The sequence below is a fragment of the Cygnus atratus genome, chromosome 3, assembly GCF_013377495.2.
Source record: "Cygnus atratus isolate AKBS03 ecotype Queensland, Australia chromosome 3, CAtr_DNAZoo_HiC_assembly, whole genome shotgun sequence".
NCBI lineage: Eukaryota > Metazoa > Chordata > Aves > Anseriformes > Anatidae > Cygnus > Cygnus atratus.
In genome coordinates, this window is record NC_066364.1 from 108,033,392 (window position 1) to 108,177,570 (window position 144,179).

The 144,179-nt window shown below is 44.0% G+C and overlaps 3 protein-coding genes across 4 annotated transcripts in view; 2 read left to right on the forward strand and 1 right to left on the reverse strand.

Annotated features, from left to right (window-relative positions):
• LOC118251127 (cullin-9-like) overlaps nt 1-9,106 on the forward strand; it is a 10,261-nt gene extending 1,155 nt beyond the window's left edge. The window contains exons 3-11 of the mRNA XM_035552949.2: nt 2,475-2,639; nt 2,724-2,887; nt 3,792-3,885; nt 4,109-4,183; nt 4,688-4,798; nt 6,086-6,203; nt 6,775-6,908; nt 7,106-7,197; nt 8,164-9,106. Coding sequence (XP_035408842.1) covers nt 2,475-2,639; nt 2,724-2,887; nt 3,792-3,885; nt 4,109-4,183; nt 4,688-4,798; nt 6,086-6,203; nt 6,775-6,908; nt 7,106-7,197; nt 8,164-8,365 — 1,155 coding nt within the window. The 3' untranslated portion in view covers nt 8,366-9,106. The remainder of the gene's footprint in view (nt 1-2,474; nt 2,640-2,723; nt 2,888-3,791; nt 3,886-4,108; nt 4,184-4,687; nt 4,799-6,085; nt 6,204-6,774; nt 6,909-7,105; nt 7,198-8,163) is intronic.
• Nucleotides 9,107-15,820: 6,714 nt separating this feature from the next.
• MAL (mal, T cell differentiation protein) lies at nt 15,821-20,052 on the forward strand. The gene is made up of 4 exons (XM_035552946.1): nt 15,821-15,907; nt 19,264-19,431; nt 19,622-19,759; nt 19,978-20,052. Exons 1-4 carry the CDS (start codon nt 15,821-15,823, stop codon nt 20,050-20,052), a joined length of 468 nt encoding a protein of 155 aa, XP_035408839.1.
• A 5,998-nt stretch (nt 20,053-26,050) lies between these two features.
• MRPS5 (mitochondrial ribosomal protein S5) lies at nt 26,051-73,606 on the reverse strand. Of its 2 annotated transcripts, XM_035552942.1 has the most exons (11): nt 73,485-73,606; nt 68,193-68,330; nt 57,374-57,499; nt 56,831-57,064; nt 52,090-52,124; nt 38,470-38,560; nt 34,816-34,862; nt 34,156-34,213; nt 32,752-32,814; nt 28,184-28,320; nt 26,051-26,638 (listed from the first exon to the last, which is right to left on the reverse strand). In XM_035552942.1, the coding sequence occupies exons 1-11, from the start codon at nt 73,552-73,554 to the stop codon at nt 26,414-26,416; spliced, it is 1,224 nt and encodes a 407-aa protein (XP_035408835.1). In that variant the 5' UTR covers nt 73,555-73,606; the 3' UTR covers nt 26,051-26,413. The 2 variants fall into 2 exon arrangements, with proteins under 2 accessions (XP_035408835.1, XP_035408836.1); XM_035552943.2 differs by lacking the exons at nt 68,193-68,330; nt 73,485-73,606 and adding an exon at nt 59,512-59,589 and having other exon boundaries at nt 57,374-59,385.
• Between the last annotated feature and the right edge of the window lie 70,573 nt (nt 73,607-144,179).

Sequence of the window (144,179 nt, forward strand, 5' to 3'; positions counted from 1 at the left end):
TTCCTTCAAGTCTGCAAGCTGGCAACAAAAACGGGCAAGGCTACAGGAAACCATTTCCTTCAATGTATCCTTTATATCTTCTTTTCTGTAAGAAGTGTTTGGGGAATTAGTACATGTATATGGGCACTTAATTCTTACTGGCTTTGCAAATCCTGTGGTCCCACTTGTCTCAGAGCAGGATTTAATACCTTGTTGCTATGACTATTTTATCAAAAAAAAAATGCAGTTCAACATGAAATTGCAGCCAATTTTAACAAGTTGATCTGATGCTCTCACTGAAATGTTATCTGTCTCCTTTTCTGCTCAAGAAGTGGGATGACTGGAGTTTGAGTGCCTCAACACAGAGTCACATGTACAAAGTCATAGAAATAATTTGGGTTGTAATAATCTGGTCCAACCCTGTGCTCAAAACAGCCAGCTTCTTGTGTGAAGTTCTAACACTGAATGTTAAAACATACTGCTCCAGGCTCAGTCTTCTCTGCATCTTCTATTAGTGGCTCTAGGCAGTGGTAAGTGGGCCCTCTGCTGCCTTCTCTCCAGGCTGAAGAAACCAGCTCTCTCAGCCTCCCTTAGTATGTTCTGTGCTCTAGCCTCTGACTGTCTTGATGGCCTACCTTAAGTGCATCGTATGGACTATGTTTTCTCTAGTCTGTTAATGTCTGCCTTGTACTTGGAAGCCCAAATGGTCTTGTATTCTAGTTGTGTCACCAATGCCAATAGCTGTGAGAAATCCCTTCCCGTGCCTGCTGCCTGCACTCTTGCTAATACAAGAGTATTCAAGTTTCAGCCTTTCATGCTGTTCTACAAAACATAAACCCGGACAGTTATGTTTCTGAAAGAGGTTTTCTCTCAAACGTGTTTCCCTCAAGTTCCTTGAGAATCTGTTCTTCAGATGTCATCTCCCATTCTGGTCCCAGGGATTCCTTGCTGGGAATCATGCCTTAGGCTCACACCTGGATGAACTTCAGCATGTGCAAAGGTTCCTCTATGATCTCTTGGTTGGTGTCACTGTGGTGCTTAGTAACTTCTTGATTGTACCTGCTCACTTTTCTTCCAGACCTTTGTTGGACACTTGTTCCCTTTCCTTTTAGGCTGCCTGAGAGCAACCCTTTCTCTTAAGGTTCTAACAGGAACCTTAGATCTGCTGCAGCAGTTGCACCTCTCTCTCTTTCATCTCACCAAGAAAATAGGGCAGAACTAACTGCAGGTCAGGTGTGAAATTCTGCATCTGTAAAAGCTGTGATTTGGTCCTGTCTGCCAAAGCAAAAGACTCATTTGTCTCTCTGGATGCTGTTTTCTGGGCAGAAACGATCATATCTCCTGTCAACAGGATGACAACAGACACTGATATTGATTCTTTTAGAAGAGTAATGTGGCTTTGTTGAGACTGCCTCCACCACACATGACACAGGCTGACATCCTTGCTGCCAGTCAGCACTAAACACTCTGTAGTTTAGGTTGACTGAGAGAGAGAACGGACAAGAGAGAATAAATGAAAGAAATATGAATAAGAGCAAGTGCTCTTCAGTGCTTCAGGGCTTGCACATTTTCTCTGTGATGTTTGTTATGACCTATATTGTCCTTTCTGTGCACGGTGGCTTTAGGGCAGTTTTCCCACGTATGCAGAAATCTCCATAGGAGGGCCGTGAAAATGGCAAAGTTGCTTTTGAATTTCACCAGCTTTGTACATGTTTGCACAGTCCTTACACAAGAGTAACTGAGTGCAGAACACAGTTACTTTGTGCAGTATAGCTGCGTTCCTGGGGTCCCCATCTGAGCGATCTCGTATTGCTGACCAGTTTGCCTTGTCCTCTGTAGTAATGTCTGTCTAAAGGCTTTGGACAAAGCAAGTCTCCTTACTCTTTGCACGTCCAGTAACTAAGCAAAACGCTACTGAGGAATTTAGAAAAAATTGAAAAAAACTCCTCATAGCCTTCTGTGGTGACACGACAGACTTGGTGGATGAGGGGAGAGCAACAGGTGAGGTTTTCTACATTGTCATCCACAACGTCCTCACAGAAGAACTAATGAAGTATGAGCTGGATAAATGGACAGTGAGATTGAAAACTGGCTAAACTGCTGAGCTCAAGGGGTTATTATCAGTGTCAGAAAGCTCAGCTGGAAACCAGTCACTATTGGTGTAACCCAGAGGCTGATACTGAGGGCCAATATTGTTTCATGTCTTATTGATGACCTGGATGATGGGACCAAGTGCACAAAAGGCCACAAAAATATAGTTTTTATCTCCAGAAGTGCTTTCCAATCTCAGGTGTTCTGCGCTTTTATGAAACAGCCTTCAGATATAAGATAAGGGGTGGGGAAAAGACACAAAGGGAATGGAAGAGCAAAACTAGCTCAGTGCTGTTTTTTATCATGAGCATTGGATGTAGAGCCCAGAGGTACCAGACCCCAGTTGTAAGGTCTTACCAAACAGATTCTCTGCCTTAAATCTCCTCTCTGTCTTCTCATTACAGTATGAAAAAGCCCTCCTCAGAGGCTATGTTGAATGTTGCTCCAACCTGACGTGGTGCACCAATCCTCAGGGCTGTGATCAGATCCTCCTTAAAGATGGGCTTGGTTATGAGGCAGCCTGTTCCAAGTGCTCCTGGATATCCTGTTTCAACTGCAACTTCCCAGAGGTGAGGGCTGAGCTGAGTCACAGGCAGTACCGCCTTGGTGTTGGCACACGCCATTCTGCTTTTGTGTGGTTGACTGTCTTTCAGGCCCATTATCCTGCTAGCTGCAGCCACATGTCTCAGTGGGTGGATGACGATGGGTACTACGAGGGAATGACAAGTGAAGCACAAAGCAAGCACCTGGCTAAACTCATTTCGAAGCATTGTCCAAGCTGCCAGGCTCAGATAGAGAAAAATGAGGGGTGTCTGCAGTGAGTATCCGTTCTTGTTGGGTACTTGGGACAGGAAGGGGCACAGACATAGTTAGCTCCATTGTGCTTTCTTTTGGCTGAAGAGCAAGCATCATAGCAGGTCTGTTTTATAGTTTTAGAGGAATGAATGATTGTATTTAATTTCTAGGAGAAGCAAAGTACTTCCTAGCACTCAGAGTTAAATCCATCGGTAGCTGTATAATAGAAACAAACTAATTTTGCAGTACCTTTTTAGCAACCACTTGTCTGCTCTCAGAATCCACTGTAGACATACAGAGATACAGCCAGGGGGATGGATATCTCAGCACCATTAAAAAAAATTTTTTTTTTTTAAATAATTTTGTGATGCTCACCTAATTGTGCAACTCTAAGCAGTTTGTTTTAACTGCCTGTTTTGAATTGGCTTGGATCTGTGGCAGCTTTTTACGTCCTCCAGCTTCAAAACCAGGGCTTTGAAGTTGCCATTTGCTCCTTTCTTGCACTGGCACAGCCCTTGGTGCCCAGCTGTGATTTGTTCCCGTGTGTTGCATGTGGCCCTAAGGCTGTACAGCACCTTTCTGTACTGTGGAGTGCTGCATTACTGAAGGAAGAGGTGAGGTTTCATGTAGATGTTGCTCTGAATTGTGGAGTGCTTAGTTCACCCTTCCAGTTCTTGGTAGGGTGGTACCGTGAGACTGTGCTGCTGGTTTCCCTGGTTCATTTTTGGAGACATGACGACTCTTAAGCATCATTGTCTTCCAGCAGGGCTTTAAAAAATACATGCAGGGAAGTGCATAGTACTGAGTGAATGGGAATGACTAGGCTACACACTCCAGCCCTGTGGTGTAGGGAAGCACTGGAATGAACTGTTTGCATGCAGCTGTTAGGACTGAACAATTTTCATCGCTCTTCTCCTACCATGCAGTATGACGTGTGCCAAGTGTAATCATGGCTTCTGCTGGCGTTGCCTCAAGCCCTGGAGGCCAACTCATAAGGATTATTACAACTGCTCTGCTATGGTGAGTGGTTTGCTGTATCCTAGTGGTTCATGCTTGTGTTCAGATGCACCTGGCCTCTCAGAGGGATAAGATCTCTGCTTGTGCCCTTTGCTGTGGCCTTTACTTCGTGCACTTGCCGGTGATCTTGATAATATTGTCAAAGTCTCTGTGTGTGGTAGCCATTTCGAGGTGATTCTGGCACCCGAAACAAGTTGTTGCAGGTTGCTTCTGTCTTTCCTTTCAGGTGAGTAAAGCAGCTTGGCAGGAGAAGCGTTTTCAGGATTACAATGAGAGATGCACCTTTCATCATCGTGCGAGGGTAAGGCCTCCTTTTATTTATTTTTTTTTTCCAGATACTGACACTGTTGCCTTAGCTCTGATGAGCAGGACAGTTTGTTACGTCTCAATGCATTTCACCTGAAGCTGGGAAACAGGTTTCAGATCCAGGCAGGGTTGCCTGGTCATGTCACCCTTAATGTGGCATGAGGGATACTTCTCAGCTGCTTTCTTCTGCCAAGTCTGTTGTGGAGACTGAACACCTAACTTGCGGTGTTCCCTTGCTCAGACTGATACAGTAGTTGGAAGCGATGGCAAAAAGATCTGCAGGCTGAGCTCTGCCTAGAGCTAAGTTACAGTGAAAAGTTGAAGTTATGTCACAGTCGAGATGTGGCTGGGTGCAGTAATTGCTCTTCTGCTGCCTGCATCTGCATGCTGGGGTTGTGCTTTAGAATGCTCAGCAGTTACCTGTGTGGAAGGTGATGGCTTTTTGATCTTGTGGAGCTTGAAACTGACTTTTTTTTTTCCCCTCTTGTGGTTGTTGCAGGAATTTGCCACAAGTCTGAGGAACAGGGTTTCTTCCATCAGTGAGATGCCAAAAATTAGGACTTTGACCTTTGTCCTTCATGCCTGCAAAGTGCTGGAACAGGCACGGAAGGTAAAACTGGATAACAGGTTTACTGAGATTTAGGCTTAATTCAGTTGGTGTGTTATGCCTTTCTTAAAGTGATAAGATGCCACTAGGAAGAGCTTGCTGTACTCCAACAAGGGGGAGACAGAAAACCTTGAGGGGAGCAGTAGCATCAGAACAGGGGAGGAGTTCATGTTTGCCTTTCTGCATTCTTACTCTGAGCTAGGCTCCCTCTGCTGTGATCCTCACAGTTGGGTCGTAAGGATTGGAGCATTGGTCAAATTTACACCATGGAATCAGCACAAGTGTTTTCTTATAGTTGGTTTGGTCTGTTCCAGCTTGAAATGCCCCAGTAGTGGCACTTACCTTTGGAAAACTCTCTTGGTGCTGTACTGCAGTTAGGAAGTTGCTCTTGATGCTCATGATTTTCCTTTCTTAACTTCACTTCATGAGCCATAGGTGCTTTGGGAGCAATGAGTTACTTAGTGCATGCCCTGCTGGCCACATTGTGAAGGATTTACAGTACAGCTCCTGGATGTGTGCAGTAAACCTGTAGTAGGACAGGTCTGCAATGTTTTCTTTCCACAGAAACATAAGGAGGAGGTGGGAATTGCCTTTACAATACATACCTTGTTTGTGCAGGCAGTCTTGATTTTGAGAGGCATGTGGAATGAGGGTTTCTGACCCTGTTCTGTCTGCTCAGTGTGGCAATCCCTGTGTTTGCCAGGGTACACATCACTGTTGCTTGCTGCTGCTGGCTTTTCTGGCCTTATTTATGTAAATGGAAACAGTGGTCTTGTTCCTGCTGGGTACCTAGATGGCTTTGGGGGTCATTCATCTGTAATAGGAGTTTGTCAGTCATTGAAATTACTTTGTCCAGGGCTCTTGGTGCTACAAAGCACCACTTCTGCTTTCCCTTGGGTTCATTTCTCTCGGTTCTCTGCAACTCAATTTGAACTTGGGCTGCCTGGCAACGTCTGGGTTCCGTGTGCTGGTTGTTTTGACACCCTGCCTGCTGCTCAGTTGCATTTGTTATACATCTGCAATCTGTGTTCTTGTGATGGTTTGCGACTGGGAACTAAGTACAAAATAATTGCACATTCATTTCCAATTCTACGAGTGGTGTCCTGGCACTGCTTTCACTTGACATAATGGTTCACTCGGCTGTCACCTCAGACCAGAAATGTGCCAGACTTCTCTTAGCCACTGATACTTACCAAAGTCTTGAAGGGTTTGGTGCTACTCTCTTCTTCTTTACTTGCCCACTCTGAAGCTGAAGGGGGATGCTTAACAGCATATTCTGTACTGTTCCAGGTACTGGCCTACTCCTGTGTGTACAGCTATTATAACCAGGACACTGAGAGCATAGATATTGTTGAACAGCAGACTGAGAGCCTAGAGCTGCACACGAATGCTCTGCAGATCCTTCTGGGTAAGTCCAGCAGTCTCTCCAAAGTAAATACTAGCAGTCCCTGACGTGTCGTTCAAAGGATGGCAGATCTGTAGTAGAGCAATAGCATACACCCCAGCACCCACCAGATCCCTCTCACATCTCCCAGCCTATTTCGGTATTCTCAATGTCATTTCTGGGAAGTCCACTGGAGCAATTCAGCTGCAATATTAATTGCTCAGCATGACGTCAGATGGTATGGAATACCCCTTTGGCCAGTTTGGGTCAGCTGTCCTGGGTCTGTCCCCTCCCAGCTCCTGCTGCATCCCCAGCCTGCTCGCTGGCAGGACAGAGCGAGAAGCTGAAAAGTCCTTGGCTTGGTGTAAGCACTGCTCTACAACAATTAAAACATCAGTCTGTTATCAGCGCTCTTCTCATCCTAATCCAAAACATAGCACCCTGCCAGCTACTAGGAGGAAAATTAACTCTCTCCTAGCCTAAACCAGGACGGGGACCTAAGTAGCTGTGACTGGCTTGATAATCAGAGCTCAGGGACTTGGTTTCTGCTTAAGAGTGTGGGGAGGAGTGTGATTTTGTTGGTCTTGAATTGCAGAGGAAGCCCTGCTGCAGTACCAGGACCTGACTTCCTCTCTTCAGCTCCTGAAAGCAGAGCATTTCAATACTGGTTTGGAGTTGGTGCACCGGATCAAGGAGCGTCTCTTTGCAATTCTCTGGCACTCCACACAGGTGAGGTCCACGTGCTTGTTGGCGGCTTGTCTTGCTCTGGTCTAGTTTGATCTTGGCAAACCAAGAAAGGGGCTTCATTAGCTGAGGGTACAGACTGAGGTGCTGTATGTGTGGATGTAGGGAGGGGGTTTGCAGCACGAAGTACACTTCAGATCACTTACTGTCTCTTTCCTTTGCCTATTCTTCCACACTGGCAGGATTTCCGTGTTGGGCTTGAGACTTCAGCAGATCCTGGTCAGAATAAGGTGAAACTCTCCAACGTGCCTTCTTCAGCCCCTGCCTGTGTAGGGTGAGTTTTCTTAGTGGGGTGGCAAGGAAAGATGGTGAGTGCAGAAGAAAAGCAGGTGACCAGAGTTTTCTCCTGTGCTCACTGAAATACAAAAGAATTAATAAGATACTAATTTCTTGCATCCTGTGTTGTGGTTTGAGATAACAATGTAAGTAATGTAGCTGTGTAGGGAGCCCAGTGAAACCTGCACTTAATGTGAGGCTATGGGCAAGAAAGCTCCATTGCTGGCAGACCCAGTTATGGTTTTTCTCTGCCTGGACTGTCTTGGGTTCCTGCAGAGTGACCCGCTCTTTCTTCAGAGGTGTACTGAAGATCTAGGAGGTGCCTGAATAAGAGCAGCAAGAAGAACATAAATGGAGAGAGATAGAAGGGCCTGACACTTATTTTAGGAAGGCAGTGGAGAAGAAGTGACAGAGCTGTGAAATAGTGTATTGAGAGGTGAAATGGATGGTTTGTTGTGACCATGTGCTAAAGTACTGAGCTGGCAGGTGTTAAGTGTGATTGAAAGGTGATGAATTTAAAACAAAGTCCATTCCTGCATGACACACTGCTTAAACCAAGGAACACAACTGGCACCTGCTGTCCCAGTATGACCAACACAGGAGCTGAACAAGGTGCTGAAGGTTGCAAGAAGGAATGACGACTGGGCCAAGAGAGATTCAGTTTCAGGGCAGGGTTTCCAGTCTCTTCCAAGGAGGTTGAGACACCAGAGCTGCTGACCACAGCTTGTTGGCTAGTCGGTAGGTGGCTTGCTGGCACATCCCTGTGCTGCATGCCTGGATAAGCCCATTGAATCACCTCCTAGGTGTACCTGCATGGCTGCTGTGCCTCTGAAGCATGGCTTTGGCAGGGATTGCTGAGGTGATGGTGATGTGGAGGGTGAGAGTGGTGTGGGGCTGGGTCATGGTTACTGCTTGCAGCCTGGGAATGGGAAGGGCTTTGCTCTGATGCTCTCCTGTTCAATAGGCCAAGACCTACCATCTTCTGTGAGTCCCCCAACACAGACGAAGATGGAAAACAAAATGAAGATGAGGAATATGACCCGCAGTGGCAGGAAGACTATGATGATGATGATGATGACCTTGATGAAGACAACTTTCTGTTCGATGATGAGTCAGATAACCTTGACTGTGACTCTTACTTTGACGATGATGATGCCTATGACTAGAGGTGGGCTGTCACCCAGCCTGCCAGCCTGGATCTCTGCCTCCAGGCTGTCTTGACCAGTTTGTCTTAGTGTCTTTCCTCAAAGATAGTATGGAGCTTTCAGGCAGAACGAAGAGATGTTTTCCTTTGGGGGCTGCTTTCTTAGTGCTTAATATGCAGAACCATTGCTCTGGGCAGATGGGCTGTGTTACTGTGGTCACTTCTCTCAGAAAGACATCTCCTTCACTTTCTTGTCTCCACTTCTGCCCTAGATACAATCAGTCTAATTGAGTTTGGAGCTGAACTGTGATTTTTCTAAGTTGAAGACTGCTTGCTATCTGTTAAAAGACTGTTCAGTCCTTTGGACTGCCCTCCCCAAGTGCTGTGTCATGTGTCCTAGCGTGACGCTGTCTAATCCAGCCAGTATCTAGAAATACCATAAAAGCAATGTGTTAACACTCAAGCCAAAGCTTCCCATCCGGAGCTGGTGGGGTCCCCTCCAGAGTGACAGACATGGCTCAGTGCAGTTATTTTTTCTGTTTGTTGTTGGAGTTGTCTTCTCTGCCATAAAGCAGGATGGGCTGCTATGAGTGGCCCAAGTTTGCAGGGCTGTGTTTAAGTGTATAAATGTATGCGTGCATGCACACACACATATATATACACGCAGAGTTTGTTTGGATTACACTTTATCTTTGCAAAAAAATAAAACCCTGAGGAACAAGGGTTGAAAAAAATTCCATTTATAAAAGAAAGTTTTTTTCCTATCACAAGTCTCCTTGTGGTCTCTTGCGGACACGATATGGGTGCAAAGAGCAAGCAAGACATTTTGATGTGAGGAGGGTGTGACTTAGATGAGCTTGTCTCAGTAGTTATTTGTGAAATTGGTGAGGGTTTGGGGTCTCACCCAGGACCAGAATGACTGTTCCTCTCTGGGCGGTTCAGGGAACAGCAAGAGTTACGAGAAATGATGGGGAAGAGGGCAGGGTGCCAGACCACACAGAGTGATAGGGCTCTTGTTTCTGGGAGAGATGCACGGCAGGATGCTGTGTATGTGCTTGCATGTTGGTGGAGGTAACATCTGGTACCCAGCAGAAGGCAGATCTATCGGGGCTTGGCAGGGGACGGTTTGGAGCTTCGTGGGACTGGAGATGCAGGGTTTTTCTCAGGGCATGGGAGGAGTGGGAAGGGTGTAAGGGTGCTAGGAGTTGCTTGGAAATGGGGGTATTTGGGCAGTTGTAGATCTATTTTGGTGCCTCTGGAGGCCCTTTGGGGCAGGGGACATGTGCCGGGGGCAGATAATGGAAAGAGGACTGATTTCCTCTCCCCCTGCTCCAAGTCCTGCATTGGGTTCAGCCTCATGAGTCTGTCATGGTGGAAATCTCAGCCCTGCTCCACCTATGCAGCAAATGGGGTCCCTGCCCCAGAACAAGAGTGAAGCCTGTCTGTGCCCTCTCCTCAGGGCCACTGGGAAAGAGATGTGGTGGGGCTGTCCAGGCAATCTCATTTTCCCATTAGAGCCCGTCCTTGCAGGCAAACAAGTGATTGGGTTCCCGAGGCTGCTGGGGGGCAGAGCAGGGCCCACATCTGACACTTGGGATTCCTGAGGTAGGTGGGACAGAGCAGAGCATCCTGGATGCCTGAAGTTCCATGTGGAACCTTATGCTTGGAGTTCCTCATTCAGGATCTCCTGTTTGCATGTGTTTACTACCATGTGCTGGGCACTAGGGGCTGAGCAAGGCCTTCCAGACATGTTGGTTTGAAATGGGAATGGTGAGGACAAGATCTTCTCGAAGTACATCACTGTCACAAAGACTACCAGGGAAAATGTGGGCCCACTGCTGAATGAAATGGGAAACCTGGTGGCTCAGGACAGGGAAAAGGTTGAGGGGTTGAGGTACTGAATGCTTTCTTTGCCTCAGTCTTTACCAGCCAGGACAAGAAGCAATGGGCACAAACTGGAACATGGGAGGTTCCCCTTACCATCAGGAAACATTCCTTCACTGTGCAGGTGATGGGGCACTAGCACAGGTTGCCCACAGAGGCTGTGGGGTCTCCTCCTTGGGGATTTTCAAAAGCTGCCTGGATGGGGTCCTGGGTGGCCCTGCGGGGGGGATGAACGGGACAAGATGCCTCCTCAGAGCTCACTTTCCACCTCAGCCATTCTGTGATTCAGTGCAGGGTTCTATTTAGGCTGAGGGTTGGTTTTGGGTTTACCATTAGGGTTTGTGGTTTGTTCTAGACAGAATTAATGTATGGTGTAGGATTAGGCATAAGGATAGGTTTGAGTTAGGGTTAGGGCTACAGTTAGGATGTGGTTTATGCTTAGCACTACTGTCATCATTAACCTGGGGGGATTACAGGGGCATTGCTCAAACATTCAGGGATGAAATACGGAAAGCTAAAGGCCTAATAGAATTGAATTTGTCCAGGAACATCAAGGAAAACAAGAGTGTCTTAAAGTAGATTGCTGACAAAAGGAAGAACCTTACTTTTAAACCGAAGCCCTAAAACCTGACCCAAACCTGGGCAGCATCCTCCAAGCACACAGATGAAGGCATACCCGTCCCAGAAGGTGTTCAAGGCCAGGCTGGATGGGGCTTTGAGCAACCCGGTCAGGTTGGAGGTGTCCCTGCCCATGGCAGGGGATTGGAGCCAGATGCTCTGTAAGGTCCCTTCCAACCCAAACCATTCCACACTTCTACGATTCCCTTTAATCTCACGGCACGCCCGCAGCCCCGCTTTAGCTGGGGTTGTACAGACAGGCAGACATAAACCTCTCCTCCTCTTGCTCATCTTCCACCTTTCTCTTCCTTTTTGTACTCTGCTCTGGCCTCCTCCCGTGTAGTCTCTGCCCGCTCTTCTGCCAGTGGAGGTGGCGGAGGTGCCGCAGGTAGCTCCTCATCAAGGCCGTGTTGTCCGTCAGGCGACAGAGGGCCTCGTGGCTGCAGCACGTGTACTCCTGGCAGTCGGTCCCCACAGAAACCAAGGCTGTCTGGACCTTCTCCTGGAAATGACAGAGCAGGGGGTACCATGAAATGAGCAGGGGCCCTGGGGGACTGAGCCCTGTCAGGATGGTCTTGGCATCTTCTCCAGAAACTCCAGCCTCACTGGCCTGCCCCAGGCAGCAGGCTGTGCTAAGAAAACCTCAGGTATTTTCTTGCTGGCGGGTTCAACCCCTGCAGGGCAGCATGTCCTCGTTTCCCCCTGCAAGGCCGAGACCAACCTCTGCCTCCTGGGGAGGTAGGAAAAGACCTGCAGAAGATGTGGAGCACCCTTTGCGTTCTGCTGAGGCTTTTTTGGTTTTTATTCCTTGGTTTAAGGGTCTCTTTGTCCCAAAGGCTTGGCAGTTCCCCGTTCCCAGTGGCCCAGCACCACCCTGCCTGTGACCACGCTCACTTACACGTCTCCTGCCGTCTCCTGACTTTGTGCCACAGCCAGGACGCAAGCAAAACCCCGCAGAAGGGCCACAGGGCTCGGCCGTAGGTGTAAAACAGCTCCAGGGAGTCCGGCGTTAGCTGCAGCTGAGCAAAGGCAGGACAAAACCAGTGCAGAGGGCAGAGCAGGTGGGAGGGCTGCAGCGCCGTGCCCCCAGGCTCTGGGTCCTGGGGGAGATCATCCCAGCTGAGCCTGCTCCAGGGGGGGCGGTCTCCGAAGCCAAAGTCAGCAGTGAGCAGAGGGGCCATGGAAAGCAGGAGGACGGCGGTGAAGGCCGGTCTGAGCATGGCTCCGCTGTCTGCCGAGGACAAGTCTCTGGGCCAGGCCTGGCTGCCGCCCTGCACCCAGGCGTGTCTCTGGGGGTTCTGCGTGGAAGGAGCTTGATGACATCGTTGGCTTGATGACATCATTGGCTCAGCGGTGACGTCATGAAGAGCTCTGTGATGTCACGGGGCCTTTCCCCGGGTCTGAGCAGCAGCATAAGGATGAGTGGCGCGAGTCCTGGCAGCTGGAGAAATGAGCTTCTAACCCTGCTGCTCCCACCACTGTCTCCTCTGTGGGTCTGTCACCCACCGGGAGAGAGTCCCAGGATCTCTGTAATGTCCCCAGGGCTCTGTGTGTGGGCGGCAATGCCTTGCCTGGTACCTGATGGTGACTCTGGTCATTAGAGGTCTTGGCGAGAGGCTGAATATCAGTCTGTACCACCTGGTGATGGCTTCTGAATTATTTAACTTCTGTGCTGCTGCAAGGAAGCAGCACAAGCCCCCGTTGAGGACGCTTTGGGGACCGGAGCACCCCATTACCAGTGAGGCTGTTTTGCCTAGCCCGTACCAGGGTAGGAGGGCCTGGAGAGGACTCTTCACTGCCCGCTGGCAGCACAGGGATCCCGGGAATATCTGCAAGGAGCCGTCGCAGAGGCGATGGGTGCAGAGGGAGCTGTTTCCAGAGCCGTGCCATGGGTGCTGTGCTGCAGAGGCAGCAGCTGGAGGGTGCTGTCGCCGCAGGAAAGGCGTGTTGTGCCCTGTGCTTGCACAGCTGATGGGGCTTCGTTTAGTAACAGGTGAAAACCAGTTGCAAAAGCGAAACCCATTGCAAATTTTGGGGTGTTTCTAGTACATCAGAAACAGGCACAGCCCGTGAGACTCGTGCTGCGGAGGGCTGGCAGAGCTTCTTTTGGGGCTGCCCTCAGCCAGGACCATGCCCTTGTTGTGATGCTGCTCTCACTCCTAAGACCAGCTCAGCTGCAAGAAGGGCTCCACACACCCTCGGGCCCAGGGCAGCCCTCCCTCTGTCACAGCAGCCCCGCACAGGGTCCCTGGGACAGATCCTGCTCCTTCTCTCCCTGGGCCCTTCCCCCTCCCCGGGAGCCTCAGGCCAAAGGAGCAGCTGACACCCATCCGCACCAGCCCTCAGCCACCGCCTCTGTGCAAAGCCCCGGGTCCCTCCCTGCTAAGGCTCTGCTGGTTGCAAACAAAGGTTTCTCAGGATGTTGCTGTTGTCATGTCAGCTCCTTCCTGTTCCCTTGGGCATCCTCGGGGTAAATGCAGCTCCTTTCCGTCGTCCAAGGTTCATACCTTATTCAATGTTGTTCGTCGGACTGGGCCAGCTCTCGCCAGCTTGTTGCCCTGGGTTCTGGTTGTGTTGTGAGGGCAGGGCTCCAGTTTCACCCTGGGTCATGAGCTGGGGCCAGTGTTACACATTTATGTATATGTCTATAAATTCCTGAAGGGAGGATGCAAGTGAAGACCGAGCCAGGCTCTTTTCAGCAGCGCTCAGTGCCAGTACAGGAGGCAATGGGCACAAACAGGAACACAGGAGGTTCCCCCTGACCATTAGGAAACGCTCCCTTCACTGTGCAGGTGATGGAGCCCTGGCACAGGCTGCCCACAGAAGCTGTGAGGGTCTCCTCCTCGGAGGTCTTCAGAACCAGCTGGATGTGGCTGTGCTCCTGGGAGCATGCTGATCTCCATGCAGAAGCCTTTTCCTTTGGGATCATGCTTGCCAAAGCTGCTGGTCCTGCTCCCCCATAACTTCTCTGGTGGGACCACTGAGTAGCAGGAACTCACTGGTGGCCAGCCTGTTGCTGGCAGTAAAGCAGGTGCTGTTCTGTCCTGCTATTTGTTGCCCAGTAGTCTGCAAGTCAGCCTTATGTGGGTCAGGCCCCTTTGGGCACCTCTGGAGCCTCTGGCATTCTCTGCCAAGGTCACAGATGCTCATAAACCATGCAGTGCTTCTAGAACATCCTATAGATGGTTGTTCAAACAGGTTGGCTACTCCAACTGGACTCAGGCACATGCCAGAGGATCCCTTCTCCTTCAGGTCATGTTCTCGTGAGTATTATGTAAAATAAAGTGGAGAGGGCATGAGATCACCCCTGTGACTCTCGCCTAAAGTGTGCACCATCTCCCTCACTTAATTTGCTTGTGGAAAGGGCTTTTCCAACCTTTCTGATCCGATAGCCTCCTCCAGCCATCCGCCCCACTCCTTCCTCCCTTTCCCACTGCCTCCCTCTCTTGCACTCACTGCCCCAAACCTCTGTGTCCTGTGGCTCAGGACAGGCGTTTATTTCCTTCATCCCTGCAGAGCTCTCAGCTTTCCCACGTGCCTGCCAACCTGCTCCAAAAGAAGCCAGAATATTGAGTTGCTTGACCATGTTGCAGAGAAGATCAAAAAAGCTGGTGAAGGGACTGGGAAACAAGACACATGAGGAGCAGCTGAGGGAACTGGAGCTGCTTAGGCTGGAGAAGAGGAGGCTGAGGGGAGCCCTCATCCCTCCCTACAACCACCTGAAAGGAGGGTGTCAGTCTCTTTTCTCAGGTGACAAGTGATAGGACATGAGACGACGGCCTCAGGTTGTGCCAGGGGAGGTTTAGGTTGCACGTTAGGAAGAACTTCTTCCTGGAGACAGTGGTCAAACATGGAATGGGTTGCCCAGGGCAATGATGAAGTCCTTGACCCTGGAGGTTTTTAACAGTTGGACTTGGCACCAAGGGACATGGTTTTTGATGGGACTCAGTAGGCCAGGTTAACTATTGGACCTGATGATCTTGAAGTCTCTTCCAACCTAGATCATTCTATAATTTTGTGGTATTAAGGCTCTGCAGCCAACCCCTCCTGCTCCAGACCCTGCATCAAAACCCTGTGCCTGGGAGCAGCTGCCGAACGCCAAGCAGCATGGACAGGCTGAAATGGGCATTTCTTCTGTGGGTCACTGGTGCACAGCAGTGGATAGGCCACGACGGCCACATTGCTCAATTTCTTGATGTTTTATGTCTTCGGCCCTGGCCTTCATAGCTGAGATTTTGCTGGGTGTCTGTGTGAACGTGTTAATAAGAAGTAAACACCCCACATAATGGGAAGGGGAAATGACTCACTCACGTGAACTCCAGGTTAAAAAAGCAAAAAAGAGGAAGACAAATAGCTTGGAAAAATCTCATTATTTTAGGCCACTTTTGTTACCTTGGCCTCTCTAGTCTCCTTCTGGGATAATGGAGGTGGTGGCCCTGCAATGTGGCTGCCCATGACTGTCCGGGGATATGTCTCCCTCCGTGGGACATCTCCCAGCCCTAACAATTGCAGGTAGCTGGCACGTCCCATCTTGCTCTGCCACCTGCCATTGTGATTTCTGCTGTGGCCAGCTCACGCGGGTGGGGGAACAAGCCGACTTTACTGTGTAAACAAAGGGGATGAGAGATGCTGCCCAGCAGGATGGGCACAGATCACCCTTGTTGCCCTTGGATGTAAACCAGTGCCACCCACCACCGCCCAAGGACTTGCCCTGAATGGTGTGTCCCTGCTTGTGCTCAAAACGCCCCAGGGCTGCCCACATCTCCTGAAAACCTCCCGTGTGGCCCCCACCAGGTGCAGAGCAATACGTGGGCACGCCTGTGACATTCACAGCTGTCTTCACCTGCCAGTGTGAAGGAGGGAGGGAAGAGCAGGAAGGAGGGGAGGGAAGGAGGAAGAGAGAGAGGGAGGGAAGGAGGCTGCATTTGGCAGCTGCCTCCAGAGTGGCTGACCGTCACTGCAGGAGAGGGTCACGATGTCCTCGGCAACTTCCACCAGCTCTTTGCCCAGCGGCCTGGCCGTCCTGACGACTTTCCCAGATGTGCTCTTCATTCCTGAATTGGTGAGTGCCGGCTTCTCCTCCAGGGAGGGCAGAAGCTGCTCGTGGGGCACCCAGCACGCTGGGTGCTGCAGGTGTCCCAGGGATGGGTCTTACCAGAAAACACATGGTCTCGGAGCCAAGCCAGGTCCCTCAGCCATAAGCTTCTGGGGGCAGCCTAAAAGAAAGCCACAAGCCTTAAACTGGGGCTATAAAATTCCCCTTCAGTCTGCAGGGGATTTCTGTGGCACCTCTGAAAACCTGTACTTTGCTGCCTAACAGATTTGCAGGGGTTGTTTGTGGGTTTAAGCCAGATAGCCAAATTGAGCAAATTAATTGTTAGATGGTTTTGAGCAATGGATGCATGCAGAAGATAAAATGCTTACCCCCCTGCTTTAGGGGTAAAAGTTAGGTAGGGTAACTGCAGCAGCAAAAAGCCTCGCTGCTGAAGCTGAGATGTTTCTGGGCTGGAAGTGCAGTGCTGGAGCCGGGCATAGGGGTGAGGGAAAGGTGGATGAGCACATGCCACTTTTTCCCACATTGTAATCTCATTGACTAGGACATTCTTAGTATCTTACAGGATTTGGCACAGGTAATTAAAGCTGTTGCTGTGAGCACTGAGTGAAAGATGGAAAGTTTCAAGGAGAAACTTTTTCCTGTGTCCTCTGCTGGTCTTCTCATGACAGTTTGAGAGGCTTTTTCCTATGCCCGAGTACTTTCATCCAGCACTGAGTGGTTTGGCCGTGCACTGTAGGACGGAGTTCAGGTTATTTCATGCCAAAAACTTCAACTTTGCCATTTGGGAACAAAGCCTTCCCTGTCCCGCAACCCAGTCCACATCCCTGGGATTTACAGCATTTACTTTATTCTCTAAGCGATAACAGACAAGCAAAGAGGAAAGAGCAGGCATTACTGATATGTGGAGAAAGACTTTCCCTCAGCTCACCCAGCTATGTTTTGAAGACTTGGTCCCCATGCCCAGGCTCTGATAACAAAGTCCAGGTTTCCTGCAGCTGCGTGGAGGAGGATGCCACATCCCTGGGGGCTTTCTGGCTGGGCAGACACTGGCTAGGCAGTCCTGGTGTTGAGCATAATGTCCACCCAGGAGTGCTTATGGAACTGGCTGTGCCTTGAGCGGTTTGCTTGCAATTCCTGTCTGCAGGGAACTTGGTGAGGCAGCTTGCTTAATGAGCCAAAAAGAAATACCCTAACCTGTGGTTTGAGGAAGGTCTGGAAATGTGCATCCTAAAGGCTCAGGCACCACCCAGCAAGGAGGAATGCAGCAGAACAGGGTTTCTCCACCGCTGGGGTGTATGACTCCAAGTCGTGCAGGTGTATTCTCTCTACTGTGTACAAAGAAGGTGGCTCCCTTGAATCGCAGCATTCAGGAAAAAGAGAAAGAGCTTCTCAATCCTCAGTGGAATTTGAGGTTATCTGCAGTGGGTTGATATGGTAACTACACAGAAAAAAAATAAATCATTTCAAAATCTTAGACAGTTGTTATAATGCCAAAAGGTCCTGCCTACAGCTCAGATGATTGCCACATCTGGCTGTTGATGAAGAACTATCATTTTATTTTGTGAGGCTGGGTTTAATTCTTGTCATCTATTTTATTTGAAGAACTTTCTGCATATCTGGACAAAATTTAGCAGTTGAGCCTATGCGGAGAAGCTGAAACAATTTGAAAACAGCTTTTTTTGTATTGTAAAAGGCTATTTAAAAGTTAAGTTTTTATCAGATTGTGGTCTCCAATGTGCTGTGGATTGTTGCTGAAAGCCTCTGATTTTTATGAGTTCACTGAACGAACAGCAGTGCCGTAAAACCAAAATCAGCAGTCAAACACGTCAAACATGCTTGCTTGAGTGAGAAATCATTCATATCCTACAGAAAGGAGACATGGGAAATGAGAAGCCTCCTGTCTCACCCTGACTGTGTTGGATTTTAAGGGAACAACTGCAAGTTTTTCTCCAGGATCTTTAGCTGCAATGCACTCAAGTTGTCAGTCATACAGGGCCTGGGTTGGTGTTCAGGTGCCAGCTGGTCTTTGGTCATTACAAGGTGCGTCAAAATAGCAGAACCATTTTCACCCAGGTACTTGTAAAGTTACAGTCACATCCTTGATCTACTGTATTGATTTGCTTAATGAAATCAGGGAAGTCATCTCTATAAACCTGGGGTGACGTGAATGATGTGTCATTGTCTGAGTGCAATAACTCTGGTGCTTCCTTTTGACCTGCAAAAATGCTTCCAAGGAAACAGAAATACCATGATTGGGATAAGTAAGTTGGTGTTGGATGCTGGCAAAGGCTGACCATCATATACGCTGGTCATCATATACTGGTCACCAGACTGATATTTCCTCTGGAGATTAACCAACAAAATCAAGAGCAACCGGTGATGAGGCATGCCCCCCCATGGCAGCAGTGCTCCCATAGAATCAGAATAATTTAGATTGGAAAAGACCCTTAAGATCATCAAGTCCAACCACCAACCTAACACTACCCAGTCCACCACTAAACCACGTCCCTAAATGCCACGTTCATGTCCCCTCACAGTATGGGTTCAGCTGAAAGGCAGTGCACAAACTAAACTTCTGCACATATTCAAGAAATATGCAGGCTGATCAGTTGCAGAGAAAACCTACTGCATGCATTTTAGTGCAGAGATGCTGCTTACAGCTCAGTCACTCCATGGCATTAGACATAACGCTGCCATCCTCTTGTGTAGGAGCCTGCTGGTGGAGAAGAGATGGAGTCAGGATATAGCTGTCCTTGTGTTCTCCAACACGAGAGTACCTTGCACAGCCCTGGTGTAGAACGACCCAAATAGCTGGAGCAACAAAGCAAACCCTGCTTCCCAGACAGTGCTCTCAGGAGTGCTTTCACAGAGCTGGGAGCCTCAGCCCTGTTTCCCCTACCACAAAGAGTAAAACTGGCTTCATTTACCTCTCTTCAACCTGTTTGTTCTCCTCTCAGGATAAAGCTTGCACAAGGCCTTCATTAAGGCTGTGGTCTTCACCACGCCATGACTGCGCTGCTTGTGTTGGTGGGCCGGGTTTGGCACAACACCTCTCAGGGAGCCACCATGCTAGGTGTGAGGCGAATGTGTCCAAGCTCCCTTCTTACCAAAAACCAGCCTTCAGAAACGGCCAGAACCAGCCTGCTCAGCACACTGAGGTGGTGAATGGCAGTGACTCCTGGAGGCAGGGGTGCGGTGAGGCTCTTTGGGGCCCAGACCGGAGGCAGATGTTCCCAGATTTGAGCAGAGGCTGGGAAGAACTCGAAGGCCTCACTATTGCTGGGTGCAGTGTCTGGGTTTTGGCCCCGTTCTGGATAAGGCAGTCATCCCACACTCACCCTTTCTCCCACTTGTGCTTGCAGATCTTTGGGGGCCTTGTCTGGATCCTCGTTGCCTCCTCAAAGGTCTCAGAGCCCATGCTGCAGGGCTGGGTGATGTTTGTCTCTGTGTTCTGCTTTGTCATGACCGCCACCCTCCTGTTCCTCTACATGTGTGGGGCGCACGGGGGCAGCAGCTCCTGGGTCACTTTGGTAAGTGGACGCAGCAAACCTCAGGGGTGATCCCTTCCTTGCTGTCACTGGTAGACAATTGTCCCCTTTTTGTCCCCCTACTGCACTCTGAATCGCAGCCTGGGGCTTGCTTGTTGTGGGTGCCTCTTGTTTTTCCCTTCCCAGCATGCTCCCTCTCTGGGAATGACAGTGTGTGATCCCTCTTTCTTAGGATGTCATCTGCCAGGAGACAGCAGCACTGTTCTACCTCAGTGCTGCTGTGTTGGAAGCCTACTACACCTATACAGTAAAGGGTTTCTTTGCCGTCCCTCAGAGGAGGTCCATCTACCAGGAGAACGTTGCTGCTGTGGTGAGTGTCTGGCAAGTGGAAGACTGTGGGGTGGCCCCAAGGGCAAATCTTGATTAGCACCAACCTTTGGGGGGGGGGGAGGAGGAAACCAGTCCCATGAATGTCTCCAAATGTGCAAAAGTCAATAAAAATATAATGCCTTACAGTGTATTTGCTCAGATCAGGAACTCATGCCGTATAATAAAAAATTAACTGGCTGATGTATTTTTCCATTGTAGGTATTTGCATTCGTAGCTACCCTGTTGTACGTGATCCATAAGATATACTCTCTCCGCCGATGGAAATCATCCTAAGTGTCTTTCCTTGCACGTTGTGTCTTGTGGTCATCCCATGAACACAAAAGTTGTCCAACGACTGCAGTTTCCAGGCTGGGTTTGGGGTTTGTTTTTTAATATATGTACTATAAACAAGCAGCTTTCTGTGGGACTGTGGCAATGAAGACCAAGAGCCTGCCAGAGAAACCTGTATCCTGGTGCATTCTATTTTCTTCATTCTCTTCCAGGTTGGGTACAGCTTGATGTTGGTAATTGGGGCCCAAGTAGAAAACATCCAGCTCAAAGCAGCTTCCCCTCAACTACACCCTTATGCCTCCAGGGTTGTTATTGCTATTGGGGGAAGCCTGAACGTCTGGCACTAAGCAGTATGAGTATGAAACCTGGCCATTTTCACTGACATCCACCTGTGTAAGCCTATTTCCCTCCCTGACGCTGCTGTGCCAAAAGAATTTTCTGTGCCATTTCTGGAAATGCCACCTCTGACTTGTGATGTGGAATGAGTGCAACTTGTCTCAGAGGCAATATGAATTCTTGCAACCCGAAGGGTACTGTCAAATTATGAGGCACAGCAGTAACCCGAGAAACTACCCCTGTCATGAATCTCCCCATGAAACACAACTTAGAAAATGTGCTGTACAGACTGCAGCAGAATTATATGGATAATTAGAAGAATGTCTCAGATAAGCAGAGGCAATCAGCTCTTGTCTTTAGTGCATGACTGTTCTCACATACACTGGCACTGTGTCACTAATAAAGATGGGTTTCCTGTGATTTTGCAACTAGACAAAGGTCATTGCCGCTAATTTCCCCCTGCAGCTGACACATACGCAGCCCTGTACACCCTCAGGAGCACTGCACCACAGCAGGGCAGTGCCCAAGGAGCAGGCACAGACCTGGACACGAATGAAGGGGCTCCTCTGGCAAAGGGAGCCTGTGGGGACATGGGCTAAATTGACTCAAGTTCATGGAATCATGGAATGGCTTGGGCCAGAACAGACTTTAAAAATCATCTGGTTCCATCCCCCTGCCATGGGCAGGGACACCTCCCACCGGACCAGGCTGCCCAAAGCCCCATCCAGCCTGGCCTTGAATACTTCCAGGGTTGGGGCATCCACTGCTTTTTGGGCAACCTGCTCGTGAACCTCACCACCCTCTGAGTAAATATTTTCTTCCTTATATCTAGCCTAAACCTACTCTCTGTCAGTTGAAACCTATTATCCCTTGTCCTAGCAACACAGGCACAAGTTAATCTCAGTGATGATGTTCACCTGAGCATGTAAATTAGAGTGTTAAGTCAAGTGAGTTAATTTAAATCCAGGCCCAAGAAGGGGTGTTTTCACATGTTACAGAGATGTGCCTAATATGCAGTGGTACCAAATTATCCCTCCCAGCTTGTGGGGGGAAATAAAAGCTTCTATTTTGAGTCTGAAGTTCCTGGGTAATAACGAGGATTGGAGAACTGACAGGAAGCAGAAGTGGACATAGAGACACCTCTGTTGTTTCAGGTCCTAGGCGGACTTTTGAGGGTTGAAGCTTTTTAATTGCAGTATGAGGGAAACATTGGATTCTTTATAGTTTATCCTTGCTGAAAACCAGCCTGACCTGTTTTGTTTGCTTTAGTGACAAAAGCAAGCTGATTACAACAGAGGTGGAAAAAGAAACCGCTTTTCATAGCAGGGAGGGAACGCACTGCTGCTGCAGACAATTGCGCTTGGTTCTGGAGGTTTATCTGCACCTGCTGAAACTTGCTTCAACATCACGTCATCACAGGGGGTGGTGGAGCCCAGATTTGCACTACCCTGCATGTAGTCACATCAAAACACAAAGATGCCTTTCTTTTTGGGGCGTATTTACAAAAGCAGGCATTCAGGGTCATGCCCTGCAGTCTGAGATGCGGCGCCCGTGTCCACCTTCTCCACCCACATGTGGTCACCATGGCTGCTCCAAACACTGCCTTCTGCTCCCCTCGCTTCCCAGTCCCTTTGCCCTGTAGCCATCCCATTTACAGCCCATGTCTTGGCACCTGGCCCTGTCCTCTCCCCAGCTCATTCTGCTATCCTGCTCTCTCTGCCGCACACCGGTTCACACCAGCTTGCACCCTGTCACCTGCCTGCCCCATTCCTTCTGGCCCCAGCTGGGCTGCTGAGCCACCTCCCTCCGAGCAGGAGCAAAACCTTCCTGTAAGCCTGGACTGGAAAAAAACAGCTGGGTGGTGCTGCCATGGGAGCTCCCACCAGCCCCAGTACCCAGTGGCTGGGCTGAGGGTGCAGGCCTGGGACTGGGAGGGAGAAACCTGGGCCAAGGCTTTGCCTAGGGAGGGCTGGGCAGGGAGAAAGGCCACCACGGGGTCACGAGCATCCAAAGGAACTGATTACGAAGCAGCGCTGTGGTTTTGAAACCCACCCAGTGCAGCCCTGGCTTTAATCCCCTGCAGCCAAATTGCTTACACATGGGACAGCACCAGAGGGTGACACGGTGAGGTGTGGCTTTGCTGCACCAGGTTGCTGAATTGCACCTCCCAGGTGAGTTACAACAACGTACACGTTCCCCGCAAGGAGGAAAGGAGAAAATTAAAATGAAAAAAGCCCTCTGAGATCTCTGTTGCCTTTCATGCCCTGCCCTCCAGTCCTCTCAATAAACCCAAGAAGTCCCCGTGTGCCTGGAAGCTGGGCAGCCCAAGGTCAGTGGCACACCTCCATGCTTCTGAAGTGAAAGATGCTGCCCACAGATCAGCGAATCTCCCAGGGCCTACAAGCACCCTTTCTGCCATGTTTGTCCCAGTTCTTATCCCAAAACAGAGCCCTGAGGACAGCACTGACCTGAGAACCTGCTGTGACCCCACTGGAAACATTGGTCGTGACAAACGTGGCAGGCTTGGACCTTGTCCAGGGCTTGTCAGGGAAATTGCTGTTCACTTCAAATCTGAGAGCAGTGAACTTGCCTTCCTAGGTCCTGCAATAGTTGTGCACCAAAAAAGGATGCATAGAGGCTTCACCCCACGCTTGCATTCCCTTTTTTGCCTTCTTGCTGCTGAGCAGGGTCTCCAAACCTGACAGGAAGCCCAGTGGGACCTGGGAGGAGGATGGTGTTATGCTGTTTGTCCTGTGGAGGCGGGAACCCTGGGGATATTTGCTGTGAGCATTTGCTTCACCCAAAAGCTGCGCCAGGCTGCTCTAGACCACAGCCAGTTGGGACTTAGAAGTCTGCATGGATGAAGATAAACTCCTATGAAACAAGTCAGGCATTTCTGGATCCCTCCGGGCTAGCACCTGATCTCCAGCATCCTCCCCCTAATGCCGTATTTCGTTTATCCTCCCATCCCTCCCCTTCAAGGATTCTCTTGAAGACACAGAGCCCATTTGAAATGCCATGAACCAGCCCTTTTTCCGAGCATTTAAAGTTCCATCACACTTAAAACCACCAGGCTTGTTGCAGCCCTGCAGCCAACACTAACATTCAGCCAGAAGCGTAACTGGAGTTTCCACCGCTGCTCTTCTCTTCCAGCTTCCTCAGCAAAACAAGGTCTGCAGGCATCTACTTTAGAGATCAGGCAACAACACTCCAGTTAAAGACAAACCAGCCTACCTGGAAGGCAGGTAAAACCTCAGCTCCTCTGATGCAAACAAGATTACGGACATATAATTCATTAACTATGTCCAGATCGTTATCTTGGTTGTTCTTGCTTAATTGAAGACTACCTTCTTAACCGTAATGTTAGCTGTTACCCAAATACCTGCATACGGGCACCTACATTACCTTGCCTCTAGGGATGCAATGAGTTAGGAGCACTTCCACATCTTCTGAATTGCAGAATTTGCTTTGTCTGAAGCAAAGATTTAATAAATAATTATGACTAAATGCATGGAAAAGTTCAGGAGTGCCTGATGTTTCTTGTTTTATAGTCAGCTCTTATCTGTGAGCGATGAGTGAACTGTGTGCTGGGTACAACATCTGTACAACCAGCTATATTATTGTGAACAAACTTGGAAAATGGGAAAGCCACAAAAGATAACGCCTGTGGAGGGATCAAAGCTCCATGCGGGTCTGTGGCAGAACCTGATCGGTGCCTCCCCCTCTCCTGAGCCAACTACGGGCCGTTACCCACCTCTGATCTTCACACCGATGGCACAGCCCCATCCTGCTCCATGGTCCCCCTCATACTAACAGAATCAAGCATTGAAACCCCATTCACTCGGAGGACAGCAATGGAAATGCCCTTGTTTCAGATTCATGGCAGAGCTCAGACATGAGTTACTGCCCTGTGGGTTTGAGGAAGGCCCTAAGCTTCCTCCAAAGCAGAGGGAAGGCCGCCAGCAGGGTTGTCAGGGAATAGTTAATGCAACCCAGGCATACCTGAGTCAGTGGGCCCTGATGGGGTGTACCAAGGAGTGCTGAGGGAGCTGGCAGCTGTCACTGTGAGGACATTCTTGATGATCTTTGATCAGTAATGGCAACTGGGAGAAGTGCCCAAAGACCGGAGGAAAACAAGCTGTTAACGTAGGGGCTAGAAGGGCAGTGAGGTGGACTGAAAACTGGCTGAATGGCTGAGCCCCAAGGGTCAATAACAGGTCCAGTCCTGTTCAGTATCTCCATTAATTACCTTTATGATGGGACAGCATACCCTCAGCGAGTTTGCAGACAACACAACTGGGAGTGGTGGATACACCAGATGGTTGTGCTGCCATCCAGAAAGACCATACAGAGAAATGCCATGGCAAGCATCTTAGAGTGGAAGGCACAGAAGCCAACTTCTGAACTGCTTTGTAGCTTGGATCACTCTAATACTTTATGATAAAACATATTTTGGGTTCAGTTCCACTGAATTCTTCTACTATGCCCAAGACAAAAACATGCAGTTGCCAGATTAAGCACCGTGACCTTCTATGTAGATGCAGTCTGTTTATCTCCTGGTGGGATTTGGGTGATGGGTCTTCCAATCAGTGAGCTGATCTAGCTTCTAGCACCTACCTCTGTGTGCTTTAATTGGAGATCTGCTGCACGAATGGGCTTACTCCATCTCTGATCAGAGGCTGGTATACATCACGGACTTTCTTTTTCTTTTAATCCCCTGATATCTGTAGCACTTTCTGAGTTCTGGATAGGGCCCAAGACTCTACTGTGCCCAGTACCAAATTGGCAGAGAACAAAGCCAAGTCCTATCCCAGCACACATGCAGAGGAGAGTACCATAAAAAAGGCTGGATTACAGGTTTTGGACTGCAGTTCCAACACCAGCCAAAACAGGAGATTGTGGGGTTGTGTGAGAAACTAAGTTGTGTTTTTGCAGAAGAGAACTAATTTTCTGTATTCAAAGGTAGCTGTGTAGTCATAACAAGGAGAAATGCTAAGTAGAAAGGTGGACAGTAGAAGGCCTCACTGTTCCAAAATAAGGTGGAAGCTTGAGTAAAACAGGATGAGCAGTGTGGGAACAGTAAAACAAAGATCACAGGTTCTCAAAACATAAGAAAGGGGGAAAAAAAGAGAAAAGGGAGAAATTAAAGGGTTGAAAAAAAGAAAAATTGTACATATATGCTATAGAGGAGCATTGAGTAGCTTGTGAACCCGTAGTACTCAGCCAATGAGGAAACAGGGGAGGTGACCAGGTGTCGGGTAATAGGGAATAAAAGGTGATGATTTGTTTACTAAAATGCTCTCCTAATTTGCAGGACCCCCACCCATTGCAACCGCGAATAAAATAGCTTCACAGAGATCCTGTCTGAAGAAAATTATTTGAGATTTTTCTCAGTTGCTTGTCCTCAGATATTTAGGCTCTGCTTCAATTGGGGAACTCCCCCACTTGCATGACCAGTATTTGCACAGATCCTGTTGTTGCCCACCATCACCTTGCCCCCCTCCTCTGAGCCACATACCTTCTACCTTCTGATTTCAGTTGCCCCACCACTCCGAACAAGCCTATGGAGAGAGATGGAGTGCACACTGACTCTCACTACTGCTGCTTGCTGCAAGGTCTCCTGGACATCAGCATTTTGCAAATAAGACACTAACCCACACCAAACTCATTCTGAGGATTCTTTATTGCTTCCACAATCTTATATTTTCAGTAGTTTCCCAAGGGTTTGTGAAGGAAAGCCCAGAATCTGTTCATGACACACCATCTTCAGGAATCAAGTAAATGCATGCTTGAAGTAAAAGTCATGTCCACTGGCTGTTTCCTCCTGAATGTCCTTAGCTGGACTGTGGTGGGAAGAGTTGTGGGAAAGCAAATGGTGTTACTGAATGGTAGCAATGGGAGCAGCAACACGAATGGTATGAGACCTACTGGTGCCCTCCTCTGAAATGTAAGCTTAGACAACCCACTCATTTGGGCTGGACTTTCATAGCTGCATCTCTGAGCAGCAGGGAAAGATGTATTGTATCTTTCACCATACTCTCTGCCTGACATTTGTCCAGGGTGATTTCTTCATTCCCTGAGCTACTTTCACCTCGCTCCACTCCAACTTAGTGTCTGGAACATCATATTCGGGCTCAGGATCCCCTCGGATGGTCCCCTCAGGCAGTGCCACAACGATGGGCAGCGGGCCCTGCTCCTCCCGGAACTCCACAACGTAGAGGTTCTTCTGGTTTGCTAACTGTTGGTGAGTTTCCTTGGGGGCAGACGAGGAGCAGGAAAGAAAAAAGATGATTAAAAGAAGTCTCCGGCTAATAAACATTAGAGGAAAGGCTGTTTTGTTTCCTGCTTCTGACTGATCCTAGTTTAAATCATCTCTAAGACAACTTCAGGAGCAATGATGCACAATATTGGTTTACTTGAGGTCAAGCTCTACACGGTATATGGGGTAGGAAAAAACCGGCATTTATTAATAAACATTTTCAGCAGTGCATAAATTAAAGGACTCACTACGCACATCCTTATGGTTTTCAGATGAGATAATAATAAGCAGCAGCGATTCTGGTAGCTAGATTGCTGATACACCAGCATTACAATGTCATCCTAGAAGAACTTGCTTCTGGAAAGGAGCTGATCAGAAGAAGTGCATCCTGCTAATAAGGATGCGCACTGGCATGTTCGTTATGTGCATTACCTGTTTTATATCTTTATATAGATATAAATTTTGCTTTGACAACAGTGAAGTGCTTGTTACTGCCCTGACAGGTAGTTTCAGCTAATAAAACCATATGAATTCACCGTTATTTTCAATACTACCCTTTCCTTGCATACAAGTTTTGTTAACACTCGGATTTTATAGAATAAAAATTTACTGGGAACAGGAAATTTTTCACACTCATGGCAGCTGAGAAATTATTATCAACTGCACATCTCCCAGATCAATGATCTATACAGCAGGTTCTTCTTCTGTTTCTTTTGTGGAAGACTTCTCAGAGACAAAGCATTGAAAATGTATGATAGAAATCCTCAAGTCTGGGTATCATCTCACACTGATAAGCATCTGTATCCATCTCAGTAGGCAAAGAAGATCAACTGCTTTTTAGTTTAGCCCTTCTGAAGGCAAACTAAAAAGCTGGCTAGAACAGGGTGACAAATTTGACAACTATAGCTCTGCAGTGGGATACTGGGACTGTAAGCAGCTAAATCCTCACTGCTACAAAGACCCTACAACCAAAGAGATAACCAGGAATTTGCAAAGGACCAACTTATCCTAAAGCTGGTGTTCAGAGGAAGTCAGATGAAATGCTGCATGCTGGATCTCTCCATCAGCTACAGACAGGGCTCAGACAGCAACATCTCCGTTGTGATCATTGAGTTTCAGGAAATGACACCACCTCCCTGATTTCCCTGATTTACTTCAGATATCTTAATTATACTAGAGACTGAAGCAGCTGTGACATTTAACCCTTTCGCAATGGAAACTTAGTATGCAGACAAACAAGCATCAGCAACCAAAGCAAAGCCACAATTTCCTCTGCCCATGCTTATTCCAATGCCACCAAAAATACCACAAATGAAGCCCAGAAATTCAGATGTGTCCTGGAGGCACTTGGCTGTGGAACACTCCTGACTGGACAACTTCATACAACTGCAGAAGAATTACTTACATGCTGATTTTGTTTGCTCTTGGGAAGAGTACTTTGTTTTAAGCCTAGAATATAACATTTGACCACAAACTATTACAATATCAATCCCATTCTGTCCTCTGACCTAATGAATAGAACAACTGAGTGTAATCTACCTGTTGTGTCAGTCCTTTGAAGAGAGCTCTGGTAATGTTAATCAAGTTTTTGGATCCAGTAACCTTAGCATACATGTCTTTAATGCCAATTAGTTTGCAGATGGTCATAATAGCTCGGTGGCAATGAAGACCATAACCTGGAGGAAAAAAAAAATAAAATTAACTTGTGATTATCTGTAAGCATGTGACTGAGCTTAGGAAAAACAGAGAGCTAGGACCTTCTCTTAGTTATGTTTATTACCTATTATATTAGGACACATAAATATACCTCAAAAATGGTAAAACCATTCTGGAAAGACCATTCTTCCCAATCTTTGCAGCCACGCTAAAATAAAGATCATGTTCTTTTTATACTAAATATATTCCACTTAACATATTGCAAAACTGAACAAAAACATCACCACCTATACACTCAAAACATAAAAAATACATCCTCAAGAACTGTTTAATACCACAGATTTGGGTATTATTTTTTAGAAGTGCCACTGGCAGTTTTAGAAGAGTCTTCTACAGACAACTTTCCCACCACCCCCATGAACATTCACCAAACAAAGGTAATTTCTTTCTCCCACTCACTTTAGTACTTCCCAAAACCGAGAAGAAAAAATCTGCAGAGAAGCAAGGCAAGAAGGTTACTTAAAAGCATATTAAAACAAATCCATTACAAGGGTTGAGGATCTAAACGAATTCCCACCAAGACTGTCTCTTCCAAGAAGCAATTCCTGCAATAGCTTCAGAACTGCTTCCTTTGCAATTCCAACTGGACAAGTGCTGGATGACAGCTTTGATAACTCCTAATGCTGGTAAACCTGACTTTAAAGTCTTGGTTCACATCTACAATATGTAAATTTAAACTGGTTTCCTATCGTGAAGTCACAGCTCAAAACAACCAGTATGCTTCAAGCACAAATTACGAAACCCAGTAACAGCGACAACTTGGATGTGTAGATGAGTGGGAGGGAGGCAAACATATCTCAAATCCACAAACACAACAGAGCTTTGCATCTCATTCGCATCTATCTCCAGTTGAGAGAGTGTTATATTAGCTCAAATGTATAATTATAGTGCATTAGCATTAACTGCAAATGGTTTCTTACACTTGCCAGACTTTAATGAAGGGGTTATTTATTGAGGCATCCAATTCTGGTCTCTTGTTCCCCAAGAGACTTGTTTCATGTGGCCTAGCTCTATTAATCTTCATAAATCGCTTTATGATAGTTCTAATGTATTTTACTTAGAAGCTAAAAAGCCAGGTTATTGATTAATCCACTCTGCAGAACAGTTTTGCTGTGGAGTAAATGAGGAAAAAAATCTATTCCAGTGCTGCATGTTCTACTGCACCAATATTGCCTTTTTTTCTTTTAACCTGTAATCGGAAAAGAAATTATAACCATCCAAAGCCATTTGTTCTGCCTTTTGAGAAAACACCATTTTCTATGCTACAATACAAAGTCAAATTTTCAACACAATTACATGTGAATGATCTCTGAAAGGCTGTTTGTCAAAGTTTCATTTTCAGTGACTTAAAGTATTTTCCTTCTGGTGTTTTGCATCGTTGCTTTTCTCCCACCTCAATTCAATCAGGTTTCTGCAGATTGTTAATGCATGAAACTCAGAAGGCAGTGAATTAGTCCATCAGTCACCGAACAAAATTTATTCTAAACACAAAAGGAAAAGATTCCAACTGAAAACTCCAACTGTGGAAACAAAAAGTTGTGCTCTGACATTTTTTAACTTGCCTCTGGCACTCCAACTGTGTTACTGTGGTTTAATTCAGTGAGGCCTATGTAAGAGAATAAGGTCATTTAGACACAACATATTTTCTCACACTGATTTTTGATACAAAGGTAGACAATCAAGCTTTTCTTGGTAGCCATTAACATGAGTTAGTGAGAAAGAGAATACCTGCTTTAAATCCACACTAAGGGACTACTCCAAGTTAAGCTCACATTCAGATGTTCATATTACAGAACTCTTTTAACTTGGATTTTCACTTGTCTAACGTCATCTTCACCATATGATGAGGCATTTCTCCATTTAGCAGGAATTAGGAGTAAAGTAAGGGATATTAAGTATAACAGTGACTTTATCTTTTCTCTGAAAACATTGGGCTTTGTAGTTATCATTTGTTGAGATTGCTGCCTGTGTCCTAAATACAGGGACAGGGAATAAACTGAATATAACAACTTGCCAGCTGAAATTGCACAAAGCAAGAGGTTCAGCATACATAACTATACAGTTGTACTGTCATCAGCAAGTAGAAGGAACCTTACAAAAGGTGGTCTATTGTGAAAACTATGAATAACTGTAATTTTTTCATACATATTAATTACAGCTACAGGGTATCAGTGCTGGGCTTCAAAACCAAAAAAGTGCACTGACAGGCTGAGGGAGTTGGGGTTGTTCAGCCTGGAGAAGAGAAGGCTCCAGGGAGATGTTATAGCAGCCTTCCAGTACCTAAAGGGGGCCTGCAAGAAAGCTGGGGAGGGACTCTTCATCAGGACATGCAGCGATGGGACAAGTGGTAATGGCTTTAAACTAAAAGATGGTAGATTTAGATTAGACATTGGGAAGAAATTCTTTACTATCAGGACGGTGAGGCACAGGCTGCCCAGAGAAGCTGTGGATGCCCCATCCCTGGAGGTGTTCAAAGCCAGGCTGGATGGGGCTTTGAGCAACCTGGTCTAGTGGAAGGTGTCCCTGCCCAGCCAAGGCAGGGGGTTGGAATTAAATAATCTTTAAGGTTGCTTCCAACCCAAACCATTCTAATTCTATGATTCTATGAAATTACTTAATTTACAACCTTGAGAGCTCCTTAAATGCAACAAGAAATGCAGAAACGCAAATAAGACAGTCTGACTCTCTACCTGTTGACTTGTAAAGATTTTCTGAAGCTCGTGCTATCACATTACTGTCACACTGATTAAAAAACCCTCATCCCAGAACTAAAATGTCATCTAATAAAAATTGTTGAAGGTTCATAGCACTTTTAGATGCTTTCAAAATACATAACTCTGAACATTAATATTATCTTCTCATATTACTAATGTGACAGTGCAGAACAATAATACCAGATACACAAAAATCAAAGGGTATGTCCAAAGTGTCAGTGCTTCAGCTTGCTCGAAAGACTACAGAATTGATAAATTAAGTAGGTGAACACAATGACAGTGATCTGACTGAAAAATTATCCTGGTTCTGACTTATTATGAGTTAATGATTAAACGATCTTGCAATTTAGGTCTCATCATAATGAATCTGAAGTGATTTACAAACAACTAGCTATGTAGTTGAATTTGTTTCCTGTTGTATATTAAAATTAGAAGACCAATTAAGGGCACTCAGCAGCAAGCTACATCTGTTTTCTATAAAATAGCTGCTTTATCCATCCTGAAAGCAAAGGTAGGCTAAGCAAGTCAGATGAAACCTTTGCACATGAAGATTTAACTCAAATATTCCTGCAAAGAAATGACCTTGTACTGCCATTACAGGTCTTCAAAACAGAAAGAACCTAGAAGGTAAAGTGGGTCACGCTGAAAACTGCAGTCCATTAGAAATAGGCTAACCTTTAGCTCCCCAAACTATTTCATATACGACTTTCTGTATTGCAGTCCTGAAGAACACAACACCAGCTTACAAGGTTGCTCTGGATGTATCCCCATCATTGTCAATGGCTGGCAAGGCATACATTGCAACAGCACCGAAGGTGAGGAAAGGGACAGTAGAAAGTAAGCAACGTCTCTTCAAAAGGTCAGCGTTAATGAAGCTATCAGACACAGCACACACCATTGAGACAATATATGGTGAGCTGTGCATCTCTTTTGACTAAAGCTTTGAGGGGGATGCAGCCATGGCCATCACTCAATTTCCTGTCTGATAATACAGCAGAACTTCCCCAGATAAAATCTCTACTGTTGCAATCAGGGTTCATTTTTTGGGAGGATGAGCAAAAGCAAGGACAGAAATCTGTCTGGGGGCAAGTACTTTTCTCATCTCTACATATTATAAATCATATTAATTTTATCATCTAGGATGGAATGAAACACTACCTATTATCATTTACCAGGAGACAGTCCTGGGAGAAAAACAAATATCTGAGCACTTGCTGTATCTTGCTTGCATGTCTAATCAGTACATTGCTTAGGGAAGCCTTGATGGAGGTGCCCATCTTCTCTTGTGCAGAACTGTTGACACCAGACACGCTGAGTTGCCATACTTTGCAACTATTGACAGTGATTTACTACCACTGTGGACTGAAAGCATTTTTTTTATTATTATTTTTTTTTAACTTCAAAGGGAAGCAGGAAGGGTGAAAGAAAGCCATGCTAAGAGCTCACACCAGTACTGGTATGAGGGAGAAACCCTGATGCACAAAAACAAAGCCATGTAGTCAACAGCCGGTATTTTTAACAAAAACCAATTGGTCATCTTCACCATTTAAGACATGGTAGACTAGCACCAAATGATACATCTCTGAAGAAAATGAACACTGCACAGGTTTAAATTCATGAAATAAATACCCGTCAGTAATTAATAGAACTTCAGAATTTCCAAGTAGTTTTAATTACCTTTGTTTTGCTTCTTCATGCGGATGGTTGTTCTTTTAAATTTCACAGTAATGTCATGGTAAACTGGAGGGAGAAGAAAAGAAAGGCATTAAGACTAAATTCTTCCCTCTAGAATAGCTTTAGCTCAGCAAACATAAGGAGTACCTTTCTTTTTTAGAACTGTGAAGAGGTAGGTAGTTTTCCTCTCCTCTGAGTTCTTTGAAAAGGAGAGTTTATCTAGGTAAAGTTCTGTAGTAGGTTAGGAATGTTTACACATCTGTGAGTACTACTTCATTATTGCATAAAAAACAAGCTACACTGGAAAAATATGAAGGGATCACATGTCTCCAATGATCCACATTCCACTAGCAATGTAATTTAACCCTTTTCCTCATATTTAGATTTTTCTAATAATTCAGCTTTTAATCTAAGATTTCCCCCTCAGACTTTGGTTTTCTTAGATTTTCTATACAGAAATTTGCCATTCTAGTCTTGCTTCTTCTCTCTGCTTCAAAAGGAACCCAAAACTCATTTCCTCTGGTGGTTGTTGTACACATCTGATTCAATGAGTTGGTCTCTGCACACTGATTTCTTGCAGTACAGTCAGGACAGCTCAGAGAAGACCTCTATGCTGAGCAGAATGGAAAGCATGGAGGAAACACTACCAGTCTCTAATCAACCCCCCAACCTATTAGTGTGAAATATTAATGGTCCTGGAATAGACTCATAACGATAACTACACTTTTTATTTGTAAGATGAAGTTCGATTATACTGAAATTTTATTTACACAGTACCTTGGTTAAATATGCGTTACTGTCTTTCATAATTTTTCCAAAAGATAACTATTTGGTATACTGGTACCACATATGACATCAGACAGACTTGCATGATATTAAATTGGACTAACAAAAAGCTACCATGGAACACACCATGGACACCTCGAGCCCACATCCTCTTCCTGGGCTTGCTACTACTGCTACACATTTTTAAAAAGCCTGAAATACTATACGTTAAGTAACCAAATTTTAAATGTGGTGGAGGCAGGAGAATAGAAGAGAGATAAATCTCTCAACTTAGTATTTTCATCTTAACAACACATTTCATCATGTACCTTCCTACAATTGTTTATACAAACCTGAGTGAAAGAAAAGAGCAAACTGTGTATTCATTGCAGGTAACTATCATTTATTTTACACAGGGATTGGCAGACTGTGTACTGCTGTCTAGTTAAAACAATCTGGGGCTAAGATTTCATACAGCATGCTAAAGAAACAAAATAATGCACAAAGAATAATAAAATGCATCAAACCAGAAATGTTTTAGTTAATATCTTTTTACACTTTTCAACTAGTTGCAACCAGTTCTTATTAGTGTATTCAGTGCTTGTTGAGAGTTAAAGAGTCAAAAAAAATCATACTACTTACTTGTGTGGTTCTGATACTGCTCTATATAATGTAAGCTGCGTATTGCTTTGTTCTTTGCCTAGCAAATAAAATAAGAGAACAGTTTTTCCTTGAACCTTTCTGCAAAGTACTTGAAATACATTATTGTTCAGTTAACTAGATAGGAAAAAAAAGCAAGCAAGAAAACCTAGGAAGCAGGTTTGTCTCATTTAATCCATTTACTTTACAGAAATGAAAATGTTCTATTTAAAGAACTGTTTTCTCCTAGTAGATTGAACATTTCAAAAGATTACTCACTATAGTAATGACTTTAACTGTGTATTTTAGCGTTGCTATTTTGGTAGCTTAGTTGAGCATTAAAACAAGCTAGATTAATGTAAATGGATAAATAATATTTTCAAGTCTAAAGGAACCTTAATAAGGTCATAATGCATGTGGAAGAGAAAAATTCCTACACACTAGCTGTGTAAGCAGATTGCATGCTTTGTAGGTAATGGAAACAAGCAAAGAGGGATAGAAAAGGGCGTAGGAAGAAAATAAAGTGTGTATTAACAGAATGTCAGTGCAGGACGACCTCATTATACGTTTCAAGATGGATAAATCACATATGTGGTCTTATTTAAGATTACTTAAAACAAATGTCAGTATAAATTATTTTGTACTTGCTTTTAATCAACATACTTTTCGTAAAGCATTCATCCTGTCACCTGCTTTCCCCAATGCAAAACCTGAAAGACAGAAAAAAGTCATTTTATTACTGAGAAGTACACTAGGCAGCACCCTGAGAAAGCAGAGGGGAAAAAAAAAAGACAAATAAGGCTTAAGTTAACTCTTTTTTGTATTTGTTCTATGTTTGTTCCAAACAACACAGAGGTGACTGCTTCATCTAACAGGGTCTTCTGTTTAAAAGGAAAGAAGGGAAGGAAGAAAAAAAGGGAAACTGACAGACATATCAAGTACATCTGTACAAATGGCAGTTCCAAGACCCCAGAAGCAAAAAAGGAGACTGGGTTTATATTAGAAAAACAGAGAATATAAAACTCAGGTTTTACAAACAGAATAGCACATTTGCAAAAAGCTCATGCCTAAAGAACAAAGGAAAAAAAAGACCGTCAGTTTCCATACTGCTACCTGATCTTCTCTGGACGCTCAGACCTACTCATATTTACCAGCTGAACTGTGGTACTGGTGGTGGTGAAGAGCTTTCACAGCAGTCTCTGACTATTTGCAGTCAGCTCAGAATGGGGCATCAACTGACTGTATGGAACAAGTAAGAGGATGTGACAGCCTTTTTTTTTTTTTAAACACTGTGGTCCAATAGTGTTAAGACAGATTGAGTTAAAATCATTTTACTTCAACAAAATAAGGCTCCATGTACTGAGTTCTCAATCACTTTCTAACTCCTGCACAAGAAAATGCAAGGAAACTGATATTCTTTTATGCATACACACACAGAGCTCATTCGTAATGTATTAACATTCTAAAATCGCACAATAGATTAGAAAATTAAAAAAAATGAGACCATGTGGGCAACTTCAATTCAAACATTTGGCACATATGGTAAGCCTTTAATGATGTGTTAATGCTCATGAAAAAAACTTTTCAAAGAAAAGGTAGGCAGAACTTTTAAGAGCAACATGTTCTGCTCGAGAGCCACGCCTTCCTCTATGTACACATTCCTTTTTTCCCCTCCAAACAGTGGTTAAAGTTCTGCCAGAGGAGCACATCTGGACTTCAGTCTTTCAAACAGATGAAGTTGTACACAACTACCCAACTGGAAATACGGTAGTCTTAATAGAGGTCTCACATCCCATCATCAGAGATATCTTGTGAGCTAATAATAAAAGGAGACTATTACATCCAAGAGGTAGATGCTCTAAATATGTATTGAAAACAGAGTTTTCTTTACTTCATATAACAATGCAAATGCAATTTCCTATACTCTGTCACCAATACTATGCATCCCATACTCCTGCCTCTTGATTGAGTATCTGCTAGCCTTTAGAAATTTCAGAAAAGTGACAAGTTTAAATACCAGTACGTTACAGAATGTCTCCTCTTGCTTTAACAATATGTAATATTGCTAAGTGTTATATATTCAGTAATATGCCACATATAAAGGCCTAGCTGTACGATTTCATTGAAGTACTAATATGTACTTGTCAGCCTCGCCTGACCTTGTGTAACTGAACTCATGAAAAAAATGTACGTACTGTATACAACATGAGTCATAAAAAACGGCCGAAACAAGAATGCAGGAGGTTAGCACTGTTAATGTGCAGTCATATCACTAGCACAAAGAACGTACATATTACAAACATCAATGTAACAATTTCTCAGGCTTAAGAGATGATGTACAATAAATGATTTTATAAGAAATAAAAAGCCAAGCCTCCCTGCACCTTGGATTTAATCCATTTGTACTACACAATATCCAAACACGTTGACCCTGCCCATCATATTAGCCATCATCATTAGACATATGCCAGACATATTAGAAGGACCTCAAAGGCACACAGATGTTTATGCAAATTTCAGTTTTTTCTTTCAGTTGCCTTTTTTTTTTTTAATAAAAAACTGTAAAGTTTATAAAGTTTGTAACCATAACACACAAGCTACTTCAGCCTTCTCTATATTGTGTTTCCCCATAAACAGTGATAACTGACTCAGCTAAACCAACGGGGATTTTTTCTTGCAACACTTTATTTTTACAGCACCCATTAAGAAGCTGCAGTAGAGTGGAATTCTTGTTCTCCTCATTTTGTAAAGACCAATTCTGACCAACTCAAAGGCTCTTCTGGCCAAGATTGTTAAGCGCTTCACTTGAAGAAAGAATTGCAATTACTTACTAGAGTACTTTCCAAACTTCCGGGGAGAGGAACGTGGCACAACATGCTGGTTCTTAGTCATCTATGTCTTTGTTGTTTGTCTTACTAACATATGAAACACTACCATGGTATCAGATGGGATCCTCTTGGAAGGGCTAATTGATCCAATTTCTATGCTGCACTGAGATGGTTTGATTGCTTCTAGAGATAGCTCGGTTAGAGCTACTGTGCAGCAGAACCGTGCTTAAATAGCACTGTCACAAGGAGAACAAAACTAAACCAAAAGCTTCTGACCAGTATTCTTTCTACAGCCTGTGCTGAGAAAGAAAAGAAAAAGGGTCTCTGTTCACAGCTTGTATTATTAGGTCTTTCATAATATCACATTTCTTTTGATTTTCCCAATTCCTTTATGCAGCAAACAGCATTTCTATGCTTAGACTTCAATTGCTTGCTGAACAGACCTTTATAAAGAATCATAATGGAAAAGCCTACAAGCAGGTCAAGCTGCAGATCACTGAAATTACTATGAGAATGGATCCAAAGGTCTCTGAGTATTCTATTTCCTTAGAAGTATAAATATAATTTTTTCTAGGAAGCCCTTAATATGTATTTTTTTTTTTGGGGGGGGGGGCAGCTGGAGGGGGGTTAGGGATTAATTTCAATAAAGTAAGAAAGCTTCCTGAGGAGGCTGAGTAAGAATGAAAGTTCTGATTTAACAGCTTAATTACAAGTTTCTGAATCAAGATAGTCCTTGCTAGCTGAGACTACCAGTAAACAAGCCCTTACTTTGTAACTAAAAGATGTAATACTTGCAAGGAATTATCCTGAGGTCTAAGGAGGAAAAAAAAAAATCAGCTACTTGAATATTAATTCTAGTTAGAAAATGTACAACCAGGAAAATGCACAATCAGTCATGGTCACTGCAAAGTGGTCACTGTTACAGCAAATGAAAATAAAACCCTAAGAGAACCCCAACAACATGAAAGTGATTTTGCAAAACTCTTCCCTGTCACTTGAGAGTAAAGAACTACACTCTGCAGCGACGTGGAATTAATGCATGGATGAACACTTTGATTTTTTTTTTTTTTTTTTAAGTATAAATAGTACCTACAGTAAAAAGAAATACCGTAGCATTTCTTTTTACTGTAGCATAGACAATCCCTTCTGGTAAGACCTACCTGTGGTTAGCCCTATCACTCTAAAGGTAAATAAAAACTGTTTTTACCATTGGATAATATATACACCAATACTAATCACATCTATTTTTCCCCAGTTACTTTTTTTTAAATACAAAAAAAAGTGTTCCAGTGAACGTATAATTTGGTTATAAAGCTTACTTTTATAGATGAGGCTTTCATAATTCTTAAAGGTATTTCAATACTGCCTTATAGAAAGAAGTTTTTTTTTTCTTAAGTGTAAAAAGTCCCTGCATATCACCACACCTCCCAGTCTTCTATTATAAGCAATGATTACTTTGGCATCTTCCACATATAGCAAAGGCACGTACCTGCAGCCCCTTTACCATTTCCAATAGCCACTAAGGCACGTATTGATTTTTTTCTGCCTTCCTTTGCCTTCATACAGAACACATTTTTCACCTGAAGAAAGAAACACAAAGCATCATGTTATGACAAAATGCAATTGTATTTATTTTTTTATTTTTTTAAAGAGAGTGAGTTTACTAAAAATGAATTAGATGAGATGTTCCAATATATACTGCCTTTGCCAGTGAGTACCATCTGCAGTGGGACACTGGCTTCAAGACATTCAATAAAGGCTGCTAAAAATCTATACTCAGACACATGAGAAGTTATTTCAGTACAGTTTCACTTAAATATTCCCTATGCTGTCTTCAGTTGTACAACACTCCAATGCCACCAGCTTCATGTGTGATTTCAATCATGATGAAAAAGCAAGAAAAAAAACAAGTGACATTAATATCATCCTCCCTCCCATTTTGACATATTTTAGAAGCACTCTCATGAATTGCTTAAGGCATATCGTTGCTTTACATGGGTTAAAGCCTAGGACTTAAATCTGCTTGCAGACTGCAGAAGAGATTTATTTGTAGCTCTACTCATTACTGAGCTGACAGCTGCTAAAGAGATGACTTCATTTAAGAAAGGGGAAGAAAATGGTATCTCATTCCTGTAACTATGTTAACAGAAACTCTACAGTAATTTCAAGCAGAGATGCAAGAAGCTACTTAGTTTGGAGTAGGGGGACAACAATAAATGGGGAGCCAGGTGACCTTATGGTTTGTATTCTGGAAATGGAAATTTGCTTCTGGCTCTGATACAGGCTCTCCTGTGTGATGGTGTGCAAGCCACTGTTTTATAGTCTCCCACATTAAAAACAGTCTAATATCATCTGAAATACTTTGTCCATTTAGTGCCTGTTCTGGTTTCCTTGGTTTTGGTATATACGTATTTTTGTTGTTTGCTTTATTTGTACGCATATATACTCATACATTTGTTTACATATATATAAAATATCTTTGGGTCTACTTTCTTGAAGCCCTGATACAATTTCCATACATTATACTAATGGTTAATTTAAATGTGCATTGTTGGCATTGGAATTACGCAGCACTCGCCCCTTTTCCTCATATGTAATTTTTCATTAAACTACTCTGGTTGTAGCATTATACATCTGAAAGTAAATTATTACAAGATACATGGCCATGGCTTAAACATTCTTACTGAAGTTTACAATAAGAAGAATCCACTAACAACAATGGGTATGGATTAGGAATGAGTACTTCTGAAAAATTCCACTCTTGCTTTTATTAAAATAAAGATGCTGTTAAATTCAGGGTGCGTATATATTTTAGAGAGCGCTTCAAAGAATTATCAGCTTTATTAGCTGCTTATTCCAAGCTATTATTCTTTCCACAATCTTACTACTTACAAAGACAATCTAAAATACAAGCCTCCTATGATGAAAGTACCAGGGGGAATAGGTTATTTACAGAAGATTCAAAATAATTATGGAAAAAAGGGATTGAAGCAGGGTCATCCTCTCTCCAGGAGCATAGATAGCACACTGCTTTTGCTCTTCATACTTTTATCTTCCATTGCCAATCTAAATACAGACTTTACAAATAAGAAGTTGACATATATATTCTCAAAAAAAAAAAAAAAGGACATGGTGTTGGTTATCTACTCAAAATTATTCTTCTCCCTATCCAGAAGGTGGCAGGAAAAACCCATGCAATAAGCTTCTCCAGTCGCCTTCCTAAAACTGCACTTGTCAGCTGTTTCTGAGCAGCTTTGAAGGAAAATGCATTCAGTCACCCATCACAATCAGTACTATTGCATCTCTCTTGAAACGCTGTAAAGGCTTTCCAAACTTGATAACGTGCCCAGGCAGCCATGGCTGCTGGAACAACTGTGTCCTCAGATTCTCCCTGCCGCACCCTCGTGCCTCCTTCCATCAAAGCGAGCGATGCTGTCTCTGCTGGAGTGTGTTCAGAAGTGCCCCCCTTCCGTTCTGCAGTTAAAGCAATGCAGCTGAAAGCATATCATTAAGCAGCACTGGAATTAATTAATACACAATGAACAGCTTGCCACTTTTAAAACAGCATGACCTCCAAAAAGTGACTGAAACTAAGACACAATTACCCTTATTTACTAGATTGCAATTTGAGCCAGATTTAAAGCTAATTCTTTAAATTCGGAAACAGATGCATGCTCAACCTTAATCACAGTGTATCTCAAATTGACTGTCCCCGTTATTCTGTGCTGATAATGCAGATTCAGCTCGCTTTCTAGAACTGAGAGAAGAACAGTGGTTCTGAAGTACAGAATGAAAGCACCTCAAACGTTCACTAAGTAGAGGAATGGCAAGCAACAGTTTCAAAGGTGGAGTTAGAAGCGTGGAAGGAGGCTACAGCCAAAAAGGCTGCTACGGGTAACCATGATTTCAAGCATGTGGCAGCTCACTGCGCTGTGCTAGAAGTAGGTAAAAACCGAAGGCTTTTCCCTCCGTGTTTTGTTCTTGTGAAAGCAAAGAATGAGTGACAGGTCAAATTGACCACCCTCAGAAAGCTCTCCTTTCTGCAAAGCCACACTCCTCACACTGCTACTTTCTTGCTGCTGTAATGCAGAGGAGAGTACCTGCACAGGTTGATCCCCTCACTGCATAAGGTCCTCTGGTCCAATACTAAGGCTCAAGGTGAGACAAAATTAAATGAGGGCACGGTACTGAAAGAAAAACATTTCCATGCAAGTGATCCTAGAGGTGCTCAGGGACACAGCTAAAAGGCCTGAGAAGCCACTTAGCCAAAAGAATTAAAAAAAAAATGAAGTAATGAAGCTGTATATCTTATAAACAAAAATCAAGTCTATGTTAGTTAGATCACGTCCATATCATTCTCTTCTCTGTGAAAAGCACTAAGGGCAAAGCAGATACCTAACACAGTGACAGAACTTGTCATAGTTGTAACTACAGTACCAAAAAAAACCAACAGAAAATGCATAAGCTATCTGGAGGGCAGAACTAGTATCACTGACAAGTGATGAGGGTGTGAAACATTTTCCCTAGTAGTGCGCATATGGTGGGCAATGGCAAGGGATGTGCTTCAGAAGGCAAATTAGTCTGTCTTCTGCTAGGATTACTAACATGTGACCTCCTCAAGGAACAGTCTGTAAATTTATCAGTCTGTACTGATGTTTGATATAAGTGTTAGGGAGAGATGAATCCCACAGCCCAACAGATGTGAGGCTGCCATAGTCCCAGGTCCAACAAGCAGCACAGTGTTAGGGATGCCTGGAGCGGCCACCACCACTCTGGGCACACCTTCTGAAACCCTGCCTAGCCAGGGACATGGGCTTCCCATACGAGAGAGAGGGCTACTGCTTTCCCATTTGCAGGTTCAACCAGTAGTAAAGCAGTACGTACCCCAGCGATGCAGACACACCACACTGACACCGGTACACAGAATGTCACAGACTAGGCTCTGCCTTAAACAGCTACATACAGAACTCAAAAAAACTTAAGTATAGACAGCCAAGTCCTTTTCCTCCTCTTCAGTTGGTAGAGAATGAAGTTCAATAGTGAAGGGTTATAGAAAATGGGGTTACATCAGGCTGACAGTCAGTCACTAGTGGGGTTCCCCATGGCTCCATCTGGGGCCAGCTCTCTTTAATGTTTTCATAAATGGCTTGGATGCAGGACTCAAAGGTATACTAAGTAAACTTGCAGATGCTAAATTAGGAGGAATTGTTAGGTCCCTCGAGGGCAGAGTGTCCTTGCACAGAGATCATGACAAATCAGAGGGCTGTACCAACCACATGAAGCTCAGCAAGAGCAAGTGCCAGATTCTGCACCTGCAAAGGGGCAACCCTGGCTGTACGTACAGCCTGGGGGATGAGAGGCTGGAGAGCAGCCCTGTGGAAAGGGATATGGGGGCTCTGGTTGATGGCAAGTTGTCTCTGAGTCTGTGTGCCCCGACAGCCAAAAGGGCTGAGCACATTCTGGGGCACATCAGGCATGGCATTGCTAGCTGGTCGAGGGCAGGGATTGTCCTGCTCTGTGCTGGTGGGGCCTCACCTCAAGTATTGTGTATGGCTTTGGGTGCCACAATATAAGAAGGACATAAGTCTATTAGAGAGAGTCCAAAGTACAGAGACGGTGAAGGCTCCAAAGGGCAAGATGTGTGAATAGTGGCTGAGGACCCTTGGTTTGTTCAGAGCAGAGCAGGCTGAGGGGAGGCCTCATGGCGGCCTGCAGCTCCCTCACGAGTGGAGGGGCAGGCACTGAGCTCTGCTCTCTGGGGACAGTGATAGGACCCGAGGGAACGGCATGGAGCTGGGACAGAGGAGGGTCAGGCTGGGGGTTAGGGAAAGGTTCTGCACCCAGAGGGTGGTCAGGCACTGGGACAGGCTCCCCAGGGCAGTGGACACGGTTCTGAGCCTGCCGGAGCTCAAGAAGCACTTGGACAATGCACAGAGCTTGATTTTTGTGTGGTCCTGTGTGGAGGACCTGTGTGAAATATCAGCAACTTGCAAATATCGGCCCACCAATTAGTGGGACTGAGGAGGTTTGTTTCTTGTCAATGAACATTCCCACATACCCTCAGTAACTAGTGTATCTGACAAGGTTTGGTGCTCATTACAAACCTCACAGACAAATGATAGGGCAGGCAGAGACTCTGTGTTCTTATTTATGGCTTCTCCTTCACTATCCTCTTTTTGCATTGAAAAGATCCTCAACCACACACCCTTAGAGGATGATGCTTCCATCCATGCACCCTTACAAAAAGCTGGGAACGCACTCCCAGAGGACACAAACATATACACCTACAGAATTCATACGCATATATACATGGCAAGCCACACAGACCAACACAATCAGCAAACACAAACAGCAGTGGTAGCCCCACGCTGTTCCTCTCTGGCTGATCAAGATGACTGAAGGACCATTAGAGGGAAATAAACAAACATCACAGGTCTCCCTAGCAGCTGGGACCTGAACATACAAGCCCCTGGGGCCTGCAGCACCACTCCAACAGCTGGTACAGGCTGCCTTGCTCATAGACACACATCACACTCCAGCAGTTGGCTGATACTCCCCTGATTCCTCCAGAAGCCAGTCACCATGTGCTCTGACCCCTAGAGAAGAACAGGGGCAAACAAAGATGCAGGACCAGGACTCCCTGATCCTGTAGCCAAACCCCAGGATCTCCCTCTTTGAGGAAAGTTCTGTTCCAGGTGCTGGTACATAAGTGTCCTCACTCTAGTCACTCTGAGGCTACCCCAAGACAGCACCAAGGGGAGCTGGTGAGGGCGTCCTTTCTTCTGAGTCCGTAATTTCGGTTCCCCTTCCTGCCTCCGAGCAGATTGTTTCTCCTGTGATGGCCCTGGATCCTGCTACCTGCTGTTGTCTCTCTGCCCTTCTTTGTGGGTGGACAGACAGGCCTTTTACCACATAAGGTAACAGTCAGTACTCTCTCCATCGTGGCCATTAGCAGAACAAATAAAGTACTTCTCTCTCTGAATCAAGACTTTGATTCAGTAGCTATAGACTCAGACAGGAAGATTAGAGCCATCCATCCTGTTCACTGGGTATATGTGCTCCAAGTACGCAGAAGTGGAGGAACCACAACACAGAAATAATCTGGACTCCTGTACTCCTCACTTGGTAAAGCAGATGAAAGTTTTTGTCCAGATATTTGAACAGTTTTTCACACAAGCTGACTCACCACAGCTCTGGAATAAACCCCAGGCACAGTTCTCATCCAAATTAGCAATGAGCCGAATTTATAGAGAAACTACAGACAAAACCAGGTTTGAGCTGATAGTTTTCCCCTGTCAGAAGCATAAAACTCTGTCTTTTCTAACTCACTTGGAAAACAACGTAAGTCAAATGCCCTACTGTCACAGTGTGCGTCTAAATGTGGCTTTGTTCTACAGCTCACATCTGAGTACGGATCCTTTGGATTAAACCCACAGTAATGCGTGCTCACAGCCATGCTACACCTGAAATGGCTTTGCTTCCTTTTCAGAGGATGATTCATAATAATGGTGAATTATAACTCACTCAAAAGCTTCTGAATGTTCCAAATGCTAATGATTTCATCCATCCAGGCTGACAGGTAAGAGAAAGATTTAATTGTTTAATCAACAAAACCACTTGAAAGTGCCATCCCAAAACGTTACTTTAAAGACAGGCCAAAACTCTGAGAAATCCAGGAACATCAGTAACAAATTCTAGACTCTCCCCTCTGACCTCTCCTTCTTTCCTCTAACAGCTTGCTTCAGGTGCTATCTTAGAAATTGTCTGGAAATTTTCATTATCAGTCAAAAGACACTTGGTATCATCCAGGGAGCAGGAAACTTGCCTGCAGCTCTAAAAGCAAAATCTAGAGCTCTAATACCCCAAAAGTATATTTCAGCCAACATCTCATTTCAAGTAAATTATTACTCAGAGTATCACATATACCATATAATTTTTCAGTCAAGGATGTCAAACAACAGATCTTAGACACTGTAATTTCATGCAGCATTTCCTTTCATAAGCCTTTTTTATTATGTCCTTTGCAAAAACAATAGCTAGAAAACAATTTCCAATGACTTATAAAAAGAAACAAAGGCTTTTGACTGTGCCTTAAGAAATGTTCTCTTTTTCACAAGCGGTAAAGACTACCAAGAATAATTCCGTGCTCCTAAAGCAAACACGTATGAAATGGTTTCTTGCTACTTCATGGAAAACTGTAACTGGTCTTACATTCTGCTTACGATCCCCTGCTGCAGCTAGACAATTCATTTTATTTAGTGGATACAGAATGCATGACTATAGAGCAATCAGTTAACAAGTTAGAAGTTTTCCATGCCTTCACATTCCCTACAGATACCTCTCTACAGTTCCGTGTACCTTTTTAACAAGCCATTTAGAAATACTGAAGACAAGGTCCTTGACATCATTTTGGCCCAACAAACCTTTGTTTTTCTGACTTTACCCCTGCTTTCCTCATTCCAAAATAAAGCTACTGTTCCTAAAGCACGACAATTCTGTGGTTTGGTACAGAAAGCCTAGTGGTTTCCAGTGTCCCCATTCCTGTACAGTCCCAAAACAGTCATTCTCCACACAACCAACCTCCACTCACTGCCCCCATCAATATCTGCAAACGGCTGGATTCAGAATGGCTAAGTTCAGGTACATTTAACCGCAAGAACATGAACCTCCAGCCATTCAGCTGCTGCTAATCTTTTCCAGTTAGGCACACCTATCCCTACGTTGCACACTGGAAGGACAACCTACACCAGATGCAAGCTGTGCAGACCCTGCTCAGAAAACAGAATTTTTCTGACTGTTCTCTTCAGTTCTGCTTCTCCAAAGTGCTATGCAATAGTTGAGGTAAATGCTGCATCCAAACAGGTCTTGGGCAATCAGAAGCATGCCTGAATGCAGCTAGAGATAAGAGGGAAGGAACAAGCAAACAACCTAACTCACTTGACAGAAAATGCCAGCTTTATGAAATTACAGATTTTGCATGAATTCTTGCCCCATCAGGGCTCACTTACAAACTACCAATATTATGATACAAACTTTGTGAAGCATACCCAATCTCAAGTCAGTTCAACTAAGAATAAAGTCTACGTAGCTGGAGACAATATGGAAGAAAAAAAAGACAAGATTCAGGCAATAGCCTAGAATATGGCTTCACTTACTGCACACTATATTGATTATATTTAGTTATTGATCATAAGACAAATTATTGATTATAAGACAAAAACTACTCCTTGTCAAAGGCTTCTGTAGAGTTCATCACTAACTTGGTTCCTGGGAAAATATAATCCACATGCTTCTGACAATATCCATTTAATTACTGACTCAAAGCAATTTATTTTGATTTATTCTATGTTAGGAAGAACTAGTTATTTTTATTATGCCAGTGTTAAAAGGATCTCTTTTGTGTTATCTTCTTCCATCCTTTCCACACACTCTGAAAGTATAAAAAAACAAAAACCACCACTCCAAAAACACCCCCACCCAGGGCAAATAATTAAAAAACTATCAAAACCCATAAACAAATATCCAAAGGAAAGAAGTCCATATACAGTTTTACCTACAATGTAAGAGACAGAGAACCCTGAACTAAAATAGAATCATAAAATGATTTTGGATTTCAAGGACTAGAATAATACGAACACCATACCACGCTCTATACATAAATCAAAAGCACCAGTGTACTTTTATCTGCAGAAAACAACTTTTGCTTTAAGGATAGCATCAGCCTATTTACGTTGTGGCCTTCTGCACCATTTCCCTATGAAAAATGCATGTATTGCCTGACCTGAACTTTTTTTAATCAAGTCTATGCCTTTCAGTAATTAAACACTAATGAGTGTTTCTTTTGTGTAAATAGGACAGTACAATACCCTAACCATCTGGCTGAAAAAGGGAATTATTCCACCACTGGGAAGGCTGCACTGACCCAGGTACAATGGGGCCATGCTTTCACAAAATAATTCAAGTAAATTGATCTTTATTAGAAACAGGTAACAAAAAGAAAAAAATGTGAAAACAATAACAAGTGATCAGAAGGCAGAGTTTTTGCAGCTGGCAAGTTCAGTGTCGGGTAGAAAAACAAACATATCCATCTTTTGTAAAGGACATTATTTATTATCATATCTCCTCCTTTAGAAGGTTCCTATTTGTGAAAGATTCAAAGGGACACTAACCTCATATTATATGCTTTCAGACCTTATTGATTACCAGGTTTCATTTTCTAATTTTCATCACACTACAACGCAAACACTGCCATATAACACAAGCCTTCATGTTGGCTTTTTTTTTTTTTAATATTAGTGTTACCATTCTGCTTTTGGAGGAAGATGACAGAAATCACTTGACGATGGATGATTCCTGAAATTATGCCTTCCCATTACAGTAAAAATGGCTTGCGTAATTTGTCAAATGGAACTGTAAATTTTAATGACTACTGTTATTACATTATGTTAAACGATAGTAAATATTACCAGTAGTTTTATTAACAGGACTTGTGTGGGGTGTTCAATACTGGGCCCTTCAATACAGAGGTGCCTTCCCACCATAGCCATCCCGTGATTTTGTGAAAGAGGTAGTCACCTGCTCCAAGAAGCAAGAAAGTCAACAGGAAATCCAGTAACAAAACCAATATGTGGTCCCTCGTACTGTCTCTCCATACCCAAAATACCTTTTTCTCTGTAATGTCCTTAGCTCTAGTTTAAATGAAAATCAGAGCTCGTCTGTACCCTATTCTTCAAGCAGGAAAAAAACAACAAAAAACAAAAAACAATCAAGTTAGCATTTCTGTTTCAAGAAAGCACTTTCAAAGTAATTTCTTTCCTTTTTTTTTTTTTTTTTTTTTTTTAAAAGGGAGTACAGCCTTTTGGGCTAACAAGACAGCACAGCCTTTTTGGTAGCATAATCACAAAGGGAATTGGGCTTTTGCATTTTTGTTTATAGGACATTCCTTCAAAAATGGAATAGAAGTCCTGAGAACTACTGAAAATCAAGACACAGAAGAAGAACAAATAGGCTTTCAGCATCTTTCTGCAAAGTACAAAATTTCCAAGCAAACATTTTAACCTCCTGTATTGTCATGAAGACAAAGACAATGGAAAAGACACAAAAATAGCATCACATATGCCATCTATTTAAAGTAAGAATGCTAACGGGACCTGTTTATTTCAAAACTCATACTTGTTACCAGAAAATTATATGACTCAATTTTCTTGGGCTCATTGCTGGATATAGAAATTTTTGCTGCTGCTTTTATTTTTCCTGCAAAAACAACTCCTACTTTCTCACACTGCAACAGTACAGCCCCAGCCCGCCTCTGAAATGCTTTTTTGTTATTCAGATATAACAAAGCAGTGAAACAGATTTCTATAGCACATGGAAACATCGCATAGCAACCCATTTTGTTGTTTAATCTAACGTATTTTAACTGTAAATAATTATGCAGACACAAAATGGCCAACTTGAGTAAATACCTCATATAGTATCCAAACTGGTAGGCAATTGGGACATGTCACAGTAACAAAGGAACAGCCACTTTTCTCCTATGTGCTCTTTCAATTAACTGAAAACACTGAGACCTGCAGGGCTTATTAGGGTTGTAACACTTAGCTGTAACAACTGCAGCAGAAGTACAATCTAAATAAAGCCAAAAGCCAATTTTATTCCACGTTAACTTAAGTATTAAAAAATAAACGTCAAAATCAGTGAGCTAGATGTCAGGGGCTCTGAAACTGGATGAAGAGTTTTGTTGTCTCAGGACCTGACATCTAGCTCACTGATTTTGACGTTTATTTTTTAATATAATATAATAATATTTTAATATAATATAATAATATAATATAATAAGTGTCGCCAAGCAGGGACACTTGGGAAGTGGATAGCCTTGGGAGAAGTGAAACCTATTTTGTTACTACACTCAGGGAGCAGGGATAGAGTTGACACTTCCCCCCTTCCTTAGCAGTATGGGGAAGGGGAATCGTGTTCCAACGTGGAAAAAGGAGGAAAGATTCGTTGTTGTACTCCCTTCAGTCTTCAAACAACTGGCAGATATGAGCAAGGACCTAGTGGGACTAAACCCATCATTTTGTGAGGACAGAAGTTCCTTACTGAGGAATTTTGCATGTTAAAATAAGAACCCATTAAACGTGTATGGTGCAATTCAGGACCTCTCACTGATGCTTGCTTAAATATTCATTTTTCTTGCATTTAAGATTTTCAATGTAATCTCAAATATATTATTAAATGGGAACTTGATATGTAAATGGAGCAGATGATCCATCAGATGATCAAAATAAGCTGGTAATTGTCTGAACCATTTGATTTTCCATCTGACTTTCAGTAGTACCATCTTTTAAAAGCAGTTTTGGGGAATACCAATGTATGCACACCAGCATATACTATAAGGTATAGAGGCATGCAACGTATTTTTTATTGTGACAAACCACCTGTGACATTAAGTGCAAGTTTGCTACTCGTTCTATTTTGTCATCTCTTTTCTAGGCACCAATGACAAATTTGGTAAGAACATAGAGATATTTGAGAAAAAAGCACCTTGATTTCAAACTTGTAGGTAGGAAAGCACAACAAAAACAGGACACAGAATTAAAAATGAACTGTGTGTTCTCTTAAGATTTAAACTAAGCTCAGTAATGGAAAAAATACTGCTTATTAAATTAACTTTCAAATGCCTTTAATTTCATCTTGTTCTTGTACATACCAGTACCACTTCACTTATTCTGTTGGTGACTTTAACAAGTCAAAGCTAATCTGAAATAGCAAGTTAGTTCTTAAAATAGAGACCACTATGTGACAGTACATGGTAGCGTGCAGAGAAAGTACGGTTCCTTCCACAAAGGGCATCACTAGTCAACTTCAGTAGTGGAATACAAGATGATGTGGTGTAAGTGAAACTAAACAGAAGTTCACAGATACAGTGTAATAAACGCCATGTCCTGGACACATGTACAACAGAATACCAGCTAAAAATACAGGCAATATTTCACAGAACTTTTTTATAAGTGAAGCTGTAATAATGACAAGAGTAAAGTGATGAACGGTCATCTCTACCCACTTAAAATCATGTAATAAACAACTTATTATACCGTCACTATTTTACAATGATAAAAGTGTGTCAACATTCGTATTAAGCAAGGACACTCACTATGCATCTATCATAGGATGTGTATAGATCCAGGTTACTACTTTGGCTCTCAGATAACGGTTAGAAATTAAAGGAGTCTCTTCTCAATACAGCAGCTAGACATGAATATTTTTTCCAATAATAAAGTAGATAAATACTAATTGCAAATAAGATTCTGATAACCCTGAACGGGACACAAATCTAATAATCAATTTCATCTGTAGGTATGTAAGCAATATGAGAATGTTCTAAAGTGACAAGTTTATGCAATTACATTAAAGTCAAAGCCACTGGGTTGATTTATGCCCAGAGTATTCATGTAACAGGGTTTAATTCAATATATCAAAAGCACAATCCAAATTTTGACAAAAAGTGCTTTGGTATTCATCCCACTTCATGGTGCTGCTCTTGCCACCTTGCTTAACAGCTCCCAGCCACTTCTCCTTCACCAAAAACATCAATACTTAACATTAAAATCTTGGCTGAACCTTACCAATTTGATGTCCCCCAACTGGAAGTGGTAAGTTTGCCATACCTTGCTGGGTTTTGCTTTCTGATAGCTTGGGCATTTTAGCAAAGTGTCAAGTCCTTTTAACACATTAGATATTTAAAGAAAACAAAACAAAACCCAATGACAAGAAAAACAGATTTTGAGATTCAGCTGCATAAAACACTGACAGAGACAGAAATTACTTGGCCACAGCTACAAGCCTCACTAAAATTAGGACGTAAATAGAAGAGAAGGGAATGTGCAAGGACAGAGGGCAAGTACTGTTCTCACTTCCAGAGCTACTACCTTTTCTGGATGCTGTGCATCATTTGATTCTGGATTGGTAGCAAATGAATCACAAGAAATCAGCTTATTTCTGAAGTCATGATTCTCCCTTCTAGCTTCTGCTAGTTCTGTGGTTTCCACAGCAACTAATGCATTCAAAATGAGAAAGAAACTAATAAGATAAGTGATAGGTAGGCATAAAATACCTTGTGACAGCATAAGCATGCATAGTACTAGTTGTTACTGGTCTGCTTTGGAATGAGTTGCATCCTCCAATGGCTTTACCACTGAGAAATAACAAAGGTCCACATATCTGCATTACCAATGCTTTACATTTCACCATTATAAACTATTATTAATGGATTATCTTGTTTGCTAAACAAAAATCTACCTTTATAATTTTTAATAAGCACTTTCTCCGACTACATTCTGAGTGGTGTTTCTGTTGAAATCATTATTAAGAATTTGGGTCTTCAGAAGAGCTTTTTTTTTTGGGGGGGTGGGGGTGGGGGTGTGTGTGTCAATGTTAAGGACCTTAACCTTTAGCCTGAAGTTTTGCTGCTAGGTATTTTTAAGTGAGCTGATGCAGTATGATCCATCTAGAAACGAGGATGGAAGCAAGATTTGCATTAATCCAGTCAAAACCATCATCCATAAACCGTCAGTAAGCACAATAATGCAGTAGATATAAAACCATGAATGGGAAATTTTGTTGGAATATTTTTCCCAGAAGATAGAAATATCATAGGTTAAGACATCTAGGACAGATGAGTATTGTATTAACCAAGACACGCAAAATAGGATCTTCATCCCACCTGCTCTCAATCTTGTCTTCCCAGTCCTCCCCGCTTTGTTTCATTTATTTATCTTGAAAAGCAGAACTACACAATTTGCTACATATAATTGTTTGAGAACTAATGCTAACACTTTACTAGGTTCCCAATTATGGTTGCATGTGAACTGTTAAAGCTTTATCTGCAGGCATTTGCCACTTCAGAGTCACTCAAAACAGTCTTTGTATTAGCTCAACAGAGAAGTCCCCAATGAAAAGAATAATAGATTACATCACGCAGTTAAAACAAAACACTAGACTAACTCCTATTGCTATAAGACTGACTTAGCAAAGACAATTAAATAAGTGCAAGCCCCATACAAAATAACTGTAACTATTTAAAGCCCTTTAAGAATTTTGTAATGCTTACCTCAATGACTCTTGTTTCAAAATCTTCGTAAGTTTCTGTTGGGAGAAAAATAGTGTCTTACATTTCCTTGTATTAATTCCTTATCAGCAAAACTCCCTGCAGATTGTATAATTTAAAAAGGACACGATTTTTATGTAGCTGTTTATTTATCTCAGCAGTGAGCAGAAAAGGTAAGAATAATTTGAACACATATCTAAAGTGAGCATTATTAGTTGCTTCCTTTTAAATAGAGCTCGAATATATTTTGTAGCTTGACTCCATTCATTTTCTCTTTTAGAATAAACTCAGAGAGAAAATAAAGTATAACTCATTTATAAAGCGTGCTTTTTTCATTTCTTGAGTAAAAATCAATATCAGTACAAAAATCTAGCTTAAAAAATATCCAGTTCAAATGATAACTTCCAGAATGTGTAACATCACTCTTGTTATAACTACAGTACAGCTCCTGTTATAATTAAGGGATGAAGAGCTGTTAAATACATTCACTGTGCTTTGTTAGGGACCCCAGTCTCCAACTGTGATCAATATTTTATCTTTTTAAGTATTGTGGCTGCAGGGGAAGTAAGATGGAAATAGTCTCCAAAGACTGTGCAACCCAAATAACCAGCATGGCACACAGGAAGAAAAATAATCCCCTTTTAAATGATAAAGCAATACATACTAACTTAACTGCTTTGTCTGAACATCCCACAGAAAGCAGTAACAAAGATGATGGAAGAGCTGAGATGAGCTCAGAATCTGTCCAATACTTTGACCACAAGCTAAGCTACCCAACCTCTCCCAATTAAACCTGAAACTCTCTCTTGAAAATCACTGCCCGCCAGCACTTACACTGAAGAATTTTTATTATATCTGATATTGTTCCTAATTCTCTCCAGCTGTAGAAATGCTATTAAAAAAATAACTGTCCACAGCATGTTATATAAAAAACAAAAATAGTTTGGGCTTTTGCTGGCTGGCAATGCAAATTGCCTTCTTCCCAAAATACTGCTCTAAAAGTGTTAAAAAGACAACACACACAAACACCTTCATTTCATGTACAATGAGCAAAGGCTGTAAGTGGTTAAAAGCTAAGAAGTTGAATCACCAAATAGGTAAACAGGTCACTTCCACCATGGCAATACTATTCCCCAGTATTATTCAGAGTATTCTGAACTTGTATTAGACAATCATACTTGTAATTTCTTTGATTCCCTTTTTCTTGATACATATTTCTGTGAAATTCCAGAGAGGATAAAAAAACACAATCACTTCAAATAATCAACAACCATGCAGCCAGACTTTTTTTTTCCCTCACCTCTTTCAATTTCAAATGCTACCTGAAAAAAAGTCTTTGCAATCAAAGACAATTACAGCCTCATTCATTTTGTCCAGTTATAGTTAAGGTGTTTTCTATTGTTTCCCTGTCATGTCTGCCTTCAAGTCTTTTCATCACAGCGGTAATAATAAGAGCTGTGTTCAGGTGTATGTTACATATTCGGCTGTACTTGGTGAACACATCCTTTCCACTGCACGAAAATTTCAAGTTTTTGCTCTGTCATTAGAAAGGACTTCAAAGGAATGACATTTTCAAAATGTCTTAGGAAATTGTGGGGTAGGAAAGAGCAAGAACAGCGCGGAGCTCTAGGCGTGAAAAACCATCTGTACGTACTGCCACCAAGGATGGCAAGTAAAGGGAGAGGGCACAAAACTACACAAACAGAAGCCCCCTCAGGTCTCATCCAAGGGTCTTCACCCTGACACACACTGTGAGTAAAGCTTGGTTTTAGAAAAAAAAAAAAAAGAAAAAATTGAAGACAATGAAGTAAAACGCAATGTCTCAATATAAGCAGCAGAATAAATAGGAGACCCTCCCGACCTCCTGCTTTTCCAATTTACTTTATTAACTAGAGCTTTCAGCATTTACAGCTTTAGAAGCCAGTGCTAACTAAAGCACTTAATATTTGTTGTATTTGGTATAGTCACAGCAAGAGTCTGGAGAAAGGCTTGGGGGCCTAAAGCAGCATGGTGGTGAAGAGAATCAGAAGCTTCACCAGATGTTGCTTGATCATTTACACAATCTCCATGACTATTACAAACATGATCATCTCACCACAATTTAGAGAACTGCTGGTCTACAAGAAGTTCAGAGAAGAGCATGCAAATGCCAACCATCAGGCACCCTGTTCCCTCTCTGAAGCCTCTTCAGCTGCGAAGCAACACCGTCAACTTGGCTGAAAAATAATTTTATTTCTAACTGGAAAAAAAAAGTTCTTTCTCTACTCATAACTAACACAGTAAGTAATGGTGAAGTGGGAAAAGACCCTCCTGCAAGAACAAAGCACAAAGAATCAGTCTGTCCCCGAATATATGCAAATATATTTTTCCCCAAAACAAAGCAGTCGGTTTCAACCAAATTTGTCATATGTCAAAGGCTCACAACAGTGAGGTTCTACAGATTTCTCCTGTACTTGTTTTTGTTAGAAAATATGAATGCTGCTGAAGAGAAGCTGCATTACATGCTAAAACTGTTTGTTACCGGAGGATCTAGCAGCAGAATACCAGGAAGGGCTGAACTGCAGGATCTCAAATTGAGGGAGTCCCGCCATGCCCCAGTCTCAGGACAAACAGATTCACTGGGTTTGACGGTTTCAGGTCTATTCCTTCTACCACTTTGACAGTGCTTTGCACATAGCCAATGTCCCCGTTCCCCTGAAAATCATTTAATTCCTCTGAATAAAGATGCTGACAGAATTGTGGGGAACTGAAAATCCCCACAGTTTTTAAACAGATTAAAAGGAAATTGGTGTATGCTAATCAGAAACTGCTTTTCACAAGCACATTTATAATACTGGCTGACGGTTTCATTTTCCTATTTTTATTGTAGTGCCCTTTCCTCTTCTTGGCAGAACTTGACCTGACTACTGCAGCACCCACAGAACCAACTTTAATGCAAGTAACCAGCCTCAGTAATATCAGCCACACTGAAAGCAAGGAAAACACTGGGGAGTAGAATTCATGCATACATAAACGTTGTTTGCAACAGCTGCCACTTCTTTCAACAGAATGAACTACTTGAAAATACATTTGAATTTAAAAGCAACATAGCCTTGCATTTAAAGCACAGAACCAGAACCGTGAAATCTTCTTGACTTTCCTCTATATTCCACCAATGATTTATGGGGAATTCATTAACTTCTCAAATCTTTATTTTTCACTTGTAAGATTCAGGTGACAGGCTGCCTCATCCATTGTCATGTCACCACCTTCCATGCAACATTTGCTTTCAAGGTAATAAAATGAAATGCTGGTAAGCGAACACAGGAAATCTTATTTATATACAGCAGCATTATGCTGATATTAAAATGGAATCAGTTATTCTTAAAATCAAGGATAAACAAGAAAACCCTGAAGAGATTGGAAAGCAAGATCTCTATAAACTTCACAAGGTATGTTGTTTTCCTGACTTAGACACCATAGCAACATAAGCCACAAAATTAGCTATACCAGCTACAGGAATTGAAAACCTGGGAAGGGAGTGGAGAAGTAGAAAACAGCATCAACAGGATGAATTTACAAGAGGAAAAGCTACAAAATGCCAGCATGACTTCAGTCCATGTGGACAATGGTATTAGATCATCCTGGAAAGACCATGCTCCTGCTGCCTTATGGCTTGGTGCAAAGCACATCTCGATTTTGTATTAACATCTAAAAGATGTCACCAGAAAATACTCACAGACAGAAAGAAACTAATAAACAAAGCACCAGGCAGAGTGAGCAGCAACTGTGACTGCAAAAAGATCAGATAAAAATATAATTGCAATCCACAGATGTAATTCCCTATTTATGAGGAAACTCCCATTTATGGGACATATGTTCCAAGATCACAGCTTTCACCAGGAGAACATATTCCTGGACGGAGAAAAATCTGAAAACATGAACCAAGCTTAACTTTTAGAATGACCGGAGTCTGCAACAAGCTTGAAAAAAGTGCTAGAAAACATCAACTGTCATATTTGCCTCATCTGACTATAAAAGTCTGAAGAAAAATTGCAATAAATATAGAAGCATCATGAAGTGCTTCACAAGGGAAACTCAGCTGAATATGAGTAGCAGCTTATTTTTATATTTAATTAGTTGAAGGGGGTTAGGTTTTTCATTGTTAAAGCTAACAGTTTTTTTAGTGGTCTAATGAACAGCACTGTAAAAAAAAGTTCACCTGTCCACTTTACATATATGACCTCTAATTTCACTATGATATTTAACTAGACACCACATAAGGAAAGAACTTCTATTAGCTACATTCAAACCACAACATCTTAAACCATATTTCACTATTTGAGTAGGAAAAAAAGGTTGATTTACCTCACATGATCCTTTAAGAAACTATACAAAAGCACAGCTTAAGAAAATTGACGAACACAAAACATATTTCCATTCTTTAAGACTCCTATAACAGTCTATAACATAATGCAGTACTCTATATCACAGTACAACTTTAGATAGTCCATAACATAAAATAATAATCTAACAGCTATATTAAATTAAGCACTGATTTAAAACATTTCACTTGTGTAAGTACTTGTTCTTTGATTGAGCTGCCTTAATTCATGCATTGGCATATATGTGTAGATGAAAAGGCACATAAGAGAAGTTATAAAATGGATTTTCAATCACAGGAAAATTCTGGATCTTGCTTTTTCCCAGCCCTTTATCACAAAGGCTACGTAAGAACTAAGAAAGATATTCAGTCTTTTCTTACCTCCGTTAGGACCTGGGTCAGGAGGATCCAGAATGACACCTCCCCAACACTTTCCACTCCATCCTCCCTCTCTCTTAACTTTTATTTTTCTTCTCTTCTCCCATGTATCTCTCTGCTGAAGAATTTCAGACCGAATTCTCTCTTGTTCTTCTTTTTTTCGTTGGGAAACTGTCTGTACCATCCCACTTTGTATTATAGGAGCATTAAGACCAGGCCAGAGAAAACCAGAACGTCCTTGAAAATAACAGGGAAAAAAAGTTTTATGCCAAACTAGTACTGAAATAATGAACACTGTAAAAATGCAATAAAATGGAAGGTTCTTGCTTATTTGAAGTGTTTTCTGTGACACAGAATTTGTATTTAAAAACAAAAAATAGCATTAAACAACCATATCAGGATTTTTTTTTTTTAAGAAAAAAATATATATATCAAGCTGTTCTGATGCCACAGAAATTAACAGCAATTTATTGATTTGTTAAATCAAAAAAACATTACACATGAAGAGGTCAAGACATTTCTTCAGCCCTTCATTTGTGAATCTACCTTCTCCGATCTCCTGGCCTCTATTGAGATTCTTTTTTAGCTTCTTCTTCCTTCTCTTCCCTCTTCCTTTCTTTACTCCCACACCAGTCTCTGCCAAAGCTCCTTTCCAGAGCTCATCAGCTGTCACTGAAATGAGAAAGCTTTCGTAAGTAATATACAAGTACATCTTATATTGGAAATTGAAGCTGAACAAAAAAACCCTACCTTGAAATGTTAACCCTACTTTGATTTTTGCTGGGATTTAAACTGTGGGATTACTGCCTTGCTAAGAAAAGAATTTCCTACTACATGCACATATATCTGCTGCAGAGACGTGCCTCCTACCCCTGATGACTGCAATCAGATATGCTCAGAGCTAGGTGAATCGGTTTTAAAAGGATTTTCAGAATCAATTTAAGAGCAAACATTTTTAACCACTAAGGTATTAATTCCCAGGTCAATAAAAGACAACCATTCATTACTAACTCAGATCAGCAATACCTACAAGCACTTAACCAAAGACAAATATTGATGAGAGTCAACCTCAGTCACTTTTAAAAATACCTAAACCCGCTTTAAAAAGCCACAAAAGACAAGAAATTAATCAGCAGCATAGATCTGCTGATGTTCTCATAAAACACAAGGTCTTGATGGCTGATGTAAGAGCTGGGTGGACAAAGGAATGCAAGGCACTCTGTGCATCCTCATCGCAGAGCTCTTCAGCTTTGGTTGGCCTCCTCATTCCGTGACCGTGCAAGACACCCACTGCCTTCAGATGTTTGGGCCAGCCAACCTCCAGATGTCCCATCCAATCCTCAGCCATTCTCTGATGTTTCACCCAACGTACAAGAACGTGGCTAAGGAATCATGCGTTTGATAATTAACTGGGGAAGCTCTGCCATATTGACACCAAGGTGAGGGACAGCAGCTAGCCAGGCTTTCGAGAACTACTGCTTAGTACCCAGCTTTATTTTTGTATTAAGCTTCTGTATGGTGTCAGGGCGGCTCTCTCAAAGGCACGACGCTCATCCGTTCCAGCCAGAAGTCCTTATCCAGCTGGGAATGCATAACTGATTCTTTCTGGAGAAGCACAACCCTGAACAAAGCAGTCGGAGCTCAGTACAGCAGAAAGCAGGGAAATACAGGGAAAAACAAAACACTACAAGTCAAAGAAGCTACCTAAATACTATACTCTTAATGTAGGAAAGAACAGAATGGCCTAAAAAGTCACGACATACCCCCAGCCAAATATCGTAGGAGCAGCACAAGAGGCTTCACAGCCAAAGTAAGCACTGCAGACTTCACGCCGGGCTAGAGAAGTGAAAATGCCCCGTGACTGCACCTAACAGCAACATTCATCATCACGTATAATTTTTGCCTCGCAGTATATATATTTGCTCTCGGGTAGGCTCTAGTCCCTCTGAAAAAGAGATCTCTCGAAAATTTACACTTTTTTCTAGACATTCAAGTGAACCCCAAGGTCATGGTTAAAAAAAAATATAGTAACGTTTAGTTTGACTGCTGAGCAGGACCAAAACACCACCTAAAGAAACCTTCAGCTGCACAGCACTCAGCAAACGTCACTTACTAAAAGACAAGCTGTGACAGATACTAGACCCTCTACAAGTAGCAAATACTACCCTAAAGTACACTGAATTACAGTTCAATACAGACAAAGGCTGGTGGTAAGGAGGTGATATATGACGTGGCTTTTCAAGTTCTTAAAGCAGACTATAAGACTGTGGCACGAGCTGGAAGGTTGATGACGGATCATGTTAAGCTTCTTAAGTTTATTCAGAAAACATTGCATAACTAGCAAATTCATTTTTTTAAAAAAATAATAATCCTGCTAGCCTAGAAACATGGAATTAAAATAAAGGTTTTCACGTGTTTCTCTGCTGGGTTATTTTTAAACTGGAGCAGTTCCCCAGTCTTCAGTTTGTGTGGCTTCACAGAGGGTCACAACAGCTTCCAAGGAGGCTGCACAGGGGCAGGAACCAGCAGCTGGGAGACAAGAACAGGGAGCTCCTGAGCTGGTAAGGCACACACAAAAAAAAAACAAAAAACAAACAGCTTTTGAACTGTACTCTAAGTAACACTGCTTAATCCCCATACAGAGAAAGTAGCAGAAGTCACAGGGTAAGGAGAATGCACTGTACCAAAGGAGAGCAGTCTATGCCAACGGATCCAGCACGATGAGGTCGAACAGAGCCTAGTTTTGGCCTCAAGCACCGCACATAATCTGATAACATCAGAACGAGAGGAAAACGTCACAGTTGGTACCGAAGTGCAGTTCATTTAATCAACCTATGACAGTATCATCATGTGTTTGGAAAGCAGCTGTATTTAATGAAACGCATCGGAAGCCTGCAGGCTCCAGAGCTGAGAGCTCTTTATAAGATGGCAGATATCAGACTGACTTTAAGACAAAGTGATGAGAATGGAATATGGAAGGGATAAGCAATGTCCCCACCACTGTAATCTTACGGACTTTCGCCTACGACAGACAACACAGCAACAAAGAAAACTGTAATGTGACTTGGCACCGAGATGACTGGAGAGCACATACAAAGATAAGGCAGGAAAAAGCTCTTGCAGTGGAGAAAATAACCCGACAGAAATGAGGATCGCTGTAGTGCTTTTTACATTTGCAGAGAAACTCTAAGATGAAGACAGCACAGTAGGTATGCTGTCTGTAAATGATTTGAGGTCTTACCTTTATTTTGTTTCTGCAGCAGCTCGGTAAAATGGGAAGCTGCAGGTGCTCCTCCACCACTAAAATAGCCTCAGTCATGAAACCCACCACACATTTCTAGCCAGTTACTGAAAAACACATAGCACGCTTTATGCAAGCTGATCGCCAACAACCACTGATAGTAAGCTTTAAAGATGCCACTCTATTTTACTTCATCTACATAAAAGGTGTAATATTTTGAAAAGGATTTTGTTTTGTGCCTTTTTATACTATACCCCAATTTCAGAAACCAGATAGCCTACTTCTTACTTCAGAGGAAGATGTATATTAGATCACACCTCAGTAATTCACACGTATTGCCAAAACAGCTTGCTGAAAACCATATTAAAAAAAATAACAAAATCCATGACCCTGATAAACTGAGATTAAAAGTAGATTTCTTTGCCTCCTGGAAGACGAGAGCTCCCAGCTTGCTTAAAATATAAACTACAAAAATGGAATGACAAATAGCAGTAAATCGGAAAATAGAAGGGAATAAAATTGGAAGAAAGGATTAACTTAGTGAAACGGCTAAATAGGCTCACTTCTTCCACTTATACAAGCAACTTTGGCTTAATTTTTTTCCATGACAAATAGTCTTGCGGCAGAACACCACCACAGATCCAAAGACATTAATATTAATGATGTAGCAAAAAAAGAAAAAGGATGTTATAGTAAACTCGCTCGCTTCACTGCACTGCTTCCTGCTAATGCCATTATGTCTACGTATCTGTACTACCTTAAGGAACTTTATAAGGTCTTTCCAATTGCTAATGTTCACTTCCAGACTTAAGCTTGGAATAAAAAACTTCTGGTAGCAGATGAATTCCAAAATGGTATGGTATCTCAAACATTTCCCTTTTCCAGTCACAAAACAAAAACAGAATTTAGGAAGAAAAATACTCTACACAGATGAAATATGAAAAAGCATCTCCAAGGGGAATGCTTACATATTCTATTACAAGTTGCAAGATAAATTACATAGTCTAGACTCAGCTGCTTAATGACTGCAAGTAGACAGTTTTTCTTGGAGGAAGGTCAAAGGCTTATCAACTCCTCTAGGAACCAAGGCATCACAAAACCTCACTGTACTCAAGTGCAGAGAACATTTCCTTGACCTTGTCTTCTCTAATGAACATGTGCTTCTCCATCTCCCCAAGAGAGAACGCGCTATTGTTGTATCATTTACAAGCAGCAAAAGCAGCTGAACAAACTCACAGAAGAAAAAGCCACCTAGAGCTATAAACACAACAAATTCCATGCCATAAATCATTGAAAGTTGTGAGGGTTTTGTGAAGAGTCATCCCTGCATGCTCATTCAGTTCTTCCTTTCTTTCCTCCTTGAGCTCCTAAAAAACCCCACATATTTCTATCATCTCGCTGCAACTTGAAACTCTGAGGGCTGATTAAGAATAGACCAAGCATTGCAGAGGTATGAAAAGTGAGTGAAGGGCGCGCCCTCAAGCTGGTCTTTAGGTATTATCTGACATGGGATGAGAATGGAGAAAACAGACTGTCACTTAATCATACAATTTAGCACCTTGGAAAAATCAATCACTACGACAGTGCCCTTGTAAGTTATGTACATTTCCATTATGGTAAAATAACTCCTAAAATATTTTTAATTCTAAATTTTAGTCAGTTTTTAAGTCATGCCAGCCTACAAAACATCCCAGTAAGAGGTCACTGTATGGTTTGGTAGATTGGATTCTGTGCCTCAGCTTTCATGCTAAATTTGTTTTTTTGTAATAATTTCATGGCTACTACACAGTCATGAGATGCTCAGAATCAATTACTGAAGAGCAAGACAAACATGCCAATTCAGGAAAAAAAAAAGTTACTTAAAGAAATTAGAGAACACAGACAAACACTCTGCACAGCTTGTTTCCACAGTGGCCAGGGAAAGTCCTCAAAAAAAAAAAAAGCAACCCTCGTGTCTTTCTGATAGGTAATATTTTCATGGGCAGCGTACCAACTGTGCACCTCTTGCAAATATTCCGTAGCTCAACATGAAGTTGCTCACAGCACTGAACAATATTTTCAATAGCTAAAGCAGCATTGGACTGTAAGCTGATTCCACAAGCACACCATCCAGGACATGGAAGGATCACCCACCACAGCCCTTAAGATGACTTAAGGGAGCGTAGGTCCCCATGCTGCAGCACCTGAACAAGAAGGATGCTCTCTTGCAGTGCACTGCCAGGTGAGAAGTTCCTCACCAGGAATTCTCAAGTATTTTTTCTGCTGCTAGACACAGTAACCTTGAGAATAGTTGGTGCCTCTGATTTCTAAGCCTCTGATCTTAAGCTTTAACTAGATACAAAGCCTGAGAAACCCAAGATGATTTTCAGTCTCAAACATATGTGGTTTGATGTATCTTCCATTAGTTTTCTTCTCTCCTTGTGTAACAAGTGTAAGTTCCTGGTGCTTCAATTTTGTCTGCATAATTAGCCAAAAACTTCAGAATATTTTTGGTTATAGATGGTTTTATTAGGAAACAAAGCAGCATATGGGCAGCAGAAAACATAAAAGACCAAGGCACTGAAACAACATTTACAATTATTCAAAGAATTACCTAAGAACAACAACAACAAAAAATTAAACATAGCTCCCAAAACACTTGTCCCACTCTCCCTCTCCCCGCTGGAGAAAGAAAGGAAAGAGAAGAGGCTGGCACACAGCTGGCTACATGAACTGCTCTAACCATTTAGAATTTGGTAATGAACTGCAATCTAAATCACTGAGGTCAGGAAAAGGAGTGCTCAACTATATATTTAAATCTGGGCCTTACAATGTCTTACCTTCTCTCTCCACAGGCTTGTAAAGAGTGCTTAATAACAATAAACAAAGCTACAAAACAGTTGATACAGAAGTGCTGCGCAAAAACATACGTAGACCACCTGTCATAAGAACAAAACCTACAACTCATTTCAGTGGCTGAACATGATGCAAACAGCCTAGATGTCACTTCTGATTGCATTAACTTTTACTTCCAAGCAGAATACTTATTCATAGCTGCAGACAGTCTCAGAATTACATGAAACACTTAACTCTGGAACAACAGAGGTGAAGCATCTCAAACAAAGATGGAGTATGATTTTATATCCCTTCATAATCTTAAACTGAACTCAACTACTATTCAAAAACTGTCAACTGAGTCCATACCACCATTTAGTCCTGGCAAACTAGGTTTCTAATACAGCATTTTCCTGTTTTAGACATAGAAATCTTATCAGCCTGTTTAAAGATACTTACAGGAACAATTCAACTCCTTTACTAATTCAAAAGAGAATATTGTACAGATAATACAAATAGATTTATGAGAGAAAAATGGAATAATTGCATACTAATAGCGGATGACTTATTTATAAAACAAGAGATTCTAAAGCAGTTTCTGAAATGTGTGTTCATCCCAGATGAGATCTGCCCTTGCTCCAAACTGCAACTGCCTGCCAACATGTGACACCTCAACTTCTTCACTGCCTGTCTGATCCCATCCTGCAAGCAGAAAAGCTGGGGTAACTTCCCAGTAACTGGAAATACTGCATACTGCATTATGGTGGTGCGAAGAAACCTCTGGAGGTTTCACAAAAGTTACACTTTTCAGTAACAAACCAAGAACAGTTAAAACGCACCCCCATCAGTACACTTAGCTGTAAGGCATTTAATATTCACCCCCCCCCCTTTTTTTTTTTTAAATTAAAAAAGTTAACCAACTGTTCTTCAACATACATGCACACAAAGGCATCCTCCTCATAAATAAAAAAAACAGTGACAAGTGGTAACTCAGTTGTTTATCTGGAGTAGTCGTATTTAAAGAAAAAAAATCTTTAGGAATTGAAAAGATCTTTTTTTCCACTTTAATGTCAATCAGGCAAGGCAGAAAAATGAACAACTTAATCCAAAGACCACTCACATAGGACTGGGAAAATTTAATATCAAATGTAATTAAAAAAAAACAGGCTTTCAAGAACTGATGTTTGCAATAAAGAACACCAAGATTTATGCTGAGTGCAATTGCTTGCAGTAAGCAGAGCACCTAGAGACAAGGCATGTTAGTCTATGATTGTGTATTGTTGGTCTAAATGACTCCCCCTTCATTATTACCGTCTAGTTCTGTGAGCTCCAAAGGACTGTCATGTTCCTTACTCTGTATTCTAATTTATGAGGAAATATCACCTAGCAACAGAGAAATTAAGCACTTCTTTTCATTTGTTCCCAATGGTAACTAATGGAATTAATACTGTGAGTGGGAAAGCATAATTCTGATATAATCAGCCATTTCAAACAAAAGTTCTTTAGTCTCATATACACTTGGATACACAATGGATGTTGAGGAAATTTTGCTTGCTGTTAGAGCCAAAAAGGTTTGTACGATTAAGGTCAAACAGTTTCAGTATTCATGACACACCTGTGTGCCTCTGCTGCCTTCAGGAATGACGGCCTATGTATTTCAACCCAATTCTGTGGCTCTTAAATTTAAAAGGCATTTATCCCACATTTTCTGGAGACGGATACATACTTCTTCCACGAAACATACAGCATCAGTGTTTGTTTCTCAACAGCTACAAGCTTGAGCATCTGCCCAGAAAGTCTGGACTGGTGGAATTTAACAGGCTCAAGCTGTGCCAGGGGAGGTTTAGATGGGGCGTTAGGGAGAATGTCTTCATGGAAGGGGTGGTCGAGGACTGCGCTGGGCTGCCCAGGGCACTGGTGGAGTCCCCATCCCTGGAGGTATTCAAGAGACGTGTGGATGTGGCACTGAAGAACATGGCTTAGTGATGGAACAGGATCACAGACTGCCTAGGATAAGTGCAATTCCTCCCATTTGAATGAGTTAAATTATTTTTAAAGATCAAGTGGAAGGTACAGGTGACCCTGCTAACAAGAACGTGTTAATACCTTAAGAATATGATGGAAGAGAAGTAAACCTTCGCTAATGAGACAAAAAAGTACTGTCACTTTCCTCAGTCACAGGACTGTCATTTGACATTTCACTTGAAAATTAAGTTGCACATAAAACGATTGTATCTGCATTTTTAATGTTACCACACTTCTGAAACAACTGCACTGCTAAAGGACATGAGTGCCATAATGTGATTTATACTGTTAATATTGTACTTCATTTGAATTTTGAAGATTTTATTGTGTTTAACTATTCAACTCCAACTACTAAGCTACTTACTTCTTATGGAAAAAAGGCAGGGAAAACAGCTCGGCAAGGAGAGCTATTCCGAAACCAGCAGCCTTCCTCCAAAAATTACCAGCCAGGAAAAACAAAACCAACCTTTTCAGTCAAAGGGCAGCTTTTCAAAGGACTCTGTACCTGACAAGGAAAAGTCATCTTCCTTTTACTGTCTCATCACTTACACCACCAAGATGAAACTAGCCTTTGCCCCAAACTTCCTATAAACAAGACAAACTGATCCCCCATTCTAGTCAGCCCCTCGGTTCAGCAAAGTCCCAGAGCTTCCCACCCCCTCGACACACTCAGCGTTGAGTCAGAGCTTCGCAACAATCACAGCTGGCCCCAGCATCATGGGATGGCTCAGCTTGGAAGGGACCTCTGGAGCTCAATCCAGTCCCAGCTCCCTGCCCAGGAAGGGCTGCCTAGATCCAGTTGCCCAGGACCATGTCCTGACAGCTTCTGAAGATCTCCAGGGACGGGGATTCCACCATTTCTCAGGGCAGTCCATGCCACCACCTGGTCTCCATCCCAATAAAGCAGCATTTTTAACGCAGCCCAAGACACCATTAGCCTTTTTAGTGGTCAGGGCACACCGCTGGCTCATGTTCAGCTCAGTGTCCACCAAGACCCCCAGGCACTTCTCTGCCCAGCTGCTCTCCAGCTGGGTGCCCACAGCGTGTGTTGGTGCCTGGGGTTGTTCCTTACCAGGTACAGGACCTTGTACTTCCCTCTGTTGATCTCAATCCATGTAAGACTCCTCCTCTTCTCTCAAGGATACTCCACAGAAGTCAGCTGTTGGGAGTTTCTGTTCTCCCCAGACATGAGGCCATCCTGTTCTCCACTCTCACAAATTCAGCTTCTGTTTGCTTCCCTCAGCACTGAGGTATTTTCCTTCCAGATGTTTACAAAGCCCAATTCTCTGTGCCCCATACATCTGCTCCCTGACACCAATCTTTCAAATTCCAACAATCAAGTGATCCCAAATATGTTTCAGGAAACATACAGAATCAAACAGGCTGGTGGCATGCCCTAAGCCCAGTATAGATCGAGGTACAACACAATAGGCCTTACGACTTGCATCTGCATTCAGAAATGGAACAAATGAATCGCACAAAACTTTGCTGCTATTTTAACTCAGTGGCTTATCTTTTCAGTGCATTCATCTGAGTGGAAAAAGAACAGTGAAAGTTTGAGAGTAATCATAAGTGAAAGATTAGCGTTGCACACTCCATCTATCATTACCATATTAGTAGGGGACTCTGCAGATTTGGCTCATACTTGGGATCAATAGTATAAAATTTTACGTTTCCAAGTGAACTGCATGATGAATTGGACAAGAAAAAGCAATTACTCTAATCTCTAGGTTCCTATGGGATCTCTTATTTATCCAGCCTTCTTGATTGCTTTGAGAAAGCATAAAACTGTTCTTAACTACTTTTATGTTCAACCCACTATGGTAACCTGCCTTTTTAACAAAACAGCCTACAAAGTAAGGTAGCACACAACTTCAAGATGATAACATAATATTACTTTTTCCAGAGTTTGGTCCTTGAAAACAAACAAAAAACTCGGACTGACTTCTGTCTCTGCTGAATACATGTAAGAAGTACACTTAAGTTCTTCCAAGTTCTTACATCTTATTAAATAAGCCAGCAGTTTTATGTAGCTTGCTCAAATATAACTTGTTTACAGTTTCATTGAGTCAAACAATAGGGATGTCATTACACAAATACTTTCAATTAAGTCATCTAAAAAGACAGCTGGCAAAATTCTCGTTATAAGAGCTCACCTAGATGTTATGAATATGAACATAAGCATAAATTAAGGCAATCTCTAAGCTACAAAGAGTAATCACAGTGAAATGATTGCAATGTTATATTTTAAATTTAAGATTAAAAAAACAACAACGTTTATCTTCTTACATAGTCTTGGTCTTGTGACTGGCACCTAAGGAAAAGTTCTAAATTAATTTTTCCTGAAGTTGGCATCCTTAGAAAGCCTTCCCCACGCAGTTCATGCTGCAGCCCTTTGCAGGCCTCTTGAGCCCTCTCTACTGTCATTTGCTTGAAATCAGACAACAGTCAAAATTAACCGGATAAGAGGAACAGACAGCACGATTACTTAAACCCCCCTTTATATACAAAATACAAAGAAAAGTTAACTTTACCTCAATAACGTTGAAAAGAATAGAAAAAGACCATCAGTTCTGAAAGGCTGATTTTTTTTTAAACTGATCTTTTGTAGTCTACAGATTATAAAAAGTCTAAGAACTTTGACTGTCAAACTGCTCCAGTTATCTACTCCAGAGATTACGTGCTTACTACTCCTTCTTTCCTCCATGGGAAAACGCCACAGATAAGGAACCACAAAACAGGTGGGATGATGCCTCAGCTATCTCAGTTCGCAGTCCCAAGCACGAACTTAAACAGCCATCATTTCTCAATTATGTTAAGCATGTGTGTAATTCCTCTCAGGACTGAGGGATAATACTGCAGCTGGTCTGACAATTAGCAGGACGTTATCAACAGTTTTTGTTTAGCATTTTATTGCATTTTAATTATTTCATTTTTGAGACAGCACAGCTTGAATAGTGTATCTTGCCTATGACTCAAAAAACATTTGGAAAATAAACACACAATTTATATCGTCAATAAAGAACTAGGAAACAGAGGGGAAGGTGTTTTTCCCCCTCCCATCCAATAAAGTATTTTGGATGGATTCACTGCTACACAAATCAAATCCTTGCTTCCCATTAAAATACACTGCCCTTGTGCACACAATTCTATCAACAACTGTTGTTACATATCTCATAAGATGATAGTTGTAGCCAGAAAAAAAGTTACCAAAAATAGAAGCAAGCTTTCCCTTCCTTCTTTTATTTACTACAGATTATAATTTTAAACCAACTCAAGACTTACACATATTGAAGAAACTGCTTTGTCTGCATTGCTGTACTGTGACATTCCGGGGGGCAGAGATGGAACATTGCACCTGGAGAGCCCATGCCAGGCTAGAATAGGAACAGCAACTCCCTTTCACCGGCGCAGAAGCAAACCCTGAGGATGGAGACAGAAAGGTGGTTAGATATATGACATTTCCATCTTGAAATCACTAGTTCCTTCAAGTATACACATCACAAAAAAACACCCTAAAACAAGCTAAAAAAAACCAAACCAACAACAAAACAACAAACCCAAGCCAACCCAAAAACAAAACCCAAAAAAAGGGATCTAGTAACATTTACTCATATCATTTTCTAAAGGGCATCAGACATGAACCTACTGTCTTGAAGCACAAAGCAAGTTGCAGACAGAGGTGGGGGGAATGTTGCAATAGGAAATGTCACAAAGAGAAAGCTAGAAGGTTTCTAACAAATTACTGACAGAGTGAGAATGCACCTTCTTCTGTGTAAGAAAACAGCCAGACTCTTCTCAGCAGTGCTCAGTAACAAGACAAGAGGCAATGGGAGTAAGTTTAAACCTCCAAATTCTACCTGAACATAAGAAAGTCACTTTTTTATTCTGAACTGAAAATGACCCTGGACAATCTGCACCGAGCAGAGGGCTGGGCTAGATGATTTTCAGAGGCTTCCAACCTCATCTATTCTGTTATTACACCAACCTACTTACTCTGGGGTCCCAAAAGGAAAATGTACCTCCAGAAGTACCTTTCCCAACAACCTCTGGATTTGGGTATTGCAAAGCTAGCCTATTATACAAGCTCTTTTCACCTCCAGAAGACATTACTTCAGTGCAACATACATCGTAATGCAGCTTTATGTCGCATGTACCACCTTCCACTTTCCAGGTACCACAGCAGTTTCAAAGGTGGGGTTACACACCTTACCAGAATTCATTTTTTTGTCCTTGAGGTCTCCTAGAATTCTTTTGTGAATAGTTTCTGGTTCTGCTAATGATCACCCTGTAGATTTGTCCCAAAACCTCTTCCACAGTTATTTTAATTTCAGAAAAATCCTAACTCTCATCAACACGCCAAGGGGTGCCATATGGAAATTTTCTGCATCTTTTACCCGTGCATAATGATGCAACGCTCCTTTTACACCATTCATCAAACATGGCTTGATGGACATTCACTCAGAGTTCTCTACTGGAGTTTAACAAGATAAGCAACTGGTCACTATTCAGAATATCATCAGAAACAGTTCTCCAGTATGAAATCATATTTTAAAGCCTAAGAAACAACTCATTCATTCAGAAAATAAAATGTAAGAGTACTTGACAGTTTATGTCACTATCAAAAGTATTTGTAATGCAATTTGGGGGAGTGGTTTTTTCCTTTTTACTCCTTTTACTTCCTTTTTCTTCCTACATTCATTAGCAAGTTCCACATACTCAATACGATCTCCTTCCAAAATTAAGATGGCAATGTGAAAAAGTCTATACAGAAGCAATAGAATCAACACAGAATGAATCACTAGGCAGTGAAATCAGATGAAGTGCTGCAGAAAGTTCTGTCAGAACAACTGGGGCACAGAAGAAAAGTCAAATGCCAAAAAATTAGAGCCAAATAAACACCAGTTATATAGAAAAATGGTCACCAAGTGATCTCAACAAGTCTGGTGATTTGAAGTGGTTTTAAGATGTACAGTTTGTAGCAAGTTGTTAAAGCACAGGGTGAGACCTTGTTTGTCTCAGACCAATGACAAGATCTCCTATTAAAAGGAGATTAAATCCTTAAAGAAAATGTTAAAGTGACATAAGTTTTAAATTTATACATTTCAGGCTGGCACTAAGAATATCAGTTCTGAGCTGGAAATTAAATTCTTATGTCTAACAAATCCTGGGGGCTTTACTGACAATATTCTGGACACATGACTGCTTTGGTCTTCGAAATGCAGCAGGACAAAAGGAAGAGGAAGATGGAAAAAAAAAAAAAAACAACCTCCCCCCCCCAAAAAAACAACAAACCACCCAATAACCATGAAAAGCCTGAAACCCCAAGTGCCTGTATTTACTAAAGTATACCCCCCCAACTTTTCTCTGTGCATACTGCTACCAAGGGAATAAGGGAATAGACACTTTGAAAGCCGAGCAAATAAAAGTATTTATGCAAGGTAAACAGTCGGAAATGTCACATCTCAATCAAACTGTGCTGTGCTACGTAAGCATGCACAGTTAATGCATCGTATCCTCTACATATACCCTCCAAACACATGTGATGGGATTTTTCTTTAAAAATCTAAAATGTGTCTTACCATAAGCTATTCAAAACTGAACCGTCTGTAAAAGCAAGACAGGTCACAAATGCAAGGCTGATGTCTTGCCACCAGCAAAAGACAAGTCAACAAAGCAGGAAAAAAAATGCCTGCTTACTATATTTAAGTCCTGCTCTGCACTAATGGAAAATTAACCCCTCACTGCATACTTATCTCCCTGATACAAACGTTACATTTAGAACCCTGGCCTGACTTAGATGTTATCTTTCACTGGCTAAACATAGAATTTTATACTATATATAACTTCTGTATACATGTGTGTGCGTTTTTGGCACTCAAAATTTACCTCATAAAAGCAGAGAAAAAACATTTCATTTTTCTCACAATATGTAACAGGAGAACTCATCTCAGGACAGGTGGAAATGGAAACCTAACAGTTTAACAGTTATTCCTTCAATCTTTTAGTCCCTAACTGTTTTTCTTTTCCTTTTTTTTTTTCCAAACACTCACTCACACACAAGTCTACTATTTTAATGTGCCTATTTCATCATAACTTTCCTAACCTTCACATACTGGTTAACACACCACCTTTAGGAGATTTATGTGCAGAATGCAGCACCTCTCCCGACAGAGTGCCCCAAATTCATACGCTTTGCCATTTTTTCCCGAATACCTTGGAAGACATCAAGCAGTCTGAACATCCACGCATTTGCTTAACTAGTGAATGCACTGTTCAGCAAGAATGATCACACCTTTTTTTTCTTTTTAAAAAAAAGAAAATTGGCAACGATTTAATAATCCCCTCTACTTCTGTAATTATTTTCCAGGGGAATCAAATATGGAAAACCGTTCTTAGTTCTGTACTTCAGAGAAAGAAACACTGCAGGAAGCTGGTCTCAGCAGCGAAAAGTGCACCATAAAAAAAAGAACCACAACAAAACTTAGGAAAGAGCCATCAGGATGCTTATTGTGCAGCTATAATTAGAACTCTTTGCAAAAATTGCCTGAGTATAGTTCCAGGCATACACACAGGAGGCTCTAGACCAAAATAACCGAGACATTCTTAAAAAGTGTAAGTACAAGAAAACAGAGGTGTGTTCTGATTAAATTCCAAATTGCAGTTTTGAAGATATCAAGCGCTATGCACTTATTCTCTGATGGGCAATGAACTTTTTTCTTGCCTAGGGTTTTTCCATTTCACATTTTGCTTACTGCTTTTTACTCAAATGAAACTTATGCACAGAAACAATGCACTCATACAAATATTCGCAGCAGGGAAGACACTTCAGAGTTGTTAGTATTTTTTTCCTGGCGTCTCACGAGTGCTCAAGTGCCATGCAGTAATGAAATCTTTGCACTAATACAAATTGCTTTTTAAAAACCCCTCCTGCTACCTTGGAAAAATTTGGATGTGAAGAACAATCTCTCAAGCTGAAAGCCAGGCATTTAAAAATCACAGCACATGGAGAAGGTCACTATCTGCTTGGGCTAAGCAAGGAATAACAAAGGTAATGATACCACAAAGCCTTAGAGGGTAACACCTAAAACGACCCCTTATTACTTTAACAAATGATTTAAGAGCAGTTGCAGCTTTTTAGTTTCCTGGTCCACTTGCAAGACATAATTAAAGAGATACTCTGTGGTTAGGCAACAAAAGTGTTTCCCTCCACCAAGGAAACACCACTGACCTGCTTTCAAACCTCCCTGAATGCTCAGCCTTTAATTGCTGCTTGGCTACAGGAACAGGCATCACTTCATTATACACAGCCCCGAAAGAAGAAAAGAGAAAAGCCAAAGAAATGCTAGAGAACTTTATCTCGGCTTTGAAGGCAGGGGAGAAAGAAGGGAGGTATTCTGCCAAAAGCAAAATCCAAGCCAGCTTCCAGCTGTCCAACACCAAGCTTAAAGTATTTTTATCAACGTGATCTGTCATTTCTTCCCACCTCAGTCTCCAGCAAGATTCATTATTTAGCAGCCTTTCCCCAGAGGGCACACAGGCATTAATGTGTGTAATTAATTAACTTAGTTATGACTCTTGCCTAGGACTTAAGTGCATAAGACTACTTAGGTTATATAAAGGGTTCTGAGACAGTTCACGAAGACTTATTAGCAGGGTCCACAACTGATGGCATACCTTGACTGTTAGGATGGAAGTCATTTTGGAAGAAAAGTGAGAACAGAAGGAAACCAAAATATAAGACGGGTCTCAACTGCAGACTCCAATGCAAGAGATGATTCCTCCCCTAAGAACTTTCCATAGTACGTATATACTTTTCATCAGGACTCTTCCAAACCTCCCCACACGGTGCTGGCTGTTAAGTTCCACAGAGTCCTGTCATTACGCCCCCTAACGAATCCAAACGCCATCACCCAGAGGTCAGCAAGTGAAAGAAGCTAAGATTCTCCTGCTCCTACCAGCTGCTACCCAGGAGAACCCACCGAACGCTATCAGGGTTCACAAACACAAAGCCTTAAGGATAACAATACGAGAAGAAAGGGAACAAAACCGGCCCAGGGGCTCTGCAACAGGGCAGGGCAGTGTGGGTGAAGGGGAGAGCTGCCAAAAGGAGGGCAGCAGAGAGGAAAACAAAGGGCCAAGGTTCCCGGGGCACTGCGCAGTCACTACACCCACACTGCCTCAAAACCTCAGCAGAGCTTTCTGCTTAACAACGCTTCTAAAGAAAGGATTTTAATTCTCTATGGAAACATGCCTTCGGCAGGTCAAACTGTAGCATAAAACCTGTGTTAGAATTAATTACGTATTGCAGAAACGCCACCCGTCAGAAGGTTTCAGTCACCCGGTACTCTTTCCTCACACGTCAGAACAGTTTTCCCGTTTTTTTAAGCACAATTTTCTGAAGGAGAGCCCCGAAGTCAGCCCGACTCTGACTGGAAAACGCACGCACGCTCCTCCTAAGGGCACTTTAACGGGAAAACAACACAGCTGGGCTTTGAAAAGCGACTGCAGAGCACTACAAAAGACAACGGGCTGGTGAAGTAGTAGGAAAAGGAGCCCCCCGCCCCCCCCCGGCACCTCGCCACGCCGCCCGCACGGCGCCGCTAGCACAGGCCCGCCCGGCCGCCGCCACCACCGCCGCCGCCATGTTGCCTCCCTGCCTCCGGCCGCCGTACTGAGGCGTCCTCGGCGCTGCCTGCTGGGAAAGCGAGGGAAGTGCTGATGATGGGGGGAGCTAGGGGAGAGCGGTGAAAATCTGTAGGTGGCTTCAGCGTGGTGGCACGCTGAAATGCTCCTTCTGCCCCCTTCCTGAGCAATTTCGCTGCAAACGGTTCGACAGGCGCGCGCTGGACAACCCCGCGCTAGGAGCTCACCGAAGGACCCCACCGCTCGCCGCCCGACCTTTTGCGTTGGGCTGCCTCCCGCGCGGGGAGGTCACGTGGGCGGGGGCGTGGCCATGGGGACCAGGGGCGGGGGCATCGGGCGGGGGGCGGGGCCATCGGGGGCGGGGCGCGGGGCGCCGCCACGTTGTTGGCCGGCGGGCTGGGGTTGCGCCTCGCTCGCGCTCCTGGCCGGGCGCCATTTTGAGGCGGGGAGCGCCCCAGTGCCTGTCCTCCCTCCAAAGAGCTTAATCGCAGTTTATTTCAACTCCCCTCTGTCTAAAACTGGCCTGCGTTTTAATAAAAGGCTTTCCATAATGTTAAATCATTTTGTGTCCCACCGCACTCCCCTGAAACACATGTTTTGCCATCAGCTGAGTGCTATTACCAGATATTTCCATGCTATCTCAGGGTAGGGTAAAGCCCCGTCACATTGGATGACCCACCAGAACTGAAAATAATTGCACTAAGTCTGGGCGTGCTGTCATCCACAACCTTAATTTGGTCCCCATTTTTTCCACAAGTGACAACGGAACACCTTGGCAGTAGAACAGGTTTAAACCAGTGTTAGTCACTGATGTGTGAGCAGCGCTGCTACTGGGAGGGACAGCGAGGCCGGCGGATAACAGGCCGTTCAAGGGCAGCCTGGCTGCTCCGCTGAAGGATGAATACTGCGCTCTAATGCAAGCAGACGGAAATTTCAGAGGAGATGTGGTTTCGATTAGGGTTTTCCTATTTTTGAATAATACCAAAGTCTCAATCTAGCTCATTTGTTTCAGCAAGACTAGTAATTTTTAACAACTGATAACACAAACACTGTGTTTTTTTTGCCTGGCCTGTTGCCTGTAAATCTCCATTGTTTAAAGTGATTCCCCAATGTATGCTTTCCCATTACAACAGCAATGCCAACTAAATGCGTGCCACAGCTTTGTCTTCTCCTGGCTAGGAACTTAAAATGTGCAAAAAGAAATCTCTCTAAACCCCGATGCAGAGTGGAGACCTGGTGGAGTCAGAAGAACCTCAGTCACTCTGGGTCAGCTTCAGCAGAAGAGAGGCTGCTGTCTTGCTAACAGTTGCAAACTGTTTATCAGAAACGTGCTAACAGTTTCTGATAAACAAGTTTCCAAAAGAGCAGAACTTCCAGAAGCAAAGCTGGCTGTTGTTAGCACAGGCACTCCCCTGTCCTAGGGAAAATCATCCCGACCTTGTTGCCAGGGCTGAAGGTGAGGTGAGACAGCAGAAGCAGGTTGTGGGAGTCCTCACAATGCGGAGGAAGTTTTCAGCCTCTGAAATATTTAGCTGTCCAGCAGCTAATGCTAAGCAATACAGTTTTTAAAAGGGAGTAGGAGGATCCTTCAGGTCTGGTGGAAGGAGCTCCTTGCCTGGGAGCAGTGACCCAACCCCAGGCAGAGGAGTTACCAGCTTCTGTGCCTTCTCACCTGCCTGGGCCTACTGCACAGCAAGGAACCAGGCAGCTGTCAGCCCAGAGGAGCACCTCGACCTCAGGCCTTGGGTGCACATGGAAGGTGCCCTGTTCCCAGCTTCCTTGCTAATAGGGGCCAAAGCCAGCCCTGCTCTGCACACACAGGCACCAGTTCCCAGTGTTGCCTAGGGAAGGGTTGCCAGGAGGAAGCATAATATATTCTCCATGGAAACCTGCACTTCCACGATTTGTTTTTATGCGTCTTGGGGACTGATGGACACCATCAAGGATCCCATTTCAGGAAGGTGTCATTAAAGAGGCTGGAGCAAGGCCATCAGCAGTATCCACGAGGGTGTACCTGCCAGACTGCTGGTGCCTTTTAGTACAAGAGTGTTTTTAGGGTTTCTGCCAAAACCTCATGTTTCTCCTCAGCCAAGCATGAGTGACTGTGGCACACCATTCCCCAGTGGTCACTCCTTTGCTCTCTGCTGGGGAAATCAGCTATTGCCTTCACAAATGCTGCTCTTCTGCACCTGCCTGCAGTCTGCATGGTGTTTCATTTCCTCCTCTGCTGTGCATGGAGACCCCCATGCTGGGAAAAAAAAAAAAAAAAAACAAGAAAAAAAAACAACAGAATGATAGAATCAGATAATCATTTAGGTTGGAAAAAACCTTCAAGATCACCAAGTCCAACCATCAACCTGACCTACTGAGTCCCATCACTAAACCAGGTCCCTTAGTGCCACATCCACAACGTCTCTTAGATACCTCCAAGGATGGAGACTTTAGCACTGCCCTTGATGTTGCTGCAGAAGTCACTGCATCTCTGGGACCAAAGATCAGCTGCCAAGGACAGTGGCAAAGACAGTACAGATTTGCTAATCTAGCTATGGGTGTTTAATGCACCTGCTTGCTTAATTGTAGTTAGAAACATTCCTGGCCTTGTCAGCTCTCTACCCCTCTCTCTGACAACTTTTCCAGCCCGTGGGTCTGACACTTGACTGATCACTTGTTTTCTTCAGCAGTTCTGGGTGCTTGGCTTTTCTTCATAGTTGGACATAAGCATCAGACTCACGGAGGAGGTGACCTGTGAATATCCACGTGAGGAGGTGACCCAGGTGTCCACATTATCAGGGATATGCACAACTGAGTTACAGCAGTTGTGGTGATGCTGCATCTAACAATGTCGTGTGATGTGGCACTAGGCAAAACCTTTGCTTCTTCCCAGTACAAAATTACACCAACACACTTACCTAGAGCAATTGCTGTTTGTTCTGCTTGGTTACTCTGCCACTTTTGATACACAGGCAGTCAGCATGGGCCTTGCAACTACTGGTTGTGCTCAGGGTCAAGCAGGGAAAGGAGCAGGTGCACTGGCCATCCATAATAGTTAACGTGCAACTGCACAGCGGTATTGCTAATGAAGCCAAAAGAAAGGTTGTAAACAGACTTGAAATTTGGAGGTGCCTGCACATTTCTGCTTTCCCTATGTATTGCTGTAACGAGTCTTTCAGCAATGACATTCTTCGGCATTTAATTGTTTGGAGATGCCATCTGTGAGTCCCAAAAGCCACTTACAGGCTCTTAACAGAGCAACATGAAACCAGTGTGCAGCTGATTATGCCCATGTGGAAAGGATACTGTGACTACTGCCATCATTTCTTTAGCGTTGCTGCGGTACAGTGTTACAACCTGCACATCAATAATCTGCCAAAGTGAATGCTGGAAATAGATTGAGGCTTTCCTGTGGTCAGCTCCATTAAGGCACACTGAATGGCAGGCAGGACAGAAGACTGTTTTCATGACTCTTGAAATACGTGGCTACTGCCAGGCACCTGTTTTGAAGGCTGTGCAATCAGAACAGGAGTGTATCAGTTATGCAGAACAATAAACCTAGATGTACAACAGGGTCTGCAGGCCTAGAGGACCGCTCCAATACCCCTTTCAGCCAGGATGGTGCTCACCTGATAGCACTGCTCCGTCTTTGAAAGAAAAATGCATTTCCACTGAGATCTACACCTTAACGCCATCCAGCATCAAATGCATCACGGTTGATTTCTGTTTGGCAGCAGCCAGAGGTCCAGGAGTAGTAAACAAAGCAACCGTTCAACCCTTCACGTTATTTATGCGTTCTGCTTCCCACCGCTGGCAGTAGCAAACCACGCTCCACCTGTCTGACATGGATCATTTGCTAACCAGAAGGCTGCTAGCTCCAAACCCTGCCTGCCAGCACTCAGGCCCCGAGGTGCTGCTGCTGGGCTCCCTGCTAGCAGCACAGACAGGGGAGATGGATGCTTGCCCTGGCAGGATTCAGGATTAGCTGCCATGACCGCACGGGTGACCCATCCAGCACCACATCTACAGGGGCTAAATTGGAACTGCTCCCTTGACTGTTTGGGGTCTTTGTTTTCTTTCTTTAGAAATATTGAACTTACAGAAATAAAAGCAAATAATGTGATGTTTATTGCCAAGTCACTCTGTGCACTTCTTTTATTGATAAGGTTTAACGATGCATGCCAGACCCACAGATTATTTATTTACCTGCAGCATTTCATTTCTCACAATAACTCCAGGACCCTCAGGACAGCTTGCTTAGGCTGTAAAAAAAAGCTCCAGCAGTCAGTGCTGGGAATACAGGTAATGGTGCCAGCAGGTAAATGCAGTTAGGGTTCTCACCAGCCCGCGCTTAGTCACTAGGTTTTACCTCTTTCCTGTGCTATAGGATGCATCATGAGCTGGGGAACCTTCTGACACAGAGGGCATCATCTCTGGGGCTGCTGTCCAGGGCTGCCCTGCCATCTGGCAGCCGAGCATCACGCATTTAGTTCCTCGCACTCCGCATGACTCAGCTGAGCAACACCCGGCTCATTTTATGCTCCAAAGACTCATTCATGAGATAGTAAACGTAGCAAAGAGCCAAGCAAAAAGTCAACTCCTGTGTTTGCTGCAGCCACTAATAGCACAAAAGGAAAGAGGTGGTACTGCTGGGGTCTGGTACTGGGGGACTGCTTTCCCACAGCAGCGATGGGAGCCGGGCTGCCTCATCCTGGGGACTGCCCCAAGTGTCCTCCCAGGAGCCCCTCAAAGTTTGTAGAAGCCATCCCTTCTAAGTGACATGTTACCAGGGAGCGGGACATCTCTAGGGAATGTCAAGAAGCTGAAAGACAGCTTATGAATAACAGAGTCTAGAAGTTATGGCTCAGAAAATGGATGCTTTCAGGCACAAAATAAATATTCATTTTGCTTGAGAGAACTTAAAAAAAATTAAAACATACTGTCATCTCTTTAATCTACATTTCCAGAGAAAAGAGTTGATGAGATGTTCTTTCTTCCCTCCCTGACATGTTGTAGTATAAGGAACTTTAAAATTAAGGCAACACTCATCAATTTGATAAAAAATACCGCAGGTCCTGTGAGCTGGTGGAGATGGTCTGGGCCAGGGCAGCTGAGCTGCCTCTTGCCAGGGTCTGAAATACAGAGCAAACCTGGACAGAATGCCTCTGAGACTGGTCTCTGCTCTCTGCCTCAGACATCCCAGCATCTGGAGGGGGATCTCAAGCCCTTCTCTCTCTTGGACGCAGTAAGCAAGCAAGTTAACGCTGTAGGAGAGGGTGTGAAAAGCTGCCAGTGCCCACTTCAGCACCTCCAATTCTGTGCAGGGCAGATAAAGGCCCTTTGTATCCCCTGCTCCTGCGAGCACCCAGGGAAAGCATGTCTGAGTGCTGGGCTGCCCCTGGGATTCAGCCACCCCATCACTCAGGTGCTGCTCACCCTGAGGGACTTACCAGGGCCATACATCAGAGCTGGATGCAGCCTAGGACATGTGGCTAAGAAATACTTCCAAAAAAATTCCAACACAGCCTGCTTATATATTCCTCCTTCTCGTTGCTCTCCACTTGTCTTTGTTTTCCACTTTTTATCTCCAGTGCTGGTTTACCCAAAAGACGAGGTAGCACTCCTGGAGGGACTCGGGCTGATGCTGCGATCTGTTTTCCCAGGCTGGGATCGCTAGGCATTAGAGACTGACTGGAAATCAGTGGAACAACTTCACAGCCCCATCCTGTCAAGATTTCATCTGAGTACAAAAATTGAAAACTAGTATCCTCACATATGCGATACATATTTTGATTTTCTGCTTGCTTGGCAGCCTTCAAAAGAAGTAGTTGGAATATTCCATTTACAGATGAAGATTGCAGCAGCAGCCTGTGAAAGCACGCTTAAGGAGAAGAAAGCAAAGCACGTGAGATTAGATTTTCCTCAAGTCAAGTCCTTTCCTTCTTCCTCAGCATTTCATGTGACAGACGCCAACCTACGAGCAGCCCAACCCACTGACAAAGGACTGAGGGCTGAGGGCATGGCTCACCTCGCTGTGGACGATGATGTCCAGGCAGATGAAGTAACACCAGCAGTACTGACTGAGGGCACAGCTGAAAGTATGCTCACAAAAAGGCACCATGGTGGAGGCCAAGGCTGCCTTTCCAAAAAGAGCCAAAGATGGAAAGCACCCAAAGGTTTTGGAGTCTGCGGCAATGCCTGGTTCCAGCACAGCTTCTCCTAGAAAAACACCGGCTGTAGTTCAGCACAATTCTTTGTCAGCGTCAATAAGAGGGTTTGCTCTCAAGCTCTCATGTGAGTGGTTTCAGGTGCCACAGCAATGATGGTTGCAGCATCTGCTCACGTTCATATTGCACAAACCTCCCTGTAGCTTTAACATAGATAAAAACCAGACAGCAGTGTCCCTAGGGGACCCCCTACCTGACCAGCTCTCTTACGAAGTGCAGGGTTTGGTGCTCACAGGACACAAAACACGGTTCAGTGTTCACAGGACATGAAACATGCTCCTGAAATCTCTCAGAGAGTGACCAAGCAGCAAAGCAAGTACTGGCTGTGCAGCAACCATGGATGTGCATCCCTGCAAGAGAAGTGCAAACCTGAGCCAGGCCATGGGTGATGCCAGGAGAGTGAAATCAGCAGCACCCAAATTGGAGCTGGGAGCAGGAGGAGTAACATGTAAATTAATACTTTCTTCCAGGCAGCTGGACTTCCACTTGGCTAGAAAAGCTGACCAAGAGCTGGCTGAGAAGAGCTACCCTTAAAAATCTGTTGGAGTTGATGGTTGAACATACAAGACTCGCTGACTTCAAGGCTGGGGCAGCAACCAAGGATATCGACGAAAATTAGTTTCCAAGGTTTTGGAATGAGGGTGTGAAATCCACTTCTGCAATCATTTGTCTGCCTTTGCAAACCGTGTTGTGAAGCTTGACTGGAACTCTGACTGGAACTCCAGAGAGGCATTAATTGCCCATGGAGTCCCATGGCAGGGAACAAAACATAATTCAAGGCCATTAACTGGAGCTGACATTTTGGGAGCTGCAGAGGTCCCTTCCAACCTCAGCAATTCCGTGATTCTGTGGTTGTGTGGTCATGCTCGAGAAGTTAATGCAGAGTTGTTCCCATTTCCAGGTAAAACTCAGCTGAGCCACTCAGCTCAGTGTAATTTTGGTCTTTTTTTTTTTTTTGGAGGGCCATTGAGAAAATGTTGATATCATATACACCCTTGCAAGGGTATGAAGCTGAGCACTTGACTTGAGATACTAGCAGTGCTGTGCCAAGGGAGATAACTGAGGGCCTTTTCCTCTTAGGAAGTTGGAGCTTTTTATTTTAATATTATTTTATTTTATTTTATTTTATTTTATTTTATTTTATTTTATTTTATTTGTTTCATTTCATTTCATTTCATTTCATTTTTTATTTGTCTGATATGTTGCCTTCAGTGTGTGAAAGGAAGGCTCATGGAAGAATACCCATTCTCTGCTAGGGTAGGAGAGGATAAACCCTTAGACCAAGTCTTTTCATGACAAACATTACCAGGAGATGGAGATCAGGATTGATTATGGAGATCTCAAAGGCCTTAGGAGGAATGAGATGCCCCAACCCTGTTACCCATCAGTGAAAACTGTATCAGAAATTGTTTTGAGAATCTTCCTCTGCCTCCTGTGAGTGAGACAGTCCCAGACATCCACTGTAGCACAGAAAATTATGAACACAAAAATATGCTTACGCTGGAGACTTAGAACAAAATCTGAAAGACTCAAAGGGTTGCCTAAATATATGAGAAGCTTCAAACCCAATTAATAACCAGTGTACCTTCTGCTATATCACCAGAAGTTAATGACATCAAACAATAATAATAAAAAAAGGCTGCTGAGAAGTTAAGCCGTTTCTCTGTTTAAATTTATCCTGCACAGAATGCATTTTTAAGACAGGTTTAATCATCAGACCAGCCAGGAGAAATTAAGTAGTTGAAAAATGAGTTCTCCAAGCTGCTAGTAAAAACCTGCTCCAGACATTGTGAGAGGGGCAGGTGTTGATCTATAACAGGCACACGAGGAGATTTTAATTTATAGGCCTCCCATACAGGACTGGCAAAGTGTTTTTAATGCTGGTGAAAACCCAGAAAAACAGAGGGAAAATCATGACCTGGAAGGAACAGTGAAAGCATCGTACCAAATATCTTTAGGAATGTTGGACATTGCGGTGTAATAAAGTACTTCATTTTTTCAGTGGATGCCCTATGTCATGTTGCTTTCTAGGAGAAACAAAACCCTAACACCATTTGTGAACAGCAGCACTGAAACTGTGAGTTTGATGCATGGTGACAGCTCTGCAGATAATGCTGAATCCTTTTTTTTTTTTTTTTTAATATCAAGGGCAAGGATGCAAACTCTGCCGCTCCCTGAATCTGCTGCAGATTTTGGCCTTTGCTGAGCGAAGGGACCACCTGAGATTCAAACAACCCCAAAACAACCCTTGAGGGAAGGGAGTTTGGAAGCAGTGGGACTGAGCCAGGAAGGGGAAGGCTGGAAAGTCCAGTGTGGAGGTGGACAGTTGCTTTGGAGGAGGACCTGACGCTTCGAAGCAAAGCCTGGCAGGGCTGTGCAGTGGCCCCCAGCCTGGGTGGCAGCGCATCCTCCCTGCCACGCCACCCGCGAGAGCCACTGTCAAATGAGATGAATGGGAACCACTTGTATAAGAAAAGCAACATTAGTTAAAAAGTCTTAATATACATTTAGTTAATTACTAAGTGAATGACTCTGATGCTGTACAAAATATGCAGCTGTGTTTAATGAGCTGCTAAAGCGCTCTCTGTGCAAACTTTAATAACGTTGCTGTTCTCACGGAGGAAAACTGCTGCAGGGGAAAATGCATCTGTTCATACCTAAAATGTTGTGAGTGACAGCTCGACCACTATTATCTTTAGGGCACACAGTCGTCGTTTTCATTAGTATGATATGTTAAAATATTTAATGCTTATCACTAGTGTGCAGCCTTCAGGGCAGACTGTAAGCCCAGCTGTGCTGGTGACAGAGCAGGCAGCTCCAAGATAGGTTAAATAAAACTGGAGAGCAAAGTCAACCCCTGCTTCTTTTGGCTTTCCAGCCTTTTCCTGGCCTCAGCCCTGGAAACCTCCTTGTGCTTTCCCTGGACTGTCTCCAGCAGGCCTACATCCCCCGCTCAGACACAGCTCTGCAGCCCCCCGCAGAGACCAGCCGACTGCACCATGCAAGCAGGATGACTGCCCGTGAAACAGCCCAGTATGAGGCTTACCTTCCCCACGGCAGCACCGTTGCCTCCTGTCTGCCTTGTGATTGTGGCTCAGGTGCCTCCAGGAGCCCTCCAAGCCAAGGTCAGGCTTGCACTGACTCCTGCCCTTCACTGCTCCATGCCGAGCTGCATCTCCAGTCTGTCAAGAGTCAGCTCCTGGAGCTGCTGCCCTGTGCCACTCTCACAGGTTGAGGAAAAGGCATTAGTCATAAATTAATGCTATGAAAAAGAAAAGCTTACATACTTCAGAATAAAAGCCATATTGCTTTTTCAGAAGTCCTACCACAAGGCAGCACCCACCAGGCTGAATGTTAAACCAGCCCGGTGTACCCAACAACTCTGCTTTGTAGTGTAGAAGGCCGTACCAACTTCACAGCTTATCCAGACCAGGACACGTGCTGATCGTCTCACCCTAACTGCAATGACAACTCGTAACCAAGCTGCACCTTCTGTATGGTCTCAGGGAATGGGAAACGAGCAGTGCAGAGGCAGGCTGTTAGTCTCAAAGTGCCCACAGGAGAGGCTGTTGGTGCTTCCTCCAAAGCAGCAGCTGCTGGCCACGGGCACCCCAGTGCCCTGGTCCTTTTGGGACATGTTCCTCTGGTGTGGCAAGAAGGGATTTGCTCTTACTGGGAACATTCCCACTTCCCAAGTGCTCCTTATCCCCACCATTGCCTTCCCAGATGATGTGATAGAGATGGACCCTCACCCCATTTCAGATTCAGTGCCCCCAGTGTGGCACGGGCACACCTGCGATGTGCCTACGCAGTTGGTCAGACGGTCCTGCACTCACCAGAGCATGGGCTGGGTGATTTAAGCTTTGAAGATGATCTCCAGTCTCAGTCCCGCACCTCCCTGCAGCTGAGACGTTCTCGATTTATGGGCCCAGCTGCCTGGCGGAGAGGGGCAGCACACCGGCAGTATTTCTCTGAAAACTCACCCCAAGGGTCTGCTGCTGCCACAAAGTCACTTTCAGCAACCTGATGGATTGAGACAACCTGAAACGCGTGGAGATCTGAGAACACCTTGAGAAGCATTTGTTTATCTGTTCTCAGAAGAAACCCAGCCACTTGGGAAGACAAGTTTCAGAGATGTTTTAAACATCTATAAACAAAGCCAAATATTTTGACTGCGGAGATGTAGCGACTGCCACGCATTACAAACACAGTCAGAAGCACATTCTGCTGAGCACATGAGCGGGCTGATGGATACTCGGTCTGCCTGCTATTTGCTGCCTCGTTCAGAATAAAGCACCGATGCTCTGAATATAAATCACGAATACATTATTATATTTTCTGCACAGAAAATGTTTTAGTCTTCCCTGATTTTCAGAAGACTCGAGAAGGACCGAGCGTAAATATTCTTGCCTGGATCATTTCTGGAGGAAAGCAACCATTAGCTGCGGCAAGAGCTACATCTTAACTATGCAATTACACTTCTGTTCTGTCATCAGCCACTAATGCCTAGGGGAGAGAGCGTTTATTGCAGAATTATGCTGAAAAAGAAATAAAGCACCTGCGTGCCCGGGAAGTCCTGGCTTGGCTTGCTTCACAGTAGTGGCCAGGCCTATTAGCTCCATCTCCTGATAAATGTTATGAGCTGGTTGTGGTTTATGGCTCTCTGCTCAGGTTTCTATAGCTCACCTGTGAGTAACAGCTACGAACGTCTTGCAGCTTCACGGATTGCTTCGGTGGATGCCTCTTCCTCTGCCCTGCAAGAACCCTGGTCCCAGAGCTGCAGACTGCTCAGCACCAGCTCTCTCGTCTGAGAAGCAGAGCGTAGAGTGAATTCAACAGTTTCCATCCAGGCCAGGAGTGTCCCCACCTTGTCTTTTATATCATTCGCTCTCTGCGTTAAAATTTCATGCTGAGCCTCCATAAAGAGTACAAGCATATTTTGGAAATATACACGGGGCCATAAAAATCCCACTTCATACTCTGCTCTTTTCAGTTCACAGCTTTAAAGGAGGCTCACAAGATGTTTTATTGGCTGAGTTACTGGATGGGAAACGGCTTGTGGATGGAGCTAAGAGCTTCCTGAGATTTTTTCCAAAGCAGGCAAGCCTCCTCTGAGCCTCTTTGATCTTCAGTAACAAGACCTCCCAGGAGACTTACAGCTCTTCCTGGTTACTGCCAGGCTAAAGAGAACAGTATTTTTTTCTCCTTTTTTTTCCCTGCTATTGAAGCATTTTGCCTTCTGGGCACAGCTTCCCTCCATAACAGCCTGATTTTACTTGTCTTTAAAGAAAGGGAGAGGCAGACTGGAGAGGGAGGACAGCAAAAACGGAGGCCAGCCAAACCAAAAGAACTAACCTGGAAGAAGATTAAGGATGAGAGCCTGTCTCTAATCAGCCCCGTGCAGGGAAGAAGAGGCAGGGATGGGCAGAGTGGCTGTGCAACCCTCCAGGTAGCGTGAGCCAGCAGCTAAGTGTCCAGCACTGGCTTCCTGTCCCCAAAACAGGCACCTCGATCGTGCCACAGTATTAAAGGCATTGCAAAATGCACTGTGATACCAGCTGGGTTCCTGCAAGCTGCTTCTTTGTTTGGACCGACCTCCCAGGCCCATGCAACCAGCGCAGCCAGAGCAGATCAAGTGCAACCACTAGAGCTGGAAGAAGCTGAAGCAGAATTATAGAAAAAGAAAGTAGTAGTATCGAGGCAAGAAAACACTCAAGCAAGGGAATAAGGCACCTGGCTGACTCAGAAAATAACATTTTCAGGCACTATACACCTTATAAAAAGATCTTGACACTAGGTAAGGGGATTTTTGTTATGGGATCATCAAAACTTTGAGCACAACAAAATAGCTTTCCGTTAACAAAACATTTCATCAGCGGAGTGATACAACTCAACACAGCCATGAGTTTTCTTCCACAAGAGAAAGCAGAAAGGCTGCAGTAACCCTGCTCTGAGTGCATTATCATTGCAGAGCAGCTGCAGCATCCTTTGGAGTGATGCTGGGGCTGAATTGAGCTCTACATCTCACTTTTCTGCTTCCTTGCAGTGCTGTTACTACAGCAGACAACATCCCCTTGCAGTGAGCACAGAGAAAAACAAGAGAAGCATGGACTGCTTCCCCACCCTGCCAACCTTAATTCCTCCCTCCACTACAAGCCCAGGGCTTGGATTTCCATGACACTCAAGCTAAAAGCACGTAGCCCCATGAAGCAACAAGTTGTTCTCATGCTCAATGCAGAGGTGTGTTTCCTCTGATCTGCTCACAGAGGTTTTCCTCTGGGCATGGGACACATCAAGTCCTAGACAGAGCAGAGGGGAGCTGGCTGCTGACCCTATATAGAGTCACTGTTTTGTATGTGTTCCCCCAGGTCAGCTGGGCCGATGTGCTAATTTTTGTGTCTCTGACTCTTTATTGAAGAGGAGAGCTGCCTTTTTCAGTGACAGCAAGTAAAGCCTTCCAGCTCTGCAGAGATTTGCAAAGGAAACATGACAGTGGTGGGTAAGAGAGCCCAGATGTGGGAGCACCAGAAGAAAGAGCAGAGCAGGAAGCAGGAGGCGGGTGGTGGATACACAGCAAGTCAAGAGGCTGTGAGCAGCTGTGAAATCCACGGAAGACTGCAGATAACGCCAGGGAACTGGCAGCTGGCAGGCATCGGGAGGAGAGCTGGGTGCATGCTGGTGCTGGAGAACCAGTGGTGTGATTTCTCTCTCTTCCTGAAAAAGGCTCAGGGTTGGGTTGAGTTGTACAAGTAACAGCCCTGCAGCATCAGGAGGCTGAACTCGGGAGCTGTCCTACTCCCCCCTGTCACCACAAGGAACCCTGGCCAGATTGTTTGGGCAGGTGTGTCTAGGTGCTTGCAAGTGTCCAAGAATGGGTGAGCAACTGCAATCCGTCTTGTTTAAAATTAGCTTTTTCTTCTCCTTCTGCAGTTTCACTGTGAGTTTTGCCACAACTCTGCTCTCTCTCCACCACCTCTGAGGCACTGGGGAGATTGGCCTCCGCAGGGCCATTCTAGCCAGCATTCAAGGAGTCCAAGATGAGTCTACACCTGCTCAAAACTATCCCCCAGATAATGTTTGGAGTGTGTAAATTACATGGATAATGTAGGATAGCTGCTGCACTACCTTATTTCTGAAGACAGGTGGGACTTCTGTTTGTTTCTTGCCACCCAAATGTTTCCAGGAGGTGACCTGCAGCCTCCTTGGTTACCAGCTGCATTAGCAGCTGAATTTGACAGCTGTGAGCTCTTTCTCTCCAGGGGCTTGTGTCTAACAAATGCTGAAAGCAGTTCAAGACCAACTCCATCTGAATAGATTGCTAATTTTTCACGTACTAGAAAAAAATGATAGCTACAAAGGCCAACAATGCAGATGAAAACAGCAAGCGATGTGTTCCTTTTTATCACTGGTAGGACAAGTTCACGTGAGCAAAAGATATGCATCATATTTACACTACACTTGTACCCAGAGCCCTCCCAGTCTTCACAACACCCACTTATACCTTGTGCAGGAAAATATCACTTGCATTTGCTCTCATTTGGTACCAGTGTGGATTTTGCTATGCCATACAGTCACATGCATATATGCCATACAGCCATGTCCAGCCCCCTAAAAAAATCCCTTTTCAAAAAAAAATAAAATATATTTCCAGCTATAGATTTTACCCCTCAGCCCAAATTTGAGGGGTAATTTGAGGTTGGGAATGGCTGAGCAGCATCTCAGGGAACTCTTGTTTTGCAAGGACCTGCCTCCTCACCACTGCGTGGTGTTCCTTCCAAGAAATGTCCTGTGTGCCCTCATGCACAAAGGGAGCCAAAAATGCCACAGGACACATAGTCCAAGCAGAGGTTTTCAGCCTGGGATGAGAATGGTGTTCAAGTTGAACTTGAACTCAACTTGAACTCCCTCTGTTCAAGGCCTCTGGGTCCGATAGCCATTGACGTGGTTATTACCCATATAGAGGAGCGCAGGTATCATTTTGTTCTTCCAACTCAGAGCAACAGACCACCGGGAGGCAGAGCTGAGCAGCAGAAGAACGCCCTCGAAAGAAACTTCCAAAAGGTAGTCTCAGACCCATGGCAAAACCTGTGGTTAAGCCAGCTCTTCCATCGGTAAAGCAGGCATCTGTACCCAGAAACCCAAGTGCTGGGAATGTGCAGTAGATGCTCTGTGAAAACCACTTAGAAAGGGACAGCTATTCTTGCAGATAAGTCTACATATGTATATATATGCGTATCTATCTCCTTCTCCTTCTCCTTCTCCTTCTCCTTCTCCTTCTCCTTCTCCTCCTTCTCCTTCTCCTTCTCATTTTTTTTTTGATGAAATGGAGTGGAAAGGCTTAAGACTGTAAAATGAATGCTCCTTTCTGGCTCCAGACCAGGAGGCAGAACAAAAGAACGCTCTGGCCATTTGAATATTTAAATGTGGTCCAAAGCCAGTATTTCTGAGACTCTCCATTTTATAGGGAAATGGATTTTTCACAATGCACACTGAAGCAGGGATCAGAGTGGCTGTAGGACCTCTGACCTGCAAAACTCAGCTGAATATGGCCCTGAGCAATCCCATATAATCAGGCCTGCTCAGAGCAGGGAGTTGGACTCGAGATTTTTGGAGGCAACCACCATTATTCTGTGATTCTGCGATTTAAGGGGTGGGAAGGGACTTGCTAGAGCACAGGGGAATGCAAGCCTAAGAAAGCAATCTCTTCTATCTCCCTCTCTTCTCCACACAAAAGCATAATGCGCAAAACATGAAATTTTAAAATCCTAAAAATATTCCGTGGCACAGTCTCACATGGCACAAGGGTGGGTGGGGTCATTTGGTCTTCTTTTTAACTAATTTTTCTTTCTTTTTTTTTTCTTTTTTCTTCCAATTGAACATCAAACAGCTCCAGTCTGAAGCAAGGCCTGAAGGATTTGCCCTCCCTGGGCCTGGCCTACTCTTGCAGCAGCGCGAGGATGCGATCCGTGCTGAAATGTCGCGGTGGAAGGCACGCAGTGGGGACGGACAGCCCCATCGCCTTTCCTGCCTCTGGTTTTCCCAGCTGCTTTCTCCACAGACCCAAGGCAGGATTCTTCGCTTTTGCAGTGAGATTATCACGTGTTCTTATTCTTTCATGTCAGAGGCATTGCTCCATATCCAAGCGCTTCCACTCAGCCCTCAGAGCCATTTGTGAATTCGGGACCCCTAATGCCACCCATTGACTACAGGTCTAGTAATCTCCAAATAGCTTCTACTTCTTCTTTACTCATCTTTTTTTTTTTCCTTTTTTTTCTTTTTTCTGGAAAAGCAGTCACTTTTCAGATTCTACTAATTCTCATTGCTAACTAACAAGATACACATAAATGTACAGGTAATATAAATATTATAGAATAATTATATTGCAATTGTGCATGTCTGCAATTTAGTATGTGTCATACACACGTGCATGCACATCCTGGATAACATAATGTATCCAACAGGCATGCAGAAACTACCTGGCTTCCAACCAGCAAATCCTGTGATGAACAGCAGTCCCTCAGCGGGTGGGGAACTGAATCATTAAGGTTGGAAAAGACCTCCAAGATCATCTGGTCCAACAGCTGAAATCTGCTGCTTCAGCAAAGCAAAATTCACTTGGGCCCGCTCCTCTTGCCCATGGGTGAGTCTGGTCCATGGATTGTGTGAAATTTCCCCAGTTTCACTAGTACCAGTCACACTCATGTTCAAGAAGAGCTTCCTGATGGTCAGGGGGAACCTCTCGTGTTCCAGTTTGTGCCCACTGCCTCTTGTCCTGGCACTGGGCACCGCTGCACAGAGCCTGGCTCTGTCCTCTTTGCACCCTGCATCATTTCTGCATCATTTGTTCACAAATTCTTCATCATTTGTTCACTCATTCTTATTATTCTAGTATAATGCAGAGACTGATGAAATATCAAGATGCAGTGCCATGTTTTTGTCCTTTGCAGACTTCTTTCTTGAAAATCATCATCTCAGTAAGCCCTGGTCTATAACTAGCCCTGTCTGTCGTCATAATACTGGGTATACTGTGTGCCATATATTGCAAATCCTGCTTACCCTTTACTGCTGCATCCAAAGAAAATTGAACAGCACAGAGACCTTTGCAGTCTGAGTGTCACAGACATTACACAGCTGCTTTTGAGTTCTCAGCATTTGTCATCCAGGCTGCTTGGCAGGAATTCACATTAACGATAGATTACAGTTTAACATTATGCAATTAAAAAAAATCAAATTTCTTCCATGAGAGAGACTTTAGCATTGTAGAAAAAAGAGTACACGACATTGCAATCAAAAACTCTTATCTGGGGGAAGACAGTGGAATAAAGTTTGCACAGGCAACATGAAATCTGTTACCTGCTAAATCCTGAGTACTCAGTTTTACAGTGGCAATCACTTTTCCTTTAATGTTGCTTCTTGTTATATATTTTATTAAGCCAGAATTTATTCCAGGCCAGAATCCCTCTGGATCCTTTCTCCTTTGGTTATTTCCCCTACAACATATTCCCCTACAACATATTCCCCTACAACTTTTAACTGCACCAGTGTAAAAAATGGATAGGCAGGTTTATACATCAGTATGGCCACCTGGCTTTCTTCAGAGAATTACAAATGTTGAAGAGCCAAATGTTGGACCTCAGTCCTGCAGGGGCACCAGCGATGTTCTCGAGAAGCCCACTAACTCTTCAGACCCTGTCTTACCTGTACAAAAGTCCTTACTGCACCTCTCATTTGTCAAGGTCAAGCAACAGCTTTCTGCTGCAGACCTCTGCCACTAATCTGCTTAGTTAATTAAACAAATCCCCAGATGCAATTACCACTGCTAGTCAAGACTTCTGCAGATGACAAAGCCAATGTCCTGTTGACTTTAATGGGTGCCTGACAACAGGCACTCATGTAGGAACGGGTGTATCTGTTCCCTTGGTTCGCTCATTTGCTTGACCCTGGTAGTTTTGTACCCAATTAAGATGTAGCAAAGCCATCAGGAGAGCAGGCAGCCCAGGAAACAGCTGCCATCACAGGGCTTCTCAATGAAAGTCACCCAATTTCCACATGCCCTTGCCTTCCTACCTCTGTTTAAAAGCATCATAGTGACTTTCCACAGAGAAAAGGGGCAGCTCAGTGAGTGAGTGAGATCAAGAAAACCAGCCTAATGATATTTGCTGCTCTTTACTTCTCCAACAATCATGGAGCCTTTTTTTTTTTCTTTTCCCTTCCACTTGACCCTGCTGCAGAACTATTTCAGCCTTTTAATGTGGCTTTTAGTGCTTCCCTTTCTGCTTTCCTTTCAATAGCTGCCCAAACACAGCACTCACACAGCAGCCTCCGTGCACGACCACAGGGGCTTCTTCTTTGGTCCCCAAGAAATGTGACCACTAACCCCTGTTCCACCTTCAACCCATCCAGTGCAGGGAAACTCTTAAAATTCCTCTCTTTTAGTAATCTAGCAGCACAAGTAATCCAGGCTTGACAATTGCAGAGTCTTTTTGCTGCCACGTTCACAGCATTCTTTGCTCCAAAACCTGGTTTGCATTTCCAAAGCTGCATGAACCAGACCCTTCCTGACAATTGATTTTATTCCTAAATCCGATCAGAGCTTGGGGATGCACTGGTTGGTCCTGGCCACCCTGACCTCCTCCTTATTTTAGCTCTCTCCACCACATCCTATTTCCACATGAGTTTCCTTGTTGGGCACTTGTAACGCTTGTAAAACAAAGCAATCCCTTTGGGAACCTTCATTTTCCTAAGGCTGCTGGGTGCAGTCACATCACAGCTGTGGTCTCAGCTATTTCTTGAACGAGCCCTCTACGGAAAGCACAAAATGATGGGTGTTTATTAACAGTAGTTCTAAGTGATGTTTTACAGAGGATTTGTCCCACAGAGCAATGTGCAGAGATGTGAAATAAATCTGATCCCTGCTGTTTACAGCTGTTTGTGCAGCTGAGTCACCACTGTGGTTTATTCTAAGGGTCACTATAACTGTTGGTGTTTCAGAAAAAAAGAAAGTAAGTCTAGAAAAATTATTCTTAAAGCCCCTATCTCAGCAGGTTCTTTTGTGTTTTTCTCCTTTATTGCTTTTTTCTTTTCTAAGGAGGAGGAAGTGGAAGATGTTATCGTTTCACTTGTGCGAGATTTGAGTGTCTGCTTAGGTAGATGCTAATGCAAACATTGTCTTGAGTTTGAATAATTAAACTGAATTATTTTAAGATCAGCATCTACCTTAAAAGCACTAAAATCTTATTTCTGAATAAATGTCGCCCATAAATACTGGAAATGCCTGGCATATATTTTCCTTAGGAATAGACAGTATTTGCCTCTGAGCACTTACAATAAACATTAAATTCCAAATGCTTTCCACTCAGCTGCAGGACTCATTCTCCCTTTTTTGTCCTGTTGCTTCCATTCAAAGCTGTGCAACCAATTGTTTTTTCATTTACTTAGCAGTTAAAGAAACAATTTCCAATACCATTTTTGTTTTTAACTGAGGTCCCTAAAAGTTAAAAATACATTGCACGTCAGCAAATGAATTTTAGCTGGAACACAACTTAAAAAATATAAGTTGACAAGAATATAAATTTGCATAAAAAGCCCAATGCAGTGCTTTGAAAACAGGCAAGATCAACATTTTCTGAGTTGCTGTGAGCAATCTGGTGAAATGCTAACTGCAGGAGATTTTTAGTGTCAGCTGAATGTGATTTGTTACTTTCCCGTGTTTATGAACCAGTTGCAGTTTCCTCACTCCACGGATTGTGGACTGCTGCTCCAGCCACAGATCCCACTCTGTGCTGAGCAGAAGTCATATCCTCAGTGTCTTGTCCTGAAGAGATTTATTAAATGCGCTGAGCAAAGACCTTGTAACTAAGGATCAGGTTAGGAAAGAAGATTGGTGTTGGTGTAGCTCTGTCCTCAGCAAAATCCTACTAACTGCAACAACGCATTTGGAAAATCCTTTTTGGTGCTAGTGTCTATAATCTTGATATTTCACTGCTTTGAGGGATGCTCAGTCCTACTCAAAACTCACATTTGAATTCTGCTTGCGTTGGTCTGGGGCGTTGCTTTGTTCCTCAGACACATCCTGGATGAGATCTCATAGGATTTTCATGGATTTTGCTACATGCAGACATATGCAGGCTGGATAGACATAGGTTCCTATTAAAATCATCAGCAACCAGACCCTTATGGTACGTTAGGACTGGCAGGATCTAGGCTTTACATCCCAAAAGGGTTTTATAACATGAAGTTAATTGCATCTGATGTTTCAACTCCTCTGTTCCATCGAGCTCATAATGAGACTCTGGCAAACAATTTCTTCTGAATAATTTGTTGCATGAATTCAACCTCTTTCCCAGCTGACAAAAGCCATGAATAGACTGCATTTCCTCCATCACATTCACTGCTGCCTGAATGAACGGAAATATGTTTTTCCCTGGCTTGCCTTTCTTGGAGGGCAGGCTGGCTATAAAAACAAGGCTGCCAGTTCCCATCTACTCTTATCTTTGTTCAGTGGGGAGAGTCAGCCAGTCCTAGCTGCCCTCTATCCTACAAAGCAACCTGCTCATGGTTGTGGGGTGAATGGACCCCACATTTCTGGGAAAGGCACAAGTCTGGCAGCTGCCACACGGCTGTCACCACGCTGCGTTTCCTCAGGAAGCTGGGATGAGCGGCATGCAGCATGCAGCGGCTAGGGACAGGACGTCGCCTGTCACGGCTTATCGAGAGAGGCAGAGGCACATTCTGCGAGTGTGGAGCTCAGAGCTGTTCCCCATGCTGGGAGCAGCTCGAAGTGCCGATAGCCCCGCTTTGAATTCGGGGGCTGATAAGCTTCCACACTGGTTTCACTCCCAGATAGAGAAATGCTTGTTTGACACGTTCCCTCAAATACGTCAGGAGCTTTTCTGCCTCATTGGCCCAGCACCGGGCATCACAATAATACAAATCAAAAAAAAAAAAACACATTCTGCACAGACCAGTGGTCCCTCCATTCCTGTGGAAAGATGAGAGGGGGACGGGGTGGCTGTGCCTAGCAGGAGCACGTTACTAGTGCTGGTAGAGCAATCAGCATGCTGAAACCACAGCCTTGCCCCAAACACCCCAGACTTCATGTGCTTTTCCAGCACAAGCAATCCAGGTGACAGTCCGTGGCTGGGTAGCAGCCAGAGGTCCCAGCTGACACCCAGAGGGACACTGCCCTGTTGACCCCAGGCCAAAGGACCAGGATTTCCTCCGGGCAGCTGTCTCCTACCTGTGCTTGTGGCAATGCCAAGCGCAAGCAACACGGAGCAGTCTCAGTTTCTGGGGAGTAAGGCTCCTGACAGCCAGCATGTTCCAGCTCGGCTGGCTGTGCTAAGCAGACACAGTGCCCCCAGGTCCAGGTACACCCACACTTAAAATCAGCCTGCTCGCAACCTCAGATCTCATGTCATCCAATTCAGCATCTAGCATTACTTTGCTCTTGGGTGGAAAGAGACCTGGAATGTAGCCTGAAGCTGGCTGCAAGTAAAACTTGCCAGAACTGCAAAGTCAACCCTACCTGATGACAGACGTGTTTTTTTTTTTTTTCTTTCCAGACTGTGACAGCCAATATCCAAAATATCTCAATGACAAGTCTGCTGGACAAAACAGGTGAGTGTTTTTCCTCTCTGAGTGCACTTATGTAAGGTCAGGTTTGGGTTGTAGGTAAGAACTGGATAGCTGTGCTTTCCCTGAGGATTTTTAATTCAGCCCTGGGACATCCCATCCCACACAGCTCTACCCTAACACGGCTGGTTTCAGGCTATCAGTGCAAAGGGCACAGCCCATTCCTGTTCCCCTCACAGAGAACAGCCCAGGACAGTGTTCCCTCCCCAGTCTCCATCCTGGCTTTGCCCATGGTGAACAGGACAAACACCTGGAGAACTGGGAGATCATTTCAGCTGACAGCAAGAAGAACACGAGGCAATTACCTGGCCTGCAGACGTAGAAAATGTCTCTCAGCCAAAAAACAAGCTGCGTCTTCCAATTTGACCTGCTGAGAGTCACAGGGCAGCCTGTGCAGAGGGCAAGCTGGGGAGCACATCCTGCACCTCACCCCCTGAATGGCACAGCTCAGGGCACAGAGCCTCAGACACATCTCTCTGTCAGGCTCCGTGCTTCTTACGGTGTCTGTCCCATTGAAGGCAGTGAGACCCCTGCTCCCCCCAGGGCAGCTTGTCCTCCACATCCTTGCCTGGTGAACATAGCCCCATTGCAAGCAACGGGGTGGCTCTCAGCCATCTCAGTTCGTGCCTCTGGTTGCTGCAGTTTATCACTGAAGGAAATGCCAAATTTATAGTTAGGGGACGTGTCCTGATCCAGCCATTGATCTTGGCATGACCAAGGCTCAATGATTTTCTTTCCTGATCTACCTCTGTCTTATTTCAGTGGACACCAGTTTCATTGCAAGCATGCAAAAGTTCTAATATTGATAATAACTCAATGAGACACAGTATTTTTTTCTTCTTTCTGGCCATGTGTTTTTTTTTATTCAGAAAGACTATGACCTTCACATATTACTGCAATAAAAAACACAGCAATGCCATGCCACGACAGCTGAGTTTTCTACATACAGCACAGACCTTTCTCACCTATTAAAAAAAACGAAGAGGACAAACATGCACAATACCTTCCCTGCTCATACTTTTCTGGACAACTATTTTCAGCCTAGGAGTGTCCTGAAACTGTAGTTTATTTTTTTAATAGATCTAGCAGATGCTGTCCTGCACCCATAGTGTCTCTTGGAAAGGAGTTCCGCAAGTTTACATCTGAAGCATGATGAATTGCCTCACTTAATTTATTCTGGATTTGATCTCAAGCAGCATCATTTTATGACCCCTGGTTCTTCTACATTCGGACACTATTTATTTCTTTCAGACCCCTTGAGATTTGGTAGAGTACTATCACATGACCTCCCAAGGCTTTGCTTTTCTAAGCTGAAGAGTCCCAGCCTAAGTGATTTATCATTGCTCATAGGGAAGCTGTTACAGATCTCTGATCATTTGTCATCCTTCATTGAGCCTTCTCCCATTCTGCTCTTTCCTTTAGTAGAGATAGGGGATCAGAACTGAATGCTGTATGCAGCCTGATGGCAGTCCATGGATTGTTTTGAGAAGCACAGCAATACCCTTTAGTTTGTCTCTGTTCCCTTCCGTTTAATTACAAATTCTTGATTTGCTCTTTCAGCTACTGTAAACAGAGCTGGCACTTTCATGACTTGTTTGTATCGCATCCACCAGGTCTCTCCCTCTCAAGTGGTAACAGCCAGCTCACAACCCATCACTTTATATATAAAGATAGGATTTTTCCTTCCCTGTTGTATCACTCTGCAGTTGCTTTCACCTGCTCCTGAAATTCCACCAGTTTTCCTTGCACTAGTAATAAATTATATATTTTTGAAAGTAATTTCAAAACAACATTCTTTTTCACGATTTTTGATTAAAAATTGAAAGTCTTTTCTTTCCCTTCTCTCTCTCTTTTTTTTTTTTTTTAAACTGACCCCCGTTTCAAATAAAACAACATTGGAGAGCAGAGAACAGATGTGACTTTGAGAAACATTTGGTAAGAGAAGATTGACAGAAGTGGTTTCTGACCCCATCGAACCTCTCCATTTTCTTTACGATTATGACTTCAAAATCTTAGCTTCAGAGCACGTAAAAAAAACCTTCACAAGCAGGCACTAAGATAAGGCACAAACCATGCTATCTGCAAAGACTCATTAGATAAGGGAAGGGCTCTTGTGGAAAGCAACAAAATTCATACCAACTTGACGAAGAGGGCCAAGAGAAACTAGCTGTTTAAAAGAGGTGATATTTTGGCAGAAGAGAAAATGCTGCTAATGGAAGCAATCGCTTAATAAAGGCAGCTCCTTGTATAACAGCCTGCTCCTGTGTCTTGTTTGAGCAATTACACGGTGTTGCACTACGCAAGCACCGCTATCTAAACAACTCAGTGTCATGTTCTGATGCCTTCCAAACCATTGCACAGGGACATTATAATTAACCTTAGTGATCCACCATTATCCAAACAGCAATATCTTTTTTTTTTTTTTTTTTTTTTTTTTCCTAGAGGCTCTGTTTTGCCCTGTGGCCATGTGGTTAAGGGTGAAGGCTAGGAAATTATGCCCAGTTTGTTTTGACAGGAAGAGAGGCTGCATTGTCTCAGGGCAAATGGCACATTAAGGCTCCTTATATGTTGGTGGAAACTGGAATTTCCACCTACCACAGGTGGTTTCTGAAGCGAAGATAGAAAAAGATCAAGATGATTTTTCATCTGCTGCCCTCAGGAATCATAATTCATCTTGTCATTGTTACTTGGAGAGGAGAACAAAAAACATTTAGTCTTTCCATCTGACTGAACTTTACAAAATGTGCCCATTGGAGGTGTGAGTGTGCCTGAAAGCATGCAGTGCTGTTTGCTGTGCAGTATTCATGGCTGGTTATTTTATGTCTTCTCTCTGCATTGAGTTCATTACAACTAGTACATGAATTTCTTAGCAACATTCGTCTCACTGCTCACCCAAACTCCCTACTACACAAAACTGATAATCTGATTAAAAAAACAAATCCCCAATGATACTTTGAAACTACTAAGAGGGGTGAGTCATCTCTTTAATTTAGGCCATGGTACTATCTGAAGCGATAATTTCTTTAGCTTAGAGAGAAAACAGGGCTGCCTATGCCCTCTTCCTCCTCTTCTGCATTTCAAACTGCATGCAGAACCTCACCCCACATGGCTCCCACACTTCTCTGGTCTGCCGACTTCAGACGTGACCACGCTGCAACCGTTTCTCATCTCAATTATTTAATGTTCCCTTTTTCTTTGTGAGCGATCACATTAACCCAGTCTCCTCATGTAAGAAAAATTATCTTCCTTACAGATCTATGAGGTGCTAATTAGCAGCCATGGCTGGGTGTTTGCAGCAGACATGCTTCTCCTGTCTGCAAAGCCTTGTCACCATAGATGAGAATACAACACTGCATTAGGAAGCTGGAAATTTGCCCTGCTGGGCTCCCCATCTGCTCTCTGTCTAGAAAGACCAAGAACAAGTGTTTCCAATCAAAGCAGAAAAAGGAGCTCCAACAAGCCATCCCATTTCACTGCTCTGTCCCACAACTTCTTGTCAGTACCGTTTCATGAATGCAGTATGCGCAGGAAAGGTTCTGGGACTGTTCTGGTGAAGGAGAGGGAAACCTGCGCTTAACATCATCTGCTGGTCTAGCTCTTCTCTTGCAGAGCTGTGTACTCTGTGCGTGTGTGTGTAATAACACCAGCCAACAGTACAAGCCAGCAGCGTGCCCTTGTGGTGTACCATATGTGGTATGTGTGCCCACATATTGGGCTGCATTAGCTAAAAGGCCGAGCAAACTTATTTTTCCACTCTATTTGATACTACTGAGGCTGCACCTGGAGAACTGTGAATAGCCTGGGGTTCCCCAGGACAAGAGTCATCCAGCAAGGGACCAGTAAGGTGATCAAAGGGCTGGAACACATCATGGGTTGCTTTTGTCTGGGGAAGAGAAATCTTATTGCTGTCATCAGCTGCCTTAAGGGGGATATCTCAGAAATACGAATTGGAAGAAGAGGAGGCAAAGTCAATAAATTGCAACAAGGGAAGTCACAACTGGAAACGAGAAAAAAATTCTTCCCTGTGAGAGCAGTTCAGACCTGGAACTTCAACATGAGAAGAAGGCCTGCAGAAAAGTCCCTGAGAGATTTTTCCCCCATCACAGCCTTCCTGCACAATTACTAGCTGTGGTAAAGAAGGCTGCAAACACTATTTCATTGGGATAAAGGCCCATCAGCTTCTTTCCTTTGGTGGAAGAGAGGTGCCCACTGCACAGATTGCAGGGCCCCCTCCCCAGCATCAACTCTGGAAGCAGCCCCTGCTTTCTGGTTGAAAGTGGAGCAGATCTCCATGCTGCAGCCCATGGAGGAGCCCCTGGAGGAGCAGGTGGATGTGGCCTGGAGGAGGCTGCGGCCCATGGAGAGCCCCTGCAGGAGCAGGCCCCGGGCCGGAGCTGCAGCCTGTGGAGAGGAGCCCACGCAGGAGCAGGGGGTCTGGGGGGAGCTGCCACCCGTGGGGGACCCGTGCTGGAGCAGTTTGCTCCTGGGGGATGGACCCCGTGGTGCGGAGCTGTGTGGGAGCAGGTCTTGAAGAGCTGCTGCCTGTGGGCAGCCCCCGCAGGCTCAGTTCGGGAAGGACGGCATCCTGTGGGAGGGACCCCACGTGGAGCAGGGGCAGAGAGGGACCGTGAAGGAGCGGCGGAGACGAAGCGTCAGGGACAAGACCCCATTCCCAGTTCCCCTGAGCCACTCAGGGGAGGAGGTAGAAGAGGGTGGATGCGGGGGAAGATGTTTTTAGTGTGCTTTTAGTTCTCACTGCTCTAGTCTGTTAGCAGTTGGTAATAAATTACATTAATCTCCCTTACGCTGAGACTGTTTTGCCCATGACGGTAATTGGTGAGTGTTTTCCCTGTCCTTATCTCAACTCGGGAGCCTTTTCTCATTGTAATTTTTCCCCCCTGTTTTTCTGTGGAAAAGAAGTGAGAGAGCATTGTGGAGGAGCTTAGCTGCCCATTGCTGTGGTGCACCAGTCCATGTGAGCACAAGCAGTGGAGGAGAAGAAAACCACCAGGTCTGTACTTAAGGATTTCTTGCCTGGGTCCTTCAGCCCCAGAATATAATGAGTGCCCTCCAAAAACCCTTGAGCATTTTGTTATCTCAGGAGAGCTACAGCCCCTCTGAACATGTTAAACTTGAGCAACATCCTGCTACAGAAATTCCTAAAATGAGCCCAGTCCCTTTGAGGCAAGGCCCATCTCCCTGCCTTGTCTACATAGCACCAAGAACACAGTAGCTTCTGCCCCCAGCTATGCACCCTTGGCACAATTGTAATAATTTTCAAGGAAGGTACATTCAGGGGAAGAAGCAACATCTGTGTTGGTATCCAGGGACTTCTCTCCAGTCTTTCCAAATCAGCAGGCATTACTGAGAGCCAGTTAGCTGCATCCATGGACCTGACTGATCCAGGAATAAATGTAAAACAGCCCAGGTTACTGGGGCTTGCAATCTAAAGCTCATTTCCACCTCCCTGCTCATGTCTGGGCAGAAGGTGAAGAGCTTTTCTGGGCAAGACTTCATTAAGGTTGAAGAATTGTGGCTGTAGACAGTTATTTTCTGTAGCAGAGCTCTGTGATGACTGATGCTTCATATTAAACCTGATTAGTATTCACAGCAGAACAGATATGGAGGTTCAGAGCAAGACTCTGATGTGAACAATAAAATGGAAAAAAACCCATAACATTGAAATGCTGCTGGTTGATTTTTTCCCCTCCAGTGTTAGCTCTACTTTTGATTACAATCCCAAATGCTGCCCAGGAGGAGCGCAAAAAAACCAAAAAATCTGGGAGTTAAATCACTTCTCCCAGGCAGTGCAGCTGAACGCAGCAACCACAGCTTTGGCCTTTGCTGCGGTGCCAACAGGATCTGGGGGTTCTGTGGGTGAGCTGGGTGGGGGAGAGGGGCAGGAGGGACTGTGGGACGGAGAAGGCATGGCATGCCTCATGCTGCCAGGCAGCTATGGGGAACTGGTATTTTCTCCTGCTAGCCCAGGGTGTTGGCCTTTTGTGGGTGCTCTGCATCCCTTCCTCCTGACCAAGGGAGGCCAAAAAGCCAGGCTGAGATGTTGGACTGTGGGATGGCCAAGCAGAGGAGAAGGACTGAGGATGAAACACTGTGCTGACTTTTAGGGAGGCTGCCAAGGAAGAGCTGAAATTTAAGCCTCGTGTAAGTGTTCTTCCCAAGAATGCTCCACCTCCTGACCCTCACCACATTAAATGCTACTATATTCCTCGGAGCTTGGCAGGTTAATTTCTGGGAAAAAAAAAGAATGAAGCGAGAGTAAAACATTTCTTGAAGTGTCATCAACCACTATGGCATTGCAGGACACTGCAGAACTCAAAGGCTTTGCACTCAGCCATGTTGGTGAAGAAAGATGGAGGTGCCCATGACTTGGCAAACAAAACACACATTATTTTTTTTTGTTATTCAGGCGGGTTTTCTGATCTGTAATATTTTCCTCGTCTCTCAACATTGCACTTTCTTCTCTCTAGATGAAGCTCATTTACCAGGAAAAGCTTGGTTCCCACATCCCTTGGCCTTTTGCAGCCAGCCTCCACTCCAACCTCCAGCAGCTGCTGGAAGTTTCCAGAAGCCATTGGAAGTTTCTGGAAGCTTCTGGAAGCCACTTGGCCACTGCCCAGCAGACCCAAATGACCTGCATCCTGAAATTCAAGAGGGTGGGGTGCCTGCAGGCTGTGCTGAGTGGCAGAGGGTTGAGGACAAAGCACAGAGACCATGCCAGGAGGGTTACGACCTGCCCACACGACAGGTGTAACTCAGTGCTGGTTAGTGTCAGTATCAATGCTGATAATGCTTTCAGATGAACAGGAGACTACCAGGAACTACATATAATTAGACACAGGTATGTGTATATAACAGTGAACATAATAAAGATGATTGCCCATTTATTAAACTTACACAGTAAATGTATCCCATTCAAAGATGCATTTTAGTTAGGGCTGGTCAGACAATGGATTTCTACCATGCAGAAAATGCTAATGCTTCAATACTTAATGGAAATACCTAGTGGAAGGAAAAGACAATGCTTCGACATTGCTTCTGGAAGATGAATTCCCCCTCCCACCTAAATTCTTTCAACTGTCCTGAAAGCAAGGATCTGTGACAGTCTTGTTGTGGTTATACTGCCTAAACAGTGTAATGGAGTATGGATTGTGGAGTATGCTAGTTCTAATACAGAATATAATGTACTGCTATATTCATATCAAACTTGGATCATCAAAGGATCACACGCAAATTTATTTACATAGAAGGAGAATGGTGGAGGAATTGGGGGAAGGGGAGCTGCTTCTTGTTTAAACGTTCACATAGAAATGCTCTGTTCAGTTTTCTCTTTCTGCTCCTATTCTGCTCAGCTTTGACTCACAGGCATTTTCTGAAGGAAAAAAAAAAAGTCTGGCCAAAATCCCAGTGGTGTTATCACACAGAAATGCATGGTCCCCCTGCTGGTGGGGGACACAGGACAGGGAGAGGTGAGAGGGCTTTACCAGGATGCTGTGGCCAGGAGGGACATTGCAGCCCCTGGCTGTGGCAGCGTGTGAGCCACGCCAGGGAGCCCAGTGCTGAGCAGCTTCTGTGCCTGGATCAGATCTGTGCTCCTTTGAAGGCTGCTGGAAAGCTGGAGAGAATCCAGAAAAGGACAATAGAACTCAGCCAGTGGCTGGAGATGATACTTCACAAAGAAAGAGAGCTTTTTCTGCTCCAGTTATCGAGAAAAGGAGTGTGAGGTGACTGGGTATAGTGCATGCAACCTTCGGGGCATACAAATGTTGAGAGGCTTTTTTAACTGAATGGAGGAAGAAAAGGCTAATGTTTCTGTTAGCATCTTAGGATTGGGGCTGAGGGTTTGCTTTACACAATAGCAAATTCTTGAGGCTAGTGCAGAGGAAATGAGTGACAGGGATGCATTTGGCTGGCCAAGTGCTGTGGGAAAGGTGAGTGCCCCATGCCCTCTCCCTGCCCCAGCCACAGAGAAGGAGCAGAAATTGTGTTGCCACAAGAACACATCCCAGTTCACGTCTGTCCCTTCCTGGCACTGCTCAGTCAGGGCCAACCTGCTCTCCTGATTCAGACACTTGAGAGGGGACAACTTGGCACTCAGTGCTGCAAGCAAACCTTCTGGCTTTGGCAAAGGAAAGGCAACATCTGTCTCTGAATGACTTAAAAGTGACCCCTTGATTTTTTAATGCCATTGCTAAATTTCTGTGCATATCCCTCTCTCCCCCATCCCATCTCAGCCTTTAAAACCTAATTAGGTTGAAACGACTGCCCTAGGCCCCTGCTCTTGTTTTAAACCCATTGTGTCATGCTTAAATACCATGATGACAAGTGCATTAAAAATTTGGATGAATACACTAAGACCACATTCCTGCTCTGTGCAAACTTGTGTTCTTCAGCCTTTCTCTCTGAACAAGACTGCTTCTCCTTTTGCGCCACAGCAGTGGTTTGCTGCCTGCAAGCAGCAGACAACTCCAACAGCTGTCCAAAGAAGAGAAATCCCATTCCAGGAAGCTTAAATGTGCATGCACTGAAAAATGTCCAAGGGTCCACAGACTGAGAAAGCTGCATGTCAGCAACTGTGAATATATCAGGAAGGAGAATCTATTGTCTTTGTGAAGGTGTTCAATATCTTAAGTTAAATGTCCATCAATTAACCCAAGGTAGAAAGGTTGGAGAACATTTCCCTGAAGCAACTATAAATGTACTTTCCAGTAATTATGAAGCCCTTTCCATTGCTGCAGCAGCTTTAGATGGCTTCACTCTACCTGAAAATCAGGTTAATAGATTTGGCTTTAGCTCATGTATCTGTTTTCAAAAAACTGATAGATTATTAATAGATATTTATTCAGGTTACCCAAAGATGGATGAGGACCACACCATTCTTGGTGCTATATGAACACAGAAGTGCCCCAAGGCAGTCCTGTTCTAGTACTTTCATGCCGTCACCATCTTCCCTCTATTTAAGCAAAACCCAGCCTAACTCATCATGATTTGCATATCCAGCACTAACTGCACTCAGTGACACTTTACCTTCTATACCAGAGAGCCTGCACTGATGGGACACCCAGTGGACTTTGCTGTCCTGAAGGTTTGCAGTCAGAAGCTGATGCTCAGTAGGACAGTAGGAACATATAAAAACAAACTCTTGAAAGCATTGCCCCTTCAGGGTTAAGGAGCAGCTGACAGGATAGTGTTGCAGTCTGAAATTTCAGATGCTCAGTGCTGAACACAGGCCACACAGAAGCTTTAACAGCTATTCAACCGATATTTGATCTTACAGCTCGGGTACCTGGGGGCTCCTGTGGTAATTTTCTGTTCAGCTTTTCAAGAACTCGTTTTGGTTGCTATGCAATGTGCGTCTTTCCCCTGACTACAGATGCTAGTTTACATCATTCATCACAATTTGACTGATCTCCAGTGTGACCTATCACAAGAGTGAAGAATTCAGTGAATAAGCATGGCTTATAAATGTCATATGAACATGTCATATGAACATGCTTTACTTTTTTTTTTTTCAACTACACTGTAGTTCTAATCCTTAAGCACAGCAAAATACCAGCTCTTTATGTTAAAAAAAAAAAAAGGAAAGTAGGTTTTGTTGTAATTTGTATAAATCAGTTTGTCCTTCTGTGTCCTCCTGTGAAATTAATCCCTCTTCCCTTGAAGTGTGCCTGGGGTGGGCAAGGAAGGTAGCAAGGCATAAATGCTTTTATTAAGAATACAAGGAAAGTGTGCATAGCCAATGGACACAGTGTTGTGTAATGATGAGCCAGATGACATCTTATTGTTGCTGCACTGTTTTAATAGGACGCAATCTGTTTAGCTGGAACATTTGGCTTCTAGGTATATGAGCTCGGGAAATATCTGAATGTTAACTTTCATGTTCCTGTCTGCTTTCTGAACTTGTCTGAATGCTCAAATACATGCTTGAAGTTGCCTGTTCTTATTCCAGATGGCAGCTCATTGGAAACAGTCATGCCCAATGTGTGCAAATAGGCTGTGATGTGCAGAAATGTTTACTGGGCAACCATAGGTCATTTGGCTCCTCCGGCTGCTGCCGAGGGTCCAGCACTGCTTCTCCTAACCAAAGGGATCATATTCAGCTCCAGTGAGGCTCTGGACAGCCACAGCCACACTCAGTGATGCAAATCGATAGCAGTGGCTCGTGGTACTGGTGCACAGCCTGATATAGATCGCTGCATCTCACGTGGGACTTGCTGCACCTTGAGACTCCTGTGTCACCACTGCCTGCTCCAGCCCAGGAGGGGAGAAATTAGGTGGGGATGCTACACATGAGCCAGGGATCCTGCCTAAGGCCTATGGATGGGGCTCAATGCCACAGTATTGTGCCAGAAGTAGGGCACACAGGCTTGAAGGTTGGGATGGACCCAAAGAAGTCATGCTGCTCTTTGTGCTCCCTCCAGTGGCAGTCCCTTACCTTAGGTGCTCAAGGAGAAATGATGTGGTTTGGTGCTGACACCCTGCCCAGCGTGCATATTCCCCTCTCTCCAGCCTCTTGCGCTGTGGTAAAGCATCAAGCAGCCCTAGAGCCCTGTGGAGAGCATCCCTGTCCTTCTGCTGGAGTCCCACTTTCTGCTTTCACCCCCCAGTCCTCTTAGCAAGCCCCATAACCACAGCAGTGACCCCTGACAACACTTTGACCAGAGGATGTAACTTACTCTGTGGAAACATCTGAGCCAGCCTCCAGCTCTGCCTCTCTCCTTTTCCACAAGGTTAGCTCCTTGTCAGCACTCTTCTCTTCACAACATGGCTCACGTGAAGGATCTAGAGCTCTAGCTCGTTCAAACTCAGTTAAACCAGTAACGTGCTAGCAAATAGCATTTGTGAAGTGAGGCACAAGCCACCAGTCCTCTGGATGCATGGAGAACCAGCCTACCTGTGAAGTTTTAGGAGAAGGCAGAGAAGCATTTCTCCTGCAATGCCTTGACCTGGTATTACAAGCCCAACATTACTACCAAAGGACGAGGCGTTTGCTCTTGGCCTGTCCAGCACAGCCATCAGCCTCAGCATGTGCAGTGGTATGGGAGGACGGCAGGAAGGAGACCACGCAAATGTCAGTAAGTCTGGGTGAGCTCAAACTCACAGCACTTTCTTATGTACCATAGGGACAGGCAGGTATTTGCTGCATGGGCAACACATCTGAAATCTACCTCAGTAATTTTTCCTCTGCCAGGGTTCATTTTATATGTGCTAAGGAGCAAGTCATATTGAGGCAGGTGAGCACATGCAAGACCGCGTTATGCTGGACATTGTAAGGACTCTGCCACTTGCATGGGACCAAGATGCCTGATGGACTGAAGCAACCTTGCTTGGAGAGAATGAGTTTAAAGTTCAATATTACTGAAGTTTAGGGTTGCTCCAGGGGGAGCAAAGGATTTAGGAACCGAGTTTAATTGACTTTCTGTAGAGTACATGTTCCCAGTGGCTCCAGAAGCATTTGAACAATTCCTGCTCTGAAAGCCTCTGAGCTCCAGGCATAACCTACCCTGAGCATGGATGAGTAGCTACCTCTGTATCCTCATTACTCTTTCACCAAGAGTAATATATCAGGCCATTTAAGAAGGCAGCTAGAGATTCCCCTGGATATCAGCACACTTTGAAATTAAGTATCAGGTAACTCAGGGTTACACATTTTTTCCATTCTTAACGAGAATTACAGGAGAGGTGTAGCAAGAGTGATTTGCCCCAGGTATTTGAACTCTTTTATTTTTATAATACACGATATTTCCATATCTTACCCAGGGTCAAATTTGGTCAGGCTGTTATGGCTTGACCTTGGCACATTCCAAGGCTTTTTCCCCATTATTATTATTTCCTTCTCTGCTCTTTAAAGGAATTCTCTGTTCGCTTTAATGAACCTCTCCACTAGTTAGAAAAGCTGGACATTTTTTAAGAGCTATGTGGCCAGGAGGGTTTTTCCAAAGTGCTCAGGTATCTGCTAGAAGTGTTCCAGCAATATAGCTGTCAACATGGAAAAATGCTAACAGCAAAACACTGAGATGAAAATTTAAGATATACAGAGGTGAAGATATTCATTTTCTGATTCACTGGCTGAGGTCCTTGCTTGGTCTCTCTCGCTCTCTTGAAAATGCTATTGAGTGAAAAGCATTACCTGCTGAGAGAAAACCATGTGTGATTTTCTCCTTTTCTTAAGCTTGCAAAGACTGTGGAAAATAACGGGAAAATAGTGTAATGGGCCCCGCTGTGGATCCCTGAAGCAGGATCTGCCCATCTTCCTTATGAGGTTCCCACTGTGGAGCCCACCAGCTCATGGCTGCTCAGGACTATAGGATGGGGGAAGCTCCTCCAAGCCCCCAGCTCCACTTGTCCACGAGAAAGCCCAGCTTTTTGGGCAGAGCGAAGCTGCACGCCTTTGCTAGCAGGAGATAAATCTGCTGCAATAACAAGGCATGCCTGCAACTAGCCAGTGCAGAGGTAGAATCACCTCTCAGCTCATCTCGTCTTGGGTCTTGCTGCCTCTCCTCCCCTTGCTCCCTGACATTTTCTCTCTTTTCTGCATGCTCACCATCTGTTGGAGCTATTTTTCTGCATACGGGGATGGAGATGCTGATTTTTAAGTTCTCCCAGTGGATGATCCCAAGGAAGGGCAAGGGCCTGAAATTGTAATTTAACTGAATTGCATCTCTGAGCTGGAAACTCAGACAGCCTTTATTGCTACATCCATTCTCCATTATGTTTTAATCCTGGATATTACAATGGTAAATACAATTCCCAGTTCCTTTCCTGTTGGCCTAGAAAATATCCTACCAGTAACAAGTTAATGTTATCACTTAGATCTCGATATTATTATTATTTTTAATAATAACACACATATAAAATTGTAACAGTAATTACTAATTTTGGCTGTTGCAGGCCAAGCAAAACCTAACAGCATAAAATCCTTCAGGGCCAGACAAAGAAACAGCTGCTCTCCTGAAACCCCAGAAGTGCAATTGAGCTCCGATTCACTCTCAGCATCCAGCCTGTAATTTTATTCCTGGTAAGTGCTTGCCTCACAGGGCACCTAGGAGTTAGGGAACCTGTTTGGGCAGCCTGGCTGCTCCGTGTGCTTTTGCTGAGCTGCAAACCCTGACTGCAATGTACACAGCTGCAGCAAATTGGGTGTGCTGTTTTAAAATTGGAAGCGTTAGTGCAGGAGAGGCTTGCCCACCCATCAGAGCCAGAAGAATCTGTTTTACTCCTATTGTAGGCACGGTCTGTAATTCATCTCTTGCTCTAAGCCACTGGCTTTGCTCTGACTTTCCTGGGAGCTGATTGAGCCGAGGGAAATTCCTGTTGCAAATCACACTGAAATTTTGTATGCATTTCCCAGTTGCATGTTTGACATAGTGCAAAACTCACATGCAGTGGTATGATCAAACAAGGACCCTCCAGGTCCCACATCACTGCACACAGGGGCAGCACCAGCCTCTGCTAATGCTCCAGGTGCAGCAGGGCCAGAGCCTGCTGCTTTCTGCTCTAAGTTTGCTGGGGTCAAACAAGTGTGCAGGCCTGCAAGGCCACCTTCAAGTGTGTAACACGTATTCATCAGTGGCAGATGCGGGGTCTTTTCCCCAACAATGCCGCTCAAGCTAATAAAAGATATTAGCTGTCCCCAGAAAGCCTCACTCTGCTTGCATGATCAAGCAGTTGCAGCTACAACCATGCTGCCGTGTCACTTCTCTTTTTGCTTCCAGGTGTAGTAGAGCCTGGATGCTGACCACAGATGGGTGTTTCCTGGGACTGAGCACGTTCTTTATGGTCACTAATTGACCTGCACTGTGGTGTGGACAGGTTGGGTTTTCCTGGGAAGAGTCAAAGAGAGCAGCACAACCCCCTACCCTCTTCTTCTTCTCCAGGAATCATTTTACAGCCTCTGCTGGTGACAGACATGGATGGGTTTGCTGCAAGGCAGTTGCTCACCTGTTCCTGAGCTGTGGGACCTGGGGACTGCAGCTCTGTGCTGCGTTGGTCTCTCAGGTGTAGCTGCAGAAGAGCTGGGGCAGGACACCCCTGTGCGTCCTTCAAGGTGGCAACAGCAAATGAAAGCCCTGCCTTTGGGAGGCTGAGACACCATAATTAAAGTGAATCAATTACAGCAATGATTCTGATTTCAAACCCACTTCATACTTAATTCTCATTGATTTTAGTTTTACCAGTCGATCACAGAGACGCAGTGAGGTAGAAGCATTGGTGGTGAGATGAAATGAGTAACCATCAAATGGGTACAGCCATGATAAATTACCAATTAACATCAGCGAGCTAAAAATGGTGGTGATTAACCAGGGAGAGTGCAGCTAGGAGCTGTGAAATTGGAGTGGCAATAGCAGGGCAGCTAGTTATTAAAAAGATGTGACAGCAATCAGAATGGCCTTATTGTATTAAAATACTCCCCCTCACATGGATTGTGTTAGCTGACTTGTCAATGGCATATTAAAAAAAAAAGAAAAAAAGAGAAATAAGCTTCAGCGTAGAGACTGAGGATTATAAGAGGCAAGGTACAAACACAATTGCTGCAGATATGACCCCAGTTAAAGCTGCTTTTGTGACATTTAAGCTTGACTATATCAGGCCATGGAGGGAATTGGCAGGCTTGATTGTCGCTGGAGCCATCATGTCCTTATAAACTCTCATATTTCAGTATCCCAATGAATTTATTTTCTATGGAAAATTGTGTTTAACCTATTTCCTGGCTTGTTTCGGTTGGACAGGACCTTGTTCATTTTAACTACCATGAATGCCACTTCTCTGTGAAGCTGCACTGAGGAAGGTGACAAATGTGACTCCGGGCAGCTGTGTCAGAGAGCTTTCCCCAACAGGAGGTGCCAGCCCCTCCTCTCTGGTGTTCCCATCCTGAAAGAACCACAGATGGATAATCCTTGCACATTGCCCACACATGTTGCCATCCAGAAGCTCCTCCAGTGCAAACCCATGGGACAAAGCACCAACAAGGAATGGCCCCCAGGAATCCTTTTTTCAGCTGCAGTCAGAAACATCCACCTTGCCAGACACAGAGGCAGGGAGTCCAACACGGACAACTTCCAGCCTTTTAACACAGGATATTTAACTTTCTCGATTGTTTTAAGACTTTTACAGACAAAGGAAGGTCCACTCTGTTTAGGAGCAGCCAACAGTGGCTGCTAATTAGCACTGTGAGGAAGAATATTCTTCTCTTATGCCAGGATTGGGATAATGTCTATTACAAGAAAAAAGGGCACATTACATAACTGAGATGAGAAATGACTATAGAGTAGGAAGGTCTTACACAAGCAGAGCAAGAGTTGAGCCAAGACCAGATCTGACTCCCGGAAAACCCTTTAAGCAATAAATATCAGCAAAGTAGTCTCCATTTTTTTTTTTTTAATAGCAGATAACGGACTGAATGCCTTACAGTCATACAGAGCATTCAAGAGCTGTTGCAATAAAGTGACAGAGAGGAGGCCCTTGCTGTTATGTTATTAGAGACGTTTTAAATCTCACCTACCATGGGATTACTGGGTTTGCATCTCCCATCAGTCTTGCTTGGGCTGACAGGCAAGCACAGCAAGCCCAGCTCCCACCAGCAGCTGTGCCTGTTAGCTGCCAGCCCCCACGGAGACAGCTCTCTGAGCCGCATTTTTAAGCAAGGAGAAACCATGGTGTTCAATGGGAAGAAGGGCTGTGGAGAAGACTTGCAGAAGGAAGCAGCAGGTAGAGGAGCAGATTGGGGCCAACATCTTTGTGACAGGCTGATTTGCAGAGAGGTAAGGGGAGAAAAATGTTGAGAGATAAAAAACAGGTAAGGATGGGGACAGCGGAATAACAGACCCACTGGGCTTCTCCTGACTTTCACCTTGCCATAGCAGCTGGCAACAGTAAGCAGGCCATGGACATTCAGGAAAACGAGGGTCAGAAAATGGTTCTGGATGTAGTACTTTGGATGTGCTAAGTATTACAGCATTGGGAGGAAGAGATGAGCTGTGTGCTGCAGGAGACAACCAGGTCAGGGATGCCATCCAAGGCACAAGGGCGCATGATATTCCTGTGGGAAGACAGGGCACTGTACCAAGACCTGGCCCATCGGGAAATGCGAATCCAGTCACCTCACAACGTACCTGCCTCCAGAGCAAGTGGAAAATCTCCCTGTACAGTGACTATGCAGAGAGCAAGAACGCTGCTTGGTCCAGCTTGCAGGTGGAAAGGAGCATTGCTACCTCTCCTTTGTCCCCTCCCTTCCAAGCCAGTGCAGGTGCTATTGTAGGAAAAAGCAAGGAATGAATAGCTCAAATCATAACCCAGAGCTCAACCTCCTGTAGGCCAGCATGGACATTACAGAGATGCTTTCAGATGAATGTGGCCCCGCACAAAGAAACAGTCTGACTCAGAATTAATTTAGGAACTAGGAGAGAAAAGAAACAACAAAAAAACCTGCACCTTTATTGTTGGATTTTTGCCTTTGTAACACAGCGAAATTTAAATCCTTAAATTTAACTGCACAGAAGCAGGTTTGGGCTGCCTGCAGGCTTTTTAGATACAGCATAGAGACAAGCTTGCTTTCTCCTCAGCTCACAATGCATACAACATGGTGTTAACCAAAAGACTTCTCCTGCTCCTTAGCCCAGATGTGTATTAGTATCTTCCCCTTAAACAGGGCAACATGTCAAACTCCTGTATCTCTCTCAACAATTGCCAGGACTAGTGTTTCTAATAATACCCAGCCTCAAATTTTTGATGGCAGATTTCAGGAGGATTTAATATTACAGCTTGGTAGCCAGATAAAGCTAAATCCTTAAACAAAATCCTCCTGCAGTCTCAAAACCTTTCTTAAATACTCTCAGAAATGTGCACTATGCATTTTTTTCAGTGAAACCATTACATGAAAAAGTTGCTCTGTGACTGCAGGTAATAGGGATTCATAGTGTTTGATGGCTATTAATAGTCATAACGTTATCATGAAGCACCGTGAGCGGTTACAGTGCCTTGCAAATGGAAAAACAGTGTAAATGTGACACTTTAAATGAAAAAAACAGGAGTCCATAACTTTTACTTATAGTCTGGTTTCAGTAGCAGAGAGCAGGCTAGCTCGGAGGGGCCTTTTATTATTTCTTTCCTTTCTTTGATGTGACATAGGTTTACAATTTGTTATAGGGAGAGAAACCCTGTGCTAATTAAAGCACTGTATGGAGTTGCTCTTGCTGTATTTTTAGACCCTTTCTTAAGCTCATTTTCAAACACATGGCAAATTTTTCACTCCCCAATTCTCTTATCCAGTTTCTTTGTGCAATGGCTTTGCAAAGTGCTACAAACTGGCTTAGGGCTGTAGGTTATCTGCCTGGAGGTCTGGTTCCCTGGACAGATGAAAGGGGAGAAAAATTGCAGTGAATTTTCCTATCTCCTGCTACACGAAGATGGAGAAACACAAATGGGCCAATTTCTTAGAAAAAGCTGCAATGCACAGAAAGACTCTGCAAGCTCATTATTACTAAATTTGTCATGTAAGGCTGTCTACAGATGCCAAATCATTATGACGTGACTTATTCTTATAAATCTTCTGGACAGGGAGCACAGATAAGCTTGCTTAAGATCAGATCACTAAATTCAAAAGCTTTTACTATTAAGTAAAATTATGCAGTGCTATTTTAACAGAAATGTATTGTGGGACAAAGATGACCATTTCCATGCCCAAATGTCTCTTGGTTGTAAGCACAGTTTGCCAAGCCTCCCTTGTAATATAAGCAGAGGCTCTTTCACTTACAATAGCTGTTTCAGATCTGCATGATACAGAAGCTGCGTTCAGCAATTCTGAATTTAAAAGTTTGTCAGAGCTTCTTAGGTTGTCCTTTTGGTAGTACTCAGGTACACTGTGTTTCCCTGAGAAGGAAAACCTTAAAATAAAAGGCAAAATAAATTCACTACAAAATTAACATCTCAAAACTACCTTCTGAATGAATACTCTGGGAATTGCATTTGCATGCTGTTCCAGCCAGGGATATAAAGCAAGGCAAAGCTTAAACTGGCAGTTTCCTACAAAATAGGAAGTGAGTTTGGACTGTCTTCTGGATGAAAGAAGCCTGATACCCCTTTGAAAACTCCAGTTTTATGGCCTCTAACTCATGATGTCTTTATAAAAACTCCCTGCCTCTTGAAACTACCAGCCTCTCTGCCTTACGATTTCCTTCCACAAGTGAGTCCCACAGCTCTTAGGGCTCTTCATGACCAGGTTGTATTTGCTTCCCTCACCTCCTTCCTGGACCAGCCTCATTCCAGATCAGCTTTTCTACTTCCTGGCTGATTCTCTCAACATCCTTCATTTGCCCTTTTTTTTTTATTATTATTTTTCTCCAGTAACAGACTTCCCTTGTGTGTGGCTTTGGCTTGGCCACGGGGGAGCATTACTGTCTCCAAGCAGATGTCAAGACTTACTTTTCAGCCTGCCTTATTCCTGTGACAGAAGGATTCAGCCAAGTTTCAAAGCTTCCTTGACAGCATTTCTGTAGTCTGCAGTGCGCTCAGAGGAGAGCCTTCACCCGCTGCATGGGGACTTGTCGCTGATCTGAAGCTACCTCTGCTGAATATCAGTCAAGCATGTGTTTTTAAGCTTTTTGGCTGGTTTCGGGAACTTGGGGGAGGTGATTCAAACATGACTGGAAGGACACTGTGTCTAAAGATGATCCATGTCTGGAGCATCTGCTGCTAAAGTGCTGAGAAATAAATTGATACTTGATGTTCCCATCCCCTCTGTGTCATGGAGGGTGGACAAGGCTGCTCTGAGGGGCCTTGCTCAGCTACGTTTCCTTTGGTCCCCTCTGTTGACTCAGTTGTGGTATGTAGGCCGCAAATTTTGTCTTCAGTCCAAAATACTACGTGGGTGAAGGCCTTCAGGACAGATTGGGTGTGCAAGGAGGCTTCTCGCAGAAAGCACAGCATATTTTCCAAGCCACGGCCTCCTGGTGAGACACGTCAGATTCCTCCCTGCTGGGTCAAAGAAATCAGTCCCTTGAAGGGATGAAAGAGTTTCACTTTGGAAAGGGAGGCTCGGTGCTGTCTTTAAACACTCAGCAGCTTTGCCTTTACTATTACGTGTGTATATAATGGTGCACAGAAGCTGAAGAGATTGTCTGACTCTAAACACCTTTGCTCCTGCCTTTTTCCCAGGGGAAATCATAAGTGCTGGTCTGTGCTGCTTCTCGCACCTTCCTCCCCTGGAGGCAAATGAAGCCCATCAACACGGAGCTCCAGCAAGGTGCCACGCTTCACTTTTTATTGCACTCTTCATGGAGACTGGAGAGCAAAATCACCAGCAGGTTTCTACCTTTGTGGTATTCCTGCTCCAGGAGAGACATTGGGTTAGAGACCAACAGAGGGCCCTTCCCACCCGCATTGGGAGTCCATGAACTTCCTCACACGGGCCACAGAAATGCCCAGGATGGAGAGATCCCTGCACTTCCCTCTGTGTGGAGGCTGCCAAGCAGCCCAGGCCTTGACACTGACGTTCCCTTCTCTTCTTTGTTGATTGGAAATATCTCCTCAGCTTGCCTCTTGCAAACGCTGCATCTGTTGGAATGCTGAACAGTCAGAAAAGACACCCACCATGCCTGAATAGATATTGCTGGGGCTTGCTGCCACTTCATCGCAGAGCAAGGACTGAAATTTGACATATTGCAAGCTGAAGGAAAAGCTCTCTGGGCAAAGCAGTCCAGGGGAAGGGAGAGAAGAAGAGATGTTGAAAGCCTGAGGCTGTGGTGGAAGCACTGTTAGCTCCAATGAACCGTAACTGAAGAGGGAAGAGAGGAGCAAACAGAGATGCTGGGTACAAATCCCCTCCCACGCACCCCATCGAAACTTTTATCCTACACAAAGCCACATTGTGTGGCTTTTGTGTAAGCCAAAGCTTACATTGCTCCTTTCTGTGATCTCCTGCTGGTTATGAACCATAGTGTTTGGCCTGGGGTTGCTTTCAAACCTTTTTTTTTTCCTTCACACTTCCTCAGCCCAAGGAGCCAGACTTCCTTCCACCCCAGACCCCACCATACATCTCCAGACCTTCTCCCCTTCCAGCAGCTGCCTCTCCTTTTTTATTTTATTCTTAGACCTACCCCACAGCTGTCTCTGAATACCAACCTCAGAGCCTAGTGTCAGCACCCTTTGCTGTCACCATTGCTGCTGAAGAGATTTGCTTCAGTCTCTGACTCAGGACTGTTTTTCATCTTGCATGCAGAGACCAGGTCAGACTCTGAGAGGACCCTGTACTACTTAACAACACAACCTGTTATTCATAAGGCATAAAAACTGGGGCATTTGTGCCATTGGGTTGGAATACAGAACCTTATTTGACTCTATTCTCAGAGGAGCTAAATAAAGATTTTTTGTCAAGTAGGCCCCAAAAAGAGATTTTAACCCTGCTGTGACCAGAGATAAAACAAGGCCTCCATGGCTTATTTCCACGGTCGCTTTTTAAGGGCCAGTAGTTTTCACTGTTTGCATTTAATCAGGGAGCTGTGCAGATGACACTCTGCCATATCCCTCCGTTCACTGTGGTGAAGGACACTGCTGGTACATGAAGCTGGGCTCCTGATTAGCACTTGCTTCTGAGGGTTGTAAAAGAGCTGTCACTTACAAGGTGGCAGACAACATCCCAGGGCCGTGAGCAGCTGGGTGCTGCCATTGAGCCAACACCTTCACTGTGGCCTCTTCACAAGGCACAGATCTCCTGAGAGTGGGGATCCATGCCTACAGCTCCCTCCTCCGCCGTTCCCCATCAGATGGAGGCCGCATCTGTATGGCAATACACCAGCAATGCTGGCAGCCAAAAAAAAAAAAAAAAAAAAAAAGAGTTGCCAGGCAAATCTGAGCAGTGGGAGGATTTTCATATCCTGTGGCCACCTGGCCTGCTGCATGCAACTCTCCTTCATCTCTCTCCTTTGAGGGCTTTCAACCCCTCTTCTCCACCTCCGTGCTTCCCCTTTCACGGCTTTATCTATTCTTAGGGCAAAGTTGCCTCTATCTCACTAGCTCATTCCTTACCCTTCCACATGGGACAACCTCACTGAATATATCCCCAGGTGCAAACAGTGAGCACAGCTGGCTCAGCAGCAGCAGCAGCAACTTCCAATGCTCCACAAAAACACCTGCTTTCTCTGTGCTGAAGGTGACCACGCAGCTATCACTGAGGTGATAAAGGGGGATTAAGCTCCCTGAGAGAGACCAGCATGTGAGACACAAAGCCCACCAGTATGGCCTTTCCATGGGCTGGCCATGCCCCATGTGCTCAGCAAGCTGGTGACACATGGTGGCTCCTGGAGGTGCTGTCAAAGTATTAACGCTGCACAAAAATAACCAAATTGCTGCAGGCTTCAGCCACCGAAAGCTAAAACTGGGAGAATGCAGTATTTACAGTTAATGTGCTATTTTTGCACTGCATTTTTAAAAAGAAACAGCGGTACCAAGGCCCTGGCTCCGTCTCTGGCACCATCTAAGCAAACCGAGGCAGAAGGGTTTTGTACAAAGCTATGCTCTATCCCACCTGGGTGCCAGCTCACGGTGGTCATCCAGCCTGCAAAAGGCAGAGCCTGTCAGAGCCTAGCATAGGTTGGCTGTAGCTTGGGCTGGGCCATGATGACGTCCCTTCTCCACCCCTGTATGAGCTTAGCTGGGGAGGTGTGCATAGAGACTGCAGCCTTTTTGATGGGGAGCTGGGGATGTGTGGAAATCGCAGCTGAATGAGAGAAGTGTGGCAGAACTTGTGGAGGGGAAAGGACATGGATGGATAGAGAACAGCTAGTCTATTAAAAGGATGGTATGTAAAAACGTCTGTGACTCCTGGTAGAAAGGTGAGGGGATAGAGGTCTGGGGATAGGAGCGACCCAGAGAAGGGGTAATAGCAATTAAAACCCAATCACCTGGACTGATGGACGGGGCTGATAGTAAAGACAAGAGCAATGACATGCTGGAAAGCCCTCCCTTACTATATTGCTTTGCAGTCTGGAAGCAGAAATAGCAGAGGCAGGATTCTCATGCTCCTTCAGTCCAGCCACACTAGAGGAAATCAATTGCCCAGCAATCACGCTGCTTAGTGCTGGCTGACACAGGCTACAACCCATGTAGCTGACAGGTTCCCAATACCAGTGAATAGAATAAAACACAATAGAGCCCTCTGCAGTAATCTGTATTTTGCTAGATCTGAGATAATGTTTAGCACTGTGGCTGACAGGAGGAAAAAAATGAAAAAGCCCAAACAGCTTTAATAATAGATTTTGGAGGACTTTGAATTGTCAAAGACATTTTCTAGTGACAGTTTGTCTGAATCATATTTGGCACTGGCAATATACCACATCTCCTGTCATTCTTTTAATTACTTTAGAGCCTTTTAAAAGAGCATTTTAAAAATTAATTAAGAACACCTCTGCTTTCAGACCGAGCATGAGAAAATAAAATATCCCCAGCTGTTGCATTTTAAGTGGCAGATTGTCCTGGTGCTGCAGATAAGCTTTCTGAACAAACAGCATGCCAACACCAGAACAATCCCCAAAGATAACTTAATTTTGTATCCATTTAAAGGTTTGGGAAGGGAAGTGTAACATATTTGAATTTAAGGAGACAAAGGACCTCAGTTAACTAATTATGTTACCAGAAGTCTGCACAAAATGGATTGGTTCCACTCATTGCTGATTAAAGCTTGAAAAGAAAAGAAAGCTACACCACAGCTGAGCGTAGCCTAAGGTAGAAATGACTTGCAGAAGATTTCTTGTGTACAAAACCAGAGGATATGAACTCTTTGGAAAGCAGGAGAAATACCAATAATTTCAGATTTATATTAGAGCTGAACAATATTTTTTGAGCTATTTACTTGAAGAATTTACTTCTCTGCCCAGCATCTGAACACTTTTGTGGTGTCTGGCAGTCATATTCAGGAAATTTATTCAGGTGCAGGTTTGGGGGTTGGTGGAATGGTGTTTTCTCTTCTACACTTGAGCTGTTTTGCTTGGTTATAAATGGTCAGCAACATCCTGGCAGGGTAGGCATGAGTGAATCTAGGGAATGTACTGAAATTCACTGTGAACAAGTAAACATGGTTATTTGCTGAAGATGCATTCCTGGACATCCAGGAAGCGTGTGTGTGTGATGGGGACCTGCAAAGGGCCTAGCTAGGACCTCATACAACAGCATCTGTCCCACTGATTCAGCCTCAGTCCATCTCGTACATGGATGCAGGTACAGGACTGGTTGCAGCAAGGGTGAAGAGGGGAAACCTGGAGGTTCACTGGATGAACAGCTTCAGACCTGACACTCTCAGTGCTGTTGTGCAGGGGCGTGGTGTGAAAACACAGCAGCAGGGGAGACAGCAAATGCTGCACACCTCCAGCAGCTGCTGTGAACCACCTGCCCACCAGGAACACCCCTGGGGCAAAGGTGCCTGTGTCTCAGCTCCTTGGGCCATGCAAATCAAACCAGGCTAGCCAAGCACTTTTCAAACTATATGGGATTAAAGCCAGAGGCTAAAGACATTACCCCAGAGCACCTTTTGCTGCCCAGCTGCAGCACCGGGCTAGCTGAGCAGCCACTGCAACCCTGCTGCTCTTGGGATCCCTCCCACAGGCAGAGGAGAGAGGAAGCGAACAGAAGGAACTCCCCCGACATCGTCATGCCTGCTGCAGAGCATGACAGATCAGAGCTGCTGATGGTAGGGAGCCAGTGTGGGAAGTGTTTCCCTTTCTCTTCTGTAAAAAGAAAAATTAAATAATAACGAGCCAGACCTGGAGCTCCAGCTCACTAGTGCTGTCCATTAAACATGTCAGCCAGTGCATGCAGCATGTGGCCCATCATCCCCTCCCTCAGTGGGACAACTCTGCTTTAAAGGTGTAGTTTTTGCTTGTTTGTTTCATTTTCTCATCATAGCACTGATAAAACCCCAGCCTGCAATATCAGGAACACTTTTCTTCCAAAGGAGGAGGCCAAACAACTGGGTTAAAGTTACATCTGCCCTCAACCCATCTGACCATCAAGCAGGGTCTATGCATGTTATGTCCCTGGTGATGACTTAGTTGAAATTAACTGCAGGTGAAATCAATGGCAACTAGATTTCAAATAGCCTATTTGCAAAGGTAATACATTAGCTCACTGAAGAGGGACAGCTACTTTTTTTTTTTCCTTCTGATTCTCTGAGCCAAGGCTTCCTCCCCTCTCATCTCAAGTGGGGAACATATTAAGAATGTCAGTTTCCAAGATATATTTAATTCTTGACCAAGAACCACCCAGCAGATAGGGAGAAGAGGAAAAAGAATTGTATTACTTTTTCATTTTCTAAAGAATACCCTGTCTCCTATGCTCAACCTGTTCTCGTTCATTTACCCTGTGAAGAGCAAAACAGCAACCAGGCAAATAAAAACTCTGTCCTGAAAACATCTGCCAGCTAGCCAATCCCTTGCTTAATTTAGTGGGAATAGTTGAGGAGTTTCCACATAAAAGGCTCCCCTCTATTGAAAATGGCTTGATCTGATCATGGTTGGATTCAAGATGCTTTTCTTTCCTGAGCTACGTTTGAAGCTGGCTATGCTCTAACTGAGAGGTTGGACCAGAGATCCCATCCTGCAAAAACTCTAGGATTTTATGTTTTCAAAGCTAGATTTTCAATGCTGGAGGGCCTTTCCTTCAAAATTTTTGTATATTGCAAGTAGAACTGAAGCATATTTAAACTATCTTACCTCACAGTATTTCCTTCTGTGTAACCCCCCTTCCCACTCTAGTACTATTGTTTTAACTTACCCCTGGTGACATTCACATTAGTGAGCTCAGTTTAGAGGTTCAGAATCGTCAATAAAATAATATTTTTTTTTTGGTCCAGCTTGAATGGGCAGGCCGATGAATAACTTAAGGTGACTCCCTGTCCTGCTGAGGACTGTGCTAGCCATAGCTTAGCCCCTACAGATCTGATTCTCTTTGCCCCCTCTGGGTGCACATCTAGTGACTCTGAATTGTGTTCAGGTGTCCAAAACTGCAATGGAAACAATCCACTCCTTTAAGCACAGGCCCTTCATTCAAATGTGCAGAAGTGTTTCTGCCACCATAGCCATCTGTGCAGCCACCCAAGAGGTTTCTCCTCAAACCAGAAAGCTGTAGCTATGGCACTGATGTAGAGAAGGAAGCAGGTCCCATCACCACTAGTACTGAGGTTCCTTGGTTAGACTTGGCCATGCAGCGTGTCAATGGCTAGATGGGGCAGGGTCTACTAAGCACTTCCTGGGCCCATGTCTTCATGGTGTATAAATTTCAGACCTTCACGTCTCCTTGTTTCTAAGGTTTGTGGTGGCACAACTGACCCAGCACATGTGAAGCTTTCCCTTCGCAATCTGCCATCAAAAGCTTGCTGCCAGTGTCACTAAAGTCTCACTAAAGATGGCAGTTACTTATTTATCTCTAATAGGCAGCAAATAGCAAGGAGAATGAACAAAACAACCTCAGTTATTTTGCTGGTTTATCAACAGATGTTTGGAGGAGGGCCACAAATAACTCTAGCCCTGAACTAAAACCCCTCCATGACGTCACTGGAGAGCTCTACCTGTTCTGCTGCTGGCTACACCGTGTTTCTGAAATGAATATGTTCAGGTTTAGCTCATATCACTGCAGCAACGCTCTCAGCCAGCTGGGAGGCTGATAAGAAAAGGAGGCAATAATTTACAGAAAAAGCTGAGTATTTCTGTTCAAAGGCATCCATGCCATCCTTGTAGCTGCTGCACTCTTACCTGAAGGCTTGATTGTCTGATGCAGTTTGGAGTCACGTCAGTTAACTATAAACTTTAACTAATTGCTATATAGAGAGAGTGCTTGAAGGTCTATTGCTGGAAGTGTTAGCAACAGCTCAAGAGAGTCATCCCGCTTGCCTTTTTTTTTTTTTTTAATTTCTTTAGTGCTGTTGCTCTGTGCAAGCCTTTCCCTGTGTGACCTTGGCTCTCAGAATGAACAAGGTTAAAGCAAATAAATGAAAGGCTCTTTGAAGGTTATTGGGAAAATTGATCTCAGAAAGAGCTAGAGATTTCCTGGTTGTCATAAAGCATCCAGAAACATCTCTGGAGAGGCTCTTACCCCGCTGTGGTTTCCACACATTGACTCACATGATCCCGTGTGGGCTCAGATGAAATGCAGCCATCTTGAATTCTGCAGTGATATATCTACAGGCTGAGGAAGAGTGCTGCGTCAGTAGGGAGTATTGCTTCATCAGATGCATGGGTCTGCAGGCCCAGGACAGTGTTAAACAAGCTGAAATTTTTCAGGGCACCTAAGAGATCTGGGACCTCAGCTCTCATTACAATACAAGGATTTGAGCATCTGCAGTGTGTGAATTGCCTTGAAATTGCAGCCCCCACTTTGCTTATGGGTGATAGGATAAGGAAGTCACGGGGCCAGACTTTTCATTTGCATTATCTTGCTCTGAGCCTCCTCTACTTGCAAAGAAGGGATGGGATGGGATAGGATTTTCCATTTGCTGAGTGTCATCCTAACTTGACTGCTCCAGGGCCAAGGGCAAAGCCCTTTGTTGAGCTCTTTTACACCATGAGCTGCTCTGCGCTGGCAGACACTGAAAGGTTTACAGGTTACCCGAAGGCTAGGTCTGTAAGGGCACATCTATACATTACTACAGGTTCTGGGAGAAATATTTCTCACAACTCCTCTTTGGTTTGGAATACAGAGACAGTAAATGATTCATGGTTACAACCTAGAGAGGCTGGTTTTGGCTAGAGCTGTTGTGCTGCCTTACAAACAGAAGCAAATTTGTTGAATGACATTTGGCCAGAAAGGGGTAAGACCAGAGCATGGAAAACAGGGACAGGTCTCTCTTTGTGCTGGTGATCTGGGGTTACCAAGGGAGGAAATGCTGCCTCTGTCCTCCTACTGTTGTGTAGTGTCTCTCTCTTGCTGTATGAAATCCTCTTAAGCCTGTTGAAACTGGAGCACAGCAGCACAGCTCTCTCACCCATTTTAATGCAGATTCACTTACCATCGATTAACCGTTCAGAACTGCTTTAATTTCAGGTGCATGTCTCTTTGTTAAGCACTTGTGAGTGTCAGATTGATTTAGCTACAGTGCTCATTTATATATTTCTCTGGAGCAGAAGTTAACCCACCAGACAGAGCCTTTAGAGGAGTCTCTGTGGAAACTCTGGATCAATGACAGGAGTCAGGCTGCAAGGTAAGGATTGCTGCCTGGCAGGGAGCTGAGCGAGGCTTGTGAGTCACTCTGTGTGCTGAAATGCTGGAGGTTTCAGCCTGGAAGCAGGAAAGGCCAGCCTGCACGTGAGCCACTGTGCTGGATTTACAATCCCACCTCGAAGGAGCCTGTACCAACAAACCCTCTGAAAGTCTGGGCAAAGCTTTTCCCTTAGCAGCACCTTACACCCAGGTCTTGGAAAGGTGTGTCTGATGTCCTTTAGCAGGCTAGTACTTAGCTCGAGGAGGGAAGACCCAAATATCTACTTGGGGAAAAACAGGTGGGAACAGCCCTATCTGAACGTTTCCCTGGCTGGCTGCCCATCTCCACTGTTTTGCTGCTGTTCCAAAAGTGCTGGTCTCTACTTGGTTCTTACTACCTGCCCAAGGCTCCCAGTGGATCTCTTAGTAGTTTTTGACCAGAAATCATCACAAAACCTACTTGACACAAAAAATTTGCTGTAGGAGAAGTATTAGAAGTGCTACTGTGGTTTGATAAGAACTTAAGTTTGACATGCTAAAGGTGTTAGCAATTACAAAGAGGATGGCACCTCCTTTCCCAGCACTGTTCACCCTAAGAAACATGAGTCATTAGTCACCTAACTTTAGTACTGCTTCAAATAAAGCAGTCTTGAAAAAGTACGGTCTTCATTTACTTACTCATTTAGAAATGGCTTTGCTTATTCCCACCTCAATTTAATTTGCACTGTATATGCATTTTGGAGCCCTCACCATCAACTTGCATCTGAATAAAAAAATAGCTGTTTCCTCAGCCTGCCAGCTGACACGTCTCCCATTTCAGGCACACAGCCAGCCTTCCACACCTTCTGTTCAGGAGATGCATTGCCCACCCTGAAAACAGGTGTCGTGGCTGTATGTCTGTGCAGGATCCATACAAGACAATTTGTGCAGGATTGTCCCTGGTACACTGCCCCTGAATACAACACAAACTGGAGGTACTGCTGAGCTTCGTTGAGTCAGATTATGGCACTGCTTCACAATCTCCAAACATCACTTATATTGCTACTCCCCACAGGAGAATGCAGAGGTCACTGCCAGGTCTAGGGGGACAAAGAAATTGTCCCCTCCAAATAACTGCTCTGAGTTTATATGGCAGCACTGTTGTGTCTTGCAAGAACTTTTTCTGCATGTGACACATTTATTATCTCACTTTTTGGAAGAGAAAAGCAAGCAGGGAGAAGTCAAAACCCTTATCTCAACTATTAGGCAATATCAAGACTAGCAAGACTTGTTCCCGGGATCTGAACCACCTTAAGGGAATAAACTTTGAGGGGAGGGTCCATCCCTCTTTTCTCTGCATTCCTTCCCAAGCCTGCAGGTGATTCCTCAGAGGAGCCACTCATTACTGCACACGGCTTCTAAATCGGACTGGTAGTAAGTACCAACCACCAGCTAACACACCAGAGTTTGTCTGTGCCTTGAAAAACATGCCAGCTGAAAGCATGTGATAACTGCTTTAGTCATTGCTCTGGGTGGAATTTCTCTTGGGAAATCTCCTTTCCAGTGCACTCTTCCCAGCCGTGCTGTGTGCACAGGCCTCAGTACTCTGCACCACGTGGGGAGGGGGCCTTCATCTGCTCCATCAGTGAGAGATTTTTCCTCTTCCTCCCTGAGGCTGACTTTTCTTCTTGCTTTTCCTCATTTCCGTGTCTCCTGAGTCCCAAGCTGAAATCCCCATCACTGCTCCAAAAAGCGTACACAAAATGGACCAGCTTATTGGAAAAATGCCACTCGGAGAGTTTTCTGCCTCCACAGTTGTTTCTTCTGCCTTCACACGAGTCTCTCTCTGGGTGCTTCATTAGTTCTTTCAGGCAGGCAGAATTTCCATCTTATTAGCTGGAAAAAATGCTTCTTCAGCCAAGATTGCCAGAATGATGATTTACACAACAAAACCAGCAAGCCCTCACATTTTATAGCAGCACGTTAAAAAATCCATTTTCTGTAAGGTGGAAGAAGATATTGTGCAAGAGGGCAAAAATTCCTTTGAAATCTCCTTGGTGGACACATAATCTACTTGGTAAGCTATTTAAAAATCAGCACTTATAAGGTATGTGTCAGCCTCCAAAAACACTAAGTGCCTAATTAGAGGTTTTTGCAATGAGTTGCGATGAAGGCCGTGTGTTTCTGTTCCCTGCTCAGGCAATCCTAGGCAGGTGAGCACTGAAGGAGATGATGCAGATACAACCATGTTTCCCCCAAATTGTGAGAGGATTTGCTAGAGCTGACTAGAAATTTGTGGGGAGAAAAGAGCAGGAGCCTTTTACATCAATCCTAGAAGAACACCACACTTCGGATGGATGCCATGGTTTGGCAGGCCAAGGTCAGCGTTATTCTCACACTGGCCTGCTGTTGAGACCCCTCTTCTGTATTGAAAAGACAAGCTACATATTTGTGCTGCTGTTAAATGTGGAGGGGTTTTAAAGAGACCCATTAAGTTAAGTGACTTAGTTCTGCACAAATTCACAACAAACACAAGAGAAATATGTGGTATTCCACCATCTTTTAGTCATGGCAGGTATTAAAGGGACAAGACTAGAAATGAAAGCAATACAACTTCAGAAAACTCTTCCCATAGGAAATCCTCGCATTTTATATCTATCGAAATACCAGACTGGATCCAGAGAAAAACACTTCTTCGTCCCTCGACCTTGAATTTTAGATTCGTTTGCACCAGACATGTTGAAATTTACTGAAAGATATTCCATTCAAATGAAAAAAACAAAACAACAACAACAACAAAACCAAACACAGTTACTTTTCCTTCCATAGTTTGCCTTGTTTCAACTCAAAGCTACTTGCTCACTTATTTCTGCAGATATTGGGAAGGGAAATACCAGCTTGTCATGACAAATCACGGCACTTCATTGCCAGAACAAACATCCTGTCCATGCCACTGTAACCATAATACATCAAGCTCTGCCAATGTGTAAACTTTTTGGAAAAAATCTATCATTTTCTTCCTCTCTCTGGAGAACAATGCAGATTAGTTTGCATTGAAGATTAGCATCAGTTATAAAACACATCTGTCCACAAGGGAGATGGAGATAATATTTCTTCTTCATTTCAGATAACAGTAGGAACCATTAGGGCACCTTGTATTTTATATATATATATATATTTTTTTTTCTCTTTGCTGATTTAAACTCCTTGTTTCAATAAGCTGCACTGCTCATGGTCAGTGAGAAGGCAGTGGAGAAGGGTTTGCTGGGAGCCCTGGACTCCTGTGTTCTGAACTGCTATGGAGATCAAACAAAAATGAACATCTGCTGCTGAAATTCTTTCCCATTATTTTTTGAAATACATTCTTATTTCAGGAGGTTCCAAGCAACCATCCTTTTTTAGCTGGAACACAAGAAGTATTTCCGAAAACATCTGGGAATTGACAAGACAATACAAAAGAACATATTTAAGAATCACTAATCATTTATAATTAACTACAGCTGCCACTGTGCACGAAGACACAATACTAGTTAAAAAAGACACACACACACACGATCATATAACCAAATCATCCCTGTAAATATGCAAAGCCAGGAGGTAAGGTGGCTATAACTCACATTTTATGCATCATTTAAGAATATCTGGCTGTCTGTGGGAAGCAGGTCAATCCACCTGCTCCAGAAAAGTGCAAGACTTTGCAAAGCACAAAGAGGTGGGTCAAAGTGAGGAGTTCTATCTTGATCATATTGCATCGCTGGTACAGTCTCTGTACCAAGAAGAAGGTGGTACCTGACATAGGTCTAGTATAAAGAGGTTATCACATTTTCTGGATTTTTTTTCATTCTTAAAAAATGTATTTCTCAAATTAAAAGTCCGTACCTGGTTTTAGCTTTCAATCAGTCACAGAACCAGATGGAACACTCTCACATTTTCAATGAAATGCCCCCATTTAAAAACAAACAAACAAACAACCCACAAACCAACAATGATGATGATAATTTGGGAAAGAGGCTACCATCAATTCAACCAGTTCCTTCCACAGAAGCCCACTGGCATCTCTTAATCTCTCCTGGGAGTAATGGACAAGCCAATAAACCAAGGACTGGAAGCAAAGAAAAGTAATTCATAAACATACTGCTGTGTCTTTCCTGTATCAGCAGAGAAAATGAGGAATGCCATGAAATTCTTAAGTTGTGGGCAGTCATGGGAAACCACTCAAAACACAGGGTGTGTGGAATTCCATGTATTGTGCTCAGCAGATATTAGTGGAAAAATCAGCGTCTGGTCCATTTAAAAGGCCTTTTGATGCATCTCACCTCCTCCATTTGTTTTATGAACCCTGAAATATAACTTTGTATCCTCTCTGATTATTCCCCAAAATCCTTTCCAGGGAGATTTTCACCTAAACTTTCCCTAGAACTCCTCTTGCATGGGATGCCTGCTCCAGGCTGCTTTGATGGACCATTAACGTCCTGGGAAAGAAACCTCTCAGCTCTCTCATCCCCTTACCATCATTTTTTTTCCCTTCCCACATTTAGGACATTCACATCCTCTACCACACCTGGCAGGGCTCATGTCTTGAATAATAGCAGAAAACTGCATTTTCCAGAGCAGCACCGTGGATATCTGATCTTGCAAAACTAATGCAAAGGAAAAAATAATAATGTTGGTACCTCTAGGAAAACTCTGTGGCTGAAAATGGCGGGGGCCACGTCTCGATGTGGGTGGCCTATAGTCAATACTGTAGGTAGAAATGAAGCAGAGCGGAGGAGCATAAGGCAAACTCCAATTTGTCGATCCGGGCTGCAGTGGCAATGAGAACTGCTGACTCAGCTGTCCCCAACGCATGCTGCTCGCAGCTGGTTTGTGGCTCCCTCTTGCTCCTGAGGGAGGGTTATTTTCCCTTTACCATCAGTGTGTCCAGGGCTGGACAGGGGGTCCTTCACCACCCAATCCCTGGGTGGTGCAAGGACCTGGCTTGCAATCCAGTGTTTCCCCCTGCCAACACCAGTTGGGGCTAAACTTGCAAAGATTGGCTATGGAGCGTGCTAGTTCATAGCAATTACAGATGTGCTGGTGGGAGGGGGTCTCTGCAGGTCTCTCGTCCAACCTCGGGCTGAGGCTGGGACTACCTGCAGCACTAGGTCAGGTTGGTTGCATCTTTGCCTTGGAAACTTCCACAACTTAAGCCCACACAGATGCTTTACTCCTTGGCTCTAGAGAGGGGAGAGGACTAGGTAAGGCCTTTCTGTAGAGACACCACAGTAATTCAACACGGAGCACAAGTCCTCCACTGTTGTGTGTCATAACAGAACCTCGTGGGGAAAAAGTCCCAGCTGTTTTTATCTCCCTGGAAACCTGTGGTCTCATCTGCTCAAGAACTTCTTCATTCTCACCACAGCCACTGTCTGCTTATCACAGGCAGGAGGCATCGCAGCAAGACAGTCTCTGTGCCAATTTGCAAGGGAGGGAGAGCGGCAGGTTTATCAGCAGTCTCACAGAGGGCTCTAGAAAGGCTCATTTAAACATGCAGAGCATGCACAGAAGGAGAAGACGACTGGAAATCTGGCTGGGTGAACAGCACTTAAAAAGGGAGCAGCCACTGTAAATAGCCTGACAGCAAAACTCAAGTGCTCGCTCACAGCTCCGGGTTTGTTGGTAGCTCAATCGATTTGCTGTGCAGGGGCACTGACTGTGGTGCAGTGACCCTTGTCGTGTACTACCAGCTCTGCCAGGCACCTCCATGCTGCCTTCCTGCCCAGACGGGTAAAAATAGCTGCCAAGCACACAGACAAGCCACTTATTCTTTCTGTGCCTACAAGAAGCACGGGGACCCAAAACTTGTGCTCCATTCCACTTGGGGTCAGCCACCCTCTTTCAGAAGGCAAATTAATTGCCAGCGAAGGATGCAAAAGGTTCGTGCCAGCTCCAGACTAAGTCATCATTTGGAGCAGAAGAGGAATGTGTCATCCCACAGTGGTTCTTCGTATTAGCATGGGAAACACGCTCTGCTTTCTCTGACTCTGTTTATTCACTTGCCATTTGAGAATATCCAATTACCTGCAAATTGCACCAAGCCCCAAGCTCTATAAAAATAAATTAATAAATAAAAATTCTTGGTCTAAAGAGCCAGAACACCAGCAGGATTACATGGTCTAAAAGGAGTAAGCCTCTCTTCCTGGAGGAGCTTGATTTTCTAAGGAGGTTCCCCTCGCACCTCTGTCACACCAGTCCAAAATAGCACACAGGCACACACCTTGATTGACTACAAGCATAACTCCTTTCAAAGCTGTCTTGGTTTGCAGTAAGGACCATTTCAGTTTCCATTTGGCAACGTTACATCAGTGTCTCAAGAGCTGGTGGTGGCCTCCCTAAGCACCCAGGTCCCTACAAACCCAGCCTCCAAACTGACACCAGGCATCACTTTTCCCACTTGCATCACAAAAATGGCACATTATGACAATGTGAACAAAATGTCAGGATCAGAGAGAAGAATGGGAACACGTGCGAATCAATCCAACAAGTCTCTTGTGGGCCTACAGTTCAATTTTTTTCAGAGGGAGAGAAAGAGAGAAATCTCCCTACCCCAAGGGACACATATGGGGTAAGTCTCTTCATACAGTTGTAAATCCAATATTCCATTTGAAAAACACTGACTTTTTTTTTTTATCAGTTAATAAACAATTCTCTCTGGAATCCTGTAATGACACGTAAAAGATGGGAGAAAACAGCTCCACAGCAATACAGAAATTAAGGAAAACTCCATTTCAACAATTTCCTCTTACGATATCCTAGAAAGCCTCCAAAGTGCATTAAGTCCAAGTTGAGCTGTAATCTCCCACAGGTTATCATAATCTTTCTTCTGGAAACTAAGCAAGATGAAAAAACAGCCAGGAGTGCACAGAAAGATAAGCAATGGGAAAATGGGTTATCTGCTCACAACATCTAGGAGCTCCTGGAGACTTCATGCAGTTTGCAGCCAAGCCCATCAGCTAGGTCTTAGTGTATTTAGCCTGCACTTCTTGTTACACCAGAGCATGGCAAAATGCGATTTGCCTTGGCTGGCCAAGGTAGAAGGTATTAGGTAGAAGGCAAAAGTAATGCAAGTCAGTGTGGGTTTTGAAATATGGGGCAGTGTTGCCCCAAAGCTCCCTTGAGAAGCATGAGAAAGGTTGGGAGTGCACAGGATGGAGTCCTGCCCCACCTGGAGAAGTGCTGGGTTGGTGCCAGACCTTTTTGGCAAATACGGGAGCATCCTGAAGCGATAGTCCAAATCCCATTTACTCACAAACTTACCTTTTTTTGCAAAGGTTCAGTACATTCAGTCCTGCAACCTCACCTGTGGCTCAGAGCTTAGGGCATTAACATCACTGCTTTGACTCCTTGCTAGCCCAGCCGTCAGTAGAATAGAGTCCAGAACACCCTTTCTGCTGCTCCTTTGCTCCTTTAACCCACGGGACAAGAGATCTCCATAGCCATTGGTGGAGAAAGACATTGAGGTATTGGAAATCCTGAATTTGCTCTTCCATGATGTGTGGACACATCTTCCCAGCTCACTCTAACTGTGAAGGGGGCTGACACCACAGAGCAAGAAATGCAGAGGGGACATCCATGCTCTTGCTAATCCCATCTGTGAGCTCAAACTGCTCTGAGATCCTTGGGTGAGCAGAGTTGGATTTCCCCAGGAAAGGCTGAATGCATTTCCAGTGCTGCAGAGGAAACTGCTGTTAGACCTGCCTGAGCTCATCACTCTCAGTCCTGTGCCTAGGTGAGATTTAAGGTTTCTTTTTCACCTCACTCACTTCGCTGGAAATGGGGCCATTTTCTAGGGACTAACAAACAGTGCAGGGAACTGACAGCTCAAGGAGCAGTAGGGACCATTAACCTTGCGAAATGCCAGTCATCTGCAACCTGTCGAGGATGTTATTTCTGTCAGTAGCTGGAAGTAACTCCCAAACAGCACCTGGATTTATTTTTCACCTTGGTTTGAATGGGTGGTGCTGCTCTGATTAGGCTTCTTTGGGTCATTTGTAGAAATTACGAGTTCTTTACTCCACCTTCTCCTATCCATCCCCTGTGTTTGATCTGAGACTCCCTGTATTTGTAGGTGCTTTCAGCTTCTGCGCTTGGTTATCACATGATAAAGGTCTGGGAGGCTGACTGTCTTATCTCAGTGCCCGTGCTTGGGTGGCATGGACAGTGCTCCATCCCACACGGCACATCCACAAGGCACGTGTTGCACCTGCGTTTTACTTGTACAAGACAGCGACCAAACTGGCAAGGACACGGGACAGTGCTAACTCCCTGAAAATCCCCTGCCATTCCTCCCTTTTATCTTCCACAGTGCAAAGCTCCATGCTGAATGATGAGTCTCAGATCCACCCCAAACACTTGCCAAGATGAAGGAGGAAAACGTATGAGCGGGTGCCACAGTACAGCTTATTAGTCATTACTGATCTTGGCACAAAAGCTGCTGAAATCAGTTTTGGTGACGATACAAAGTTAAAGGCTTCTGCAAGACGAAGGATGGAAAGCAGAAAGGTCACGATAACTTCGAAGCTTGGAGCGACAGGAAAAACTGGGAGGAAAAGGAGCGCTGTGGCACAAAACGCAGAACAAAATTCTGTGTTTTCAGGTATTAATAAGCACAGCTCCTACGGGAAGGGAGCTTTAGAGGCTGGAGGCAGCAGGGAAGGGAGGTCTGGCTGTATGAGTCAGATACACCCATTCAGCGCAGGTATGGATAGGGTGAATGGATGGAGTTATTTGCTGTACACACCTATCAGTACCCTGGCACACAGGCACCATTGCTTACAGCCCTCATCAGGCGTCCGGTACAGAGCAAATCATGGGGTGCATGGGGACAGACAGGCCACTGCACGAAGGAGACGAGGACTCGGTGCACACAGCCTAGCCAGGGGTGAGGGGAAACTGCCTACATTTCATATAGAAAGTACCAGCTCAGGGAGGAGTGCAGTTTTGGGAGAGCCTTTCAGTGTGTGCAGGGAACAGAGGGAAACTGTATAGTGTTGAACAGTGCCTGAGCAATCTCTAAGTGGCAGAATACAACACAACGATTTTCCCAGCAGCAGCTGGGCCTTGAGTGGATGGCTGTGTTTCTGTGAAGTGTGTGGCGTGGTCACGGCCTGCACTGCCTTATTCCAAACCTCTGACCCACAGCATGATGCGCACTGGTGGGAAGGGTCTTTGGAAATCTCCGAGGACGGAGATCCCCCACATCTCTGAAGGCTGCACCACTCCAGGGCAGGGTTTTTCCTACTGTCAAACCTGAATTTCCAGCACCACGGTTTCTGGCTGTTATCCTTGTAATAATGTCTGTCACAGTCATCCTCTCTGTTAATTCCCTTCAAGCATCTGTAGCTGCTCCTAGGGCTGGACTCCACGTGACCAGAAGGCAATAAGGGTAGAGATAACCAGGTACTTCCCCCTACAGTGGATAACCCAACACCAAGAGAAACCTGTGAAATTACCTTCTGGGTGCTGACACTAAGCACAGCAGAAGAGATGCATAAGGCTAGCAATTTTATTAAAAAAAGAAAGCACGCTGAAAATGAGAAATTGTGCTCTAAGGTTATGAATTTTCATTTCTTTATCCTCTTGTAGAATTTGAAACTATAAAAAGATCACAATTTCCAGATTTCACAGACAGCACACCTTGAAGAGTATGAATCATCATTTTCTCAATTTTTAACTCCTGAAAAGTTTTGCTCATCTTTAGGTTTGAAACTTTAGGAGGCTTGTCTGTGTTTTGTTGTTTCTTTGTTTGTTTTGTATTTTTGGGGTCTTTTTGCTTCTTTGACTTATCAAGCGGCAGAAAGCAGCTAAGTTGTTTTTTCCTCTCATCTCTAATATTTCAAAAGTTGAGGATATTGTGAAAGCTTGCACATCCTACCCCAGGATCATCTGTCTTCTAACATTCAGTAGGAAAATGTCAGATGTCGACAACTTTCAAAAGCAAAATTGAAACAGCAATTTCAATTCCAAACTTTCTTTTTTTTTTTTTTGGGCAATTATTTTTGTCTCTAACAAGTCTACCTTTTGAAAAGGCTCTTTTCAACCTAAACTCCATTGTCCAAAGGGGTTGTGATTTGAGTCTCTTGCCTCTGGTGTCAAACTCAGCTTACTCTGAATTCGCTGCAAAAAGAACTGGATCATTACAAACAGGAAGAAAAGGCTTTTCTGCCTATTATTAGCACACGTATATTGTCAGCAAAAAAAGCCACGAGCAAGGGTCAGAGCCTGTAGTAGTCATGTCTTTTAGAAATAGCAGGTATGCGAGGACTAGCATGAGGCTGAAATCCAAAAAATAGGCCAGCTGAAACCTGCTTTGCCTCATTTCAGGATGGACTGGCCTGGCAGAGCCACCCTTGATTTAGTCACTGAGTCATAGAGGAGCTGATACCAAGCAAAGCAGGAACACATTAATAAGTAAGAAGTATTGTCTTCTAATTATCCCATCTCACAAATCATTCCTGCCAGAGATTTGGGTTCGAACAGAGAAAAAGAAACCAAAAGTGTCTTTGGTGGCCAACTTGCTGGCCCCGTGGAGACAGGACCACTTGTGTAGGTAACTACTTCAGCATCCCAGTCTCTGCAGTCTAGGGGCTGTTATCACTGAGCTAATGAAGCACTTGGGTCTACCTTGTCACTGCTGTAACAATGGCCGCTATTAATACTGGTGCTGACTATTAATATTTTTCCTCTACTGGTACAGGATGCCCCCATTCCTTGGTTTTCAGCAATAACTAGCACAGAGGCCAGGCTTGCATCCTTTCGCCTGCAAAGAAAATGAAACAGATAGCACCTGGAAATCTGCCACATGGGAAAGGCGGGGGAACAAATTGTACTGCCAGGGACAACAGGAGAAAAGAACAGCAGAAACTGTATGCCCAGGCATCTTCGCTAAGCTGTAGATATCTTACAAATTTGGGGAAAAACAAATTCTCGCACTAAGCTGTAACCTTTTCTTTCATCTTAAAAAAAAATAAATTGCAGAATTTAAGGAAAGCCAAGGCACTTTCACCATGTTTAAAGCTGGCTGTTTTTTGTTTTAATTACACCACTGGTGGTTTGCAAGAACTAGGACTTAAAGCAGAATGACAGTGATGTTTGGGTCTGCCGAACTTCTGCGTGGCCAATGGTTTTGTGCAACTCCCTCCAGCTATCTGCACCTCCTCTATTTCTTCTTCCATTTCCCTGCCTTATTTCAACCACAGACCTGGGATCCCATGTTGTGCCATATCTAGTGAAGAGGGCTTTCCATTAGTGCTAGTGATTATGGACAGGAACTGTTTCAACTAATACATAATACAACTCGCTCCACGGATTACAGACTATAGGCTGGAGCTTTCCACCAAGCCCAATCATTTCCAAATGTCAGATCTCTAGATTTGACGTCAACATTACAGGATGAAGTCTTGTGCACTGTTGGTGCTGTTGTGTTTTGTCTTTTCTACAGAAATCCCAAGGTGATTTTACAGGCCTGTACGCCTGTAAAAATGTACTGACAATTTCCTAGTAATTAAATTACCTAGTAATACTGTAACATTTTCCAACTGTGGAAAAAAAAAGAAAAAAGGGGAAAAAGGGGGAAAAGGGGGAAAAGGGGAAAAAGGGGGAAAAGGGGGAAAAAAAGGGGGAAAAAGGGGGAAAAAAGGGGGAAAAGGGGGGAAAAGGGGGGGAAAAGGGGGGGAAAAGGGGGGGAAAAGGGGGGGAAAAGGGGGGGAAAAGGGGGGGAAAAGGGGGGGAAAAGGGGGGGAAAAGGGGGGAAAAAGGGGGAAAAAAAGGGGGAAAAAAGGGGGAAAAAAGGGGGAAAAAAGGGGGAAAAAAGGGGGAAAAAAAGGGGGAAAAAAAGGGGGAAAAAAAGGGGGAAAAAAAAGGGGGAAAAAAAGGGGGAAAAAAAAGGGGGAAAAAAAGGGGGAAAAAAAGGGGGAAAAAAAGGGGGAAAAAAGGGGGAAAAAAGGGGGAAAAAAAAGGGGGAAAAAAAGGGGGAAAGAGGAATAAATGCTAGGACAAATATAGTGAGGTGACATATGGTGTTTTCAACTACCTGCACAGAGGGAATTCTCTTATTATTTATCATAGCACCTCAGGCCCGGAATGTTTATGGTTTCTTAGTAAAACAAAGATTATGACCTATCACTTTTGAAAGCTCATCCTATGCTTCTTCAGCTCGCTCTCAATAAATACTTACTACAATAAGTACTAACAAGAAATAAAGGAAGCAGACAGTGGACAACCAGCAGATCATCAGTTCCAGGCGTAATAACTGGAAGGTGTTTGGAAGAGAATTTACCAGGAAGTGGTGTTCTTGTCTCTCCCCTGATCCTTTTTTTTTTTTTATTATTATTATTATTATTTTTAATTAATAGTGCAGGAGCGGGGAAAAAATTGAAAAGAAACTGGAGGGGAAGGAAAGAAATATAGAAGGAAAGAGAAATGTTATTTTGAAAGTAATGGTACTAAAGAAACCAACCAGATCTTGTTGAGGAAAGCCCAGAAATTTTAAACAGCAGAAGAAAAAAATCCCATGGAAATCTTTAATTCATGAAGATATTCTTCCATGAAAATGCATTAAGGTGCTACTGGAAACTCCCTGACAAGGTGTACTGTTTGAGAACCGAGTCAAATGCAGATATTCTTGCATGTCCTAAAAGCTACAGATTAAATTAAACTTTTGCAGGGAAGTTACGTGCAGTGCTGTGCCAAGACAGTTATCACACACCCAGCTGCAGAGCTCCAGGTTTGCTCCTGAGAAATGATCCTAGAGAATGAAATCACCACAAACAGCTACCTGTCACTGCTGTCACTGAGTATCTGAATGGTAGTCCTGTCCTCCCGCACACCACTTGCGCTTCTGCGTTGGGTATCGTCACGCTTTGAGGTACATCGTCCAGTCGTCCAAACCACCAATAAAGGAGATAAACAACATCAACCCCAATACCAACCCTCTCAGAAACATCACTTGCAAGCCTCTGAATTTGGAGCTGTTGAGCCTGATGAGCTCTCTGAGCTTTATCGTCTACTCAGGACCACTGCCCGTACAGTGCCTACTGCCAGTGCAGAGCAGTTTGATCTATTATCACCCGATCTACCGTGACTCTGAACCTCCATGTAACCCTTCTCAGCAGTCACTTCAAAACAGTGAAAATAATATCGATATGTACAGTGGGATCCCTTTGATCCCTACCTTCGAAGACCAGTTTTCTTGGCTCGAGTCCCATTCTCTACCAGTAGACAAAAATGTCAAACAGTGGCCATGAAACCGTTGTGTGTGTTTACTTCAGCATGCTGCCACAAAAAACAAAGATCAATAAAAGAGAAAATAAAAGTCAGAAATGGCCATTAAAAGTTTTGTCTAATTTGTATCAGCTGTAAATGAAAACTGTTAGAGTAGTACTGTAGGAGGCTTTTTGCAAGAAGGTGAGGAGCCCTTCCATTTAAACAGTCTGACAAGCTTTGCTGCCGGGCAGTAAGGAGGAGAGAATCTTGCTTCCTCATCTCCTTTTTTATGCACTAACAAGAAAACATAGAAAAGCTGACATTTTTCTGACAAATCCTTAGAGTTAATCTGTTTTATTCTGGTTGCTGGCATTGGAGTAGTTGAATCCCCACCTACTCGGTTCTCGCTTATGGTACATTAATATTTTAAGACTTTTCAAAATCTGCCTGATTCCCTAACATAATTTGAAGAAAAAAGATGTCAGAAAGGAGGTTACAGGTTCGAGCTCCTCTACTGTCAACTGTCTCCCCCCCCCCACACACACCTGTGCCCCACTGCTGATCTGTAAGTTATTGAAAGGACATCCTAGAGAGGCTGATGTATATCTTAAAAAACACAGAGAGATTCCCATCCATTCAGGCAAACAAACAAACAAACAAATCAAAAGGGGAGAAAATAAAAGTAAGGAGAGGTGGTCCCTCCTAGCGAGAAGGGCTGAGAAACTCTAAGGTAAAAATATCAACATACATTCTGACATGTTTTCCTTTCCCAAGATTCATTTTTTGCATTCGTTCCCTAACTGTTGCAATGTGTAATGCTTATTAGACTAGAATTGTAATTCATTTAATGCAGCCATTGCCTCTCTTGGCTGCTGCAAAGCATGTATCTGTTATCTATAGCTCAGAGAATGCAGCTTAGACAGCCTGATGATGAGAAAAGAACTTTTGAAAAGAACTTGGGCTAACTTGAAAGGAAAACCGTCTCACCCAGCACCCCACAGATGCTGTCAAAAGTCAGACTCTTCCATTTTGATGCGCCGTTGAATGATAGATATAAGAAAATGGTCTGTATAGCTTATCTAAGGTGGACTGTTACTGAACATATAAGCAGCCTTTAAAGGCTGCAGATGCAGAGGATGATAAGGAACGACCCTTTTCAGTCTGTTTCCAGCAATGTCTGATCATGGCATCCACCTTTAAATCCTCACTGCTGACATCATATGACTCCTTTGCCTATATGTGACTTGGTGGGGACATTTGGAGGTCTCCAGACCTACCTTGCCTTTGAGCAGGACAGTTGCAAACACTGGATCAAGACAGTCATGGCTTTGTCTAGTCAAATCTTGAAATCCTCCAAGATAAACAGTAGCAATGAAAAGAGCCCCAAACAAATAAATGTCACAGAGATTAGGATGCATGTTGACATATTCAAACAAATTCCTCCTTAATTTTTCAGAGTAACCCAATGGATGAATATCCAAAGAGATGGGAAAGCAAAGCATTGCTCTTTAATGGACAGTGGAGATTTTTTTGCATGCATGCCTTCTCTATGGGAAGAATTGAGATGTGATTGTAACTGAATACAATGCCTCTCAGAATCTTCTCAGGGCTTCTATGAAAAAAAAATAAATCAAAGAAATGAAGGAATTCTTTAAGGACAGCCAGACTACTGAGAAACTGTATTGGGGGAGTGGCAAGGAAAGAAAAAGAGAGAAAAGTCTTGAAGAAAAGCTCAAAAAATACCAGAGATCCTTGTTACAGGCAAAGGAGATGCAGAGACCTAGATGGCTTTCTGCATCATCTCTGTTTCTTGGTAACTCAGACCAAGAGGTTTGGCTGCCAAAAATTAGGCACACCTGTCCAATTATTTTTTCCAACTAATTTGAAGGTCTATCTGACAATAAATATGCACTGAGCTTAACAGATTTCATCAGAAATAACATATCCTACATACCAGAAAAAGGTTCATGCTGCAAAACAGCAATGTCATGACCAAGGGGAAGATTGCTTAATTAGCTCATTATTTTTCTCAAAAGCAATGGAAAAAATTAGCTGACTGCGGTATGGCTCTGCCCGTGTTTCCAATAGTTACAAGACAAAGATTTCTAAAGTGGTGAAACTTTCTAGATTAATAGTTCTCTCTCTGTTTCTTAAATGGCAGTCTATTTTGTGCAGATGATATGGATTTTAAGAGCTCCAAAACTTCCTAAAAACAACTCTCAAAGTAAAGGCATGAGCCCTCCCTGCTCGAGGACACAAGCCAGGTGACAAAGTCAGGAGGAAGAATGCTTTGGGGGGGGAGACAGTTTCCAGGGACCTTCCCAAACGCTGACCAAAATGAGCTCCTCCATCCAGGGCCACTTAATACTGAGCATGGCAGTCTAGAACATCCCTTTGGCCATGCCAGCCCCTTCTTGGAGCAAAGGCAGCAGGACTCCAAGAGTTTCTTTGCTGTGGGCAATGACTGCTTTGCAAAAGCTGGAACACAGCACATGGTTCAGCAATGGCTGGGTTGCTCCAGCAGGTTTTACTTGGCTCCAGCAGGTGTTACAAGAGTGAGTGCAATCTGTTCTTGGAGTGAGGAGATGCTTCCCATTAGAAGGATTTCATTTCCTCCCACTCGTGAGGCTGCCTGTGTAGAGTGAGCTGTTAGCAACAGGGCATGGGATGGGAGAGCTGCTTTCCAGGCATCACACACCACCTCTGCCCTGCCCCAAGGATGGGTTTGAAACAACAGCTCCCATCCATTCACACGCAGGGATGTGGATTTCCCCTGCCTTCCTTTGCTAACTTATCTGGATGGATAAAGTTAAAAATGAGTGTGGTTTAGGACTTCAATTATTTCTTTTTACACCCATGTAACCCCTTAATCCATCACATTCCTTATCTTATTGTTAGTAGAATGATGAACATTTGGGAATGAACTAAATGCCCTAAAGCTGACAAAACTCAAATACATCTTTTCTAGGGTTCATATTTGGGGCAACCTGGACAAAAAAATCAGGGTCTTTTACTGCAGCATAGAGCCCAACAGACTGTCTCCGGCCCCCAAAGGCTCTCAGCTCAATACCATAATGAGGTCAGGTAACTTGACCAATGGCACAGAAAAAATCTGTGCCAGGGATGGGATATGACTCTTCCTGAGTGCCTCCCCATGAAGGAAGACATACCTTTTAAGCCCTGACCCCTCTGCACAGTACCAGCTATGATGCTTAGGCCAGTTGGTTTAAGATCCCCTCACCTCCCCCAGACAGGCATGAATCTGGACTTGAATGTACCCACAAAAAGAGACTTTGTTAAGCTCACTAGCTGCTCACAGTGGTGGCTGGTCCCCCTCCCTGCCAGAAAACATGCTTCGTTTCTCATATGAACTTTCCTGGCTTTCATTGTTTTCTGTTAAGGTTTTCTCCACTAGATTAATACAAAGCTCTTAATACCTGCTATTTCTTCTCCATGAAGCTGTGAAGCCCTATAATCAAGCTGCTTTTTGATCTTCTTCTCAAAAAACTGAGTGCTTTAAGAATTTCTGCAAGGCATTTTTTCCAGAACTCCTCCTTTTCTTTCCAAAACTGCTTTTAAAGAACATGCGTGCTGTGCAATTTACCCACACCCCAGCCAGCAGTCCCCTTCAGCAGCCCTATTAGATACCAGCATGACCAAGGTTACACAGTACTCCAAATAAATTGACCTTAGTGTTTTGTTAGTGTTCCAGAGCTTTGACTCACAATATGTTTTTGGTTAATCTGCCATAGACAAAGGGCTCCCTGTCCCCACCTGTCCACCCCAACACTGCTGTAGGAACAGAGAGTTTACTGCCTTAACCACATCAATAATCAGCCAGGCATACCAGCATAAGCTTCATCCCCAGGGTGTGAATTTGCACCCCTGGGTGACCCAGCACGCCAGCCTGCGTTAGAGACACAGTCACGTCAAACAGAAAGGCATTTTGGACACGGCAGAGTGGTCATCACCTGTATCTTCTTGGTATCGTTAGGGTCAGAAGCGCTGCAGATGATCTCTGCATGAAAGATTAAAGCCTTCAGAGCTTTGATTCAGCAAAGCAATTACATACACTTTTTACTTGTCAACACAATGCTACTTGAAAAAGAGCTGCAGCATTTGGCAACAGCTGAGTAGAGAATTCATTGCTGAAACTCATTAAAATTGTCATGAAAGATTTTTCCTAAAATCGAGCAAGTTGATCAATGTATTTGATTTTCAGTCTCCTTTTTTTTCAGGGACTAGGAGAAATATTTCAGAAAGTTTTTTTTCACAGAGACCAGCCTCTGATTTACCATCAGGGCTACGTGAAGGACAGCAAACTGTGGCAAAGCTGTCTGCTCACTGAGGGTATTTATGTAACAAATGGAAGAAGCAACTCTGCGGTCTTAGCCTTGGCAGTTAGGGGGCATTAAACATCTGAGAGAAGAGCAATGCTTTTTGCTCTTCTTGACGTTTAATACTATGGAAGGGTTAAGGAAGCACTATAGCCAGGACCATTCTGGGCACTGGGTGGTAGAAGCATGGGAAAAAAAAAAAAACAAACAGCTAAGACCAACAGATTTGCCTAGATATACAGCTGAGGTTAGACTTTCGTGTAAAAGGATTAATGCCATATAGGAATAAGTTTCCTCCTGCACAGGCCCTTTGGGAAGTCCCACAGTCCTGCGTACAACGGTTCATCAGGTTGCCAAGAAAGGATGCAGGGCCGACTGCATGGCCTTTGCAGCCAACACAAAGTTAGAGTAACAAGAAAGACAGCACCATCCGAGCCTTTAAGCTCTCCTCTACACCAGTAAACTGCTTTCTGGGCAGCTAAAGCAGACAGCACAGTTCCTACATTTGGCAGGACACTCTGAAGCCAACCAACCAGTCAGGAATAAACACGGAAAAAAGATGGGTTTCACCCTGAGCAGAGCACTGGTAAATTACCAGATGGAAGTTATAAACGGCTACCGAGACACTGGGAATACCTGGAGGGGAAGGGCTGATTTAAAGTCCAGTTTCTAGTCCAATCTGTTCTTGGACCTTGGGTCTCCAACTATGAAAGATATTTATGCTGCCAGATAAACCTCATCACAGTCTGTCTTCTGCCGTAATTGAGTTTCTGCCTCATCATCCAACAGAGAAATGACTCAGCGTCACTTATGGAAGAAAAACTTTGTTTCTCTCAGTCACTTCCTCCAGATAGTCTTTGGGGGAGGGGAGGGAAGAGGAAGAAAAAAAGGGAATTCCTCTCATTCACATCACCCCAATGTTTTAATAATTATTTTTGTCCTAAGTGCTCTGTAGTCCAGGATATATCACATCCTTCTAACCAGAGACAAGACATCATGGGAGATACCACTTGGTGCGTGAGCCCAGCCCACAGAAGAGAATGTTTGTATTATTTTTTCTAAGTTTTCCACTTTTTTTTTTTTTTTTAAAACAGAAAGATCCTATGGGAAATACTGATTTTTAAAAGGTTGTTTTTTCCATCTCTCAGAAAGGCTAAACTATTCCCAACCAGCTCTGCTCAGAGTAGAATTTATGACCCTACAGTTTTTCCACCTGGGTTTACCTACCAAAGCTTTGCCTCTTTCTAATCAATTTAAAACATCTCTTCTTCTATTATGCAGATGTGTGGGGATTAAAATGGCTCTAATATCTAAGAAGAGCCATACTAAAAACACAGCCTACCAAATAATCTTTGTGTCTGCAAAGCAATGTACACTCCTCCACACACTGACATTTTTCTACGTTATGAACACAAGCCTACTCATGGCATCTTAATCTTTTGATTAAGAAACCTTTTCTTCTCATCTGCAGAGAAGAGCCAAGAGCATTTTGGAACCTTAAACACTGCTGAAAAGGAACATTCAATATAACGTTATCAGGTTAGCAAGCTGTAGCCATTTACAACTTGCCTAAGATGCTGCTCTTTGCCTGGCTCCATAAGCACAGTCGTTTCAGACCCTCTGATCACTTTTTAGTCCATTAGCTGATTTCAGCCCAATCTGGCAGGGAAACCTGAAATAAAATTAATCTCCTATGTGTATATTAAAAATCATTGTCCAGACAGAAGAGAGGAACACTCAGCAGGGTCCCCACAGCCCTGGATTAGCCCCCGCTGTCTCTGCACTAGCACAACTGTCCCTCAGGCCACGATGGGGGGAGAAGTTTATTTTTGTGGAAGAGAAATCAGTTTTGCAATCGATCTGCTGCTGCCTGTGTGGAGCGAGACAGGAACAGATGGCCCAAACATGGGGTTAATGCTTGCTGATGAGGACCTGGGATGTGGGGGAAAGTCTGCCAGCAAGGAGACGGAAAATCACTCCGACAGCCCAGTCCTGGACTGGCAGTCGTTTGGTGAAGGAGCAGCATGGAAACAGCACCCAGAACATCACACACAAACACAGAGCTGCCCATGGGACTGCTTGGTCCCTCTTGTGAAGGAAAAGTGCCCTGCTAGCAGGAAGGGGACTGAGCCCTCAGGCTGGAAAGAAAACACCGAGAGCACATAAGAGGTGGAGCCCCTTGGTTTGGATTTCAGGTAGTGCGTTACTCCTCCTTTACACCAGGACAAGGGAGAGCAGAAAGAAAGGTCACTGCCCACAAACGCATTGCTTCCTGCAGGGTGGGAAGCACCAGCAAGCAGCATATTCAGCAGAATAGTCGCGTTGTCCAGATATGGCCTTTCCAGGAAGAACTCAATTCTCCCTCTACGCATCCGATTTGTAGCTACGAAAACGCTGTCCGTTTTTGTAGGGGCTAAAAAAAATGCAGATTTTCCGCTACCAGCTCTGCAGATATTCTCCCTCCTCCCTGACATTAGCTGCCTACCGTTCAAAAATCTGCGTAAGATATATCCATCCCTCTAGTCACATGCTGCCAGTCCCTAATGTAAAGCACGTATGCTCAGATACAAACCAAATTCTTTAGAACTGATCCCGTTCTTATGCTTTCACAGATATTTCATCCCTCCTCCAACTTGTCCACACTTCCTTCTCTCGCCCTTCCTCCCCCTCCCCTAAACAGTAAGCACAAAATCATAAGAAAAAAGAAAAAAAAACAACCACACTACGACATATAAAACAACAGAGCAACTTATCTGGACCAGATGGCACCCATGAAAAACTGAAATACAAGCACGCATCAATTACTGCAATATTCAGCCCTTATAAACTTTCAACAAATATGTTCGCATAAACAAGATCCTACATTCTGCATCCTAATTAATTTTCACATTCGTACAAAACCTCTTCCAAGAATGAGAAAAAAATATTAAAGGAACACTTGCTCGAAGTTTTTTTTTTTTTTTTTCCACTTCTATTCCCAAAGTACCCAAAAGAAAATTCTAGTTTTTCTGTTTCAGAAGAATACTTGAAACCCCTTCTCGACCTTTGTAATAACTTCAAAGGAGGGTTGATTTTTCCTACAGGTGTGCTTTTTTTCTCTATTCAAGGGGGTTCTAGACATTTAGATGAACAGGAAATTTACTATTGCTTGAGATCAAAACATGAAGTCAAGGAAGCAAAAGGGAACCTGAACGCAACGAGGTCCCAATCCAATCTGCAGAGGAAAAACTGAATTTTCCAAATAACCAATTCTTGGACTCAGTAACTGAAATGGGGAGGTGGGAAGTAGGAAGACTTCCAGGATCAAATCTAGGCTATTCTGCAAATCAAAGCGATTTTGGCTGGGCTGAACGCAGCCTTTGCACTGGCGCTGCTTCCTGCCCCAGCTTCAGTGGCTGGCATGCAGCCCATGTGTGTAAATGACATTGGGTCTAATTTTCAGTGTCATAGATGGTCTTAAACTAGGAAAAGATTGCAAGACCATTTGTTATCCTATCTTAGCTGTCTGTCTTTAAGGCAAAAAATTCTCTTTGAATGTCCCCTCTCCCCCATCAAACCTTTTCATGTGAGAAATTCTCTGATATTTCTTAGTTATTTTGTTGCTTCATCCTCTACCCAGCAAATATATGAGAATATGACCTGAGTTTGAGAATTCCTGTAGGACTTCTTGTGCTGATTTCTTTTTTTGGTGACTAAACAATGAAGTTTTACAGCCTTCTGTTCTTCTGCACCCCATTGCTTACAAGAAATATAAAGTCATCCTCTTTATTTCAGGGGGATATATGGGTTGGTATGGCATACGGTCTCTCTGAGCATGTCTGGACACCTTTTACAAGGAAAATACTGAGAGGAGAAGCTGCATCAGTCTGTCCTGACTGCTCTTCAGTCAGCCAGAGCATGAAGGTGTAGTTATTCTTCACAAAACTGAAACCTTCTCAACTCTCATTTCATGAAATACGTGGTCACGACCCATCACAAAGTCTGGAACTTTTTATGGGTTTAGAACCACATCTGAGGGGGAGGTGACTACTGTGTTTTGGCCTAAATGTTTAATATTTCTCTGTGCATTTCTGCTTTCTCTGAATGAATTAGCACCCTCCCACCCAGGGTCAAGAGCTCCGAGGAGCATCGAGAGCAAGACAGTCTTGAACATAGCAGAACGCATGAGCCAGACTGCAGGAGAGGCATGCAGAAACAGGGGCTGCCTGGGTTGCTCCCAGTGTAGGCTGGGTAGCTGGCACAAAAACGTGGCACAAAAAAATTAGAAAAAGTGGAAGAAAACAAGGATGGAAGGAGGCCAAGTCAGACAGTGCTGGCAGCGTGTGTCCTGAGCTGCAAGGCTGTAGGAGCTGAATGCAAAGGGCCCCTCTAACCACATCCCGAGGAAAGGGGATGGGGATTTGCTATCCACAGTCTAGAGGCACTGGGCCCCTTCTCCAAGTGGGAGCAACCTCCCCAGCCCTACAGCAAGACTGGGCATGCAGCCCCCATCCAGGGCAGAAGCATGGCCCTGGGCATCAGGGGATCAGTCTCCCCCCAAAAAGGTGGTTCACACAGCATCACTTGCTTTTGTAGTCTCTCCCCATTAAAAGGCATCACTGGTGGGCCCAAACAGGGTTTTTTCGTCCCTTGTTCATCCCTGGACAGCTGCAAGGGACACATCCCTGTATCACCAAAGGCCAAGCTGCATGCAGCAGCTACGATGGGGAAGGACTTCTCCATCTGACTGTGTTATCCTAGCTGTGACTGCATGGACAAAGCAGATAAAATGAAACAATTTTGCAGTTTGGTTTAAAGCACATTGCCCTAGCATTTCCCAGAGCAAAACTAGCTCTTCCCTGTGGCCCCTACCACTACGTCTTTGTTTTACCTAACCAGCTTAGTGCAGCTCATAGCTTCACAGCGTATATCAGATATAATGCATGTCTGTGTGCTTTATGGCTGTGTAGGAGTTCGCAAAATTATATGTTTCAGCTCCAATAAAGTCTTTTGTTACAGAAAAAGCCCAAAACGAAGCT

Excerpts from the sequence above, each read along its gene's own strand:
- MRPS5 (XM_035552942.1), bottom strand. The coding sequence starts at position 73,554 with ATGGCGGCGGCGGTGGTGGCGGCGGCCGGGCGGGCCTGTGCTAGCGGC. Across the intron at positions 34,214-34,815 it reads GGATGAATGCTTTACGAAAA|GCAAAGAACAAAGCAATACG; the intron begins GTATGTTGATTA and ends TTTATTTGCTAG. Across the intron at positions 26,639-28,183 it reads TCAAAGGACTGACACAACAG|GAAACTCACCAACAGTTAGC; the intron begins GTAGATTACACT and ends TCTGCCCCCAAG.
- MAL (XM_035552946.1), top strand. The coding sequence starts at position 15,821 with ATGTCCTCGGCAACTTCCACCAGCTCTTTGCCCAGCGGCCTGGCCGTC. Across the intron at positions 15,908-19,263 it reads TGCTCTTCATTCCTGAATTG|ATCTTTGGGGGCCTTGTCTG; the intron begins GTGAGTGCCGGC and ends TTGTGCTTGCAG. Across the intron at positions 19,432-19,621 it reads GCAGCTCCTGGGTCACTTTG|GATGTCATCTGCCAGGAGAC; the intron begins GTAAGTGGACGC and ends CCTCTTTCTTAG.